The sequence below is a fragment of the Ammospiza nelsoni genome, chromosome 8 (genome assembly GCF_027579445.1).
Source record: "Ammospiza nelsoni isolate bAmmNel1 chromosome 8, bAmmNel1.pri, whole genome shotgun sequence".
Classification (NCBI taxonomy): Eukaryota; Metazoa; Chordata; class Aves; order Passeriformes; family Passerellidae; genus Ammospiza; species Ammospiza nelsoni.
Window position 1 is genome coordinate 32394976 of NC_080640.1, and position 138254 is coordinate 32533229.

The 138254-nt window shown below is 50.6% G+C and overlaps 8 protein-coding genes and 1 long non-coding RNA gene across 11 annotated transcripts; 3 read left to right on the top strand and 6 right to left on the bottom strand.

Moving 5' to 3' along the window:
• The first annotated feature begins 391 nt into the window (after window positions 1–391).
• Window positions 392–15809, top strand: ADAM8 (ADAM metallopeptidase domain 8). Its single transcript, XM_059477199.1, has 21 exons — window positions 392–452; window positions 1471–1577; window positions 5954–6030; window positions 6189–6267; window positions 6556–6632; window positions 8107–8293; window positions 9406–9471; window positions 9559–9627; window positions 10176–10345; window positions 10431–10512; window positions 10981–11129; window positions 12130–12307; window positions 12910–12999; window positions 13188–13383; window positions 13742–13841; window positions 13907–14093; window positions 14179–14256; window positions 14335–14419; window positions 14507–14621; window positions 14702–14915; window positions 15049–15809. The coding sequence occupies exons 1-21, from the start codon at window positions 392–394 to the stop codon at window positions 15202–15204; spliced, it is 2523 nt and encodes an 840-aa protein (XP_059333182.1). The 3' UTR covers window positions 15205–15809.
• A 380-nt stretch (window positions 15810–16189) lies between these two features.
• Window positions 16190–31589, bottom strand: ERLIN1 (ER lipid raft associated 1). The gene is given in 13 exon segments (XM_059476615.1): window positions 16190–18950; window positions 18952–19095; window positions 19866–19945; window positions 20209–20298; window positions 20769–20860; window positions 21725–21783; window positions 22238–22311; window positions 23195–23320; window positions 24829–24890; window positions 28344–28390; window positions 28742–28823; window positions 30018–30171; window positions 31545–31589. Coding segments are annotated over 12 exon segments (1020 nt in total). The 5' UTR covers window positions 30131–30171; window positions 31545–31589; the 3' UTR covers window positions 16190–18899.
• A 138-nt stretch (window positions 31590–31727) lies between these two features.
• On the bottom strand, window positions 31728–47872 carry CHUK (component of inhibitor of nuclear factor kappa B kinase complex). Of its 2 annotated transcripts, none has more exons than XM_059476611.1 (21): window positions 47694–47872; window positions 47525–47619; window positions 46057–46171; window positions 44083–44152; window positions 43336–43424; window positions 42996–43085; window positions 42664–42788; window positions 42159–42266; window positions 41749–42061; window positions 40807–41001; window positions 40389–40491; window positions 39245–39368; window positions 38212–38363; window positions 37332–37393; window positions 36296–36405; window positions 34879–34928; window positions 34667–34763; window positions 34064–34211; window positions 33603–33742; window positions 32600–32696; window positions 31728–32043 (listed from the first exon to the last, which is right to left on the bottom strand). In XM_059476611.1, the coding sequence occupies exons 1-21, from the start codon at window positions 47847–47849 to the stop codon at window positions 32017–32019; spliced, it is 2466 nt and encodes an 821-aa protein (XP_059332594.1). In that variant the 5' UTR covers window positions 47850–47872; the 3' UTR covers window positions 31728–32016. The 2 variants fall into 2 exon arrangements, with proteins under 2 accessions (XP_059332594.1, XP_059332595.1); XM_059476612.1 differs by having other exon boundaries at window positions 41749–41884; window positions 47694–47870.
• A 24-nt stretch (window positions 47873–47896) lies between these two features.
• CWF19L1 (CWF19 like cell cycle control factor 1) lies at window positions 47897–58803 on the bottom strand. Of its 2 annotated transcripts, XM_059476613.1 has the most exons (14): window positions 58755–58803; window positions 58550–58634; window positions 58029–58107; window positions 57592–57693; window positions 54628–54842; window positions 53319–53437; window positions 53066–53150; window positions 52412–52552; window positions 51414–51525; window positions 50631–50710; window positions 49613–49822; window positions 49110–49229; window positions 48171–48268; window positions 47897–48088 (listed from the first exon to the last, which is right to left on the bottom strand). In XM_059476613.1, exons 1-14 carry the CDS (start codon window positions 58778–58780, stop codon window positions 47944–47946), a joined length of 1617 nt encoding a protein of 538 aa, XP_059332596.1. In that variant the 5' UTR covers window positions 58781–58803; the 3' UTR covers window positions 47897–47943. The 2 variants fall into 2 exon arrangements, with proteins under 2 accessions (XP_059332596.1, XP_059332597.1); XM_059476614.1 differs by lacking the exons at window positions 53066–53150; window positions 54628–54842; window positions 57592–57693; ... (1 more) ...; window positions 58550–58634; window positions 58755–58803 and having other exon boundaries at window positions 53319–53428.
• A 2041-nt stretch (window positions 58804–60844) lies between these two features.
• DNAJC9 (DnaJ heat shock protein family (Hsp40) member C9) lies at window positions 60845–63642 on the top strand. The gene is made up of 5 exons (XM_059477152.1): window positions 60845–61070; window positions 61480–61617; window positions 61733–61987; window positions 62648–62731; window positions 63148–63642. Exons 1-5 carry the CDS (start codon window positions 60891–60893, stop codon window positions 63277–63279), a joined length of 789 nt encoding a protein of 262 aa, XP_059333135.1. The 5' UTR covers window positions 60845–60890; the 3' UTR covers window positions 63280–63642.
• A 219-nt stretch (window positions 63643–63861) lies between these two features.
• Window positions 63862–76359, bottom strand: FAM149B1 (family with sequence similarity 149 member B1). Its single transcript, XM_059477151.1, has 15 exons — window positions 76291–76359; window positions 75568–75672; window positions 75316–75427; window positions 74258–74400; window positions 73768–73887; window positions 73035–73205; window positions 71938–72125; window positions 71563–71693; window positions 70961–71014; window positions 70416–70528; window positions 69148–69327; window positions 67478–67598; window positions 67023–67148; window positions 66428–66509; window positions 63862–65709 (listed from the first exon to the last, which is right to left on the bottom strand). Exons 1-15 carry the CDS (start codon window positions 76323–76325, stop codon window positions 65636–65638), a joined length of 1755 nt encoding a protein of 584 aa, XP_059333134.1. The 5' UTR covers window positions 76326–76359; the 3' UTR covers window positions 63862–65635.
• Window positions 76360–76375: 16 nt separating this feature from the next.
• LOC132076203 (protein ecdysoneless homolog) lies at window positions 76376–85555 on the top strand. Its single transcript, XM_059477153.1, has 13 exons — window positions 76376–76595; window positions 77669–77786; window positions 78143–78230; window positions 79008–79186; window positions 79868–80063; window positions 80826–80954; window positions 81101–81226; window positions 81952–82037; window positions 82791–82897; window positions 83315–83492; window positions 83938–84005; window positions 84083–84303; window positions 84835–85555. The coding sequence occupies exons 1-13, from the start codon at window positions 76400–76402 to the stop codon at window positions 85045–85047; spliced, it is 1905 nt and encodes a 634-aa protein (XP_059333136.1). The 5' UTR covers window positions 76376–76399; the 3' UTR covers window positions 85048–85555.
• Window positions 85556–91064: 5509 nt separating this feature from the next.
• LOC132076532 (C-type lectin domain family 2 member B-like) lies at window positions 91065–92613 on the bottom strand. The gene is made up of 5 exons (XM_059477667.1): window positions 92464–92613; window positions 92332–92383; window positions 91571–91752; window positions 91270–91370; window positions 91065–91179 (listed from the first exon to the last, which is right to left on the bottom strand). The coding sequence occupies exons 1-5, from the start codon at window positions 92611–92613 to the stop codon at window positions 91065–91067; spliced, it is 600 nt and encodes a 199-aa protein (XP_059333650.1).
• Window positions 92614–104798: 12185 nt separating this feature from the next.
• LOC132075884 (uncharacterized) lies at window positions 104799–107628 on the bottom strand. The gene is made up of 3 exons (XR_009418849.1): window positions 107546–107628; window positions 105153–105368; window positions 104799–104826 (listed from the first exon to the last, which is right to left on the bottom strand). It is a non-coding gene; the product is annotated as an uncharacterized LOC132075884 (long non-coding RNA).
• Between the last annotated feature and the right edge of the window lie 30626 nt (window positions 107629–138254).

The window sequence follows — 138254 nt, forward strand, 5'->3', positions numbered from 1 at the left end:
CATCTCCCTGTGCCCCATCTCCCGGTGTCCCCATCTCCCGGTGCCCCCCTCTCCCCATGCTCTCCATCTCCCGTGTCCTCATCTCCCGGTACCCCCATATCCTGGTTCCCCGTGCCCCCATCTCCCAGTGCCCCCATCTCCCGGTGCCCCCATCTCCCGGTGCCCCTCATATCCCGGTGCCCCTCATATCCCGGTGCCCCCCTCTCCCCATGCCCCCATCCCCCGGTGCCCCCATCTCCCGGTGCCCCATCCCCCGGTGTCCCCGCCGTTCCCCGCCGTGGGCGGCCCGTCCCGCCCGCCCCGCCCCGTCCCGTCCGGGCCGTGGGTGAGTCACGGCGGGCGGGGGCTGCCGGCGGCGCGGCGAGCGGGGGCACGGCGGGACCTCCGAGCCATGGCCCCGCCGCTGCTGCTGCCGCTGCTGCCGCTGCTGCTGCTGCCGCTGCCGGCCCGCGGTGAGCCGGGGTCCGGGAGGGCGGGCGGGCGCTTGGGGGGCGATGGAGGCACCGGGATGCGGGCACGGGGATGCTTTCCCCACGGAGGCGCCGGGATGCGGGCACGGGGATGCTCCGCTGGAGGGGGACGATGATGGGGAAGGGACGCCCGGGCCGGGCTCGCTCCCACCGGGATGCTCCCGGTGCCTCCCGGGCCGCGCGGGCGCCTCGGGAAGGCGACAGGAGGGTGACAGGGAGGTCCCCCCGGCCACCACTTAAACGCGGTGTCCCGGGACTCATCTGGCTCCGGGCGCCCTCGGAGGGAGCGTCCAGCGCCGTCCGACCGCGGCGTTCGGGGCTCCCGGGAAAAGCAGAGCGTTTGTGGCAGGAATTCTCCGCTCCGGCATCCAGGCAAGGCTGGGAGGGGGCTGAGCCAGCCAGGCACCAGCCGCGCTCCCCGGCAGCCCCCACAGCCGCCAGACGCCGAGTCACACGCGGTGCCATCACCATGGGGAGCTGGAAAACCTCTCCCTGTATCGCCGCACCGAGGATCTGGGATCCAGATCCCTTTTTGGGGTTTCCAGCCCCAAAGGGACTTGCTGGCTCTCAGGTGATGCTGAGAAACCCAGATCCCTTTTTGGGGTTTCCAGCCCCAAAGGGACTCGCTCGCTCTCAGGTGATGCTGAGCGCTCTGAGTTGCGTTCCCAGCTGATATTTGAGGATTTGCTCTTCGGGGTCATCCCAGCACCTTTACGCTGGCTGGTCTCGTTGTCCCCTAGCCTGACACCCGAGGGAGCGGCGTGTTGGACAGGGAGGGAGGGTTTAGGGTGGATTTCAGGGAAAGGCTCTTCCCCCAGGGAATGGTCCCGGCCCCGAGGCTGCCAAAGCTCCAGGAGGGTTTGGACGCCGCTCCAGGGATGCCCAGGGTGGGATTGTTGGGGGTCAGGAGCTGGGTCAGTGATCCGTGTGCGACTCGGGATGATATCCCGTGCCCCGGTGGTTCCCGGGCCTCTGTCTCAAATCCCTTGGGCTTTTCCAGGCTCCAGGGCCGGGCCGGAGGAGCTGCCGCACGTGGAGCGCTACGAGACGGTGCTGCCGCGGGAGCTGCCGGTGCCCCGGGCCAAGAGAGAGCTCTCCGCGCCTCCGGTGAGTCCCAGGGGAGGCGCCCGGGGGGATGCGACCGGCAGGGACCTTGTCCCACCACCGGCCTCAGAGCGGGACCCTGGACCAACATTTTGGCCAGACCCGCTCAGTCCTGCCCCCAAAAAATGATGTGCTGCCCCTTTCCTTGCCTTGGAGATGCCGGAGCAGTGGATCAGATCAGCTTTTCTGGGCAGTTTGGGGTTTAATCAGGACCTGCAGAGCGGGGCTGCTTTCTCCGGTGCTTTTTTTGGAGACGTGACCCAGCGGTGCCACCTCTTGCAGCCCTGCCGTGATCTGGTGACATCTGGTCTTTCCTTAAGGAGGGGTTTGCAGAGCCTCGTGGAGCCGTAAGCACTTTTCTTGCTGTGTTTGCTGAAGTTGGGGCTTTTTTTTTGTCCTCAGGGACGGAGAAATAAGAATCAGAAAGTTGCAGAAATCCACATGAAAGCAAAGCAGCGCTGTTTTTCTTGGGAAACCTGGCAATTTGGGGGAAGGAATGGGGTTTGAGTCAGGAGTTTGGAGTGCCTGACCTCAAAGTCACTTTCCTCATTGCCTCACAGTGAAATTCAGCCAATTTTTTTGTTTTAAATTCCTTTTCTAGCCCCAAAAAGCACCGATTTTAGCGCCTGGAGGCACGGAGGGACCGGGGACACGCATCCCCCAGTGCCTTACAGCACGTTCCTCTGTGATTCAAACCCTTCCTGATAAGCTAGCTTCAAAAACACTCCCCAAAGCATCTGTTTTCCCTGCTCCAGAAACCTAAACTTGTCCACGAGATAAACATTCCCCGGGCTATTTAGAGACGCCATCTGTGCCGGGCGTGCGCCGGCACCGAACCCTCGGCAAGGGGAGCTCTCCCACCCCGAGGGATCCCTCTGGAGAGGACATCTGCCATGAGCTCCGTGCCTGGGCACTGCCACGGGGGCTGTCTGATGGCTGGCACCTGGGTTTGGTCTTGGCTTGGGTGGTTCTTGGACATCCCAAACCTGCCTTGTTCAGGGTAGGGACTCTCCTGCTTTCCAAGACCTTGGAAAGAGGTTAGGTTTGCTCTCCTGGTCATCTGGGTGGAGAAGAAGCTCTCAGCAAGGTTTGGCCACCACCAAGCCCATGTGAGACGGAGATGGGTGGGCTCCACACTGGCTCCTCCTGTAGCCAGGATGGATGCAGACCACCAGGAGCTGGTTCTGGGGCTGGAGTGGTTGGGACACATGGGATTGGTCCAGCAGGTAGAGGTTGAAGCAGACCAGCAACCCCGAAGTTCATCCCTGCAGGCAGGGTGGAGCCCTGGGGTCTCCTGGTGCCACCCTCCCCACCAGCCCAGCAGGGAGAATGGCACAGCCAGGATCTTCATGGAGAGGGCTCTGGAAAAGTGTGCAAGGCCTCTTGGCTCTTCCCAGCTGAGTTGGGGTGGGATGGGACATCCCAATCACATCCCAATCCCATCCCATCCCACCCCATCCCATCCCCATCCCATCCCCATCCCCATCCCCATCCCCATCCCCATCCCCATCCCATCCCCATCCCCATCCCATCCCCATCCCCATCCCCATCCCCATCCCCATCCCATCCCCATCCCATCCCCATCCCATCCCATCCCATCCCATCCCATCCCATCCCATCCCCATCCCATCCCATCCCATCCCATCCCCATCCCATCCCATCCCCATCCCATCCCCATCCCCATCCCCATCCCATCCCATCCCATCCCCATCCCATCCCATCCCATCCCATCCCCATCCCCATCCCCATCCCCATCCCCATCCCATCCCATCCCATCCCATCCCCATCCCATCCCCATCCCCATCCCCATCCCCATCCCATCCCCATCCCATCCCTATCCCATCCCATCCCATCGCATCCCATCCCATCCCATCCCATCCCATCCCCATCCCATCCCCATCCCCATCCCCATCCCCATCCCCATCCCATCCCATCCCATCCCATCCCATCCCATCCCATCCCATCCCATCCCCATCCCATCCCATCCCCTCCCATCCCATCCCATCCCATCCCATCCCATCCCATCCCATCCCATCCCATCCCATCCCATCCCATCCCATCCTATCCCCATCCCCATCCCCATCCCCATCCCATCCCATCCTATCCCCATTCCATCCCATCCCATCCCATCCCCTCCCCATTCCCATCCTATCCCATCCCATCCCCATCCCATCCCATCCCATCCCATCCCCTCCCCATTCCCATCCCCATCTCACCCCATCCCCATCCCCATCCCATCCCATCCCATCCCCGTCCCCATTCCCATTCCCATTCCCATCCCATCCCATCCCATCCCATCCCATCCCATCCAATCCCATCCCATCCCCATCCCAAGCTCTCCGAGTCTCTCCCTGGGAGCAGCTGGCAGAATTCCCTGTCCTGTGCTGTCCCTGTGCTCTGCTGAGCTGGCTCACACGGCCAGGCCGCTCTCGGGGCTGCTCCCAGAGCTTTCCCATCTGGAGCCCTTGCCCAGCCCGTGCTGGTGAGGCCGGGCTGATTCACAGCAGCTTCTGCAGGACGTTTATTTGAAACTTGCCCTGCGGTCGTCTCCCTGACCCAGCAGCCCCTTCCAAGAGCTTTCCTGCCATTCCTTCAGAGCTCTTCGGGCCTTGGGGCTGCCAACAATAACAAAGGATGGCTTTGTTGGGACAGACGCTGTTCATGAGAGAGGAATTTTCTGTGGATGCAAACCAGGGAGAGTGAGGGCAGCTGAGTGCCAGGCAGAGCCTCTCACCTGGCCCTGCTGCTGGCACTGAGTCAGCAGAGCTCTCCACTCAGCCTGGCTGCCTCCAGGGTGCAGATCATCCCCTCGGGAATGCTGAGCCATGGCATGACAGCCAGCACTGCCACCCTCCCCGGGGAGAGGCAGCACACCTCATCCCTGAGGAATGCTGGCCCCATGGGAAAGGTTGGCTCTGCCTTTGGCTGGGCTCTCTCCACACCTGGATTGGCAGGAGATGAGGATCTGCCCTCAGGAGAGGTGGATGTGCCCTCAGGAGAGGTGGATGTGCCCTCAGTGGAGGAGGATGTGCCCTCAGGAGAGGTGGATGTGCCCTTGGGAGAGGTGGATGTGCCATTGGGAAAGGTGGATGTGCCATTGGGAAAGGTGGATGTGCCCTTGGGAGAGGTGGATGTGCCCTCAGGAGAGGTGGATGTGCCCTTGGGAGAGGTGGATGTGCCATTGGGAAAGGTGGATGTGCCCTCAGGAGAGTGGATGTGCCATCAGGATGTGCCCTCAGGAGAGGTCTCAGGCCCTCAGGAGAGGTGGATGTGCCCTCAGGAGAGTGGATGTGCCATCAGGATGTGCCCTCAGGAGAGGTGGATGTGCCCTCAGGAGAGGTGGATGTGCCCTCAGGAGAGTGGATGTGCCATCAGGAGAGGTGGATGTGCCTCAGGAGAGTGGATGTGCCATCAGGACAGGTGGATGTGCCCTCAGGAGAGGTCTCAGGCCCTCAGGAGAGGTGGATGTGCCCTCAGGAGAGGTGGATGTGCCCTCAGGAGAGGTGGATGTGCCATTGGGAAAGGTGGATGTGCCCTCAGGAGAGGTGGATGTGCCCTTGGGAGAGGTGGATGTGCCCTCAGGAGAGTGGATGTGCCCTCAGGAGAGGTGGATGTGCCATCAGGAGAGTGGATGTGCCCTCAGGAGAGTGGATGTGCCCTCAGGAGAGTGGATGTGCCATCAGGAGGTGCCCTCAGGGGAGGTCTCGGGTCCCTCTGGCAAGGGCACAGCCTGGCACAGGACCGTGGCTCTTTCCCAGTGATTCCAGCGGGATGGAGGCTCTGCAGGTGGAGATCTCAGGATGACCCAGAGGGAAACACTTTTCCTGTAGGAACATCTCCATCCTGGGGGTTCAGGGCTCAGCTGGCAGAGCCGCCCTGGCTCGCTCCCACTGGGATTGGGGACGCAGCGATGCCAAAATGTGCTCTGAGGCCGAGGGGAGGCAGTTCCCCAAACGTGCTGTGGTGTGTCAGATCGGGCAGGCAGGAAAAAGTTTCTGCTGATAAGAGCCACGGGGATCTTTGTGGTTCAGCTGGTGAGTAAGAGCTGAACTCAGACCCCAAAAAAGGAGCTCTGTGCCTGGTGAGGAGGAAAGCTCAGTCCCTGGCAGGGCCATCTGCAGCCATGTGTCAGACACGGGAAACCAGACTCTGCTGACTCGTCTCCTTGCTGGTGGCCTGTTCCCCGGCTCAGGATGTGTGGGGATTTGCCTGATTGCCCACAGGCTCTCTTCTTTCTCTTCTGATTTCCTGTGTCTTTGCTGCGTGCCCGCAGGCTGAGCAGCTCCCTCAGCAGAGCAGCCCCTTTCTGGGCAGGATGGGGCCCCTCTGGAGCAGCTCTGGAGCTGCTGAGGCTCTGACGGCTCCTCTCTCTCCTGCAGAGCACCTACCCAAGCCATGTCCTCTATGGCATCCGTGCCGAGGGCAGGGAGCACCTCCTGTGGCTGGAGAGGAACAGGTGAGGGCAGGGTGGGGGTCCCTTCTCCTGGTGTCACTGCACTGCTGAGCTCAGCTCAGCCCAGAGCGCTTTGTCCCCTCCTTGCCAAGCCCACCCGGGGGTGTCACAGCCCCCAAATGCTCCCCCAAAGCTGCTGATGTCCCCTCCCCACCCCGCAGGGCCCTGCTGGGGCAGCACTACACCGAGACTCACTACTCTGCAAACGGCTCGGAGATCACGGAGCAGCCGGACACACAGGTATGGCCTGGGGACACACAGGTATGGCCTGGGGACACACAGGTATAGCCTGGGGGACACAGGTATGGGCTGGGGACACACAGGTATGGGCTGGGGACACACAGGTACAGCTGGGGACACACAGGTATGGGCTGGGGACACACAGGTACAGCTGGGGGACACACAGGTATGGGCTGGGGACACACAGGTATGGGCTGGGGACACACAGGCACAGCTGGCTGGGGGGAGCAGCTCTCCCACCCCTGGGGTGCCAGGGCAGCCCCACAGCTGTGCCCCCTGTCCCTGCAGGATCACTGCTTCTACCAGGGCCACGTGCGGGGACAGCCCGACTCGGCAGCGAGCATCAGCACCTGTGCAGGGCTCAGGTGAGTGGAGCCCTGCTCGGGCTGGGGACAGCTGGGGACAGCTGCCAGCCTGGGCACAGGGCACGGTGACACAGGGGGACAGAGCCACGGTGAGCCAGGGTGGCAGAGCTCCGGTGAGCAGAGTGACGGAGCCCTGGTGAACAAGGGTGACAGAGCCCAGGTGACCCAGAGTGACAGAGCCCCTGTGAGCCAGTGACAGAGCCCTGGTGATCCACTGACAGAGCCCTGGTGACCCAGAGTGACAGAGCCACGGTGACAGAGCCATGGTGACACAAGGTCACAGAGCCCAGTGACCCAGGGTGACAGAGTCCCGGTGACAGAGCCCTGGTTACCCAGAGTTTCAGAGACCTGGTGACACAGTGTGACAGAGCCCCTGTGAGCCGGTGTGACAGAGCCCTGGTGTGACAGAATGACAGAGCCCTGGTGAGCTGGTGTGACAGAGCCCTGGTGACAGAGCCCTGGTGACACAGGGTGACAGAGCCCCAAGGACCAGAGTGACAGTGCCCTGGTGACAAAAGTGACAGAGCCCCAGTGTGACAGAGCCCCGGTGTGACAGAGCTCTGGTGACCAGAGTGACAGAGCCCTGGTGACCCAGAGTGACAGAGGCCTGGTGAAATGGTGTGACAGAGCCCCTGTGAGCAGAGTGACAGAGCTCTGGTGACCCAGAGTGACAGAGCCATGGTGACACAGGGTGGCAGAGCCATGGTGACACAGGGTGACAGAGCCCTGGTGACACAGAGTGACAGAGCTCTGGTAACCCAGAGTGACAGAGCCCTGGTGACACAAGGTGACAGAGCCTAGTGACCCAGGGTGACAGACTCCTGGTGACAGAGCACTGGTGACCCAGAGTTTCAGAGCCCTGGTGACACAGAGTGACAAAGCTCCAGTGAGCAGAGTGACAGAGCCATGATGATCCACTGACAGAGTCCTGGTGAGCCCCAGTGTGACAGAGCCCCAGTGACAGAGCCCCGGTGAGCAGAGTGACAGAGCCCAGTGACCCAGGGTGACAGAGCCCCAGCTCAGCTTTCCCTGCGGAAGGGACAGTGACATCCCTGTTCCTGCTGGAGCTGCTGCCCCCGGCAGGAAAGGCTCCCGGCTCTTTGGGGTGACAGTGGAGCCCTGAGCCCCCCGGAGCTCCGGGCAGGAATGCCCTGGCTGGATCCATCCTTAATTAAAGGATCAGCTGCCGAAGCCCAGGACATTCCTGCTGCCTGGAGCACTCCCAGTGAGTGACACTTGTGCTGCTTGTCCCCTCCCAGCCCTGCAGCCGCTTTGGCAGCTGCGTTTATTGGGAATCCCAGAACGGTTGGGGATGGAAGGACCTTAAAGCCATGGGCAGGGACACCTTCCACTAGACCAACAATCCCAGGGATGGGGCACCGACCACGGGCACTCCTGTAGATCTGTCCGTGGGCTGCCTGTCCCCCAGCCTGACGCCTGCCCTCTGTCTGTCTGTCTGTGTGTCCGTCCCCAGCGGGTTTTTCCGGGTGAACGGGACCACGTTCCTGCTGGAGCCGCTGGACGGGGCTGTGGCCGGCCGGCACGCCGTGTACCGAGCCGCTCGCCTGCGCGGCAAGCGCGGCACCTGCCGGGAGCCCGGCGCCAGCCTGCAGTACGACCGAGAGCCACAGATCCCCGCGGCCATGAAGCTCTACCGATGGGTACGGATGGGATGGGACGGGATGGGACGGGACGGGACGGGACGGGACGGGATGGGATGGGATGGGATGGGATGGGATGGGATGGGGATGGGGATGGGATGGGATGGGATGGGATGGGATGGGATGCGATGGGATGCGATGCGATGCGATGCGATGCGATGCGATGCGATGCGATGCGATGCGATGGGATGGGATGGGATGCGATGGGATGGGATGGGATGGGATGGGATGGGATGGGATGGGATGGGATGCGATGGGATGCGATGGGATGCGATGGGATGCGATGGGATGCGATGGGATGCGATGGGATGCGATGGGATCCCTGCTCCTTCCTGAGCCTGTCCTGGGAGGGAGGAAGGGGTTCTGAGCATCTCTGCCATGATCCTGTCCCATGGGGTGGTGTCAGTGCCCCAACACAGGGTTTGTGGTGGGAAGAGGTCCCTGGATCTTGTGCCATGAGCAGGAGCATCTGTGATCCTGCAGAGCCTGGTGGGGTATCCTATGGCATTTGCTGGCAACCCAATGAGGTGTGAGAGAGTGATGCTTATCTTCCTATCAGAATTATCATCTTATCAGAATTAACATCTTATCAGAAGGCTAATTAATTGCTTTATTATACTATATTATTCTATACATCTAAAAACTGAACCTCCAAGCACTCCACTCTGCACACAATGCACAGAAGCTCATGACTGTCACCCCACAGTCCTGACACACACTCTTGGCCCTAACAGGCCTTGTAGCAAAACCCCATCACTTTGGGTAAACAATCCCCATATTGCATTCTGTTTCTGCACAAACACAGGCACAGCAAATGAGATAAGAACTGTTTTTCCTTTCTCTGGGGTTCAGAGAATGTGAATCCCAGAAATATTCTTGGGAAGAATTGTGCCTTGCTTTTCTCTGTGAGGAGAAATGTGGGGCTGCAGCATCCCAGCATCCGCAGGCTGGAAGAGGTCTGTAACCCAGCAAAACAACATCCCAGAGCTGAGCTAGGAGACCTGCTGACCTTGGGAGGCCCTCCAGGACCCAGCACACTCCCCCATGGGATGTGGGGCAGCGGGTGGCTTGGCAAGCTGGAAGCTGAGCCCTCCTTTCCTCTTCCCTCTCAGAAATCAGGTCCGGTCCAAAAAGGTCCCCGGTACGTGGAGCTGGTGCTGGTGGCAGACAACCAGGAGGTAAAGTGGGCAGAACGGTGCTGGGGGTTTGCTGTCGCACCTGCAGTGGGGAGCTCACCTGGGAGCCTCTCTGTGTCCTCCCCACAGTTCAGGAAGCACAAGGACCTGCGCACGGTGCAGAACCGCATGAAGGAGATCGTGAACCACGTGGACAAGGTGAGCCCAGGGCTCTGGATCCCCCTCCCAGCTCCGCTGTGGGCACAGGGGAGGTGGCACAGAGCCTGGCACGGCTGGGGTGGTGGAGCTGGAGCCAACCTCAGCCCCACAGAGTGACCACATCCCTCCATGTGTTACCCACCCCAACCACATGTGCAACGTGGACATGAGTACTCAACTCTGTCCACAAGGGAAATTTTGTCCTGTAATCCCTGGGAGCCCATCCCGTGGCCACTCTCAGGCTGCTAACAAGGGGAGGGATGCACTGGGCCATGCTGACTTTCCTGGTGGCTTTGCTCCAGCCCCAGTTGTTGGTTAGCAGTGTGGGAGACACACCCCAGCCTCCACCAGCCAAGAGAGAGCCCAGAGGTTTGGGGGGCAATCCTGTGTCCATGGCCACCCCAGCTGGTGTCATTTATTGAGGTGACAGAGGTGACATTGCTCAGTGAGGAGTGTCCTGGGCTGGGCTGCAGCTCCTGGGGCAGGTGGGACCTCCCTGCTCTGCTGCAGCCCCAGTCCAGGCTCCCTCTGGCTGTGTCCCACCCCAGCTGTACCAGCCCCTCCGCCTGCGGGTGGCCCTCATTGGCCTGGAGGTGTGGAACCACAGGGACAAAATCACCGTCAGCCCCAACCCCGAGGTGACCCTGGACAACTTCCTGCACTGGCGGGAGTCGGAGCTGCTGAGGAAGAAGCCCCACGACAACGCCCAGCTGATCACGTAAGGACATGGTGGGGGGACACCTCCCTGTCACCCTCCCAGGGCAGGTGGCCATGGTGGCATCTCCATCATCTCCATCCCACAGGGGCGTTGACTTCCATGGCAACACCGTGGGGCTGGCCAAGAAGCTGGTGATGTGCACCAGGGACTCGGGCGGCGTCAACCAGGTGGGTGCTGTGCCCTGCCCTCCCTGCACTGCCACCAGGGCCACCCCCTCCTCCAGCTGTCCCCCTCTGCAGCCTCACAGCTGGATTTGGTCCCTGGCATCTCCATCCCCTAAGTGACTGATGCCCAGAGAGGTGCTGGGGCTGTGGACATACAGCTGGGTACCTGTGGTACCTTTGGTGCACTTGGGAAGCCTCCCAGAAAAGCTCCATGGACACAGGAGCTGGGATTTTAGGAGTCTGTCAGGGACTGGCTGTGCTCCTCCTCTGGGACCTGTGATCCCCCAGAACCACCACAAAGAATCACTTTTGGAGCAGTCTAAGCTCACTGTCAGCCCTGAGAGACCAACCTGGGCCTCTTGAGGGACCATGTCCAACTTGTGTCTTCCTTTACCTGAGCGTGGCAGTGTGAGGAGACACATGGAGAAGCCAGAAGGGCCCCTAACCCAGGCTGGGCTCCTTGTCCCACAGGACCACAGCACGAACCCCATCGGAGCTGCCTCCACCATGGCCCACGAGCTGGGGCACAACCTGGGCATGTCCCACGACGAGGACGTCGCCGGCTGCCGCTGCCCTGTCCCCAAAGCTGACGGGGGCTGCGTCATGGCAGGGAGCGTGGGGTGAGTGAAGGGGACAGGGGGACATCCCTGGGCTGCAAAAACACCCAAAGACAGGGTGTCCTGAGGGGGTGGAACCAGTGAGATGGTCAGGTCTGGGTGGACATTTCACCCCACCTCACGTCACTGCATATCATTGTCACTGCTTTGTAATGAAGGGATGGGACTGTTTTCAGGCTCAGAACCATTTATTGCTCAGATAAACATCAGTTTCCGAGGCTGTGAGATTTTAGAGGAGCAAGCACTCAGCCATAGCTCAAAGCAGTCACAAGTTCCTTGTTACAAGGCAATACAGAACTTTCTAACCCAATGGACAGATGCCACAAGGTTCATTTTGCTTTTCTAACTCATCATCTTTACTTCCCTGTGGATACTTTTGCCCAATGGCCTTCTGCCACACTTATATGCTTCTATTATAACTTCTAAACTCTCAGTTCACCCCATACAATCATACCCTACCTTATAAACCCTTCACCATCTTATCAATGCAGTTTTCTATATTATAAACCCTTCACCATCTTATCAATGCAGTTTTCTATATTATAAACCCTTCACCACCTTATCAACAGTTTTCTACATTATAAACCCTTCACCATCTTATCAATACCATTTTCTATATTATAAATACTTTACCATCTTATCAATGCAGTTTTCTACATTATAAACCCTTCACCATCTTATCAATACATTTTTCTATATTATAAATACTTTACCATCTTATCAATACAGTTTTCTACATTATGAACCTTTCACCACCTTATAAGTGCAGTTTCTCACTTAGGGTACAGAAACACAAGTTTATTATTTTTCTGCTTAATGTCTGTATATTTTATTTTTATATCAATCCAAGCTTCTCCCAAGGCCGCACATCAACCCCTTCGGTGCCTGTGGCAGTTCCTATTTTTCCGATTCCCATGACCACAGATGCTTCTGAGTGGATGGGTGTCCCTCCCGCTGCCCCCGGGGCTCTCCGCTGACCGTGTCCCGTTCTGTGCCCCCGCAGGCTGGTGTACCCCAAGCTCTTCAGCCGCTGCAGCGAGCAGGACATGTGGCAGTTCCTGGGGGACCCCCGCACCAGCTGCCTGCTGAACGCGCCCCGCGCCGACGAGCTCTACGGGGGCCCGGTGTGCGGGAACCAGTTCGTGGAGCGGGGAGAGCAGTGCGACTGCGGCACGCCCCAGGTGGGGATGCCCTCCCGAGGTGGCCAGCAGGGACCTTAGAGCTGTCTGGTTCCTGATGCTCCTGCCAAAAAATAACCGGCGGAGGATGTTCGTGTGTGCCCCCGCTTCGTGTGGCTGGCTGTGATTTTAGCCTAGGAAATATGGACATCCCCTCGTGTCCTCCAAAGGTGTCGTCCCTCCAGGAGGGAACATCAGGGCAGGCTGTTCTTTCAAGAGTTGTGCTCAGCTGCTCCTCACCCCTACCAGAATGTTGGAATTAAGACAGACAGACAGACAGATAGGCAATGCCTCTGGGATCAATCCCTGAATGTTCCCTGCCCCAGGGAGCACAGAAATCCTCACTTTTTCTCCTTGTGCAAAGGGAACCAGCTCAGGCTCCATCTTTTGAAAAACTCCTTTCTGGCCCTTTGGTTTGGTGTTGGTAATGGAGATAAAGAGGCAGCAGGAATGTCCGTCCCCACCTGGAATGTTGTTGTGGTTTTAGCCCGTGGTTTAACCCTGCTATGGGCAGCTGGTGACTTAGCAGCCTGGTCCCCTCGGAAAGGAAGGAAAGGGTCCTTCAGGGGCTTCCAGGAGGGTTTAATTCCATCCCTGTCCCGCAGGAGTGCTCGGACCGCTGCTGCAATGCCACCACGTGCCAGCTGAGAGAGGGAGCCGAGTGTGCCCGCGGGGAATGCTGCCAGGACTGCAAGGTACTGCCGCCCGAGGGAGCAGCTCCGCAGGCTCCTAACCCGGGGCAGAGCCGGTCCGAGCCCTGGCGGAGCGGCTCAGTCGGTAGCCGAGCGCCTGGATCCAGGGTGTGCTGGGAGGCGTTTCCCAGAGCGGTGCCTGGAGAAGTGAGAGCATCCAGGCAGAGCTGACCCCGCTGCTCCCCGTGCAGGTGAAGGCTGCAGGGACGCTCTGCCGGGCCAGCAAGAACGACTGCGACCTGGCCGAGCACTGCAGCGGCCTGAGCGCCGAGTGCCCCGAGGATGTGTTCCAGGAGAACGGCATCTCCTGCCAGCACGGCAGCGGCTACTGCTACAACGGGGCCTGCCCTTCGCACGGCGAGCAGTGCCGGGCGCTCTGGGGCGCAGGTAGGGCCCCTTCCCTTCCCTTCCCTTCCCTTCCCTTCCCTTCCCTTCCCTTCCCTTCCCTTCCCTTCCCTTCCCTTCCCTTCCCTTCCCTTCCCTTCCCTTCCCTTCCCTTCCCTTCCCTTCCCTTCCCTTCCCTTCCCTTCCCTTCCCTTCCCTTCCCTTCCCTTCCCTTCCCTTCCCTTCCCTTCCCTTCCCTTCCCTTCCCTTCCCTTCCCTTCCCTTCCCTTCCCTTCCCTTCCTCCTGCCCCACCAGCTGCGGGATGTGCCTGCAGCCCCCGGGCCAGCGCATCGCCCGGCTGTGGTCCCTTCTTGCACCCCAGGATCCCAAACGGGATGACATTTTCCGTGTGTCCCGCAGAGGCCCAGGTGGCTCCCGACGTCTGCTTCAAGCAAAACAGCGAGCAGCACGTTCACCTGCACTGCCTGACCGAGTACGGCAAGCAGCCCTGCAGCCCCAAGTAAGGACGGGGGTGCGGGGGAGCCCCAGCCCGGCCGGGCCGCGCTCACGGCTCTGTCCCCGCAGGGATGTCAAGTGCGGCACGCTGCTGTGCCTGAGCGACAAGACCCAGCCCATCCTGGGCACCGGCTACTACTCCTTCGGCTACTACTTCGGCCGCTTCAAGTGCAAGGCGGTGATCGCGGGCAGCGACGCTGGTGAGGCGGCCAAGCTGCGGCTGGTGCCCACCGGCGCCAAGTGCGGCGAGGAGATGGTGAGAGCCGAGCGGGGCCGTGCCGGGCCGGGCAGGGTGAGCACCGGCCCCGGGACAGCCTCAGAGACCCCCTGTCTGCCCCCAGGTCTGCTACGCCGGCCGCTGCCAGAACCTGCTGGTCTACGGCGACAAGAACTGCTCGGCCAAGTGCAACAACCACGGGGTAGGCGGTGCGATGGCCCCTCCCGGAGGTGCCGCTGTGGCACTGCCACCGCCCTGACCCGCTCTGTCCCCTCCCCAGGTGTGCAACCACCGGCGCGAGTGTCACTGCGACCCGGGCTGGGCAGCGCCCTACTGCGAGCAGGAGATTTCGGGCATAGCCGCAGGTGGGTGCCGAGGAGGGGGCCTGGGGAGGGGGCTGGCACCGCTGCCGGGTGCCGCTCCTTCACCAGAGCCCGGTTTGGTCCCCGCAGGCAGCGGCGGAGCGGTGCTGGCGGCCGGGCTGGCCGTGCTGGCCCTGGCCGGGGTCGGGCTGGCGGGCGGCGCGGTGCTCCTGAGGGCCAGGGCGGCGCGGCGCTCGCACAAAGGGTAACTCATTCCCGTCCCGGTGCTGGGGGCTGAGCTCCAGGGGTGCCCGAGCAGCCCCTCATGGTGCCCGTGTCCCACAGGAGCTCCAGCGGGACTCCCTCCGGCCTGGCCAACCCGCTGTTCCTGGAGGGCGGCCGGGCGCGGCCGGGTCGCCGGCAGCTGAGCCGCGGGGACATCGGCCAGCCCAGCCTGCTGAGCAGCACGGCGGCCCCGCGGGTCACCCGGGCTCACAGCCCCGTGCTGGCCCCGCGGCCACCGGGGCCGCCTCGGTGCCTCCCGGAATGGCCCCCGCAGGTAACCCCACCTTCCCTCCCGATGGCCCCAGTCCCACCTGTGCGGTGGCTTGGGGGGGATTGGGGACCCTTCCTCCCCCCTGCCCCTCCGGGTCCCTGCCCAGGTGAGGCAGTCGGGTCTCTCCTCTCGCCAGGCGAAGCCGAAGCCGCCCAGCAAACCTCTGCCAGCGCTGAAGGGCAAAGCGCCGAGCCAGGGCGAGGGGCCGCCGGTACCGACCCTCCCACCGAGCCCCTTTCAGCGGTGTCCCCCGCCCAAGGTGGCCCTGAAGCCGCCCCCGGGCAGGAGGTGACCAAGGATGCTGCGAGGAGCGGCACCGCTGGCGGGTGGCACCGCTGGGGAGCCATGGTCTCGCTGCCACCCTTACTTGAATCGCCGGCCGGAGCCTCGGGCCGTGCCCGGGCTGGGCACCAGTGTTTACAGATCCTCGAGTTGTGCCTTAATGGACTCGGCAGCCTCAGGGGGAGCCGCCAGCCGGGGCTTCCCAAGGAAACCAGGAGACGGGACAATGCCAGCTCCTGGTTTGGGGCACCAACCCACGCTGGCCCAGGCTCTCCTGTGCCCTGGGAGCTGCTGCCTTCTTTCCCGACGTCCTGAATGTGTCCTGGAGCTCCTGGCACCATGGGGCAGGAAGAGAACAGCTCCGTGGGGACCTGCCCTGGCTCTGTGGGGACATCACACAGGGGAATGTCACCCAGGTCAAAGCTGGGCTTGGCCTCCCCACGGGGCCTTTATCTCTGGAGTTATTCCTTAAGTGTTCAAAAGGGAATTCCCTGGGAGCCGTTTTACTGCAGCCATTTATTTATGACCCTCATGTGACCATTTTGAGCCACTTGCTGTAAAACCAGGCCTCCCATTTTTGATATAATTTAGGTTCAAGGCTTTTATACCAATAAAGACTGAAGGAAGAGGTGTCATGGGGTGTGTGTGGGCAGGAGGGCACAGCAGGGTGGTAGCAGGCAGGGAGCTGTGCGGGGATCACGGAATGGGGAAAGGGTGGAGCTGAACTCCCCACTCCAGGGCCAGAGCCACAGGGGACAAATTGCAGCACATTTTGCCAGGCAGGCAGAGCCAGGCTGCCCCAGGATGCTGCAGGGAGTCCCCTCATGCTCAGCACCATCCTGGCTGTCCTGGCTTTGGGCACAGGCTCCCAGGGTGGCACTCACTGCAGCTGAGGACATCCACACCATGCAGTGCTGCTGCAGGGGCACAGGTAGAGGGGTCCCCCCACTTCGTGTGCCACCAGCCCTAGGACACATAAAACCATCCCAAAAAAAAATGGTAACAAAATAATTTTATTCTGCTTTATCAAAAGAACTGAACTGTGAATGTAAACCTGACCGGATGTATCGTGTTTCCTCAGGGAGATGTGCATCCAGGGACAGACCCCTTTAGTCACAGGCCCACACGGGCCATGGGAGCAGAGAGAAAAGCCAGTTCCATCCCAAATCCTGGCTGCAGCCACGTCCCTGCTCACAGCTGGGGCTCAGAGGGCAGCACAGCCCACACCAGGGTGACAAAGCCGTGGCCACCCCTCCTGCACACACACGCTGGGGCTGGGGAAGCAGGGCAGGGTGGGGAGGCTGCTGCAGAAGGCACTGGGCATCACACATGCTGCTGCAGGAGCTGGGACATGGGGGCATCCCCTGGGGTCCCTCAGGCCATGTGGGGAGGTGGGAGATGCACACAGAGGGACACTGAGCCAGTGACAGCCACTCAAGGCAAAGCCACGGCTCAGGGAGGCACAGCCAGGCTCGGATCCAAAGGGAAGCTGCTCCTCCTGCCCTGGACATCCTGCTCTGATCACTGCAGGAGAGCTGGGAACTGCCTGGGTATCGCTGCCAGCAGTGCCCCTCTGCCCTTGTCACCTCCAGGCTGGCAGAACCTACTCTGCCCAGCCATTCCTGATGCCCAAAGTGCCCAGCCCCAGTAACACATGGAGGAAATCATGGACACCACACTCCTGCCAGCATTGCCTCCAGCAGTGCTTCCAGCCTATAAAGCCAGCTCTCATCCCAAAATCCAACCAAAGCAGTGCTGGGGTGAAGGGAGCTCTGTGCCAAGGGCCTGCTGCAACACTGAGGAGGTGCCAGGGCACAGATGAGACTACACTGCCTCCTCAAAGCCATCCCACAGCAAAAAAAGGGACCCTGCAAGCCAAGCAGCACTTCCAGGAGACATTTCAAACACTATGAGACACACTGCCACCCCCTCTCTGCCCTGCTCCTGCCATGGCTGGGCTGGAAGAGGAGCTGGGATCCTGCAGCAGAGCATCAGCTGAACCTTGGGAGTCTGCAGGCAGACAGAGAACAAGAAAGACCACCCAAAACTGCTGTGAAGTCCCAGTTATGTCTGAAAGGGCAGGGCCAACACAACCCAGAGATGGAGGAGGGCAGCCAGGGCAGGAGCAGGGACAGCAGGAGACTGTCCATGTGCCACTGGGGACTCTGCCACCCCTGAAGCCCAGCCACACAGGGTGGGGACACAGCACTGCTCCTGTGGGGACACCACCAGCACAGGCAAAGCTGTTTTGGGTTCAATGTTTCTCCAAGGCAGCAGTTAAACACATCCCTCACCATGAGGCCGCAGATGGAGCCAGGGACAGAAGATCCCAACAGGTCAAGTGGCCAGAGTGTCACCAGCCCCTCCAAGGGTGGCATGGCTGCTCTGAGGGGACAGGACAGCAGGAGGGATGCACAGCACAGGTCTCTGAACATGCAGCAGGCAGTGCTGGGTGCTCCCAGCTGGAGGATGGCATTCCAGCTCTCCCCAGCTGCTTCCCCCGGTGTTGCATCCCAGATCCTCACAGAGCATGAGGAGGAGCAGGTCCTAAAAGCAAGCACACCCTCACAAGCAGGGGAGGAAGGAGGGAAAGCAGAAAGCAGGTTTGTCCCAGCAGATTCCCCCCTCCCCAAGCACCTCTCCCTCACCCTGCCATGGCAGGAGCAGGGTTGGATATATCACAGACAGATCAGGACAGGAGATCCATCTGCCAGCAAGCCTGGCCAGGGATGAGAGGACAGGGACACACTCCTTGCCATGGCTGCTCAAGGACATACAAAGCAGGTCCCACTCCCTGGAGCAGTGGATTTTGCATGAAGGAGCAGAGATGCCTCACCTACTTTGCAGCTGAAGTGTCAAACATCTGATCTGCTGCACAGCAGGGTCCTTTCACTCCCCTCTTCCCCTTCACTTTGCCAGCATGGCAGAGCAGTGGAAATTCAGCCCCCTTTCCCTGGTGAATGACAGGGAGGCTGGAATCTGAGCAAACACTTGCCAGGCTCTGTTCCCAACCAGCTGCTCCAAGGTGCTCCTGAAAATCTGAGGCAAATAGACTCAGCCACCCAGTGGGAGCACCACAGTCAGTCCCAAGGCTCTCTTGCTTGCAGAGAGGGGTCACAGAATCCCTTCAGAGGTTGCTTCCTCCAAGTCATTATCTAGCACTGCTGTCTGCAGGAATATCATGGCTGTGCAGATCCTACTCCCAAACCTATTCCACAGCAAACCACTCTGGCCAAGGAGAGTCCACTCCACTGGAGTCCTTGAGGAGAGCGAGACAGCATCAGCAGAAACCTTCACCAAGCAAAGCTTCAGCAGCAGGACAAGGGGAACCTCCTCTTCACTCAGCCAGGAGTGCTGAGCAATGACCAGTGTGCAGCAACACAGCACTCAGAGCCACTCCTTCCTGCTAAATAACTGCACCTACCCCGGGAGGCTTTCCTGCTGTCGGTCCTTTAATATTCCAGTATAGGTATGTTAGTACAGGATTATCCCTCCTTTGGAAGCACCAATTTCACAGGGGGACAAACAGAAGAGGCAGAGCCCTTGTGATCTGTTGCTAGAAGAAAATCAGCCCAGCTGCCACCTATAGACACAACAAGTGCAGGCAGGCAGGCAGGGGCTGCATCCACCCCAGGCACAGGGCCTCGTGCTGAGCTACACCGGGCTGGCTCCCCGTGCCCCCTCAGCCACTGCTCTCCTCGCCTCTCAGGGGGCTTTCTCCAGGGCTCTCTGGGCTTTCCTGTGCAGGAAGGCTGCTTTGCTGGGCAGTCCTCAGGCTGGCCTGCTGGAAGGCACAGGAGTCCAGGAACACGCCGGGGATGCGGTCGCCGAAGTACAGCTTGCTGTTGGCAGCGATGGCCTGGTACTTCATCAGCTCCAGGTACTCAGGGGTCAGCTTCAGCTGCAACAAACAGACACCAGAGACCCTAAGAGACAACTTGCTGTGCCCTGTGGTGCTAGGTTTCATGTCAGACAGCCCTTCATGGGGTGTTGTCAGGACCCAGGACATCCCTCTGGCTCTCCTGAGCAGCCAAGAGCCCTGCCAGGGGTCTCACAGAACCCAAAAATGCCTGTGTGGTTTTGATTATCACCCACGGAGCAAGTTCCCAACCTTAGATGAAGATCTGCAAGCCATAACAAATAAAGTAGAATGACACTGAATTTATCACGGGGTGAAAAAGTAGATTTTGGGGTTTTTAGAATGGAGGTTCAGGGGGCAAGATGGAGGGATCTGGGTATGTCCAGCCTTTCTTCTTCTTGGCCTCCATCTTCTGCTGTGATGTTGGCACTTTTGGATTGGTTTAGAGTAGAAGCTCACAGTCTAACATAGGTGATAGGTATTGGGAAGTAATTGTAAACATTGTATATGTAGCTTTTAGTATAAAGATGTAACACCGCCCTGAGGGCAGGCAGAGTGCCTGGACTGTTGTGCTGAGCAGAACTCAGCAGGACAGGAGAAAGAATTTTACAGATAAGATACAATAAACAACCTTGAGACCGAAAAATGAAGAGCCCTGACTCTTTCATCAAGCTCTGGGCTGGGAAAAGAGACTTTCCAACTTTTCTTGGGGTCACTGTGACCAGCTAGAGACCCCAACAGGGTGTGGGGCTGTCAGATCAAGTGTTCTCCCAGTGCTGCCCAGAGTGAGTGAGCAGCTCCCCAGAGCTCACCTTGTTGGAGTCAGCCAGCTTCCGAGCAGTGTAGTACTCAGCATCAGCTTTGGCCTTCTCCCTTGCCAGGAATGCAGCATCTGACACAGCAGGAAAGAAAGCATTAGGAAGTGAAGGGCCCCATATCACACTGAGCACCTGAGCCCTCATCCCACGGGGACCAGCTGAGCCAGGAGTGCCTGTGACAGCCTGGCTGGCCTTGTACCTGCCCTGCAGCTCCTGGAGAGCTCCATGCACGGGGCAGGAACCATCCCAGTGCACAGCCCTGCACCCTGCAGCACCCTCAATGGCTTCTGCAGGTCTGAGGCTCCTCCACCTGCCACAGCCCCAGCAGGGTGCTCACCTTCAATCTCAGAAATTCGCTTCTCCGTTTCCTTCTCCATGATCTTCTGCTGGTAGTGGATCCTGGCCACCTGAGCAGCCTTCTCTGCCTCTGCAATCACAAAGGGCCCAGCTGGGAAATCTGCTCCTCAGGCCTTGAGCCCCAGCAGCCTGATCCCAGCACCTGGCTGCAGGCTCTGCCACACATCCCTGCTCCCTCCTCCCCACTCAGTGCCAGGCTGTGCTCCAAGCAGCAGAGTTTTCTGCCTTTCTTTACAGGAAGAAAACAATTGTGTTGTGTTTTCTGGTGTCTGCAGAGCTCAGATCCTGTTTACAAGCACAGGGACATGGAGCTCCAAGCCCAAGCAGCTTTTCCAGCAGAGTGATTCCCTCCATGCCTGCTGCAGGACAGAGGTGCTCCCTGCTCTGCTGCTGTGGGATTTTCATCCAGATGTTCCAACAGCTGCTTGTGCAGCCTGGCTGAGCCTCCCTCATGGAGCTGCCAGTGAGGAAGACAATGTCCTGCCCCAGCTGAGCAGGGAGGGCAGGAATGGAGGCTGAGCCTGTGCTTGGTGACATTACCAATGAGTGCTTTCTTCCTGTCTGTCTCTGCCTCCTTCTCCACCACCTTCTGCCTCTGGGCTGCAATCAGCAGCTTGGTCTTCTCAGCCTCCCTGCAAGGGGAGAAGTGTTATCCTGGGGAAAGGGAATGAGGGGCAGTACTGGGGTACACAAAACTGGGAGTACTTTGGACCTTATCAGCATAAGAGATGTGATAAACAAAATGCCTTGGCAAGAGCAAACAGAACTTTGAGAATTAAATCAAGACTGCAAGAAGATTCCATTTCAGACTGGTTTACCAGAAAAAGAAAATTACATTGATTTCTGCAAGCAAGAGATGTTTAAAATGTATAAGTTTGTTTACGTGATTATTAACACAATCACTGTAGTAAAACATTACTAGTCTTTCTAGAATAAGTATATAAGTAGTTGTACCTCGCAATAAATTTGGATTCTTTGACCATGTCAATGCCTGCCCCATCCCTCCAATTGCTGACAGAGCAGCTCTGCATCCCAGGAGAGGCCCTGGGGACAAGGGGCCAGCCAGCTGCCAGCTCCCTGCTCACAGCCACGGGGACTGGCTCTGTCTGCAGCTGTATGAGCACACACACAGGCCAGGGGAGGGACCATCCCCCTCTCCATCTGGCCACATCTGGATGCAAGTCCAGCCTGAGGCCTTCAGGATGAGGAACAGGGCAATGTGAGCTGGAAGCTGGGCCTGCTCAACCAAAGGTTGAGACCTAACAGCATCTCCTTCTGCCCAAAGGCATCCCAGGGATCCTGCAGGGGAGCTTACAGGGAAGACATCAAGCCCCTGAGCCCTGATTTCAGCATGGAAATGGAAAACAAAAGGCACAAGTGCACTGCCTGGAGCTCACCTCTCACTCCCTGAGCACCAGGACAGAGCTTTCCAACAGCACTGTACCTGTGCAGGACCCTCAGAAGTAATTAATGCAATTTTATGCCCTGTTACTCACATCAGCTCGAAGTTCCTCCGGATGGCCTCTGGAATTTTGGGTTTTGTGACACGCACGGCCTGTGGGAGCACACTCTGAATGAAACACCTTGATGCAGTATCAATAACCAAGATATCTCTTTGCAAAACCAGCTGCAGTGCTGTGGACAGTGGTGCCTAATCCTCCTGTGCAACACAGCTGAGCATGGTCACTCTCCCAGAGGTGTGCCACATTTCCATTTCCTGCCATCCATCCCATCCCATCCCATCCCATCCCATCCCATCCCATCCCATCCCATCCCATCCTCCCACCAGGGACAGAGGCTCCAAGCCCCATCCAAGCTGGCTTTGGACACTTCCAGGGATCCAGGGGCAGCTTCTCTGGGCTCCCTGTGCCAGGGCCTCACCACCCTTAGCACAAAACATCCATCTTTCAGTTTAAAACTTGCTGTCCCTTGTCCTGTCACTGCAGGCTTTGGCAAAAAGTCTTTCTCCACCTTTTAAAATCTCTCATTATTGAGAGGCCACAACCCACCTGGATGGTGAGACCTGGTGCCATGACATTGAGGTCTTTCTGCAGGGCCAGCTTCAGGTTCTCATCTATCTGATCTGTGTTTGGAGGACAAAAGAGAGAGCAGTTGGTTTATCATGTTTTCCCCCACAGCTTGTGTGGCAAAGAGCCAGCAGGCCCTGAAGAGCAAGTAACTCTAGAGTGTGGGATAAGGATGCTTCCTGAGACATGCTGTACATTGTTTCCCCTCCTGTGCCCCCTGAAAAACATTCCCAAAAGGAGACTCACATGTTGGTGACTAGAAAAGTTCAGCTGTTGATGGATTTGTGTTATCTGAACTAAGTGCAAGTGGCTTTCAGCATCTCAGCAAGACAGAATGCCCAGAGCCTGTGGTAGAAGTATATCCCTTCTCAGCACCTGGACTTGGGAGTACATTAATACTAAAATTCTGACAACCTTTTATCTGCCATAAGGCAATTTTGCCCTGCTCAGCCACTCAGGAAGGAACAGAACTTGTTCTGTCTTTGGGTTTGGAGCACAGGTCCACCAAGGAAAGAATGACCTGTGCTAATTCCTGAAGCACTGCTACCTCCCTGTGAAAAACCTTCCAGCCCTCACTTGCTGGAGACAGCCAGGAGGAAGCTGTGAAAGTACAAAAGTGAATTCAACAACAGAATTCAGCAGGGGATTAAAAGCAGAAGCAGAACAAGACAAATCCACTGTCACAGTGAAGGCCACAGGCATCATTGCACACACAAGAGCAGAGTGGCTCTGCTGAAAAAAAAGGTGGAAAAAGACTCAAATCAAATTTCCACATGCAGATGGGGAAAGACAGAGACACCTGAGTCACTGGAGTTACAGGGGAAGAGGCAGATGGATGTAAAAGGAGCTGGATCTACACTGCAACTCCAGCACAGGGCCAGTGTGGTGCAAGGGGCTGGCTGGAAGATGTTCCAGGAATATTCCAGAGGATGCACTCACCAAAGAGCTCAATGTACACCTCCTGCAGGGTGTGGGCACTGCAGAACTGGTTCAGCTCGTGGTGGATTTTGTTGAAGATCAAGGTCTTGTCGTAGTCAGCGGTGTAATTCCTGACGATGTCGTACACTGGGGAAAGGAGAGAACACCAGAGCTCAGCCCTGGCACCTGTCAGGGTGTCAGGGAAGCAGTGCAGCACTGGGACAGGGCTTTTCCAGGGTAGCCAAAGCCCCAGCTGCCCTGCCCTGCTGTCAGGTGCTGCTAGGATTACACAACTTCAAGGAGCACCATGGCAGGATGTACTGCCTGGTCCTGTTTTACCATCTGCATAAACAAATGGAACAGCAAAGTCTCACCAGGACCTGCATGCACAGGTACTGCTGGAAAGTGAAAACAAGGATCACTCCCATTATTGAAGCCAAGCAGATCCTGCACCAAAAGGAGCATGGTCAAGGGAGCGGATTCTCTCCCTCTGCTCCTGTCGCTGACCGACACGAAAGAACACAAGCACACCACCGCTTTCAGGTGAAGGGAAAAAAGGGAAGTTTTATTCTCTGACTCCACTATTTATAGTTTTACAAGAGTGACAGTGGATTGGAAGGTGACAGTGACACCTCTGCAATGCCACAGGTCAAACCAACAGTCCATCAACTCTCTCCTCCTCCATAAAGGAATGAAAAACAATGAGTTGTTTACAGAAAGTGCGTGGGAAAGTTCACTACAAGAATGTCAACATCAGAAGGCTTAGAAAATCCTAGAAAACCAGGGTGACATGCTCCTGCTGAGGCCCCACCTGGAACCCTGTGCACAGTTCTGGCCTGCTCCCCCAGCACATGAGAGGACACTGGAAGTGTTGGAGCAGGTCCAGAGGAGGCCATGGAGATGCTGAGGGCTCTGGAGCATCTTCCCTGTGGATCCAGTCTGGGAGAGCTGGGAATGCTCAGCCTGGAGAAGGGAAGGGTGTGTGGAGACCTCAGAGCTCCTTCCAGGGCCTGAAGGGACACAGAGGAGCTGGAGAGGGACCCTGCAACAGGAACTGGAGGGACAGGACACAGGGAATGGGTTCAGACTGACAGAGGGGAAATTTAGGTGAGATAAATGGAAGAAATTCTTGGCTGCGAGGGTGGGCAGGCCCTGGCACAGGGTGCCCAGAGCAGCTGTGGCTGCCCCTGGATCCCTGGCAGTGCCCAAGGCCAGGCTGGATGGGGTTTGGAGCAGCCTGGGACAGTGGAAGGTGTCCCTGCCATGGCAGGGGATGGGATGGGCTAAGCTTTAAGGTCCCCTCCAGCCCAAACCCCTCCATGAATTACACCAGGAATTCACCCTCCAGCGCCTCAGCAATGCTGGAGTTTTGCATTAAGCTGTGCTGCTGAACAAAACAAGCTGTCTGTGTCTTTGGGGTGGTGAAATGAAAGGGCAAGAGGCTCCTACAAGGGTTTTGGCTCTGCAATTTTCTCTGAGCTGAGCTGGAAGCACCTGGGACCAACACTACAGGACCAGGAGCTGTAAGGGTAAAAACAAATGGAAACAGAGGGAAGTTCTGCTGGCATGGAAAAGGCAAGTCCTGCAAACCAAGCCAGAGCTGCCCCAGGATGAGTGAACACAGTCACAGGAACCAGGCTGGAAATACCAAATACCTGCATATGGGGCCAGCTTGTTCACAACTTCTATTCGGTCAATGTAGATCATAACACCACCACTGCAAGGGAAAGACACTCATCAGCCACACTGCAGCTGCGAACAGCCAACAGATTTAAAGCAAAGGCATCTTTATCTCTATTTTAACAGATTTAAAGCAAAGGCATCTTCATCCCTCTCTTAACAGTTAACAGACTTAAAGCAAAGGCATCTTCCTCCCTCTTCTAACAGATTTAAAGCAAATGCATCTTTATCCCTATTTTACAATATTCTGGGCATTTTGCAATGAGATAACAGCCAATCCCAGACTTCTCTCTGCATAAATCCAGCAAACCTGCAAAGCACTTTCTTTCCCATTTCTGATTTCCTACTCAACCAGCCAAAGGAAAACTTTTCTGATCAGGAACGTGGCTGCAGCTCTCAGGAAAGCAGAGGGGAAGGCAGCAAGGACAGCAGGTGACATCTGCCACCAAATGCAGACACACCTCAGCTCTTCTGGGCAGCAACACATGGCAAACAGAAAAAGCTCTTAGTTTAATTCACAATCACTAACTCCAGCAGGAGCTTGGCAAGGCCCAGGAGAAAGGAAGGAACAAAGCACATGGCAGACTTCAATCCACTGGAGCTCTCCAGGAACACCACAAGAACCTCAGCAGAGGCAGCCTGCAGGCAATCCTCTCCCCCAAAAAGGATGGCAGGAAAGGGGGAATCAGAGGCCAGGCTTGTCCCCAGCCTCTGCTCTTGCTGCTGTGGCTTTCAGAAAGCCATGCCCAGCCCTGGGTACCTGTAACACCAGACAAAAGCACAAACTCTACAAGGAAGAAAAAAACCTTTAACTTTCAACAGCTCTAAGTCTCTTGAGAGCCTCATTTTAAATCAGAAAACTCCTGCCATGATGTCCTTGGGACAAAGGCACATCACAGAGCAGAAGCTTCAGCAGGAACTGTTTAGAGACAGCTCATTCCTGGCAGTGCAACTCCCACATTCCCAAACTCTGTCTCTGTGATGTTTTAACTCAAACAGATCCCCCATGACAAACTCCTTTTCTTATTCTGCAGATCTTGATCTCTGACAGCTCAAAGCCAGATCTGCAGGAAATAAAAAACAACCTGAACTTGCCTGTGTCTGTGTTCTTTTGGAAAAGGCCTCCCAAGCCCAGCCTGTTCTTGCTCCAAACCTGCTTCAGGACAACTATGAGCTAAAATCACTGGTGATGGATGGCCCTGATCTGCTGCAAATGCAGCATTTTGATTTTAAAGGGATGTCAGAAAGAAAAGGAGAGTGTCTGCATCACCTCCCTGGCAGGGAAGGGTCTGAAATGGCACCTCAGAGCTGTGAGGGCTGCCTGACTGCCACCACCTCCCACAGCAACCTTGCTGAGGGACAGTAAATGGGATATCACCCACTGTTATTCCATTATTATCAATAATTCAGAAGTGTTTATGTGGTGTGCTGGGGGATAAGGGCATTTTATCAGTCCTGCTGGTCATGCCACAGGAGATGGGACACAGGTAGCAGGAAGACTCTGGAAATCCTCACACAATTCAGGATCCAACTCAGGGTTTAAAATCTCTATTTAATGTGTTCACTGAATGCTGCCAGGTACAAACAAGACAAAAAACTGGGGATGGGACACCCACACACACTCAGAAGCTTCCAGATATAGATAAGGACACAGGGAACAGGAACATAAAGAGAAAGCCAGCCCTTAAAATGTGGTAGTTTGATATGTAAACACAAAACCTGAAACTGTTTGGGCTCTATTCTGGTAGCAGACTTTGAACTGGGACAGTGGCAGTGCAGGTGTGCTCCAGTTGTTATTTATAAGCTCATGTTTTACCATGGAAATGTGGATGCAAAGCTTGGGCACCGAGCAGCCACAGACTTTGGATCCCAAATGCAGCCACTGAAAGGCTCCTGCAGCACCACCTGGGCAGAGGGCAGGGCTGCTGGGACCTTTGGTCAGGGTGAATTCAATCATTAACTGAGAGCTGCTTTCACCAGCTGTCTGCTGCTGTAAAGCCCATTTTTACTGCCTGCACCTTCCCAACCACCTGCATTGCACAACTGAACCCCACAACGCTGAAATTCAACAGGAGCTTCATTTCCAGCTCCTAAATCACAGAAGCACAGAATGGTTGAGGCTGGCTTTGGCCTCAACCTTTGACATTTTGATCTTGTTTACCTCACCACAAAAAAAGGTGGAAAAAGACAAGGCCCTGAAGTGACAGGGCAAGGGAAATGGGTTCAGACTGACAGAAGGGAAATTTAGGTGAGATAAATGGAAGAAATTCTTGGTTGTGAGGGTGGGCAGGCCCTGGCACAGCTCTGGCTGCCCCTGGATCCCTGGCAGTGCCCAAGGCCAGGCTTGGAGCAGCCTGGGACAGTGGAAGGTGTCCCTGCCCATGGCAGGGGTGGCACTGGATGGGCTTTAAGGTCCCTTCCCACCCAAACCATTTTGTGATTCTGTGAAAGCTGCAGCACTGAACACTAACATTATTTACAGATACTCCTGAAAAACCTTCAGATACTCCTTTAGGATCTAAAATTAAAACCACAAGACCTTTATAGTAATATTTAAGCCCCAGCAATGTCTGATGCTGAACAACTCCAAAAAAGTTAATATGGGTTAAACCTGATCAAAATTAACTCTGTTTTACTAAGAGTGCCACTAACATTCACCTTTTAATTTCCATGTGATCACTGTGTGCCACCATTCCAGCCACCACCGATTTAATTTTTTAAACAGAAATTTTGTTGAGGACCCTGAATGTATAAGATAAGGATAATAACCATGGTTTTTGGTATTTTTTTTTAATCCTGAAGAGTCATCACTTTAACTTGTGGATGAACCAACACAACAGGATCTGTGACCCAACTCAGACCTGTAACCCAACAGGATCTGTAACCAGCCCTCTCCTCCTGCTTGTTACAACTCAAGCAGCTGACAGAAGAATCAGCCTGATTATGCAGCAGGAATTTCATCTGGAAATGAACTCCCTCCCATCAGGAAGATTCCCACTCCCAGTCTCCTTCTGCCCATTGCTGGGGCCAGCACCTGTATCAGCCACAAGACCCAGAGTGGAAATAACCAGGGCACAGCAAAGCACAAGCAATGGGGTGTCAGAATAACTGAGGGGAGAAGCCCAGAAAAATTCAAGATAACATCACAATAAATGCAAAGATCCCTCACTGCACAAGCAATGGCGTGTCAGAGTAACCAGAAAAATTCAAGATAACATCACAACAAATGCAAATATCCCTCATTGCACAAGTAACAGGGTGTCAGAGTAACTGAGGGAAGAAGCCCAGAAAAATTCAAGATAACATCACAATAAATGCAAACACCCAGCAGCTGAATAGCAGCTCCAGCAAGAGCCAGTGTTCCCCCCTGTACTGTTACACTGTGTACATTTGGGATTAATTTTATGGCAGGTGCTTTTACTCCCAAATCCCAATGTCCCAGCCCTGCAAATGACCCCAGGGAGTGCATAAATCCAAGTGGAAGCCATACCTTGTCCCACAAGGCACATTCTTCACTTCATCAGTCTGCAGCGTGGTCTGAAACACAAACACAGCAGCATTCACAAATCTGGCTCACAGGGAGGCCCACACTCCCACAGTGGCACCACAGAGCCAAAATTGTGTCCTGTGCCTCCCTGGTGATGGTTTCAGGTGTGGGCAGAAGGCAAAGCTTCTCCTCCCCTGCCTTTTGGGAGATGCACAGGCAGCTGTGCCTGTTTCCCTGCTCTGGAATGCCAGGAAACAGTGACAGCCACAAACACGGACTGTCCCCCTGAGCAGGACATGCCAGCCCCAGCAGTGCCACACACACACACACACACATGGTGGGTGGGGAGAGCTTCCAGGAGGACAAGTCCTGGCTCCCCAGGGGAGGGAGAGGGCACTGACCTGCACGGATTTGAAGGTGGTGATGAAGGGGAGCATGATGTGGTAGCCAGGGCCGCTGGGGCTGGTCAGCAACGCTCCACCCCTGAGGAGAGGGAGGAAAACAGCCTCAGGAAGGGGGCAAACAGCAAGGGCTGCCTTGGAGGGCCAGCTCAAACTGCCAGGGGTCACAGAGAATTGCATCAGTGCTCTGAATTCACCAGCAATTCCCCAGCAAAGGGCTGAGTGCACCCGATCTCTGCCTGCTGCAACTTTGCATGAAGCTTTAACTCTTGGAGCAGGCAGCTACTGCTAAACCCTCCCAGCACTGCAACACTGCACAGAGCTGCAAGAACGTGGATTTCTCCTCTAAATATTTCTCTGGTAACCATGGAAAATCCAGCCGTGGATGTGATGCTGCCAGTTTGGGTTTTGGCACAGCCCCTCGCCCAGAGAAAAGCCCTGGGGTGTTAATGCTCAGCAGGATTGTGGTTAAAGGGAACTGGGGGACATTTGGGGTCTCTTAGCAGTCCTGGTTAATTCTTTGAAGCAAAAGCTGGCAGAGGTGTCACCCCCTCCCCAGGAACTGTGCAGTCCCCCCAAGTGCTGCACATTTTGCAGAGTGCTCTTTCCTTTAGCCCTCAGTTTTTCCTCTTCTCCTCTATGGATGCTGTTGGTGTGCACATTAAATTGGCTGCTTTTGTTCAGTTCCCCCTCACTACACAAAATTGAAATTTGTCTAAGTAAAATAACAGTTCTACACAAGCTAACAATAAAACTGCAACCTCTGTACTCATTTTTTTCCTTGAGTGGCACAGTCTCTAGGTCTTTACAGATAAAGCAATCCGATAAAGGGTCTTTACAGAATTTATTGTGCTTTATTCCATAAAGAACATTTTTACTTTCTAAATTTTTTGCGTGCTGAGTGGGAAGGGCAGGGAAAACATTCCAAGGCACCAACACTGAGAGTTCTGGCCGGGTGACAGTTTGGGACAAAGGTGACGGCTCTTGCTGGGTGACAGTTTGGGACAAAGGTGACGGCTCTTGCTGGCACAGGGGGAAATCAGCAGATGCCAGCAGGCAGGACAGACGCAGAGCTCTGCAATCAGTTTGTGACAAGGGGGAATGAGAGGCAGGAGAAGCAGCTCAGAGACCCGAGGGTGAAGGGAGCAGGAGCAGCCAGGGCTGCCCACACAGGGGGAAACCGGAGGGGAGCAGAGGACAGAGCAGTGCCAGGGGCAGGGATGGGTGCCAGGGATGGGTGCCAGGGATGGGTGCCAGCCCAGGAGGGGCTCCGTACCTGTAGTACACGGCCAGGTGTCCCTCCTCGACCCTGTGGATGGCGGAGTAGAGCAGGAAGACCAGGAGCCCGGTGGCGGCGGCGGCCGCGGCCCCGGCCTGGGCCATGGCCATGCTCGCATCCCCTCCCGGCCCGGGGCGCCGCGGGCCCGGCCCTGCACGGCGACAACGGAAATACACCCGTTACACACCGGACACGGACAGGGCCCTGCACGGCAACAACGGAAACACACCGTTACACACACACCGGACACGGACAGGGCTCTGCACGGCAACAACGGACACACACCCGTTACACACCGGACACGGACAGGGCCCTGCACGGCAACAACGGAAACACACCGTTACACACCGGACAGGGACAGGGCCCTGCACGGCAACAACGGACACACACCCGTTACACACACACCGGACACGGACAGGGACAGGGCCCTGCACGGCAACAACGGACACACACTCGTTACACACCGGACACGGACAGGGACAGGGCCCTGCACAGCAACAACGGACACACACCCGTTACACACACACCGGACAGGGCTCTGCACGGCAACAACGGACACACACCCGTTACACACCGGACACGGACAGGGCCCTGCACGGCAACAACGGAAACACACCGTTACACACCGGACAGGGACAGGGCCCTGCACGGCAACAACGGACACACACCCGTTACACACACACCGGACACGGACAGGGACAGGGCCCTGCACGGCAACAACGGACACACACTCGTTACACACCGGACACGGACAGGGACAGGGCCCTGCACAGCAACAACGGACACACACCCGTTACACACACACCGGACAGGGCTCTGCACGGCAACAACGGACACACACCCGTTACACACCGGACACGGACAGGGCTCTGCACGGCAACAACGGACACACACCGTTACACACACACCGGACACGGACAGGGCTCTGCACGGCAACACCGTCAGCGGGACACACCCGCTGCTGCCACAGGCGGGACAGGGACAGGGACTGCCCCCGGCCCGGCCCCGCGCTGCCCTGTCCCGCCCCTATCCCTATCCCGTACCTGCCCCCAGCCCTACCCCGTCCTGTCCCGTAGCTGTCCTTACTCCACAGCTATTCCAATCCGTATCTCAGGCTCTATTCTTTAGCACAATTCTTGCCCCGTACCTGTCTCGCAGCTCTCCCTAGCCTTCATCGCAATCCCTGTCCTGTACCTGTCCCTATCGTTTATCCTAATTCCTGCCCCGTTCCTTTATCCCAATCCCGTTCCTTTACCCCGATCCCTTTCCTTTACTCCAATCCCAATCCCGTTCCTTAATTGCGTTCCCTGTCCCGTTCCTTTATCCCATACCTTTATCCCGTTCCCTGTCCCGTTCCTTTATCCCGATCCCTGCCCCAATCCCGTCCCTTTAGCCCAACCCCGTTCCCTGTCCCGTTCCTTTATCCCGATCCCATTCTTTTATCCCGTTCCCAGCCCCATACCCGTCCCGTTCCTTTATCCCATACCTTTATCCCGATCCCTTATCCCGATCCCTGTTCCGTACCTGTCCCGTTCCCCACGTGCTGCCGAGGCCGCGCTCCCACCCCCGCCGCGCACGCGCGCCGGCGCGCGGCACCATGGGCGCGCCACGTCGGCGCGGGGCGATGACGTCACCGCACGCCCGGGTTGCCAGGCAACGGCGTGCTGGCAATGGCGGCGCGGCAGCGAGCAGGCCTCAGAGCCTGTGTGGGGGGCAGCACAGAGTTTATTATATATACACGCGCTATACATTCATGGGGACACGGCCCTGCCCGCGCCCCCCGCCCTGAGGAGGCTCCACGGGCCGGGCCCACGCTGCTTCCTGGGGGACAGCCGGTGGGTGACACGGTGATGTCAATAAACACTGGTGATGTCAATAAACACCGGTGATGTCAATAAACACCAGTGACGTCAATAAACACCGCCCCATCCCACAGGGAAGGCGGCCCTCAGCACACAGAAGGCACTTGGGTGATGCAGCACCTTGGCTCCTGAGGCTACTTCAGCCAGCTCCAGTCGAAACTCTGCAAAGAAAAGCACAAAAACAACTGAGTGCAGGGTTTGGCTGCTGGGTTTGATGAAAAATCAGAAATTGCCCTTAGCAAGGATGCTCCCAGGGGTTAACAGAGTGCAGCACAGCACAGGAGCCCCATGAGTCCACTCCAGTTTGGGATTTCTCAAAGGATGAGTGCCTCCTCTCTCCTCTGAGCAAAGGCTGGAGGAGCTGGGATTGTTCACCTGGAGAGGAGAAGCTTCAGAGTGACCTCACTGTGGCCTTGGAGTGCCTAAAGGGGCTACAGGAAACATGGAAAGAGACTGTTTCAAGGGCCTGGAGTGCCAGGACACAGGGAATGGCTTCCCACTGCCTGAGGGCAGGGCTAGGTGGGATTTTGGGAATAAACATGAATCCATGCACACTGGCATGGGGTGCCCAGAGCAGCTGTGGCTGCCCCTGAATCCCTGAAGTGTCCAAGGCCAGGCTGGATGGGGCTTGGAGCACTTTTTTCCTATTCAAGGGGCTCTCCATGTCCCCAGGGTGTCCCCTGAAAGGCAGGTCCTGGCAGGTGCACCAGCACTTACCATCATGCTGTTCTGCTCCTGCCTCACCTCCTGCAGAATGCTGCTGAAGAGCTCCAGGTAATTCACATTCTCCCGGATCATGTCAGCAAAATTCTCCCTGCAGGAAGGGAAAAAAACGCCAAGGTGATGGATTACAAGCAGCACTAAAAGTGACATCCCCATCAAAACGTCCTGCACTGAGAGGAGAGAAAAAAAAAAGAAAAACAAAAGCAAACAGCTAAAAAAAGTGATTTGTAGCTTAATTTTATGGCAGTTTGTGAAATTATTTTATGTAGTTTGTGCAGTGGTAGGTGACACAAAAACCTGCCTGGAGATGGCAGGACAAAGGGAAATGGCTGCACACTGATAAAATATAATTGGAATTGTTAATGAAGCAAAGAGAAAAACCCCCTGAGATCCAGAGAGCTCAGCATGGACTGAGGGAGAGGGGCCTTAAGAGCCAGATCCAGCCTCAAGGAAAAACAACATTTCATATAATAAATGGATGGCACAGTCCTTCAGCAGGGCATGCAGCACCTGGAACTGGCTCAGAAAGAGAGAGCAGAGATTTCTGAATAAAGAGTTCAACCAAATCCCTGATTCTTTAGAGCATTAGTGACACACAAACTCCTGGAACTGCTCTGGGAAGGATAAAGCCCTGAGATCCTGATCTCCCTGCAGCTCATACCTGTCACATTCCCATTCTCTGATAAAATCCCTTTGCCCAAGATTTTTCCCCTGGGAAGCTGAGAAGCCTCAGAGAAAAAAGAAAACAATTCTCATCTCATTTGCTTCTCCTGTGTTGTGCTCACATGTGGAATGTGTTTGGAGATTGTTTCATTGGTTTCATGTGAATTGTTTTGACTTATTGGCCAATTGGGGCCAAGCTGTGTCTTTTTAAGTATCCTTTCTGTATTCTTTAATATAATACAGTATCATAAAATAATCAATTATCCTTCTGAGAGCATGGAGTCAGATTCCTCATTCCTCCCTGCCACAGGCACCCCACAAACACAGCACATACCCATCTTCAGGAGCTGCCAGAGAGGACAGAGGGTGAGGAGCTGAGTTCCCTGAGCAGCCCTGGGGGAGCCAAGTGGCTGCTGGAGTTGAGGCTGTCCCTTCCAGGCTAGAGCTGACCAGGGATCGAGAGGAGCTCTGAGTCTGCAAAAAGAAATTCAGGAGAATTGAGGCTTCAGTGCTACCTAGGGAAGATTTGGGATTGCACATAAGCACTGTTGGTTACACACACACAGATGTGGGAACCAGGAGATGGCTTCAGACACTGTAATTTATGCAAAAAAATTACTCTTTAACACTTTAACCAGGAAAACACCTATTTAACTTCTGCTTTCACCATCTCAGACTGCCCTTCTCTGCAGGAAAAACAAAATACAACCATGGTGTGGCAGTTACCCCTTTTTGCTGAGTTTACTTCCTGGCTCGTGCACTGGAAAAAGTGCAAATAACCCAACAGCTACTCACACAAGCAATTTTCAGCAAATGCCAGATCTCCCTTTGTCTCTTTCCCTGCATCTGCATCACTGAGTTGTCAGCTTCCTTGATGTTATTCAGAGCCACTTCAATCTCAGGGAGCAGGTCAATGATCTTCTGCTTGCAGCCCAAGAGCTTGCTGGAATAAAAACCAAACACAAAATCACTTCCCAGCACATTCTGGCAAAATAAAAGCCCCACCTTCAAGGGATTCAAGGAAAATGGAAAACTGGGATACTTGAAAAATTAATATACAAATCACTGTGGTGTCTTCTCAACTGCTACTTTTTTTTTCCTTTGAATTTTAAGGAATTTTCTTTTTCCTTTGAATTTTGAAGGATTTTTTTTTTCCTTTGAAGATTCGAATTCCAAATTCCAACTGGCAGAATTTGCCTCATTTTAAAGTGAACTCTTGGATGCTAACAGTCATGTTTTTAAAAATTAAGTGGAAACTTAACACAGAGGAGCAAAATTAATGCTATGAGAAATGTGAATGGAGTTTTTTGGGCTCTGACCTCCATGGTTTTCCCTATCCCTTCCTACTACAAAGCTCCAAATGCTGCAAATTGAATTTTTTTTGTCTGCATAAAGTACCTGAGGTGGCCAAAGAGCTCCTTGAGGACTCGGTCCTGGCTCTGCACTGTCTGCACAATGATCTTCACCATGTCTGTGCTGTCACTGTAGGCATGATCTGGAAGGGCCAGCAAACACCATGTTAGTAAACCCTAACAGCATTCCCTGGGTTTCAGTTCACAACAATTAATCATGGGGTAAAAGTGTGAAATGTAAATCATCTCCTTCCATACCTGGAGGTCGTGCTTTTAATTGCTTGTACAGGTCTATGGCTCTCTGTTCCCTTGAAAAAAGAAGAAAATTATTCAGGCAGGTGTCTCAAAAACAGCCAGATGACTCAAAAACAGCATTGCAGGGAAGGGATGCCTTTCTGAACTCAGATCCTTGTCCTTCTCCTACAGCTGGGACACAGCCATGGCCTTTGGAACACAGGGATACTCCCTCTGAGATGCAATCCAACACTTTCCCCAAAGCTGTCTCTCTTTTTCTCCAATTATGCAATTTCTCCTCAGAAAAGCACACCCAAGATAGCTTATTTTCAGTTTCAAATCTTCCCATGGCTCAGCTGTGTTTTATTTCCCCTGCATCCTTCATTATCTGATTTCATTTTTGAAACTGTGACTGCACAAGTGCCTGAGAAATTCTTGTTCTGTTCCTGCTCTGCATTTTTTGCCTGAATTTTAGTGATATTCTGTAAATGGAAAGAGACAGCTGCATCACAAGCAATGACAACTGTGCTTCTCTTCTTCCCATTAAACAAACATTACCTCTTTCAAGTATTTCAAAAAGAGTCACACTGAAAACTTCCAGCCTTGAACAAAATCCTTCCTGTTCTAAATCCCAGTCTGTCAGAAACAAGGAGCAGCTTCCCAGCCCTGATCCTGGTCTGCAGTGGTGGAATTGCTTAAAAATCATGTTTAAGGAGGCACAATCCTGATTAGTTTGAGCTGCTGCTGCAGGAGGTGGCTTCCCCTCTGCACCACTTCCTCTCCTGTGCACCAGTTCTGCTGCAACTGCACAGGATGAAAAGTAACTTTGCAAAGAGGGAGGGGGGGAACACACCAGGAGCAGGCACATTTTCTCCCTGAACAGTCAGAGTTGCTCTGAAGAGCTCTGATTAACAGATTTAATGGTTGTTCAAACCCTCTCTTTTAGAACTGCCACTTGTGCTCTCAGCAGTAGCCCAGTAACTGCTTCCTATGTGTTCTCAACATCAGAAATATCATTTGGCTCTTTCCTATTTTAATACTTTTTTTTTCAAAAATCAACTTTCCAAATGTCCAAGTACCCATGAGATCTTTACCCTTGATTTGAAAATACTGAAGATATTTAATAGGGTTTTACAATGGTCATGTAGTTTCCTCACTCAACAGTAAGAAAGTCATCCCTCTCCAACACAAAAGGAAATCCCCAGTTGACACCAAGATTTATCTTAGTCCTGGCTCTTGTAAGATGAGGTTTCACAGTTCAGTGACAGAGAAGTGGCGGGATCTTTCCATTTACAAACAGCATCTCAAACCAACCATACACTACTCTGTACTTGTGGTCAGGATTTCAGAATCGCTGAGGGAACCAGATACAGAGCAGAAAACCCCCCTGAGACACAGAAACACAATTTTCTGCAGTGGAGATGAGGAGCCCAGGGCTTACAGGCTCTCCATGACCTCCCCCTGGCGCCTGGCGTAGGGGCTCTTCTGCAGCTCCACGATCTCCGTGTGCAGGGCCATGATCTGCTCATCCAGGTGGCCAATGTCTTCAGCCTGAGGGGAAATGTGGCCACAGGTCAGACTCAATCAAAGAGATAAAGACCCCCAGAAAACTTGTTTGGATAATGGGCAAAGTGCCTGCAGAGTTTAGGAGACAAAAAAGCTCTTTGGCACAGCACTGCTACAATTGAGGTTTTTGTTCTCAGTGCATGGTATCACCTACAACCAAACCTCTGACCACCAACACTGGCTGAGAAAAATCAGTTTCTTCATAAACCATCTCTCTGTGTCTCTGGATTGTCTCCTAGACAGACTAATATATCCCTGTGTATGAACTTTTTCCATTCCTGATAAAGGGGCAGGGCAGGTGGAATAACACAACATAATTCTGATGGTCTGCCAAGTAACAATTGGGTGAGGGTACTGTTTGTCTGGAAAAAGCCAGAGACAATTCAATTCAATTATTCTGCTAGAAGCAGCCACCTTTTTATCCATCCTTTAGATAACAAAAAATAGATGACTCTCATTTAAAACTGATTTGCACATTGACTAGCTGCAGGCCAGTGATTCATGTCTGCACTCCTCAGTGAAATCCTGCAATTTTGGAGTTGCTGCAGAGCAAGTGATTGGTTTTCAGCTTCAGCAATGGGAATTTCTGTGAGCAGCAAATCCAGCCAGGAAGACTCCTGATCCATAGCAACATCATTTCTTTTGGGCAAGAAGTAATAAGTCTCTGCATTTCACTTTCTTTTTCAGAGAGCTGAGCCTGGTGACTTTTGTTGTTTTTGTGCAAATCCATTCAAACAACTTGGTGACAGGACACTGTGTCTTTTTTAATGCATCTGCAATGGTATTCCCATTCCCACAGCAGGCAAGATATGAGACACTGAAGGGACACAGCAGTGGCACATCTGACACATTAAATTCCTGTCACAATCTCCTTCACACAGAGATAATGCAGCTTCTTTAACATCCCTTACCTGTGCACACTGAGAGGCTTTCTCTTCCATTTCCTTCCAGGCTTTGAGCATCTTCTCTGAAGCTTAAGGAAAAAGAGGTGTTAATTTATAAAAAGACATTAAGATACAAAAATAAAGCAAGACCTGGATTTTACCTGTATTGGTAAAGAACATGATGCTGAATCTCCCAGCAGGAGCCATGACAGAGATCACAGAGACAGCAAAGCTGCAACTCTGTGCTCAACCTTAACTCACACACAGACCCTTAGGCAGGACTTCACTGCTTGCAGTCACTGGCCTAAAACAACTCTGAATTTTCAAACTCCACCATTAAGCTCAACAACTGTCACTTTTGATTGAACACAGACTGTCCAAACCCAGCTCATATTGTCTTTCCATTTTCCATCATCATCCTTCAGCCCAGTCATCATTTTTGACTCAGGTTGCATTTTTTAGCCATATATATTCAAACTACATGTAAATCTTGCTATTCTCTCCTCAGCACTATTTGTTTCTGGGACATGAAACTGTAGCTGGTGCTTTTAAACCCATCTCTCATCCTGACAAATGGTTTCTCCTAACAAGCACAGCAGCTTGTTAGCACTGTCAGCAAGTGCAGCAGCTCTTGCCCAGTCAGAACTCCAAATGAATCAGACTGTGAAGGAATAAATAGCAAATATTTACATCATCAGTACTATTAATGCTCCTGTTTTCTACTCTCAATGGAGAACAGCTGATCACCTGTCTCATTATCACTGAAGGTCTCCAAAAGCATTCTGGTTTTTATCCTCCTGCCAAACTCTTCTCCTGCACCTCCCCTAGCTAAAATACACCCATAAAGATGCTGAGTTCCTTTCCAGGATCACAGGAGACACCCAGACAAGTATTGCCCACTACCTACATATGCCATAAGCCATCTGGTCACTGTATCTCTCCAGGTCGAGGCGAATGCTCTGGTGGAAGAATTCCAGCTTTGCTTTCAGCTGCTGGGATGCTGACACCATGTTGTTCTTCATTTTGATCAGGTTGGCGTTGTACCGAAGGAGGCTGAGCCTAACACATGGAACAAGGACAGCACACATCAGCTGGAAAGCCCACCTGGACTTCAAAAAAGGGAAATTCTGTTGTTCTCAGGGGGACTGAGCACTGGCACCAGCTGCCCAGAGAGGTTGTGGAGTCTCCACCCTCAGAAATATCTGAGAGCTGCCTGCATGTGGTTCTTTTTGAGAATGGATTGGGCTGGAGGACTTCCAGAGGTCCCCATCTGTCAGATTGAGCCCTTTTCTGACCCAGAGATGGGGCAACTGAGAGGTGATTTAAAAACTTACTCCATTTTCAGTCTCATGTGAAGGGTGTGACAATACAGATGTTATAATTCACACCATCACAATCAGAAGCTGTTTCCTAATTACATTATAAGCGTTTCTTGGCCTATCAGCTTTTGCTGTAAATGCCTTAAAGCCAACATCTAAAATTACCCCTCCTGGGTCCCACTACAATGCATCTTTCATAGTCCTATTTCTCCAAAGTATCTAATCTTTCTTACAAGCCATCCTCTGAAACTTGTTTCTAGTTCCAGTCCTGTTCCATGGCATTTTTATGTCAGCATTTCTTATCTCAAAGTTTGCATACAGATATATACTATGTGAGCCTTCTGTTAAGCTTTGAAAATTTTATAAAAATCCATTTCCCACACCTGTGAACCTCTGAGTATATTCAAGTGGTTTTTGGTTATGATCAATGTTAGGAATTACCCAGCACAATTCCTGGAGTGGAATAAGCCTCCAGCTCAAATATGTTTTATAATGTAAAGGCACAGAACAGCAGAGGACTGTAAAACCTCAGGGAACAAAAACACCCCAAGATGCAGGATTCCAGGCAAACAGACTCAGTGCTGGCATAGCCCTGCTCCCTCTGGAAGGGTGACAACTCACATGGCAGCTCTCTGTCCCTGGAAGAGCCTGCTGTAATCCTCCTTCAGCCCAATGACGTAGTGCACCGCTTCTGCCCACACCTTGCGCAGCTGCGGGATCGGCAGCTGGATTTTGCTGTCCTGCACTGAACACAGGAGAAACACAGGGCAGTGACAACATCCCCAATTCCTGCTTCATGTGCCTGAAAGCCTGGGAAGTTCTGCTCAATTTCTAGGTGATGCTGCTGAAGCATGTATGAGCTCCTCATGTCACAGCTCCCCAGGTATGTGACCGAACAGGTGAAACCCCATGGGGGGTTTTGGCCAAAAAACTCTAAAGTCCAAGGTAGCAAATTTAGTTGCTCCATTTAATCCCTTGATACTGGTCACTGTCCTGATCTGTTTCATCTGAAAATGTCTTCAAACATTCTGTAGGTTTCCTCTCAGATTTCCTGATGTAGATGTTTAAGGGGAAAAGATGCAGGTGTGTTCCCCAACAGAGATGGGAGCTGTCAGTACACTGAGGTATCAATAACCATGGTGTAAAAAGAAATGGGAGCTGTCAGTACACTGGGGTACCAATAACCATGGTGTAAAAAGAAATGGGAGCTGTCAGTACACTGGGATATCAATAACCACAGTGTAAAAAGCCTTTGCTCCAAGAGATTCAGTTCAATGGTGTCATGCTATGAGATTCACCAGAACAAAACAGCCCAGAACACAGAACAACCTGAGTGACACCAGAAGATGAGGAAAATCAGTGGAGATAGGCCAAAGAAAATTAAGTTCCTGAACAGTAGCTGCCTGTCACAAGGCATTTTCTGTACATGCAGTATCCCAGCAGACATCTCCTGTCCCCTGACACTACTTTTCTTTCATTCATACAGACACAGATTTATAATAAATAAACTTTCAGAGAGATCTGTTAGGCTGTGCAGTGACTGCTGTCATCTCAGCAGACAAGCAGGGGAAGCAGAAAGCAGAGAAGCAGCTTCCATACACAGCCTAAAAGTCCAAACTCTGTCATCAGGACACAAATTAGGCTGCTTCAGGTTCTTATATGGCTCACTTTGAATCAGACAGAGCCCTTCAAGACAACACACAGGGGTTTATAGAGCAGATTTCATTTCTTTTTGCAGGAGAACAGCACTTTTCAGCATACTCACCAATGTAGTTGACACAGTCAGACAGACTCCGAGAAGCAAAGGGGCCATCATAGACAGTTTTGCTTTTGTCAAACAAGTAGACCATGTAGCTGTCCCAGCCTCTCTGGGAGGAAAAGAGAAGAGAATATAAACAAGGGAAACCCCAAGCAGCTCCTACTAACCCAGTACATCATGAACTAATTATTGTGGACACTCTTATTTTGATAGATCCTACAGGAAGACAGAACTCTCTGCTAATAATTAATTAAATATTTAGGCAGTGTACAGAAACCTGCTTACATTACCCAATAAAAGATCTTTAGAATTGCTACATTTACAGAGCAAACTGTCTCATGTGGGAGAAGACTCAGGCCATTTATCTTCCCTAAGATTTTAAATTCTGTGAGAACATGGAAGACATGGACAGACTCCTCCTTACCACACCATCAATAACACACTGGGAAGCAGGTTTCCTAGGGTCCAGGCAAATCCCTGTTTCCAACAGCAGCTCCTGATTTCCTGTGCTTATTCCAGTCTCAAACTCAATACGATTCTGAAGGGAATGAAGGCTTTCCTCAGGATGCAAAAGGAAGGACACAATCTTGGCAGAGGTCATGTTTAGGATGTGTACTATCTGTAAAAAGAGGACAAGTAGATTACAAATCCTTGGATATCAAAGACAAAGGCACACAAGCCTGGGATGGAGCACAGAGCAGAATGAGAGCATAATTTGGATTTAATAACCACAATAATCACTTCAGAAGGAAAGCCTCACATAAAAAACTCAAAGCCTGGGCCTGTAACTTTTAATGTCAGAAAAATCGATAATTCAACCCACTAAGACCCTTCACAAACCCTGCTGCAGCTTAATTACATCAAAAGAACTGAGACAAAATTATCCTCCTGTTTCTACACAGGTTTGCCTTGGCTAGTGTGACTCCAGCAAAGCTCAAGTAATTGTTTGAAGAGGAAAAATCTGTTCTACTACACTGCACCTCTGTTCCACTACAGGAACTACTACTATAGCACATGAATACACCCAGAGGTCACAGCATCAACAGGGAAATCTGGGAAAACTGTTATTAGCAAATATTAAATCTTATTTGATCCTGGTGAGCCCTTTCCAAGATAACAAACAGTAATACAGGGTCATCCTTTTACTCCAAATGTAAAGCTAGAGATTAATATTGCAGGAGTTGTTTTGTCTTCTAGTATGTACTGATCATGCTGTGTATGCACTCACTTCCTGACACCAGGAAGAACAACTCCTCCTGAGCCTGGAAGCTGGGTGATGCCAGGATTACAGCTTTGCTCCACTGAACACTCAGTCCTCTGGGATGCTTTCAGAAGGCCTTTACACCCAGTAAGAGCCCCCACTCACCTTCAGATTCAGTATGTGATCCATGATCAGGAAACACCTGGGACGATTGGTCTCAGGATCTGAACCTCCCCCCCTCTGCTGTGGATCCCAGTTCAGCATCAGCTGCAACCAGTTTTCCATGGGTTCTACAATCAAACTAAAGCAGAAGGGCTGTAAGAAAGGGGAGGCCTTCACCAGGCTGAAGCAGGACCTCTCCTTGTGTGCTCTGACCATCTTTGTGGGCAACAGGCACCAGAGAGCTCGAAGTACCCAAAAAAGAGCTACAGGCTGTCCCTTAACAGCACACAGCAGCTTGCCAGGAGCTTGAAACACCCTGGAGAAAGAATGAGGAGCTCTCAAGCTTGGATAAAGGAGGAAGAGGCCTCAGTTTGGAAGGCCAGAAGTGTCCCCTGTGGTGAGGACACACCTACCTGCAGAGGCTGTGAGGCTGTGGCAGGTGGGTGCTGAAACGAACCTCCCCGTTCATCTCCTCAGAGGCAAAGATGTGCTTTGGATCCTTCTTCTTGATCTTTTCATGCCTGGGAAATAAAATCCTCTGTGTATATGCTGAGGAGTGTTAGTTTTGTAAGGGAGCAACTGAAGACAGCAGAAAGAGGCCAGTGTCCAGCAGCTTTAGAAAACAAACTCATCTTTCAGGACAAAGATGCATTTTTCAATCCACCCAGAACATCTCCATGTGAAAGAGGAGCCCTTCCAATAAACTCTGCCTCTGGAAAGATTTACCTCTTCTCTTGTTCTAACAGAAACCCAAGTTTCCTATTTTTTTCTGTTACAGAGCCACCCTTTTAAAAACCAAGCAAACAAACACTCCAGGCAGAGGAAGACAAGCAGAAACCTCCATGTGCAGGTTAAAGTCTTTCAGACAGGTTTAAGTATTAGCCCTTCCAAGCACCTCTTCCAGAATTAGGGTCTTACCAGGCAAATGGCTGCAGATTATGTAAGAAAGGTCTAAATCCTGCAATGCATTCAAACACCATTGTCCCAAAGCTCCAGTAATCAACAGTAACTGAGTAGGATTTGTTCTCAAAGAGTTCTGGAGCCTAAAAACGATCATAAAAAGACACTTTGACTGAGGTGTTTCCTTGCATTTCTGCAGAGGCAAAGTGGCATCCAGGTGTGGCTCCCTGAGAGGGGATACCCTTGGGACAGGTCCCAGGATCTCCATTTTTGGAGGTTTCAGCCCTTGGCAGTGCCAAGCCACAGCTGCCCTGCCCCAGTGCTGGTGACACTAAAAAAATACATCTTACCAGATATTGCAATGTTCCAACAAATGAAGTGCATAAACTTCCTTGATCCAGATCCTTTGCATATCCCAGGTCTATTATTTTGTGAACAATCTGCAAACAGTTTAAACAGTTCATCAGAAGAGCAAAGGCTGAGGGGAAAAAAACATCAAACAACCCAAAATCTGCTCAGTGACAGCCACAGAATACTCTCATGAGGAAAGCCAGAGTGGAAATTCTGGAGAAAGTCCATGGCAAAGCTTCAGCAACAGTGTTAAAGCTTTTAGTAAATGCACAGTTCAGTTTTCAGTCCAGTTCAATGTGACAACTTCCAGAAATGACATTGGAAACACACTTGACTTACCTTCCCACCTTCATCCTGAAGAACAATATTTTCAGGCTTTAAATCTCTGTGAATAATTCTGTTCTCATGCAAATACTGGATACCAGACCCTGGAAGACACGTGTTTGATTTTACTCAAAATAAAATCTACATTAATTAAACATAAATCTGATGAAAACTTAATACTGGGGGGCAAATTCCCAGCCTTCCATGATTTACCACCACTCATTTCTACATTAAATAGCTTCCAAACTTGTGTTTCTTCTCCACTGCATTTTCACATCTTTGCAAAGACAAGCCAAAGACACTCAACTTATTATGAAAAAAAAAAAAAAAAAAAAAAACAAAACCAAAAACATTCTGGAAGGGGAACAAGGATAAAGCAAGCAGAGTTGGTTTTTATTTCAGGAATTCAGCTGGAAGTCTTCTTGAGCACTGAAAGGACAAAAGTCCAGGCCAGTACTCTAAAATACTTTCTCATGCCAAAACCAGCTCTTCCTACAAGCAGTGACAGGTTATCTGTAAGAGAATTAAAAAAACAAGGAGCTTTCCTGGAAAACCTTTTTCCTAAAGAAACCCAGGCACTGCCCTTTATCAGACAGCTCTTCCTTCCCATGATGTCCAAAAATCAGGTACTTTCCAAGGGCCTGATTTTTTTAACACTCTGTTCATTTTAGTTCCTTTTTCATGGTAAGCTGAAAAAGGAAAAGGCCACTACACTTAGAAACAAACAAAAAAACAAACAAAAAGAAAGCATTGACTACATACCAATGTCACTAAGCAGAGAAAGGATTTGACTTTCCTTCAGCCCACAGCAGTTTTCTGGCTTGTTTAGCAACTACAAAAAAGCAAAACATGTTCAGATCCACACTTGTAACAGTTAACAGCAAAACCCAACATTTTCCATCCTCTGTTGAAACTACTCAGCAAACAGCACAGCTCAAGGACACTCCAGCTGAATGGGGCTGTTGGTTTTGTGCAATAAAATTATGGCCAAGAAGAAAACAACTCATAAAAAAAACTCAGAAAGAAAAGGAGTAGGAGACAAAAGCAGGCAAGGGATGCTCCCCCTCAGCACTGTCTTAATGAGCTGTCAATAAAAGCAGCTTCAGCAATTTCTGACTTTTAAGAGATGACTGAGGTGCTTCAGCCCTCATGATGGACTCACAAGGAGAAATTAATAATTAAATGAAACACAAATGATGCCAAACAAGAGAAAGATTTAAGGAACACAATCAGAAATAAAAAATATTATGTTTTTTTTAAAGCAGTACAGAACATCAGATGGAAGGAAGCATGTTGCCTCCTAACTTGTTTCAGCATCTATGCCACAGCTAAGGATTCATCAGAAATGAAGTGACCAAACACTGCATTGCAAATAGAGCTGATTTCTCAGCCAGGGTCTCTAATCTACCTTCAGGGAGTCTCCAAACGTTTACTGCAATAATACAAAATAATACAACAGCCAGATGTCTCTGGGACCATGGCCAGGTGCCTGTGTCTGCAACCCCCAAATGCTTTTTCATATATTCCCCTTCTTTTACTGTGACTTTAACCTTGAAAGTGTCTTTTGGACTGTTTCTAACAACTCAAAACCATATAATGAGACAGGATTACTGCATTCAGCAGCTCCCAGGGCTGTTTAACACCACTAACAAAAACTACAGAAAAATGAGTTTCCTGATCAGATAGATGAGATGATTTCTAAGCAAATCCTGACAGGGATTTGCTGCTTCACCCCTCCAGAAATTGCTGCTTCCTGAATCCAGCTGTAATGGAAAGGGAGCACAAACTCTACCAGGTCACCAAGCCACTGCCTGGGGAACTACTGAAAGGCTCCTTTATTTTTAAGTGTTGCCAGTGTGCAGATTGGCAGTTCTGAGTTCAGCAGGAATAGCAAAGCTTCAGAATCCCTGGAGGCCCCAGCCCAGCAGAAACAGGATCATTGCCTGTGCTGAGAGCAAGGTAACACCAGATACAAATGAATCCCAACCAGTCAGACTGAACAGATGGAGACAGCAGCAAAGCCAAACCTGCTGGGTGACAGCAGCTGCACTAATGCTAAAGCAGCTCCATGAAAGGACACACCAGGATAAAAGAGTATCTGCCCTTGGCTTGCCCTCTGGTTTCAGAAACACTTGTTTCCCACATGTGGTTTTTTTTCTCACTCTACATTAACTTCCTCACACCTGTACCTGATGCCTCAGGTTTAGCTTTTATATTTTTCAGATTCTGTGCTGCTTTAGTGTGTGGGTATGGGCTTTACATTAAGGGATGGTGAGCTCTGTGCACAGAGCAGGGAGACAAAACAATTCCTGCTCCAGCTGGGGACCAAGGACAAATGATCCAAATCTCAGGCTCAAGAGCATAAATAAAGTGGGCTGAAGAGAGAAAGACAAACAGGCTGGGACTTCATAAGCTAAAGCTGTAATTGGACAGTGAACTCCAGAACTTATAAAAGTGAGAGACCCTGTGAGAGGTGTCCATTTTGTGCCCATTTTGGTTCACCTTGGGTGCAGCCCTGGCTGGGCTCTTGTGCTGCCCAAGGTGAATCCATTGAGGAGATCCTTTTAATAAATCCCTGCTTTATTCTGTAACTCTGTCTGGTCTCTGTTCTAGCTCAGCCTTCTCAAAGCACCATACCCAAAAAGAGAAGGTCCCCAGAGCAGCCCTGGTGAAGGAGCAGCACTGACAGGCCCAGTTTGGGTTGTTTGGTTTTTCTGGAAGCAAAGCAGGCGTTACCTTGCGGAGGTCACCCCCTGAGCAGTACTCCATGGCCAGGAGAGGAACATCATTCACCAGGAAGTTCATCTCCTCAGGAACCTCACAGGCTCTGACCACGTTGGGATGGTTCAGCCTAAGCACACAGAGAGCTGCATGAAAAGTCTCTTGGGAGAACGAGACAACAGCAATCACATTTTATGCTCCAGGAACAGCTTCTGTTCCCCACAGGAATCCTTGCTCACTCATCAGCTGGCACCTACCAGTACCCAAATGCATTAAATCCACACCTTGGGAACACACAAAGCAGTGATGAGCAGAAATGATGTCTCAAAGCCAAGGTATAGGACTTTGATGCTGGGGATCCACACTCAGGTTGTGAATTCTTGCACAGTTCTGGCAGTGTCATTACCCCTGTGTGTGTGCATGTGTATGTAGGAACAGACTCCCCCCAGCCCAAGAGTTTCACAACAACCCCCTGAGTAGCTGCACCAGGCAGGTGAAAGCCATATTCACAGGGAAAAATTAATTTCTGCAGCTGAATCCAAACAGCTGCTTCCTGACTGTCTCTAATGCATACTACTCTTAAGAATAAGTGACATATCCAGAAGGAAATGAAAGAAAATTATTTCTCTCTAAATCTTCCAGAGCCTCTGGATGCCAATGGAGGAGCAGCTCATAACTCAGTGGTTGCTTTCAGCACCCAAATCAGACAGCACCAAGCCTTGACTTACAAATTCACATTCCCTGCAAGTGGTTTTCCCCCATGTCATGGCACACAATGAGCAGGTGAGGGTAACAAAGCAACAGCAGCAGCTCAGAAAAGCCCTGAACAGCAGGGTCACTGCAATCCTCGGGGAGGACAACTCAGAGTATCCCTGCTCCCACCAGTGGGACAGAGCATTTCCTGCTCCAGGATCTCTCTCTCTTTCTTTCAGTAGCAGTTCTGTGGGACCCAAAAACCCAGAGGCAGCCCCCACATCCATGAGACTAAAGGTGTCCAGCCCTGTTTCACCTGCTGGACAGGGAGGGTGGGCAGCACACAGCATGGACTTTCTCACGAGGAAGTGTAAGGAGAATTTATTCTTTACATTCGGCAACGTAACAGTAAAAAAGCAATTCCAGGATCCTCGGGGTGCTAAATCAAAAACAAAATACCGCAGGGTATGGGAACACGTGGGTGTTCCCAAATCACACCAAAACTCAACCCACAGGGTGGTGTGAGATGGGAGGAATTTCAAATGAGGAGCCCAGGCAGCACAACAGGGCAGGTGGTTTGGGGGCCGCCAGCTGCCAGGCCAGGCCAGGGCAGGGGCATGGGATGAGAGATAACCGGCACAGCACGCCGGGTGACAAAGGGGCTGACCCCGGCTGTGCCCTCAGCACGGTCCCATCTCCCCAGCCGGTGCGGGGCTCACTGCCCGCACTCCCCTCTCCCGGCCAGTCCCCCGTCCCTGTGTGTCGGTGCCGCCGTGCCGGCCGCACTCACTTCTTCATGATGTCGATCTCGTGGCACCAGCGGTCCTTGTTCTTGACGCTGAGCTCCAGCCGGCACGATTTGATGGCCACGCGGTCGCCCGAGTCCTGCGGGACACAGCGCCGTCAGCCGCCGCGGCCCGGCCGCGCCGTGCCCTCCCCGCCGCCCGGCCCGGCCCCACCTGGTGCTGGTACAGGCACACGTTGCCGAAGCCGCCGGTGCCCAGGCGGTCGCGCATCTCCCAGGGCCCGCAGCCGCCGGCCGGGTGCCCGCGCAGCGCCGCCCCGGCGGGGGCCCGCTCGCCGGCGGCGGGCGCGGGGGGGCCGACCCGCTCCATGGCTCGGCCGCTGGCTCCGGCACTCCGCCTTTCTTGCCGCGTCACCGCCCGGCGCCTCCCGCGCCCGCCCGGGGCCGCCGCCGGCAGCGCCGCCTCAGTCGCGGAGGGAGAAGTCGAAGGGCTCGAAGGCTTGGCGGAAGGCGCGGGCCTGCGCCGCCTCCTCGGGCCGCTGGGCGGCGCACTGCCGCCAGTCCGCGCGCTGCGGCTGCGCCAGCAGCGCCTCGCTCGCCAGCACCTCCCTGCAACGACAGCGCCGTGGCGTCACCTTGACGTCACCGAATATCACAGTGATGTCATTTCGGGGGCGGGGCGGGCACGCACCTGCCGAACTGCAGCGGGAAGCGGCCGCGGATGCGGTGGAACAGCTTCTCCCCCGTGTCCAGCTCCACGTAGAAGTACGGCACCCCCGGCTGAGCCACCTGCACCACGGAACCACACAATCAGATCGGCTGGAAAACACCTCTGACACCATCTAGTCCAACCCATGACCCATCACCAGCTCGTTCACTGCACCATGGCACCAACTGCCATGCCAGTCCGTACCACAGACACCTCCAGGGCTGGCAACTCCACCACCTCCCCAGGCAGCCCCTTCCAATGTCCTCCCCAGGCAGCCCCTTCCAATGTCCCTCCTGGGCAGCCCCTTCCAATGTCCCCTCCCTGGGCAGCCCCTTCCAATGTCCCTCCTGGACAGCCCCTTCCAATGTCCCTCCTGGACAGCTCCTTCCTAATCACCCTTCTGAGAAGAGCCACCAGGGCACAGGCAGAGCCTCTTCCCAGCCAGTTCAGGGGCTGGGGACACAGCTGTCCCCATGCCACTGTCCTCTCTCCTGGGAGGAAACTTGTAAAAATAACCCCACAAACTGCCTGAGGTCAGAGTCTGAGCTCAAACAATACCTTCCACGGAGGAAGGAGCAGTGGGTCACTTCCTGCTGGGATCACCTATGGTATTTTGAGGTTTAATTCTGCTGTGAGTGACTAAATGAGATGCAGGCAGGTCTGGTAATTCCCAACATCACTGAGGTCACCCCAGCCCAGTACAACACATTCTTGGAGGACGAGGCCACACTCCCAATTCTCAGCTGAGAAATCATAAGCTGTTCATGGGAACTTCTCCCAGAGCAGAATCCTGGCACACCCCCAGATCAAGCCCATGAGATTCTGCCTTCAAGAGGTTGACCCCACCCCACAGAGTGAGCTCAGAGGGGAAGAGCAGCTTGGGCAGGACAGGGGGAAGTGAGATGAAATCTGGCCCCGTACTTGCGCGAGATCTGAGTGCTCCGGGATTTCCAACAGCTCAATCTGCTGCTCCTGGGCTTGTGTAATAAAGGCCTCCTTGATGTCTTCAGAAGTGCAGAGGTCCAGAGGGACAGGAATGACCTGCAGAGAGAGAACATTTCCATAAAAGACAAGACAATCCATTTGCAGAAAGCCATCAGTCCATCACTGGAGCTCGTGGCTCCTCAGTACAGCTCAGCCTCATCACACAAGACAGGTGAGCACCCATCTCTACAGGCTTAAACTCATGAGACTTTTTGTTCTGTAGGAGCTGGACAGAGAGCTGAAAACTCCAGGCTTGAAAGTTCTCAGCACAGCCCTCTCCTTTCTCATCTCTGTGGTAGTTCTGACACAGCTCTGATACACTTACAGACCTGCCACACACAGCAACCACCACAATAAACCCCAAAATGGCTCTTTCAGTTCATCTGGAGTTTATATTCAGTGCAAGTTAATGTTTTCTCAGGGTGACACACAGACCATACCTGTAGCTGCAGATGCTGACTCCTATAGTTTCTTTCAAACAGGACATATCTCTTCCCCTTGCTCCTGAAAAATTCCTTTAGGGCAGCCTTGTACTTGGTGACTTCTTCCAGCACCTCTGAAGACAAGTCCACCACTGACTGATAGTGCCCAATTGGCAAAATCAGGACATGGTCAGGTGACAAACCCCCTTTGGCCAGGGCTAGGTAGCACTAGAGTGAAACAACACACACCAGTTACTCACCGTGCTGTAGGAATTCACACTCTGACTACTCATTCTGAGTAGCCTCAGGAACAGGAGAGTCTTCTGTGTTGCTTATTAACGGATTGTTTATTAGTAATTTTATTTGAATTTATTTTTATATTGAATTTATTTTTCACTAGAGGAATGAGAAAGAGACAAAGAGACTGCCAAAGGACAAAAAAAAAAAACAAAAAAAACCAGTATCTTTTGAATGCCTTGTGTGCAGGGAAGCTGCTCAGTGAACTTCACCAATGAGGCAGGAATTTCTTATTCTGACACAAAAATCCACTTAAAAATTTAAACTAAACCTGTGGACAAACCTGTCCCTGTAAGTGGATTATGCTGTACAGGAGCAGTAACTTTGAGCAAAGTGCATAAAACAATGATGGACTGAGCTTCAAAGTCAACATTTTGAAGTACAGCATGGAGACACCTTCTTTTTCACCTCTATAGAACAAATCCATAACCAGCCATCCCAGAGAGATCTGGCACTGGTGCATCCTGCTGCCAAAGCAGGTTACAGCTTTCTTCCAGCTGGAAAAGTTTTGCCAGATGGTAACAGAGGGCTGGCGCATCAAAAAGTGTTCTGGCACTGGAATCCACTTTTTACGAGTTTATGTGTTTGTAGAGGAGATGCAAAGAAACTGACAGCAAGCCCAAGAGCCAGCTGGAAATAAAGTTTGCTTGTTTTATGTTTAAAATTGGAGATTGGTATTTTGTATTGCCATGTCTTAGCATGATTCTGACCTAGCAAAGCCCATGCTGCAGGTACTTACATGTGTGCCAATACTGACAACCAAGTGCTTCTCCACCTCTGGGCTGGCCAGGCAGAACCAGCAGGGCCCTGTGGGTTGAGCTTTGTTGGAAAAGAAAACAAGGATTAGCAGAAGGGATATTTGTCAGAACACAGACAACCTGGTATTTCCCAGTTTATAAAGTGCTGCAGGTGTCAGAAGGACACAGCTCTGGCCAGGGACATTCCAGCAAGAAAGGAGGAGGTGGCAGTCAGACCCTGCTGACTGCCATTCTCCTGGAATGAAGGAGGAGTTTAGGAGTTCCAGGAGTTAGTAGTTGCAGCTCACTAATAAGAAAACAGCAGCAAATGTAAGCAAACAAATCAAAATGAGGTAAAATTACTGCACAGTAAAGACAAGGGCAGATGCTGTCAAACACACTTGTCAGTTCTGGCCTATCCCTCACACCCAAAACACAAATTTGGATTCACACCCAAACTGTGATACCTGAGCTGAGCTTTTTGGAAGTGTCTAGTTCAGAGGGTAAATGCCATCAGCCCAACCACAACCAACCAATGCCACCAGCCCAACTAACCACAGACCCAAAGAGCTTTGAAACTACGCTCTTCTTTCACCTGCTGAAGCCTATTTTCCCTTGGAAACCAGGGACCCTTCATCCTCCTGCATCCCCCCCAGCAGCTGGCAGTGACAGAGCTCTCTGGCCCTGTCACCTACAGCTCAACAGCTTGAGGAACAACTTGGAGTGATGTGGTTCATCCAAAGCCTCGAGGGAAGAGCTCAGGGAAAAATCATCTTCACACTTACGGGGTTTCTTGGCTTGCTTAGGCTGGGAGTCCCCTCTCTCCTTCCCTTCTGAGGGACGTTTCCTTCCCTGATGCTTGTTCAAGTCAAAGAAAAACTGACAGGCTGGTTCTTCCTGTTTAGGAAATGAAAAGTGAACAGGATGTTCAGTTAGAGCTGCATCATAGAAAATGACAGGATATAGATTTGATTTGATTTTTCCTGAAGAGCTGTGAACCACTTTTGAAAATCATCAATATCACAGAATCTCTGAGGGTGGAAAAGCCCTCCCAGCCCATGGAGTCCAAGCTGTCCCCACCATCCCCATGATCCCCACCTTGTCCCCAGCCCAGAGCACCGAGAGCCACCTCCAGCCCTTCCCTGGACACCTCCAGGGATGGGAACTCCCTGGGCAGCCCCTGCCAAGGCCTGAGCACCCTTTCCAGGAAGAAATGCCTGAACAGAATGACCTGTCCTGTCCTCCTAGTAATGCAGCAGGCTTTATCTGCTTCAGTCAGGAAAAACTTCAGGGAGAGCTGCCCCAAATCATTATGCTCTCCTATTTAACCTTATGCTGATCATTCAGAATTGCCAGATTTTATGGATTATTCAAATCTTTTCATTTGCCAGCCAGTGCCAAAAGAATGGCTTTATTTCCTAGAGATGTTAACCTGCCACAGACTCTCCAGAGGTTAAAAACATTTGATTGAGTTATCTCATAGAGCCAAATGCCATGAGAAGGCTTTAATGCTGAAGAGGAAAAAATTCTTGTCCCCATATTTCTTATAGTCCTTCTTTAAGACATGAAAGGCCATAATAAGTTCTCTTCTCCTGGCTGAACAGCCTCAGCTCCCTCAGCCTGTCTCCACAGCAGTTTTGGACAGAGATATCCCAAAGGGAAAGCCAAGCAGTGCTGTGAGCACTGAGTTTTGGACAGAGATATCCCAAAGGGAAAGCCAAGCAGTGCTGTGAGCACAGAGAGTGCAGCAGGAAGGCCCAGGGGGAGGAGCACAGGGCAGTACCTCTGCAGAGAGAGGGGCTTTGCTCTTGGGAGCCTCCTTCCTGAGTTTCCTGTAGGGATTTTCGGTGACATCCTGAGGCTGCTTCACCAGCTCTGCAGGGTCCATGGAGCTCATGGGCACGATGCTGAAGGCATAGAGGTACTGCAACAAACACAGGCAATCAGGGACAGGCAGCTCCTGCCATCATTTATGAACTAACACACCCCAGAGCAGCTCCACACCCCTCAGCACATCAGCGTTTGTGCCAAGGCAGGGCATGGAAAAACACAGCCCCTGTGCCAGTGTCCCCACCCAGGAGTTCATGCAGTGCATCCTTGGTCCCTGCCCGTTTCCAGGCCTTCCTTCTGGCCTTTTTTGTTACCAGGCCTGGATCCTGTGTATCCTTAACTACCAACCAATATTCCTTAACTTTCTTAAGGGGGAGAAGAGAGACAGGTTAAAAACCTCATGCCAGAAGTTTATTTTCAGTGGTTTGTGCCTCAGAACACCATGTGCAGCCCTTGTGACATAACAAGCAAGTGCTACCTATTACTCAAGTGAGACAGATACCTCCACTTCAGCCAAGCTTTTAGGTGCCTGAAGTTGTCCTCTAACTGCTCTCACTGCCCCATTACTGTACTTGAGAAAAGAAGGAAAATTCAAGGGTGTCAGTACCTTTTTCTTGCTTGTATTGCCAACATCAGCAAGGGCAATAAACCTGGTGACATGCTGTGGGGTCTCCTGTAGCACCATGTGATTCCTGTAAGGAAGCAACACCTGGCTGTAATGGCACATAAAGTATTGAAAGGACAGTGGGAGAACCCCTGCCTGCCATGAAGATACTCAGACAGCACAGCAATCCTCCTGTGTTCCTTAAAAACTGAACCCTTACTTGAAAAGAAATGAGATTTCACATGATTTTACAAACCTGTAAGGAAGTCTTTCATAGTAGGTCTTCTCCAGGGCAGCAAAATGGTACCTTGGTTTGAGACTTGCAGCTAGATCTGCTACCAGCCTGGAGCCACACTTCTTGGTATCTATTTCTCCCTACAAAACACAAACCAAGCTTTATTTAAACCTCTCCAAGAGCAGGAAAAGACAGGTTTAATATACTTCTCTGTACACTCCAGTGAGTACATTCCCAGAAAATTCATGCCAAGGGAAGTCAAACATAGAATGACATAGAACAACTACATGGGAACTTCTGAGATCTGAGTTTTCTCTCTGAGCCACAACATCTCAACAAATCTTTCTCTACAACCCCCAAGGGCAGCAGGGTTGGTTACCATGCTGTGAGGGAAGGTTCCTCATGCATTTAAACTGAGGATTGTAACTCTTTTTGGATATTGGAAAAATCTGAGAGAAAGTAAAAAATGTTCTTTTGCCACATGTGTGGCCTTGCTGTGCAGACAGGTTTCAAATCATCTGAAAATCACTTCTGCTGAGGAACACTAACACAACAAAACTGGACACAAATGAAACAACACCCTCAAAATCCAGACTGAGGAAGAACCAGACCACCTGATACTTAAGGAAATAAACACCAAAACACTTAAAAGGTGTCAGGGACAGCTAAAATACCCTGAAGTCTCACAAATCCCTCCCCTTTCAGTTTTCTCTGAAGAACCAGAACATCTGCTCTCCCTGTTTTTACTCCCACCCTTCTCAAGCACTTGGAGAGGGTCTGATACTTCAGGAAATAAACACCAAAACAAAAAGTGGCAAGGACAGCTAAAATGCCCTGAAGTCTCACAAATCCCCCTCCCTTCAGTTCTCTCTGAAGAACCTGAACATCTTCGGTCCCTGTTTTTACTCCCAGCTTTCTCAAGCTCTTGGAGAGGGTCTGACTGATAATTAAGGAAATAAACACCCAAACACTTAAAAAGTGGCAGGGACAGATAAAATGCCCCGAAGTCTCACAAATCCCCCTCCCTTCAGTTCTCTCTGAAGAACCACAACATCTGCTCTCCCTGTTTTTACTCCCACCTTTCTCAAGCACTTGGAGAGAGTCTGACTGATACTTAAGGAAATCAACACCAAAACAAAAAGTGGCAGGGGCAGTTAAAGTACCCTGAAGTCTCACAAACCCCCCTCCTTTCAGTTTTCTCTGAAGAACCACAACATCTTCTCTCCCTGTTTTTACTCCCAGCTTTCTCAAGCCCTTGGAGAGGGTGACCAGACCTTGGAGAGGCAGCAGAGAGGCAATGCTCAGTGAAACCCCAGAACAGAACACTCACCGCGCTGTTGCCAAAAGTGCCCACATCTCTGGGCCAGGGGGAGGTCAGCAGTATATCCACACCCCTGAAGTTTGGGGTTGCCAGCAGAGAGGTTTTCAGCTCAGCCACGTCCTTGGCGCTGAAGCAGTGCGCGGGCTCCGGCTGCTGCTGCGCCTCGGTGCCGCTCAGGTAGGCGATCTGCAGCCCTGAGCAGCCGCTGTACACACCCCTGCGGCCTGCAGGGACACACACACACACAGCCCTGAGCGTGCCACAGTCCCCTGGGCAGGGCAGCAGCAGCAGTGCTGCCTGGCTGTCACTGCTGTCACTGAGCCACCCCCACAGGCAGCTCATGTGCGATGGCATCGATCGGTGCCACAGCGCAAACCCGAGCCTGCCCACACACAAACCCCGGTGCTCCCCCTTCTCCCTGCCACCCTGCTTCCCAAAAACTCATCCACACCAATCACACATCCAAGTGCCTCTACTTTGTTATAGTTTTGGCCTGGTGGCAATTCTGGAAATAAATTAGTTTTTACTTTTATCTTTGCTACACTTTGCTTGTCACCTCTGCTACTGCATTACAGGCACACAGCAAAATCACATTTAAACCTTCCCTACAGAGACAGGCATGCTCTGGGAATATGACAGATGCTCTAGGAATAAGACAGGCACGTTATAAGAAGAATAAATAAAGGAACTGACTGAACAAATAATTTCTGAAATAAAGAAAATTGAGAAAAAATATAAAGGTAAAAAGTTTAGGAGAAGAAGAGCCTGGAATAAAACTGAATGAATATCTGAGTCAAAGAGAAGATGGCTCAACTAGAGGAAAAGCAGGAGTGGAAGGACAATATTATCTTACACATAGGTGAATGCAAAAAGTTTAGAATAATTTCTCCTAAACCAAAGATAATAAATACAAATTTATTAATACAGAAATGGTTTGGAGTTACTGCTGATTTGCTGAGCTGTGAATTTAGACAGGCATGCTCTGGGAATAAGACAGGCATGCTACAAGAAGAATAAATAAGGGAACTGACTGAACAAATAATTTCTGAAATAAAGAAAATTGAGAAAAGATAGAAAGGTAAAAAGTTTTGGAGTAGAAGAGCCTGGAATAAAACTGAATGAATATCTGAGTCAAAGATAAGATGGCTCAACTAGAGGAAAAGCAGGAGTGGAAGGACAATATTACACCACATGATTTCTCACACATAGGTAAATGCAAGAAGTTTAGAATAACTTCTCTTAAACCAAAGGTAATAAATACAAATTCATTATGACAGAAATGGCTTGGAGCTAATGCTGATTTGCTGAGCTGTGAATTTAGACAGGCATGCTCTGGGAATAAGACAGGCATGCTATAAGAAGAATAAATAAAGGGACTGACTGAACAAATAATTTCTGAAATAAAGAAAATTGAGAAAAAATATAAAGGTAAAAAGTTCTGGAGTAGAAGAGCCTGGAATAAAACTGAATGAATATTGCAGTCAAGGAGAAGAAGGCTCAACTAAAGGAAAAGCAGGAGTGGAAGAACAATATTATCTTACACATAGGTAAATGCAAGAATTTTAGAATACCTTCTCCTAAACCAAAGGTAATGAATACAAATTTATTATTACAGAATTGGCTTTGGAGCTAATGCTGATTTGCTGAGCTGTGAATTTAGACAGGCATGCTCTGGGAATAAGACAGGCATGCTATAAGAAGAATAAATAAAGGAATTCACAGAAGAAATAATTTCTGAAATAAAGAAAATTCAGAAAAGATAGAAAGGTAAAAAGTTTTGGAGTAGAAGAGCCTGGAATAAAGTTGAATGAATATCTGAGTCAAAGAGAAGATGGCTCAGTTGAGGGAAAAGCAGGAGCGGAAGGACAATATTGTACCACATGATTTCTCACACATAGGTAAATGCAAGAAGTTTAGAATAACTCCTCCTAAACCAAAGACAATAAATACAAATTTATTATTACAGAAATGGTTTGGAGCTACTGCTGATTTGCTGAGCTGTGAATTTAGACAGGCATGCTCTGGAAATAAGACAGGCATGCTATAAGAAGAATAAATAAAGGAACTGACTGAACAAATAATTTCTGAAATAAAGAAAATTGAGAAAAGATATAAAGGTAAAGAGTTTTGGAGTAGAAGGGCCTGGAATAAAATTGAATGAATATTGCAGTCAAGGAGAAGAAGGCTCAGTTGAGGGAAAAGCAGGAGTGGAAGGACAATATGATCTTACACATAGGTGAATGCAAGAAGTTTAGAATAACTTCTCCTAAACCAAAGATAATAAATACAAATTCATTATTACAGAAATGGTTTGGAGTTACTGCTGATTTGCTAAGCTGTTAATTTAGAAAATTAACAATTCTAAATAAAAATATATCCTTATTTAAAAGCAGTATTACATTTAGAAATCTACCAATTTAGATAAAGCGAAAAATAGTTGAAGTAGTTTTAACAGAAGAATAAAAATGTAAAAAATTTCAGAACACTCTCATTTTTTTTATTTGACCAACAAACAGAAATTACTTTTAGTTGTACAACCTTATTTCTAAGTACTGACATGCAGGAAGATAAAGCAAGGGACAAACCCTGATAATTGTGCATTTTTTTGTGAAACTGAACACATTTCTATTTCAAAAGAATAACTGGCAATTATTCAAAAGAAGTGCTTTCTAATAGTTCAAAGGACTGTTGTAACATCCTGCTCTGTTACAAATTACTTCAAAGAACAGCCTGTTGCAACCTCTACTCCTTCTGCTCAGCAGAGGAATGAGCAGTATGAGAGAAATGAAAAAAAAAATCACAAATCAAGGAAGAAGAGTTTTCTTTTTACAGAGACTGTACCAGTCTGAACCACAGGATAAAAAATATCACTGAAAACTCCCAGCAAAAAGAAGGTGTTTCAGTGGGAAGGTGAGAGAAGGTTCCTGAGAGCCCCAGCAGGCACAGGCTGACCCCAAAGCCCCTCAGCCTTACCCAGGTAGGTGATGTTCTCAGCCAGCTCACAGCCACTGACGTCTGGGAAGTAGCTCAGGGTGTCCGGGCTGTTGGCACCGAGCACGTAGGTTGGGATTGGAGCTGAGGGAGAGAACCCCGTGCACTCAGTGAGCTTCAACTGCAGCTCCCAGCCCACACTGCCCAGGAACCCCACCCAGCACCCTCTGGCAGCAGCAGCACCAGAAACCTTCCTGCAGAGGGAAGCTGGAGCTCCCACAGCTGCAGGAGGGGAACAACTCCTGCTCCACACACACCTCGTGTAAAATGAACCCCAAAGTGATGCACAATCCTAAAGGCAGGGGTGTGCCAGCCAGAGCCATCTTTCCCTCCTGTAGTATAACTGCTATAACAGCACAGTGCCAGCCCCCGGCAGTGACACACTCACAGTGACACCGCCCTCCTCCCTCCTCCCTTACCTTTCTTGGCCCCCGTGCGGTACTCGGCCCATTCTGCCTCGGAAGTCGAGCCAAAGAAATTCCCGACACACAAAAGCATCTAAAAACAGCAGATAAAGCAGGAGTTTATTCCACCACAGACAGAACACACACACAAAGGCTTTGCTTGCACCGCTTCAGTAGCACTTGGTTTGCTGAACTGAAGAGATTCCTCTCTGTTTATCTGCGTTAAACGCAACATCAAGGGGTCTAAAAGTACGGGCAGCTGCTCTCCCGCCTTCTGTGCACAGGTCACAGCTCCACACAATCGTTTGGGGCCGGGCAGGGAGGGCTGGGGGGCTGCAAACCCTTCCTCACACCGAGCAGAAGGAGAAGCATGGCTGTCACGGAGGGACGGGACAGCAACAGCCACCCGAGCACCGCGGCTATGGAAACCCCACCCCGGGCAGGCTCCGGCCTCGGCCGTGCCGGGACGGGAACGGCACCCCCGCGGGAACGGCACCAGGCCCACCTTCCCCCCCCACAAGCCCCACGAGCCTTACATCGAAGCGGCCGCTCTTGGCCTGGATGGCGCGGACCCGCCCGAAGATCGCCTCCAGCCGCCCCTCCACGTCGCCACACGCCAGCCTGCGGGACACCGCACGGTAAGAGCGGCCGACATGGCACGGTCCGGTCCAGCCCCGGCCCCACCAACCACCACCTCATCCCGTGTCCCGCCCCGTTCCCATCCCGTCCGGTCCCACTCACACGCGCAGCGGCGCCGCCGCCGCCATCACGAAGATGCTCGAGCCGAACCTCCCGCTCCCGCCACTTCCGGGTGCGCCGCTCTGAGCGCTCCCCCACTTCCGGGTGCGCCGCCCAAAGCGCTCCGCCGGTTGCCGGGTGGGCGGCGCCCGAAGGCTGACACACCGAGCTGGAATCGCCGGGAAGTTTAAACACCGGTGTCCGCAGGGAATCGCGGATATTCCCGATGTGTGGTGTCTTTATCCTAGTGTTTTAGTGCTCCAGTCAGTGCTGGAACTAAACGTGGAAAAGCCTCGAAGAAGTAGAAGAGCTCATCGGGTAAGAGACGGGTGTTGTCTCAGAAGTGACTGAAATAATCACTGCAGGTGATTATTTACACTAGTAAATTATTATACTGTTCATTATATGTGTAAATACTATATTTCGATATGTATTTATAATAAATATATTTCCATAAAATACTATATTTCAATATGTATTTGTAATTGTTACGCTCAGCTGTACCAAAACAAGCACTTCATCAGTCTGTAAACACCAGCCAAACCCTCCTGGTTTTGACACCTTTTATAATACTTTATTATAATAATGCTTTATAAATAAACGATACATTGCAAATAGCTTTTATAGGGGATTTCTAAATTAAATGTTTATATACTTTTATTGAGGTTTTACAATGTTACCATCTGAATTCCGTAAATCTAAGTCGCTGCTGTTGGGGTTCGTTCCTTCTGTGGTATTGGGACCGAACCGTTCCACATTTCAAACAAGCACGAGTAATAACTTTTTATTTTCTGCATCTCACCTGGCCTGAAAGAACCACAAAAGATTCATGGAATGGTTTGGGTGGGAAAGGACCTTAAAGCCCATCCAGTTCCACCCCCTTCCACTGTCCCAGGCCGCTCCAAGCCCCAAAGTCCAGCCTGGCCTCGCACACTTCAGGGAACCAGGGGCAGCCACAGCTGCTCTGGGCACCCCGTGCCAGGGCCTGCCCACTCCCAAAAGCCAGCAGAGCCGATTGTTTACCGGCGGGATGTGGGAACCCGAGGAGGATAAAATCATAAAATTGATTTCCCGACGCTAACTGGGCCAAAGCGCTCGCGGCGGTCGCAGGCGGGAGGCCGCGATCGGCGGCGGCTCCAGCGCGTCACGGAGGCAGCGAGGCCTCCCCAAGGCGCCCTGAGGGGCCGGGGTCCGCCCCGCTCCTGGCCCGATCCCACCGACCCCAGCAGGCCATGGAGGCTACACAACAAAGAGCTCCCCGCCATCTCAAGCTCTCTAAAGGGCGCAGAGGCCGCGGCCGCCCGGCTCAGCGGGGCCGCCGCTCAGCCACCACCGCCCCTCAGCAGGGCCGCCGCTCGGGCAGCCTCCAACATGGCCAACCCCCCGCCTCCCCTCAGCAGTGCCTCCCCTCAGCCTGCCCTCAATATGGCCAGCCCCCCACCTCCCCTGGGTGGTGCGTCCCCTCAGTCCGCCCTCAACATGGCCAGCCCCCCGCCTCCCCTGAGCGGTGTGTCCCCTCTGCCTGCCTTCAACATGGCCAGCCCCACGCCTCCCCTCAGCGATGCCTCCCCTCTGCCTGCCCTCAACATGGCCAACTCCCTTCCTCCCCTGAGTGGTGCGTCCCCTCAGTCCGCCCTCCACATGGCCAGCCCCCCGCCTCCCTTCAGCTGTGCCTCCCCTCATCCTCCCCTCAACATGGCCGGCTCCCCGCCTCCCCTCAGCGGCGCCGCCATCGCATCACCACCGCTTCCCGTCAGCGGGGCCGCCGCCGCACCGACACCACCTCCCCTCAGCAGTGCCACCCCTCATCCTCCCCTCAACATGGCCGGCCTCCGGCGTCCCCTCAGCGGCGCCACCGCCGTATTGCCGCCGCTTCCCCTCAACGGCGCCGCCGCACCGTCACCGCTCCCCCTCAGCAGCGCCTCCCCATAACATGGCCAGCCCCCCGCGTTCCCTCAGCGGTGCCTCCCCTCAGCCTGCCCTCATCATGGCCGCCCCCCCGCCTTCCCTCAGCACCGGCACCGCCCCTCAGCTTCGCCCGCGGGCTCTTCCCGCCCGGCGCAGCCGCGGAGCAGCAGCCCGGGCGCGGGGCGGGCGGGAAGGACGGTGGGGCGTTGGTCGCGGTGCTGGCGGGGCGGGATGGCGCTGTCGCAGCAGTGCGAGGCCGCGTTCGGTACGGCGGACCTGTACGGTGTGCTGGGCGTGCGGCGCGGCGCGTCCGAGCAGGACATCCGCCGCGGCTACCACCGAGCCTCGCTGCGCCTGCACCCCGACCGCGTCCCGGCCGAGCAGAAGGAGGAGGCCACACGCCGCTTCCAGGTGAGGAGAGACCGGGGGAGAAAAGGAACGAGAGACAGAGGGAGGGAGAGGAGCGGTGGCGGCCACGGGTGAGACCGACCCTCCACTCCAGAAGGGACCCGTTCCCTGATCCGCTGTCCCCCAAGTGACTGAACCCCGGGCAAGCGACCCTGAGTGCCCACCCTGCTGACCAGCCCCGACCCTGAGTGCTCAGCTCCGACCCTGAGTGTTCACCCCGCTGCCCAGCCCCGACCCTGAGTGACCAACTCCGACCCTGAGTGTCAACTCCACTGACCAGCCCCGACTCCGAGTGCCCACCCCACTGACCAGCCCCGACCCCGAGTGCCCACCCCAGTGCTCGCTCCCTGCGTGCCTGACCCCCGAGTGACCGCTCCCCGAGTGACCTCCCGGCCGCTCCCGTGTCCCGCAGATCCTGGGCAAGGTGTACGCCGTGCTGAGCGATGAGAAGCAGCGCGCAGTGTACGATGAGACGGGCACGGTGGATGAGGACGCCGAGGCGCTGCAGGACGGGCGGGACTGGCTGGAGTACTGGCAGCTGCTGTTCAAGGTGAGAGCGGGACGGCGCTGGGAGACACCTCCCCTTTTTGTTTTTATGTGTTTTCTCTTAAATCCTCCTGGTGAGTAAGTCCTGTAAGTCACAAAGCATCACCTCTTTGCTCCAGGTCACCGTGAAAGACATCGAAGAGTTCAAGAGTACCTACAAGAACTCGGAGGAGGAGCTGGCTGATGTGAAGGCAGCGTACATGAACTTCAAGGGCGACATGGATCGGATCATGGAGTCTGTGCTGTGCGTGGACTACACGGATGAGCCCAGGATACGGGAGATGATCGAGCGAGCCATCGACTCCGGGGAGGTGCCATCCTACAAGGCTTTTGTAAAGGAGTCAAAGCAGAAGATGATGTCCAGAAGAAAGCGGGTAGGTTGCAGCAATTACTTAGCAGACCTTTTTCCTTTGGCAGAAATAAGTAACTCTGTTCCCAAGATGTTTGTCACAGGATTGCTGGGTTACACAACTTAGTGTTAACTTCTGGTCACTCATGGTCATCACCCCCCAACCCAAATCATTGTGAAAGGCTTTTCTACTTCTTTATTTCCTTATTATACACAGTGGCTTGTTACAGTTTAGCATGTCCCTGCATTTATCTACAAAGCTGGGAGTTGCTGGAGTTAACAAAAACAAGAAAGTGACCAAAACACGTTTTGGTTGGCTCTGGCCTAAATGGACTCCTGTATGCTTTTGGACACTTTGTAGCATGTTATTTGCAAATCACAGCAACTTTTAAGTTATTGTAGCATCTACCAAAATAAAATAAAAAAAGGGTGTGGGAACAGTGGTGGGGACAAACATCACATGCAACACTGTGAAAGAGCAGAAAAACTTTCTGCTCTGCTAAATGGTGGAAGCAGAATGGGCTTCCCTTGCCTGATTCTTTATCTGTGGCCAAACTGGGAAACCCTTTGCACTTCCCTGCAGCTGTTTGTACACAGATGCCCAAAAAGCATTCAGCAAGTCCTGTAAGACATGGTCAGATAACATGCAAAACACTTCCTTAAAAAACCTTATTTGCTCTTTTAGGCAGAAAAAGAAGCTAAAGAGGCAAAAAAGACTATAGATGAGCTGGGCCTTGGTGGAGAAAATGACTTGCAAGCACTGATTAAAGTAAGGCTTCTTCTGTTTCTTGCACATAATTTTGTAACTGGCTTATAATTGTGTTTTCCCTGAGCATCTTTGATTGTGGATCCTTGCATATCTTCTGAATTCCTGAGGTTAAAACCTGGCCTTAATGTTAACTATGTGCTTTAATTAAATTAGAATCAGAGTACAGTATGCATTTTTTAACCTGTGTCTATTAAAAATTTACAAGAGTTAAATATTTGGGGTACTTATGGAGTAACTTCCAGTTTTAGGTTGTTTCACAGGGAGTTGTAATAATGATACTAAACTTCCTGTAGCTTGTCTTAAATGTGTTAGATGTAGTCCAAGATTTTGTGTAGCTATCAAATTTCAATGGGATAAGCAGTTTGGGAAGTTCCAAAAGGTTTTGAGTTTGGTTGGTTTTCTTTTCCCCTCCCCAGCGCCGAAGCAAAGAACGAGAAAAGGAAATGGATAACTTCTTCTCCCATCTGGAAGCAAAGTATGGCAACACTGCTAAGAAGGGAGAAAAGAAGACCTCAGGCAAGAAAAGAAAGGCAGAAGGAACAGCATAGACTGAAATACCAGGTTTCCCTTTGTGTGGAAACGTGGATTTGGGAGAATTTTGGGTGTTTGCCAGGCCTCTGTTTCAGACTGAGTGCATTGACTGGCTCTAAGTGGGAGGCATGACATGGAATCCGTGCTGAAGAAGGAAGACAAGGCATTGCTGTGCCACTGTCCCCAACCCTTTGGGTGCTCTACAGTTGAGATCCATGTGTGCTGTTCACACGTTTCCTCTGTAACAAACATCCTGCTATTTTTAAAGGTCTTTGCACATCAGCTCAACAGATCTTTTTCAGATATTCCAGTAGTTTTTATAAAGATAGTTTGGAAAATTGCTGATTTAATAAACTAGAAGGTGGGTTTTTCTTTTCAGAGTTTTGCTTTCTCAGTTCTCTGTTTGTTTTCTAAATAAGTTATTTAAAACAAGCCAATTGTGTTGATTCTTCTGATTTCAGTCAAATCCTGCACACTTCCAGGGAGGATCATTTTTCAAAGGTGTAGGAGTCTCAAAGTGAACATTTTGAGAGCTGAAGGCTCTCACAGTTCAACAGCAGCTCCTGGGGGGAGCCAGAGGAAGATGGTCTCTCTGTTCCCTTTTACTTGTCTGCTCTGAAAAATAACCCTGATTCTGAGAAAGTAGAGCATATCATTGTGGTTTATAACACAGGGCTTGAAGGTTACTTTTATTACACAAAATAAATAAATAACAGTACAGGAGCAGCCCCTGGTGTCAGCCATCTGTACAAAAAACAAAAATGGCCTTAGGAGGCGACTGCATTTTTTAAACCCACTGACTCCTCTAGGCTGTAAAACACTACATCATGTTTACAGAAGTCTATTCAAGTTTATTTGTCTGCTTTTGTAACTCTTGTGCTACAGAAAACTCCCTCAGTCCCTGAGGAATGGCACAGATACCAATGGGATGTTATCTGCACTTTGCCTGACATAACTGACACACTGCACAGCGTTCCAGAAGAGAAATTGGATTTTGAATATTTTGAAGTGCTTTAGTGAGTAGAGGTCTCTGATGAGCATCAGCTTCTCTCTCTGATAACTTAAAATTGAGCTCAGAGCTGCTTTTTTTTTTTTTTTTTTAACTTCAGGAAATGCAAAGGCAGGTTAACCCAGTTATATTTGGTCAGTTTTCTGTTTTTGATGAAAGCATGTTTGGATCAACTGCACTTGTGAGCTTCAGTATGGATGAAAAATTATTAGCTGGTCTGGAGTGGGGAAATAGGGGAGCCATGTCATAAAGAATAACAACAAGGGTTTTTTTCTATTTTGAACTGTAATTTGAAGAATAATAAGAAAATACAGGAAACCAGTGCTCTTTAATTGGACTAGAAAGGAACAAGTTTTTGTGGAGAGTCCTAACTTTGTTTAAATACAGCCAGTTTGTTTTTACATTTCAGTCTGGCACTTACTGCTTGGGAGTAAGACCTTCAACTAATCGCTTATTTTGAGAAGCCTGTACTTCATGGTTTCATCTGTCTTATCTGGAGCCACAAGGCCAACTCCAGCAAATGCCTCTGCTAGGTCTGTCACACAGGGCAGACACAGCTCCTAAAAACTCCATTGCATCAGTGGCTTCTGGAGCTCTACCTTGGAGTGAAGAAATCTTGTGTAATTATAGGTATTTTTACAAAGGGACACTGAGCTATTCTGTGAAATTACCATAAAATGTCTCACCAGGAAGATTTTATTTTGAGTACTGTCTGAAACTACTTGTAGTAGGAAGTTTCTTTTTGCCTGTTCACTGAGGAACAGGTAAAAGTTATTTTTGTAACTCAGCAAGAGGCAGTGGTGTGCTGCCCTTGGAGCTGCCAGGTCACCTGCTCTGCTGCCTTGGTTCTGCACACCTGTGTTCATACCTGCTGCAGCTGCCACAGCATTCCATCACCTGCCAAAGCTGAGTGCTTGCTTTTGCTAGTACAATATTGCTTTAAACATATTGAATCGTATAAATACACTTTTAAAAAATATGTAAATCACTATGTCTGTAGAAGGATTAACCTTCCTAAGGGAAAAATGAGCAGGTCCTGCAGTGCCTGTAAGGACATGAACCCATCACCAGCCTCATGGAAAACAGCACAAGCACAGCCTGAGAGGTTTCCCAGGAGTTGGGCTTCACTGGAATGTATTCACCCTTCCACTGGAGCGTCACTTTCTCTACTGGTAGGAAATGGAATGTTTGAGTGCACCCCTTCTAATCTTTGGCAGCTGCTGCTTAGATTTATATAAAAATAACTATCTGGAAGGAAGGGTGTTTGAAAACTCTGTGTAAACAACGTTGACCTTGCTGGGAAAGAGAGGTGGTTCATGACTCTCTGGAGAGGGATGGATGGGTGGATGCTCCTCCATGGCACATCAGTGCCTCTGTTTGCTCTTTGAGCCTGATCCACTTCGGCCGTGGGCTTTCACAGAGCCACGGGATGGAAGACCTGGCAAACAAGAGATCGTGCACAGCCTCAAGACTTTGGGAAGGAATTACAGCTAAGTATCAAATACATCTCCTCTAGCCTAAAACTAAAATCTCTTTTTAGTCTAACACATGGCTAGCAACTGCATTATTTATAGCTTTCAAAAAGGGCAAAGCTTGTGCTTGCAGATTTGCTGCATTGCAGGGAGCGACTGCATTCCTTGATATTTCACTGAGTATTTGTGTCTACAAAGCTTTTCTAATTTAATTTGGTTTTGTCAATACAGCAGTCATAAAACTCATCTTGCATTTTTCTTTTGGGCGGGGGAGGAGGGCAGATATTTAATTTCAGTAGGAACCACTCCTTGCTTGTTTACAAACAAGTAACTTCAGTTTTAGTGCCTTTGTTTACCTCAAGTTACTATTTCTGTTTAAGCTGACAACTGCTTTGAAAACTTGGACAATGAGAAGCGCCGGGGCTGATGACATTAAGCTTTCTTACTTAAGTATTTGGTGGTAATAAAAACAAAAAAAAAAACCTACAAAATGCACTCAACTATACTCTGGAGTTCAATAGAACATAGCAAGTATAACATCTGTATAATGGCAAATTAAAGACATGGATGGAACTCTGAAAAAGTGTAAATTACCTGTAGGAATGTACCCCTGTAGGAAATGCATCCCTGTCCCAAAAGCCTCCTTTGTTTGGTCTTACTAAACCCTGTGACTGCTGGGCATACCTGAACTTGTGGATGCTCTCCTTGTCCAGGATTGATTAGTGTAATCAATAACAGTGCAAGAACGGCGGCGCTGGGAATGGGGCTGGAAAAACAGCTCAAGTTAGTTCTGTTTGCATGAAAAAAAAATCAGCAAGATTATAATACAACTAAAAACTACTTAAACACATGTATTTGGTAATGAGTTAGATGTTGTGAAGGTCTAAGGAAAGTTTTAAAGAAAGGTCAAATCAACTTTAGAAGTAGAAAATACACTTTTCTAACACTTATTTAGAATGATCACTGGGCCACTTAGAGGCAGTCTTTCCATTTCAGGATATTGCACTGTTCCAAAGCAGATTTTATAACTGCTGAGTCCAGGATGTTGAAATTATACACACAAACCAATCAAGCAGCTATTTAAAAGCTGTGCTGAAATTATAGCTGCCAAAGCTTAGATAAAAACAGTTTGTTAAGATATAAGAAGGTACCAGTAGAGTAGGAGTCATTAAACTGAGAGTATTGGATACTGAAACAGACTGGACATGGATTGATGTTAATTCTCAAAGCACCCTTTTCAGTAATTAAGGATGATGTGGTGTAATTAGCCATGCTTTACCGAGGATGTGCTGGTTGTGCTAGGCCTGGAGAAGGGATCAGGTAAGAACAGCTGCTCCTGGAGCTGCTGGTGAGTGTCCTCTTGTGCTGTGACACTCTGAGCACGGCTCGAGTTCCCTCGAGGTTTCTGCAAGGAGAAATAACAGAGTTATGGCTTTTTCTTATTGCAACAGTTCATTAAAAATAATTAACCCAGGAATTAAAGCTAATTTTCAAATTGAATTACTTTTACCTAGTTATGAGGAGGGAAACATTGAATTTGCATTAGAACTAAGCAGGTAAGTGTGGGTGATGCTGTTGCTCAAAACCGATACAACAGTTTTCTATTTGATCATCTATTTGACCTTCTGTCACTAAACAAGAAATAAACTGGAACTCTTGGGCTGGGTAATTTGACCAGCAGTGATAAAAACTTTAGATTACCCAGTAATTAAATGAGATTCCTGTGCCTGTTACCGTTTGCCTGTGAGATCCTGTGGTGCTCCCATGCTCTGTGGTGGTAGCAATGGGTGGCAGGGGGTGATTTCTGTTCAGCAGCAGTGGGGAGGGTGAGGTCAGCTGCTCCTGTGCAGTCAGGCTGGAATGCACAGTAAGAACAGAAAAACACACAGTTAGTATGTTTGGCAGGTGGAAAGGTGTGATGTTGTCCTTTTCTTTGGCCTTCTGAAGTTGACTGTTCTGTAACAATACCTTGGAAAAGCTCCAAACCATCTATAAAAGACTTTCCTAATGCTCCCTACTTACATTTTACAATACATGTTGTCCTGCATTATCAAGCAAATTGTATTCTATTTGCCATCTGTATGGCACTTGTCTTCTGTTCAGTGGGCAGTTTTCCTTATCTCTTTCACAATCACTCCTCCTTCCAGAGAGACATCTACTGATAACAGGCTATTGAATGTCACTGCATGGCTGATAAGAACAATAACATCCCATTGGGAGATGTGAGCCCAGAGGGAGGAGCCAAGCATTCCTGCCTAGATATAATCTGGAGATTCTAGAACACCACCACAGTTTCTCCACTGGATTTTCCAGAGGAACAGCAGCTGCCTCTCCTTCCACTGGATCTTCAGAGGCAGAGTATTTCCTTCTACAGGATCACTGCTCCAGCAGAACCAGCTCTGACACTGCAGGAGGGCTGCAGCCACAATTCCAATGGGACTGCCACCAACACCCTGACCCACAGGGTGTCAGGTTGGGTTCTGACTCTGTCAGTGTTGTTTTGGTTTACTGCATTGTTTATTTTATCCTTTTATTTTCTTCCCCATTAAAAAACTGTTATTTCCTCTCCCATATTTTTTTATCTGAGAGCCCGTTAATTTAAAATTTATAGCAATTCAGAGAAGAGGGGTTTACATTTTCCATTTCAGGGGAGGCTCCTGCCTCATTTAGACACCTGTCTTTTCAAACCTAGACACATTTTAATAAAGCAGAGATGTCAGAATTTCTTATTGACTGAAGCCTGAGGAAAGGGAACAGAAACACAAAATACTGGAAGGAAAAACACCAGTTATGAAGGGACAAGGAATAAGTCTCAATATGTGACAAGAAGGCAACAGACTGGATGAATTTATAGATGAACAACAAAACTAGAAGTAAACCACATCAATTTAGAACATGTGAAATAGACAGGTCTATCAAATCCTGCCTTGTTTCCTGATACCCTGTGGTCCCTGTAAATGACTCCATTCAGTCAGGTCATTGTGCAAAATAAAAGAAAGATATTCTAGATGTGGTTGAGGGTTCACTAGGAGCCCTTTGATCAGTCAGATAACCTATTTGAACATCTTTATAGTCCAGTCTGGGTTAGGATAACAACATGCAGTATGACCTCCAAAATATGCAGAATTTTAAATTTATCTTGAAAATAGGCTGCAGAAAGAGACAGCCATGCCAAGGAGGAGATGGTGGCATTCACTTTGCTTGCAGAGGACAGACTGAGTTCTATTGCTCACATGCAAAACTACCTGAACATGGGAATGTGTGTAATTCACTGAATCACAGCTGGCAGCACACTGAACATCAGCTTTAAGAACTCAGCCCTCTCAGGAGAGCTGTGCTTTAGGGGCAGCTCCTCTCCCTGCCCAGGGCTGCTCTCTGACCCTGGTGCTGTTTTGGGGACCTACAGGCGCCTGCAGACGTCGTCCCCGGAGCGCGGGGTCCCGATGGGATGCAGGGTCCGTGGGGGAGGGTTCCTCCTCCTGGTGCAGCGGGACAGGGACGAGGTGCTGAGCTCCAGGGGACGGTTTGGCCACGCCCGGGTGGAGAGGAGGGAGCTCGAACCTGGCCGCTTGTCATCCAGGTCCCTAACAACAACAGCAACAACAACAACAAAATTACAAGACCAAAAGAGAGATGGTCAGCTCTAGTCATGATATTTTCTGAAAAATCCCTTTGCCAGGATTTTTTCTCCTGAGAAGCTGAGAGGCCTCAGAAACAAAATGTAAACAATGATTATCTGCTGCTGTGGAATGCAACAGGTGCATCTGTGATTGGTCTCATGTGGTTGTTTTTAATTAATGGCCAATCACAGTCCAGCTGTCTCAGACTCACTGGTCAGTCACAAGATTTTGTTATCATTCCACTTCTTTCCTTTCAAGCCTTCTGATGAAATCCTTTCTTCTATTATTTTAGTATAGTTTTAATATATCTTTTACTTTTAATATAATATATATCATAAAATAATAAATCAGCCTTCTGAAACATGGAGTCGAGATTCTCGTCTCGTCCCATGTCAGGATTGCCTGCAAACTTTCAAAATCAGCATGACAACAGCTGTTAGCAAAGTGCTCACCTACAGGTGACTTTACTCATAAAATATGAGGGCAGAAATTATGTGTGTTGATTTTTAATGGAACTTGTGGTAATCACATATCCTCTGAAAAGAGAGAGACACAGCTCTCACAGGATTTTCCTGAGAAGCTGTGAGAAAGCTCAGAGAAAAGAATGAGAAACAATTCTTATCTTCACTTGCTGCACCTGTTGTTGTGCAGATGTGGAATGTGTTTTGGAGTTTGTTTACCAAAGGGTGGTTTCTTAACTGAACACTAGTGATGGTGTTTGGATACAATGACCAATTAGATCTGTCTGTATTTGACTGTCTCAAAAGGATGATCAGTTTCTTAGTAATATAGTGTAATATGGTATAATATAGTATAATAAAGCAATTAATCAGCCTCTACAATCATGGAGTCAATACTCATTATTCCCCAATCAGGGAATATGACAGTAACTACATGAATTTTCACAGAGGACAAATAAACAAACAACCAAGTAGGAAAATAACTAATAACTAATTCTGACAGAGGGATTTATCTTACAAGGTTTTGGGTCAAATCCATCTCACTGTGAGAGTGCTCTACTTTATTTACTACAGGTGATCTGTAGCTCTTACAGTGTTTTCTCCACTACAGGCAGGTTCCTTTGGTGTAACTGGATCCCATGGATCACCATCAAGCCATTCAGGTTACGCTGAGAACTACTACTTGAGCCTTGAGAGAGACTTACCTGAAATTAAAACAAAATAAGTAAATAAATTACTGTTTGGCAGAGACACACACACACACACACAAATATTTACAGACTTTGTATATCTCTTTGGAGAAAAGTCATTAATTTCTTCTATGACATCCAGATATATACTCAGTTATATTATTTCCCCAGCTAGGGGATCTTAGCATTTAATTTTTTGAATGATAGTGCTTAGAAAATGTCCTAATAATATTTTCCAAATGAGCAGCTCATTTGCTGATCTTCCAGCAATGACTATAATCAGAAGCTTTACGAAAATAATTTTCAGCGTCTATTGACATTTTATCTCAAGAACAGATCTGCAAAGTCCTTTTCTGAGATACAGACTGATCTGAAAAAAACCCATCATATTCCACCCACCATAAGAAGAGCAAATAGAAAATAGCAGAGCTTGAATCCCATACATACTTGAAGTGCTTTTCTCCTCTTTTTGCTTTTGCGGCCACCTCTGGGTTTTGGGCACTACACACACAACAAAGGGACACAAGGGATAGGCAGGGGGAAGAAATAAAGGATAAAGAAATAAAAAAGAAATAAGAAGGAAATAGCTGAATTAAAATGGAATAAACAGGTAACACTTTGGTGCTCACCACTCTAGATGCAAATCATCTAAAGTAGATTATACAGTTAAATTCAGTGTCTGAGGGAAAAAAAACTGGTTTAGAACTGCAGAGATTTCTCCCTTCTTGCTAGATGAATTAACTATTATTGTGAGAATGGTATGCCACACACACACTCCTCAGTCTCACCATTAAACTGTGGAAAGAACTACATCCTGAATCAACAGCCACCACACAGTTGTCATACACAGACATAAAATACTGTTTCAAGGAGGAAAGCAGGAATTAAAACATCCAACTGAGTAACAACATGACTAAAGTGTTAGAAAGGACAACCAGCGCTCACACAAAGTACAAATCAGTTATTTAGCTAAACAGAACCACTCTGTCTGCTGAGGTAACACTGTGATTCATCCCCACACAAAACAAGAGCTGGTTAAAAATCCTTACCAGATTTGAGGCCACTGAGGGCATCTTAGTGTGTGGCACCCGAGGTAACAGTGCTGGCAGAGGATCCAGCTGCAAAGGGCTTCTGGCATCTGCTCGGAGCGTTTCCACTGCTATGATATTTTTCTCATCATCTGTGCAAAGCAACAGAATTCCTGTCAATATTAGCATATTCATAGCCAGTGCTAGGAATCAATTTTTTCTTTAGAGAGAGTCCCCTTGGATGATAAGCTCTGCTAAGTTTTTTGAAGATGTGTTTCACACTGTTAGCAGAATAACCTTTTTATTCCAACTGAAGAGATCATTCCCAAATATATCACTTTGCAAAATTAGCTGAAATCCCCTTTTGAGCCCCTCACCTTAACTGTGAATCCTTACCAGAGGCTGACCCTTCCCAGTGCCTGCAGATCAATTCTTCCATGCAGACCAGCACTTCACTCCACACATCATCAAACACAAAGGTGAGCACAGAATCCTTCATGCAGGAATAGGGAGAGACAGGAGGAAACCCCAATTTCCGTCTGCCAGAGGACAGTCCCATTTTCCTCTCGTGCAAATCCTCCTCCCTGTAAAAATATAAGCATTACCTGCACCAGAAATACATTGTGCCCTACATTTATTTTCAGTTTTCCCACTAACCTCAGTGAGAAATGACTGACCTACCCTGGTCTCCCCATACAGAATGATTATAAATCATACTCCATGAACAATAATTAACCCATGAGATCAAATTCACATTAAAAAATCAGAATTATTTGTTACAGTGATATTTCTTCATCACTTTGTTAGGCTCCATATCTAATGACAGGACAGAATCCTGAAGATAAGAGAGTGATATTTTTTTGCTGCAGCAATGTCTCTCTAGTCTGGTAAAACCAATAAACATAACCATTTTAATTTAATGGCCCATGCAGATAAGTGCCTTTAATTATTAAAACAAATTAAATAGTTAGGAACTGACAGCACCCTCCAGAGTCCTTACCCAGGTCATAAGTTCATACTGTAGGACTGAATAATGTAAAGGGGTAAAAAGATAAATATAGTGGTAATTGTTTCTTGACAAGCATAAAATCCACTCTAGTTCTTAAAAATACCACTGAAAAAAAATCCAGAAAGGTACAATTCCACCCAAAACAAAAGCAGCACACTGCTGTTGCATAACTAACAGCAGTGAATTTGACACAGTGTAAAAAAATAAATGGTGTTTAAACACATATTATTAAATACTCAAGCTCTTGGGATGGAATGAATTATTCAAACCAAGCACAAAAATGGACAGTGTGAAAAGCTATCAAAAAAATTCCTAAACATAATTTAGTGAAAGAAATTGCCCTAGGAAATATGTTGGGAAAATCCCCAGTGCCCAGGCAACCTCAGGCCTTTGAGCTCTGTAGAGAAAAGATAAATCAATTAATCAAGTATGTGTATCTTAACTGCAGGAACCCCAGGACAGTATTTTAATCTTCAATACCTACACATCTCTGTGGTCAAATGCCAAGTATTCCTCCACTATGCCTTCGGAGAGAATGACCTCCTCTTCCCCTTCACCCCTCTCTGAGGAGCACAAGGTGGGAGGCTTGGAAGGGTTGGGCTTTTTGTGAGCAGGAGCAACAAAAAGAGGCACCTTCTTGCCCACAACACTCAACCTGGACAGGTGACAGTTTTCAGAAAGCAGAAAGAAAGATAAGTTGTTATTTCACCTCAAATAACTGAGAGACAAGCATGGTTGTTAAGGGCAAGCACTAGTGAGGCCAAAAAAACCATTCATTAAAGCAACAATGTTTGGTTTGGATACCTTTTAATTCTTGCTAAGGAACCTGAAACTTCAGGGACAAAATATCCAAAGCTGATTAGAAAGCATTTTGAAACATTAAATAATAAAAGCAGCACTAACAGTACTTTGTATTTTTTAAAGTCTAGGCAAATTCAACAGATGATTAATAACAAAATCAGCTACAGTACACACATATTCTTAAGAACTCAGCAGCAGCAAAGATATTTCTATTAACTGGCCACTTCATTGTAGTCAGCAAAAGCACAACTATGTGTTCTTGCTATTCTAAGTGTACTAAATTGAGTTAAAAAGGGGAAAAAGAGAGTGTGCTGTGTTCAAAACTCAGCCTAACAGGAAGGCTGCACACTCTAAGAAGCAGAGAACAAACCTTCCTTCCCACCCTGGCATGACCCAGGCTCACTGCTGGTACTTACTCATCAGAATCCTTTTCCTGTGGTGAGCTTACATCCGAGGGAGCCGAACTGCCCGAGGGGGAGCTCGAGTACCATCCATAGCCTTCATCTGTGGGGGGCACCACCTGCTTCCCCACCACCCTGCCACGGCAAAAGCAAAGGAGAAACACAGCAGAAAACCTTGGCAGTGCACTTATTGAAGGGTGTAAGGACAGCAGCAAATCCTAAAAGTTCTCCTGGGAAGCTGTGCAGTTTTCCTGGTGACACTTTCAGTTTTCTAAGAGAATTCTGCTCTGTTAAGGCCAAGTCAGCCACAGATGGCAACAAATCTCTGTCAAGGAACCACGTGTGAGGTAAGAGGATGTTTATTAATGACAGGCAGGCACATCACCAGAGTGATATTTTTATCTCTAGCTACTGCATAGCTGCACAAACCCACCCTACCCCCTGTTTTACCAGCAACTGTGTGCCTTGTAGGGAAGGCAGCAGCACCAGCCCTTGAATAAAATACCTGAGGTGAGGAAAGCTGGAGGACCACTGGTGGCATTCTTCCCGCAGCCCCTCAACATGAACTGTCTCTTTCTGCTCGTACAGAAGCTCATCAATTTGTCTGAACATCTGCTGAACTTGTTGTGTGGCAGCTTTGTCAAATTCCTGGAGAGGAAAGAAAATACCTTGTGAATAGCATTTGCACGGGTTTCTTTAATTGATCTTTTAAAATTAAATTGGAACACACAACTATTCGTTTAGAGCTTAGCAGGCATGCAGAAAAAGATTTTTACTTTAAATTATTTTCTCCCACAGATGATGCAGCCTGCTCTAAAGATGGATGGCAGCCACATAAAATGCTAACTTTGACACAGCAGAAAAAATATTAAAACATTTAGAAATATCCATATTATTATATTAAGCTACAAGACTTAAAGGAATAGAAAACAAGAAGGATAAAATTCAGTGATATTTCAATGCAATGGAGGATTTGTTGCTTCCAGTGTCCACAAACAGCAGCAACACAAAAAGCAGAGCAGGCTGGTGGGAAGCACTGAACCTGAGGGGTGGTCAGGCCCTTTGTTACATGCAGACAGAAAATGGGGTCAGTTCTGGGGTAATTTAAACCTAAACAGCTCCATCTCACCTCCCAGAAGGCAACAGCACACGTTGGTGGAAGGAGCATAAATCAAACATTTCAAAATGAAAATAATGTTTTAGGAGCTTCCCATATTTTGAGAAACATGCAAGGATGCAGAAGTTTGATAAACTCACACCAAGTACCTGAAAGTTACCCAGCCATGCCTGGGGTTCCACAATAACAGCATTTATAGATACACTCAGGCACTAAATGACTTGCATTTCCAAAATTTTTAGTGGAAATTAGGAATACTAACAGAATAGTATGAGCCTTATGTGTTTTGAATAGAAATATGGAAAGCAGTAAAAAAGATCTTCTTTCTTTAATCAGCATCATGATTTTTTGACAGATTGAATCCTTTTTGTTCTGAGATGTCTTTGCAGCGGTATTTAAGTGTCTTTCTGTGCTCCATTTGGCTTGGATGATTATGTTGTACTCACGTCATAGCCCCAGGAGAAGACTGAGCTGTCTTCTGTGGAGGTGTCAGCACAACCCTGACTCGCAGTCCGTGCATCCCCATGATCATCAGATCCCTTATGGATTCCCGACTCCCTGAAATGCACACATCGAGCCAAAAACAAAAACAAAGAGAAAGCAAATCAGTGCACAATAAACAATGACAGAATGAGTGTGTCAGTAAACACAGCCTGGCTGTGCCAGAACAGCTGGATCAGATGTGTCACCACAAGTACCTGGAGGTCTGGGCTCGGTTTTCAGCCGCGGGTGTGGCTGAGCACACCTGAGCCCGCGGCTCTGGCGGTGGGTGATGCCTCAGGGCATGTTTGGGGAGTCCTCGTCTGTAAAAACAGAAGTGGAACTTGGCAAACCTTACCAGAATAAATATTTATGGCGTTCTCGACAAGATTTATAGGCATTTCTTTCCTGCTTCACAAGGACTGTGCAGATATTTATTACTATTACCAAGCTAATTCTTGTCGCCAAAACTCTGGGTTTCAGGTGTCAAAATTAACTACAGGATAAATATGAACTTTAAGGTCTTGGCTTCAAAATCAGCTAAACTTAACCTTAAAATGCTGTGAATTGAGGTACAGCTCCCTAAAAGCAGAGATGACGCCATTACCCTGTAGATTAATTACATTGAATGAAATTAAATAGAACAAGAGTAAACGAGCCGAGTAAGTCAGAACTGACCCAACTCTTGGGTCAGGGGATAAGAGCCGGTTACAGGGATTTAATCGCGTTCGGTCCCACCGGTATCCGGCCGGGACCGGTGCTCAGGAATCCGGGATATCCCGGGAATGCCGGGAACCATCTCCCGTCGGGGATAGGGGGTGACCGGGCCGTCCCGGGGCCCTGCTCGGTGCTGGGGGCACCGCGGGCGGCAGGCCCGGGAGCGGGGCAGGGGGATCGCGACCGGGACCGCGCTGGGGCTCGGGGCAGCGGCGGCCACTCACGGCTGCACCGGTTTCCGCGCGTATCGCGATATCATCCTCAGCGCCGCCGCCCCGCCGCCGCCATCGCGCCGCTCCTCCCCGGGGGCGGAGCGCTTTGGGTCCCGGCGCGATGGAGGCGCTGCGGCGGCCGGCGCTGCCCGAGGACGCGGTGCGCTACCGCCTGTTCGCGGCGGCGGCGGCGGGCCCGGGCGGCGAGGCGCTGCTGCGGCGCTGCGCTGAGCTGGCCCTGGTGCGCTTCGCCCCGCTCCTGGCCGCCTACGTGTGGCAGCGGCAGCCGTTCCGCCTGCGCTACGTGCCGGGCCGCGGTGAGCCGGGAGCGGGCCGGGAGGCGCGGCGGGAGGAGCGCCCGGAGCGCTGGGACTGTGAGGGGGACCCGGCGGCCGGGGACCGGGAGAGCGTGAGGGGGATCCGGTGGCAGGGAACCCGGGAACCTGTGAGGGGACCCGGCGGCCGGGAACCGACGGCGTGTGAGGGGAAAGCGGGGGGGGGGCGGGTGGCGTGAGGAGAACCCGGCGGCCGGAATCAAGGAACGTGTGAGGGGGAACCCGGGAGCGTGTGAGGGGAACCCGGGGGCCGGAAACCGGCGGTGTGTGAGGGGGACCGAGGGGGTGTGAGGGGGACCCGGCGGCCGGACTCGAGGAGCGTCTGACAGGGAACCGGGGTGGGGGTTGGGATCGTTTGAAGGGGATCCGGCGGCCGGGAACCCGGAGCTTGTGAGGGGGAACCGGGAGAGTGTGAAGGACAGCTGGCGGCCGGAGACCGGGATCTTTTGACGGTAATCCGACGGCCGGGAACCAGAAGCGTGTGAGGGGGGTCTGGGCCGTGTGAGGAGGACCCGGTGGCCGGGAATCAAGGGCTTGTGAGGAGGAACGGGGATCGTTTGAGGGGGACCTGGCGGCCGGGAACCGGGAGCCTGAGAGGGGGACCCGGCCGGTTCGAACCGGGAACGAGTGAGGGAGAACCGAGGCCATGTGAGGGGCACACGGTGGCCGAGAACCGGGATCTTTTGAGGAGAGTCCGGCGGCCAGGAACCGAGGTCGTGTGAGGGGTACCCGGCGGCCAGAAACCAGGAGTGTGTGAGGGGGATCCGGCGGCCGGGAACCGAGGAGTGTGAGGGGGACCCGGCGGGCTGGAACCGGGAGCATGTGAGTGGGACCCGGCGGCTTCCCCGACTCTCGGTGTCACAGCACGGGTTAACCCAGTGCGGCATCTGGTGCCACCTCCCTGCTGCGGCCGGGCCATCCCCGAGCACAGGACACAAGATTCTGTCAGCAGGGTCTGGGATATCCGCAGTGAGGGAGACTCCGCAGCCCATGTGGACAATCTGTTGCTGGGCACGGCGTTGCTGAGCCGCCTCTCCTCTCTGTGCCCCGTGCAGGCGAGATCCCGGCGCACTTGGGTGGCACCACGGAGTTCGGGGATAACGTGGAGGATGAGTGGTTCATTGTGTACCTGTTGCGGGAGATCACCAGAGAGTTCCCGGGACTGGCAGCCAGGTAAGGCGGGTGCTGCTGAGCTGCTTTAGTGGGAGGGCTGCCAAGGGGCAGTGCCTGTGCTCTGAAGGTCCTGTCTTACCATTGCCCATCCTTGGAGGTGTTTGCCCATCCCAGACACGCTGGAAGTGTCCAAGGGCAGGTTGGATGGGGCTTGGAGCAGCCTGGGGTAGTGGAAGGCGTGCCTGGCTGTGGCAAGGGTGTTGGAACCAGAGGTTGATCTTTAAGGTCCCTTCTAACCTAAGCCTTTCTGTGGGTTTATGAATATTTAAAAAAAACCCAGCAGACATGGATTGAGAAGTGTGTTGTTGTGCTCTGCAAGGCTTTTCCTGCTGAATTTCCAATTTCTCCTTGGCCAGTATTGATGACAACGATGGAGAGTTTCTCTTGATAGAAGCAGCTGATTTTCTCCCAAAGTGGCTGAATCCTGAGAACAGTGAAAACAGGGTGAGTAAAACTTGTGTGTGCAGTTGGTAAGGGGGAGTCAGTGGCCTTTTCTGTAGCAGCTGGAGTTTTCTCTTGCACCTCTAGCCAAGTGGTCTGACTGCCTCTGAAATTTCAGAGTGCTTTGTCTGGTCCAGGTGAAATAATGAGCAGACACCTTCCCCTGGATATGGATGGCTGCTAATGGCAATGGATTAGAATGGAGATCATTAATTTGGTCATTAGCAAAAACTTGTTCAATTCTTTTTCCCCTACTCCAAGATTCTAACAAGGGCTGGAACACAACACCAAAATGGATTGCAAGTGTGTACCTGGAGTGTCAGGCTCATACTTTCCTTTGTTTGAGGGAACAGACAGAGTGAGGGGGTTGAGAACGTTGCATTCAGGGCTTTTTTTAGGATCAGGAACCAGCAGAGGTCGCATGTGACACCTGAAATGCTGCTTTTTAATGCCTGGGATGTTCTGAAGCAGTTAGGCTGTGCTGGTTCTCCTGAAGCACTTCTCCAGTTGAAGAGACATGTGTAACAATTATTCTTGTTAGGGAAACAAGATATATTTGATGAAATTTCTTTCAGTTCAAATAGGGATTTTTCCTGGTTGGATCGTGGTCTCTGGCATCTCAACCTTTTTAGAAAAGCTCTGCTCCTTCCTGCCTTGGTTCTCTATTTGTCCTTTCTATTGTCAGTGTCCAAGCAGATGCATTTGTGTGTGCAGTGAACTGTTCCATGGCTGTGTGTGAGTGCTCCTGCCCTGTGTGACGGGAGCATTCCTGCCTGCCAGGTGTTCTTTTACAAAGGAGAGCTGCACATCATTGCGCCGGGGGAGCCCTGGGAGCAGGGCTGGGCCCTCTCTGCTCCCCGTGCCACGGTGCCGCAGGCGCTGGCTCTGTTATCCACCCGCGCCGAGGAGTTCCTGGCTGCAGAGCCCATCAGAGCTGCGCTCAATAAACGCCTCCATGGGTACGTGGGGCTGCACTTGGCTCCTGCAGCTGTGGGGTTTGGGTCTGTGCTCCCTGGGCTTTCAGCGTTTCCCCAGCAGATGGGATCAAGCTGGTTCCTTTTCAGAAAGCAGCAGCTGGAGGTTTTTCTGTGGCACTCTTGGAAAGAGGGGGATCAGTGTCCTGTAGTCTGTGGTGTGGGGATGTGAAACTGGTTCACTGCTGTAATTCCAGCCCTGACAATGACAAGAGTTACTCTTCCTTCACATCTTCCTTAGACTGAAACCTCTGAAAGTTCCATGATCTTTTAGGGCCCTGTGCCTGAGGAACAAGAGGATTTGATCTAAGATGTAGCACCAGCAGAATTCTCAGGGCTTCAGCTTGTCACAGCTGTGCTCCACCCTGTGCTTTATTTTTTGCAAGGATTTGACAGCAAATATGGCAAAGAATACTGGATAGCTGGGTATGTTGGTTAAGTCCACAGGGACTCATCTTACCCATGTGGGGGATTCAATTTTATGAGCCATGTACACTTGTATAAATATGTATGATAGAAACAGCCATTCTAGGCATTAGACTGGCCAGGTTTTAACTGCAGAGTAATCTGAGCCATGATCCCAGTCAATACTAAAGGGAAGGGGCCTCCTGCTGAAGAAGGAGTGGTTAACGGGCAGTGCCCTCCCCACGCTCTGTTGCCGCTCAGGTATCCCGGGAAGATCCAGGCCTCGCTGCACCGAGCCCGCTGCTTCCTCCCGGCCGGGATCGCGGCCGTGCTGAGGCTGCGCCCGTCCCTGGTGGCTGCGGCCGTCCAGGCCTTCTACCTGCGGGAGCCGGGCGATCTGGGGGCCTGCCGGCGCCCGTTCAGAGCCTTCCCTGCCGAGCAGCGAGTGATGGCCCTGGTAAGTGCTCTCAGAGCCGCTGACGGCCCTGCCGTGTGCTCCTGTAGGCGTGAATTTCCAGGTCCTTGCATTGAGAGCTGCTCTGGATGGGTGTGGCTGGACTTTCAGGGGGCTGATCCTGAGAGAATTGTTTCTGAATCCAGAGGTTGTGATAGCAGTTCCTCTGCTGAAGTGCCTGCTGGGTAAATTGATCTCCTTGTGTGATCAGAGCAGTTTGCCAGCCCTGCCGGCCAACGGGAGCAGTTGCTCCCAACCAGTGGCTCACTGCCAGGCTTTTCACCTTCTCAGCTGTGCTCTCACAGCTCTGGGAAAGCTTCTATGAAGTGTTGTATGAGCACTGTCCAAGCACTGTTGTATGTGATGCATTTTGTCACAGAGCTGTACCACTAGACTCCTGAAAAGAAGCTTTAGAGTCAAATTTTGGACTTCAAAACTCTTGCTGAAATCTTTTAATCGAATGTCATTTTAATTGAAAATACACCTTGTTAATGCGAATGCAAAACACTGAGGGTTTTTCCAAATGTATTTATACTGACAAAAGTTCATATTTACTTGGGTATTTCAATTTGGGACAAACTTTATACGGCCTGAAAAGCAATTTATCAGAAAAATCTTTCTAAGATGTATTTTGAATGCAGTCTCAGGCAGTGCCTGTAATATGGGTGCCTTCAAAGGCACTCTGGTGACCTGGAGGGAGTTTGCTGGCTGTCCCCAGCCCAGTCCCGCTGCAGGGAGTGTTTGTTTCTGCTCTGGCTGTTGCAGGTGACTTTCACTCGGTGTTTGTATGCACAGCTGGTGCAGCAGCAGTTTGTTCCAGACAGACGCAGTGGATACACCCTGCCCGCCCCAGCTCATCCTCAGTACAGAGCCTACGAGCTGGGCATGAAGCTGGTAATGATTCCTGGGGCATTTTGGCCTTGGCTCATGCATGTGCAGGGAATGGGTCCTTGTCTGGAGGTTGCCTGCTTGTCCAGAGAAATGTGAGCAAAGTCTGTCCCACCTTGAGAACCTCTTGTTGTTGCATCTTTTATCTGCAGGCTCATGGCTTTGAAATTTTGTGCTCCAAGAGCAGCAAAGTGGCTCCTGATGCCAAGAGAAAGGTGTTAAGGGGTCCTCTGTGGGAGAGATTCCTCAGGAGCTTGAAGGAGAAGGATTATTTCAAGGTCTGTGAGTATTTCAGTGTCTGTGGCTTTTAAACATTGCAGGAAAAATACATTTTAACCCTTGAACTTGTGTGAGGAATTGTAGTGGGGCCAGAGCTTGAATCCTTATCTCTGTGTGAAATGAAGTAATGTGCAGTTTGTTCCCCTTTGAAAGGAATTTATTTTGGAAATTAAAAAGGAAAAAGCAAGATGTGGGGATTGATTCATTCATCTAAAGCAAGGGGAGAAATACACTTGAGTGAAGAAAACCCCCACATGTGATTGTGTGAGGTGTAACTGATTTCACTGGTTTACATTTCATTTCCACCCCTCTAGACTTCAATATTCTTCAAGATCCATACATAACACCACAGGCCTATCTGGGCCCATGCATGTGTAATTTTTATGTGTGTGTGGTTTTTGTGGGTTCTGGGGGTTCTGGTGTGGTTCTGTGGGGTTTTATTTTAAAAGATGCCTTTGAGTACTTCTTTGAAGTTAATAAATTGGACATAAATTGACTACCTACTTGAAGGTTATAATATTGGACAACTTTATTGAGATTCTTAGGTTAATACCCTTTAATATGCTTCAAACACAGGAGTGCCCCTTGGCTGTATTGAGTTCAAAGTGTTCATGGCCAAGAGGTTTTAGTTGTTCTGGTTCTCTCAGCATTTCTGTGTGACCAACAGTCACCCTTAGGAAGCCTGGAATTGTTTGGGTTCATGGCTGTGACTTGCATTCAATAGGGAGAAATGGAAGGATCAGCCAAGTACCTGGAGCTGTTGCACATGGCAGAAGATCACTTCCAGCAATCTGTTGCAGTGCCAGAAAGGTGAGAGCTGCTTAAAATTCATGAGTGTCATATACCCTACAAATCCTGTAAGTGACCTTTGAAATCCTTGTCACAAACACCTGAACCCTTTTCTCCGCTGCACATTTAACATGGGAGCTGTGGCCAGGACATACAAGTACTAATTCCTCTGGAATGCTCCACTGGGAGAAGTTCTGGCTTGAGTAACTCTTTTATCTTGGTTTTGTGAAATGCTGAGCTCTTCCAAGTGGATTCCAAGTGGTGACTGCAATGCAATTTTTGCTTGGTTGACTGTAGAAAGTGTAGAAAAGTTTCATTGAAAAGCAGTGCCAGTGAATAATGAATACAGGGTAATGTGTCTCCTTTGCTCAAGGGGCTGGCTGTGGATTTCTCTGGAAGATCAAATCCAAAAGCTAAATCACTACAGAAATATCTGAGGCTTTGCCAGCCCATAATATCTTGATGTTATTTTTTGAGTTTCCAGTCTGTGGTGTTTGGGATCTGGTAATCTTAATATTTACCAAGGCAAATGAAATGTAAAGGAACAGAGCCATGACCAATGGGTTTGGAGCCATCAGCTGGGAACTGCAGGGACTGACTGTGTCCTGTTTTGGCCAATGCTCTGGGTAGTGCTCTGGTACTTCCCCAGATTCATTGCCCTTTTTGATGTGTTTGCACAGAAGGAAAAATTAAGAATTCAAGTGAAAACCTGAATGCAGAGCATGTGATCCCATTGAATCCATTTCAGTAAATTGAGTTTGGTTTTTCTTCCAGCTGTGATGAAGTGAGCCCAGGTGATGAAATCCTGGCACTACTACAGACAACCCCCATTGATCTGAAGGAATTGGAGAGAGAAGCAGCTTGTCTTCCTGCAGAGGATGGTGAGCTGGATGGGGAATTATTCCTATTACAGATGGTTATTTGTGGGGGGAGAGGGGCAATGCTGACAGCTGTGAAGGGAGAGCAAATCCAGCCTTCCTCAAGACTCAACACTGGGTTGGCTCTCCCAGTTTAGAGTAAGCCTTTCTTCCTCCACTGAGTGGCCAAAGGCTTCTCAGTGACTGAATGGTCTCTCTGAGTTTGAGCTCTGCAAAGCAGAGTTTGTAAGTAGTGACAAGAAATCTGCACTCAGTTCTTCTCGGCCTCTCTGTGCCTTTGCTGTGTGTGAGCCAGGACCAGCACAAGAGCTGAACTGCAGAACTGAGCTGCAGGATGGTTGCAGCCCTGTCAGTCAGCTGGTTTGGGCCTGTGGGCCTCAGGCTTGTGCAGAGTAACAGATCTGTGCTGTGTCCTTGCAGATGACAGCTGGCTGGATATGACACCAGGTGCTCTGGATCAGATGCTGAAGGAGACAAGAAATGAGTCCCTTTCTTCCCCAAATGAGGAGGAGCAAAACTATGACTTGGAAACAGTTGCTGAGAGCATGAAGGCTTTTGTGTCCAAAGTGTCCACGCACGAAGGAGCAGAAATGCCATGGTAGTAGCACCTGGAGTTTGGCTCTGGTGTGGAATGTTGCACTGTGCTGCAGCCCTGTGCTTGGTTCTGTGATGCAGAGAATCAGAGTTTGAAGGTGCTGTGCTGAGCAGGGCCTGAAGCGAAGGCAGAGCAGTGACCCTGTACTTGCTTTAAATCAGCTTGGTGCCACTCTGGCACTGGTGCAGGTTCAAGTGCTGCAAGCTGAGCTGCTCTCTGTCCCTCAGCTGGGTTTTGTGGTCTTCACAATTTTTCTCTTTTTCTGCCAAGAATTCTTCCACTCACTGTTTGATGTCTAATGCACACAGGCTTCACACTTCTGAGGACTTTTAAATTCAAATGTCCCAACTTCAGTCCTGTCTTGAGAGACATCATTATGGCTTGTGCCTGTGTCAGGCTTAGGCAAGCATAGAAGCTTTATTTCTTTAAAAATATTTTTATATTTCAGGTCATCTGATGAATCTCAAGTTACCTTTGATGTGGATTCTTTTACCAAAGCCCTGGACAGAATTTTAGGTGAGATTGCTTCTTTCTTTGAAACAAAAGCCAGCGCTGATTTCTTTGCTGTTGTACTGACACCAAATCATGTGCAGGGGCAGACTCGGAGGAGCTGGATTCTGATGATGTGGATGAAGAGGAGGAGTTTGGTTTCTCAGCTGAGGATGATGAAGAGCTGGATGCTGGGAATGGAAGGCAGGAGCAGAAGGTGTCTCCTGAGGAGCTCGTGGGCAGTCTCAAGGCGTACATGGAGGAGATGGACCGTGAGCTGGCACAGAGCAACGTTGGGAAAAGTTTCAGCAGCCACAAGAGAGGGGTGAGTGTGCCTTGAGCTCTGATTTGCAGCAGTAATTTCCAAGCAGGAAATGTGCTGCAAGTGGCCATTCTGAGTAATGGGATTGGAACCTTCCCACATGCAAGCAAAGTGTGCTGGACCTGCACCATCATACATTTTTTATAAACTGAAACTTACCTAAGCTTGGAATTTGCCCATCTTTTCCAAGGCTTAGTTTTAGTTTGCCCATCTTTTCCTTGTTTTTAGTAGTAGGGCAAGCAGCTGCAGCTTCATTTGTGAGTTCCTGTAGTAGCTTTCTCCCATAGGAAGCTGAGCCAGGACTCAGCAACACTTTGTGTCCTTCTCTTGGAACTCAATGTGGGTAATGGACAGTGGTGATTTCCAGCTGGCATGAGCATTTGGTGTCTGAATTCCTGTCTGTCAGGACTCAGGAGTGTGCTGGACTTTGTTGGCTGCGCAATTGTTGTTTCTTTTGTCCTGTGATTTTCCCATTTGATCTCCTTAAATGTGCTCCTGCAATTTGATGAAGCTTTCTCTTTGTACTCCCTGCAGGCAAGTTCTGTTGGAGCAGCCCCATGTGAGAGTGCTGGCCCTGACTGTGGAGCTGAGGCTGCTGAGCTGGCAGCCCTGGATGTGGACATGAACCTGGTGGCAAACCTGCTCGAGTCCTACAGTGCCCAGGCTGGCCTGGCAGGACCCACCTCGAGCATTTTACAGAGCCTGGGGGTGAATTTACCTGAGAGCACAGAGCTCACTGGCAGCTGAGCAAGGCAGGGAGAGCCTTGGCACCAGACATGGCTGCTGGGGAGATTGAGCACAGACACACGAGCAGGATGGGGGAGAAGAGGCCAAAGGTTTGAATTTGGAGCATCCTGTTCATTCTGTGTCACTTCAGCAGAGTGAATTCACCTGCAAAAGCTTCTGTTTGCACACTGTCTTGGGTGGAAATGAGATTTTCCCAGTGCTGACACAATTTCAGAAAACTGAAAAATGATGTTGAATGCATGACTCAAATGATGTTTTCTTTTATTACAAAACCTCTCTCCCATTTTACCAATCACTGCTCCAATTTGCCACGTTTCTAAAATGTCCTTTTAGCCATTGCTGAGTGGGTTCAATATCTGGGGAGCAGTTCTTGTTCTGAAAATGCTGCTGCCTTCAGGGGCAGGTGGGGAAATACCACATTGCAGGAAGAGTAATTGGATCAAATGTGCAAATATTGGCCAGAAGTATTTTTGAATTTTATTTCAATAAAATCAAAAATACAACGTGATTACTGAATTTTTTGAAGATATGCATAACTTCCTCAGTTCTTGGAGTGAGAGTATTTTTGTAATTGTTTGTTTTCTGAATGAATTCCATTATTGCTGAATGTTGATATACAGCTACTGCTGGCATGATGTGAGCCCAGGCTGAGCAGTTTGGGGTTTTTTCAGTGCAAATGTGGCTGGAAGGCATGCAGCACGTTGCTTGCATCTGGAATGAAAAATCTATTTTAAATATGACTACTTTAGTTTCAACAAGTTAAATTTGCAATAAAATAGATAGAAATTCTTGATACACAAACACCAGCAATGCAGTCCTTCTGGGTCCAAATCAGCTTCTTAATTTCTCTTTATTTCATTTTCATTCAGCAGTTAATGAGTTGTCCTGCACTGATGTTGTGTAATTCACTTTGTCAGCAGTTCAGGGAGAGCACTGGCAGGTTGGACAGGGATTAGAGGTGGACAGCAAGAGCTGGGAAGTGTGAAGAAGGTTCTGCTAAATTTCAAGGAATTTGGACTGCTGAGAGGTGAGAGACTGAGACAAATCTGTGGTGGAAAAATGGGGTTAACAGAGGTTTTTTAATTGAGACAAGGCTAATGAGCAGTTAGTGGTGGAAAACAGAGGTACTTGAACCTTGGGAAGGGTTGGTGTTTGACCAGGGAAGGTGATTTACTCTGAAAATACATAAAATTCTCTACTGATGAGTAGCTAGATCAAGTTTAGATACTTTAAAACATAATTAAGTTGAAGAACACGATCACATTGAGCTGCTGTGTGGCCTGTGCTATAGAAAAGGTCCAAATAGATGGAGAGACTCCCTTAGTGCATGAGGAGAACTCCTAAGCTGGGTTCAGAACAAAGCTGCTCTTTTGCAAACACTCCAGCTGCTGTTGCTGCTTGGATAATCTGACTTTTCCATCGGTGGGGCTGGGATTTCTCTGGGGCTCTGCTCATCCCAACTCTTCCCATTTGTTCAGCAGCTTCCCAGGGGAGCCCTGCAGGGCTCTGGGAGTGCTCCCAGCAGTTTGCCATGGCAGAAGAAGCATTTCCATGCTGCCTCTTCCTCTGCTTTGAGGTAACACACCAGGCATCTCCTCTTTTAATTCTGAGAGTGTTTTTAGTGAAGGAAGCCTGATGGAATTAATTAGGGCAGACAAGAGGTGTGTGGTTCCCTTTCAATGGATTTCTGTCCAAGTGTATTCTGGAGTTGTTTAACTGGTTAATTTTCCCTTATTGTCTGTGTTTCACCTGGGGGAATCCCCATTCACCTGCAATGCTGAGGGCATCAATGGAAAGGAACCCTGCCTTGGCCATTATTTCAGGGCTATCAATGGATGGGGAATCCCCATTTTGTTACTGAAATAGATCAGGGAACACCCTTTGTGATGGTGTTCTATAGATTTGAAATGAGAACAAACAATTTTCAATTTTCATCCTCTTTAAGTTTAAATTGACAAGGAATCTTTATTGTCCCTTATTTTTTAGAGTTTAAATTGGTAGAAACCCCCACTGATTTCATTGAGGGATTGATATTGAGGGTAAAAAAAAAGGGCTGGATAAAAAAGGTGGCACTGAAAGGTAAGAAAAAAAAAGTGTAAAAAACATTTGCAGAAAAGGGTGGGAAATCAAAGTAGGAAAAATAGGTGGCAAGAAAGGGCAGAATAAAAAAATGAGGCGGAAAAAAAGTGGCAAAAAATTGGGAAAAAAGGCATCAAAAAAAGGGGGGAAGAACGGACAGGAAAAAAGCGGGAAAAAATAGAACAAATAAGGGGGAAAAATGGCAGCAGGAAAAGGGGGGAAGAGTGAAAAAATTGAGATGGCATAATGGTGTAAAGGTGGCATTTAGGAAGCAGGAAAGCTCTAGAAAGGTGAGGAGAAAAGGCTGTGAACCATGAGAAGAAAAAGAATGGGAAATATGAGGGGAAAAGAGCAGGAGCTCCAGAGACACCCCCAGAGCTCAGACCCCCTCCCCAATGCCACAGACACCCCCAGGTACCCCCAAGAGAGCCCCTGCAAACCCCACAGACCCCTGGGCCTGGGTTCCTGCAGGAACACTGGGGAACAACTGGGCTCCTTGCAGCGGGATGGAAACAAGGGCCAGGGCTGGGAATGTGTGCCCACTGTGCTGCCAGGCTGGCAATCAGCTGGGTGGGGCCGTGCCATGGAAAAGGCTCCTGAACAGCTGCCAGGTTTGTGGGCTGCAGCTGGAGCTGAGAAGCAAAGGGATTAGTCCAGGCAGGAGAACATCCCATCGTGGGGCACTGCTGCAAAGTGGGCATGTTTGGAACAGAGCCTCTCCTTCAGCAGGCCAACGCTGCCAGATGGAAATTGCCAAGGGCACGAGGCTGGCAAGTGAAGAGCAGAGCTGCTGTGAAGGGAAAGCTCAGTTCATTCAGAGAGATCACACAGGTCACTTGAGTGCAGGTAGGAAACAGAAAATGAGAGATTTCCAGGAAAACCTTTGAACTTTGGTGGGGAAAAGGAGTCGTGATACCCAGTGGCTGCAGGGATGGTGATCTAAATTAGTTCTGAGCCGGCTTCCTTTATTTTTTAATTGGTGAGGTTATTAACCTTACCTGCAGTTGTAAGGCCAAACAGTTTTGGAATCTATTCTAGTTTAATCTAGCTGTCCTCCATGCTGCATACTCACAGCAGCCATATTGAACTGTCATATGATGTGTGAATTTGCTTGTGTCCCTATCCCAAATGTCATCCTTCCTGGGTTTTCAGCTTCTTTTTAACATGCTAGTAAATCTTCTGCATCCCTCTGCAGTATTTCCATGGGGAAAACCACTGAAGAGCACAAGCTAAAGGATGCTACCTCCAGCTGGGCACAGGGAGCAGTGGGAAAGGATGTTCTATCAGCATTTTCTGTCCCTGTGCTGATACTGTTCTCCCAGGGAGGGAGCTGGGAAATCCCTATTTCTGCTCCTGTGCTCTTCCTGATGTGTGTCACAGCTGATGCCAACCCCAGTTTTCCCCCTGTAACGATGATTCTGGACATCTCTGAGTGTACCTGCTGGCCTTGGAAATGCCACTGATGGTTATTGAGGAGAAGGCAAGTCCCAGCATTTCTGTGTGGGAACAGAAACGTGTGGCCGTCCCTCAGTGCAGCTCTTTTAGTGACAGCTGTCAGTGGCCATTCCTGGTGCAGTTCTGTTATCATTTTTTCTTATACCATTCTATTTTATTCCCTTCATACTTCCCACCCTTTTATGTGCTTTACTTTTTAACCAGCACTGCCCCAATGGTCCCTGGGTGCAGCTCCTTTAGAGAACAGGGCCCGTCCCAACAGGCGGCTGCTGCAGCCAGGGCAGGAGCAGGGCAAGGCACATCACAGCGCTGGTGGTGCTCGGAGACTGTTGGCTTTTGCAGTTCAGGCAGATCAAATGAATTCCAATTGTCAGAGATTTCCACCACCTTCTACTGCTCGCCTCTTTTGTTCCATGGATTTGACAGTTCTTCCTTTCCTCGCATGCAACTGGACAGCAAAATGCCCACCTTGCCCCATGGCCACCCCACCACCTTTTCCCTCTTTCTGCCCCCTTTACTTTGCAGCACTTTCTCCCTCCTCCTCCTGTCCCTGCCAGCTCCAGCAAAGCCATTTCCCCACTGGCACCAGCTGCCTCCTGTCCCTCGCTCCCATTTTGCCCACTCTGAACTCCTGGAGCCGCCTGCCCGCGGAGCCGCAGCCGCCGTGGGGCCGGGCAATGGTGCAGGGAATGCTGGCAGGGATTCTGGGGCTGGGCTGGGCCAGGCCAGGTGCCCGGGGCCAGCAAAAGCGCTCTGAGCCTCTGCTCCTGCCCCTGGGCAGGCAACAGAACACAGCAGGAGGCTCGGGGCTCTCAAGAAAGGCAGCCAGAGATCTCTCACCCAACATGGGCAGAAGAAGCTTGGAGTGGGGCCATTAATTTCCATTGAATGTATTATGAAAGAAATCCCAGCAAGGGAGTGAGTAGGCTGCCAAATCCTTAAAATGCACCTTCTCCACACTGTTCTCTCCTTCCTGGGAGAACTTTATCCACAATTCCCTCCCTCCCTCCTCCCCACACAGTGACACAGAGGGATGGGGGTTACAGTCACATCATGTCACTGCTTCCCCCTCAGGGAGACAAATCCTTGTCCTGCTCTGTTGTCACCTTATCGCAGGGGTTCCATACTGTTGTCTCCTTATCGCAGATGTTTCACACTTTCTTGGTGTTTTCTCCTGGGCAGCTCCTCAGAGCACTGACTCTTCATTGTTGACAAAGCAGCCAACTGACTCCAGTTCCCTTCTCAACCTGCCAGCCCACTCTTTTATAGCACTCTTCTTTTCATTGGTTACAGCTGTGGCCTGTTAAAATCAGGCCTGTTCCTAATCTTTGCTAATTGGCCCAGCTGCAACTCCTTAGGGGAAAGATTACTTTCTACACCACCTTTATTTTCTTATGTTCTATCCCCCTACACTGCTCCAGCCTGGGATTCCTCCCACAGGAGGACAGTCAGATCCTTTGTGACAGTGTCCTGGTTCAGGGCAAATTTGGGCTGCACTAGGAAAGCAGATTATTTGGCCCCTCCCTGCAACCAATTTGGGAGGAAATACCTCTTTGGAGAAAAGTGGAAAAAAACTATTTATTAAACAATAAAACCCCTTGCTGCTCCTAAAGAGATGACAAACTGAGAAAGTCCTCCTCCAGGCTGCAGTTCAGCTCACTGAGTCTCCCATCAGTCCCTCTGGTGCTGGAAATGTTGTGCCCCAGGCCCAGCCCGGCAGGCCGCAGGTGTGAGCTGCTGCTGCTCTTCTGGGTGTTCAGTCCAGAGCAGGTTCAAACAGGTCCAAAAAAAGGGAAAAAGGCAAAAAACCAGAGTCCAGGGAACTTCCTTGCCTCAGCTAGCTAAACTAACTAAAAGCCAAGGAGAGCTCAATCCCGTTGTCTGTCCATCTGCAGAAAATACAGTCCCGGAGCAGGAATGTGGAGGAGTGAGAGCAGAATGTGAAAACAAAATGTGCGCTTCTTCTCTCCCCTCTTCACTCTCTGGAAGACGTCTTAAACACACAAAACTTATTATTCAGCATAAACAGAACAAGACGATTGGGGCTAAAAGCATCATATAGTCAGATTGAACAGACAGACCATTCCCCACACTCAGGTGCCGGATGCCAAAAGGAGGATTCCTGTTCAGCATGTGTCAGCAATTCTTCCTCCTCTTCCGAAGACAGTCCAAAAGTGTCCCATTCTGGCCACTAGTTTACGATGAATTCCAAGACCACAGGGGGATTTGAATTTCCCATTGGAGCTCGTTGTGTCATGAGGGCAATGCCCTCACTGCAGGCAGCATCGGTGCCAGGATGGATTGTAGAGACTTTTCCTTTGCAGCCCCAGCCCAGCGCTGGCACTGGGGATGAAGAGGCACTGAGGTGACCCTGAGAGGAAGTGCAAGGCACAGGGCGCAGCTGAGGAAGGACAGCGCTGTGCTGGGCTCAGAGGTGAAGCTGGCACTGCCCAGCGTGGAGAAGGTTCTTTGTGCAGCCCCTGTTACAGGGGAGCTTGGGCCTTGCTGCAGAGATACGGTCGCCGATGTGAGCAGTTCTCACTCCGCAATCTCCTGTCAGCCAGGTACACGCACTCGGAATTGCCAAAAACAGGAACCCTGCAGGGAGGAGCAGAGGCAGCGCTGGCTGCCAGTGGAAGCCCTTGTGCCCCTGTGCCCCCAGGCCCTGCCCGGCTCCCCGGCACTCACCGGGAGCTGTAGCTGCTGCCGTCCCCCCAGTGCAGGCGCTCGCCCCGTCTGCGCAGCCCGAGCCAGTAACCGAAATTCCCACAGAGGCGGGAGAGCAAATCCTGCCCAGGAGAGAGGAGTGGGAGCTGCCCCGGCCCCTCGGGGGGACACGTGCCCGGGGCTGCCCCCGCACGCCGGGGCTCCTTCCCTGCAAGGCCCCGGCCCAGGGCTGCAGCCCCGGCCCTGCGAGCACCGAGCCCGGCCCAGGAGCGCCCCCAGGCTGCCCTCAGCCACCCCACAGCGCCCGCAGCCCCTCACTCACCATGGCCTCCTCATCCTGGGCAATGGCCAGGGAGGCATTGAGCTCGGAGCACCGTTCCTGACCCTGCTCCCACGTGCTGTAATCCCGTGAGAAGTAGTAGCAGACCCCCTTGTACCCAACCCAGCCATGGGGACAGCCCAGAAGAGACGGCGGAGTGGCAGGTGTGACTGGAACCTGTGGTGCTGCAGGGGGAAGAGGAGAAGCTCGGAGGATTCCCCTGTGCAGGGAGCAGGGAGCCCGCTCTGCCCCGAGGGGCTGGGCCCAGGCTGCTGCCCCTCCCTTACCTGCCAGCACAGCCAAGGCCGCCCCCAAAGCCAGCACCAGCACCAGGAGCAGCAGAATCAGCACCGCCGTGCCCACGGGATGGCACCTGAACCGTTCACCTGGAGCAGGAAAGAGCTGCTGGCTGCCAGAAGCAGAGCCGGCCCTGCAATCTGCTCAGCCCATGGCCAGGGAGCAGAGCAGGGAGCCCTGAGGCAGTGTGGGCCTCCCTCAGCTGGCAGCCAGAGAGCCAAGAGCCTGGCCACAGGCAGGGACACAGCTGTGGGCACAGGCAGGGACACAGCTGTGGGCACAGGCTGCAGCAGGGGAACTGCACAGCCTTGGGGGCAGCTGGGGCTCTTGCTTCCAGCCACGGATGGGGCCCAGCAGAGCACGAGGCCTCTTCCAGACATCGGGAAACAGCCACACACCTGCCAGCCCTGGCCTTGGGACGGGACACGGGCCCCAGCCTTTAGACCACAGGGAGACCCTGCACTCACCCAGGAATCTTCTGAGGTTCCTTTTGCATTCATTGTTGGTTGCTGGTGTTCCCTGGGGAGCCAGGGGCTCCCTCACACTCCCATTTTTGGTGCAGAATCCATTCTCCACATCTGCACTGACTGCACACTCACAAGTGGCATCCCCCTGCTTATGGCAAGAGGCTTCTTGGGCCCCAGGCAAGTGTGGAAGTGCGGCTGCTGGTCCCTCCTGGAGATGCTGGGGCCCATTCGCAACTCCACAAATGGAGCAGAATTCACTCTTCTCCAGCTCACAGCCGGCATCTCTCTGCCCAGAACAAACAGCACCTTGCTGCGGAGACATCAGGAGTGCTGCAAGCAGATCCTTTGGGAGCTCGGCCTCGGGAACAGCTTTCCAGCCGCGCTGATGGCACCCTGAAAGGGACACGATGAGAGGTCACTGCTGATGCCGGCCGTGCGGGGGCTCAGGAGGGCGGTGGCAGCTGTGGCTGCGCTGTCGCCGCTGCCCAGAGGTGCGGCAGCAGGTGCGGAGACAAGCGCAGCCTCCGGGAGCTGGGGCAGCACCGACCGCGGTTCGCAGCTGGGCTGGAGCCGCCCCCGAGCTCCGCCGCCGCCTCGCCGGGCTCCGGGTGCCGGCACCGCTGCTGAAGGAAACGAGCGCTCCGCCCGCCGCCCCTCCCATCCCGGTCAGACCCGGGGCACTCGGGCTGGTGCCGCTGTGAGCTCAGACTCCGCGGGCACTCGGGCTGGTGCAAAAGCCTTGCTAAGGAAAAGGGCCCCACTCTGTTGAAGCCGGTCGAGAACCGTCGCCCCTTGGAAGCCCCTTCTGGGGCTCTCAAGAGTGAATTACGGCAGGCATTTTCGGAGTGAGCCTGGCCAGGTGCCCGGTACCAGCAATTCCCACGAGTTCCTTGTGCCGGCTTCCCCCATGTCCCCCCCCGCCCCTCACCGCGGCCCCCCCCACAGCGAGCCCCGAGCTGGGGCAGCACCGACCGCGGGTCCCACCTGGGCTGGAGCCGCCTCCGAGCTCCGCCGCCGCCTCGCCGGGCTCCGGGTGCCGCCACCGCTGCGGAATGAAACCGGCGCTCCTCCGCCGCCTCTCCCACTCCGGCCAGACTCCGCGGGCACTGGGGCTGGTGCAAAAACCTTGCTAAGGAAAAGGGCCCCACTCTGTTGAAGCTGGTCGAGAACCGTAGCTCCTTGGAAGCCCCTTCTGGGGTTCTTAACAGTGAATACGGCAGGCATTTTCGGAGTGAGCCTGGCCAGGTGCCGGTGCCAACCCCGAGCCGGGCTCCGGGTGCCGCCACCGCTGTGGAGTGACCCGAACGCGGCGCTGGCCGCCCTTCCCATCCCGGCCGGACCCCGCGGGCACTCGGGCTGGTGCCGCTGTGCACTCACACTCCGCGGGCACTCGGGCTGGTGCAAAACCCTTGCTAAGGAAAAGGGCCCCACTCTGTTGAAGCCGGTCGAATACCGTAGCCCCTTGGAAGCCCCTTCTGGGGTTCTTAACAGTGAATTGCGGCAGGGATTTTCGGAGTGAGCCTGGCCAGGTGCCCGGTACCAGCAATTCCCACGAGCAATTCCCAGCCGGCTTCCCCCATGTGCCCCCCGCCCGTCTCCGCGGCCCCCCCCACAGCGAGCCCCGAGCTGGGGCAGCACCGACCGCGGGTCCCACCTGGGCTGGAGCCGCCTCCGGGCTCCGCCGCTGCCTCTGCTCCCCGGGCACTCGAGATGGTGCCACTGGGTGCCGAGGGAGGTGTTTGAGCAGCGTTTAGCCGATTTCACAAATCAGCATGCGGGAAAGCAGCGAGGGACGGTGACGACAGCCCGAAGGGGAACAGCAAGCGAGAGGGCAGAACGGCAGAGCAGGGCCGGGCAGGATGAGTCACGGAAATTACCTGACAGTTCTTTTATTTACTCAGACTCCGCGGGCACTGCGGCTGGTGCCGCTCTGCGATCAGGCGCCGGGGGCACTCGGGCTGGTGCCTCAGCACAGAGCCGATGCGGGAGCTGCTTTTGGCCGTTTTGACCGATGTGCGTGCAGGAAAGCAGCGAGGGGCAGCGACGAGTGGGGGAGAGGAGCAGCGAGCTGGGGGGGAAGGGCAGAGCAGGGTGTCTCATGGAAATCACCGCAGTGATTTGTTTTCTTTCACCAAAGTGACTGCTGGCGCCACATTGGGAGTCAGAGTCAGGGGCATATTCGGAAGCAGGAGCCACACGAGGGGAGCAGTCAGGTCACTCCTGTCCTGCAAAAACTTTGCTAAGGAAAAGGGCCCCATGCTGTTGCCGCTGGTCGAGAACGGGAGCGCCAGGAAATCCGCTTCTGGGGCTCTCAAAAGTGAATTCAGGCAGGAATTTTTGCAGTGAGCCTGGCCAGGTGCCCGGTGCCAGCCCCGAGCCGGGCTCCGGGTGCCGCCACCGCTGTGGAGTGACCCGAACGCGGCGCCGGCCGCCCTTCCCATCCCGGCCGGACTCCGCGGGCACTCGGGCTGGTGCCGCTGTGAGCTCACACTCCGCGGGCACTCGGGCTGGTGCAAAACCCTTGCTAAGGAAAAGGGCCCCACTCTGTTGAAGCCGGTCGAGAACCGTAGCCCCTTGGAAGCCCCTTCTGAGGTTCTTAACAGTGAATTGCGGCAGGCATTTTCGGAGTGAGCCTGGCCAGGTGCCCGGTACCAGCAATTCCCACGAGTTCCTTGTGCCGGATTCCCCCATGTCCCCCCGCCCGTCTCCGCGGCCCCCCCCACAGCGAGCCCCGAGCTGGGGCAGCACCGACCGCGGGTCCCACCTGGGCTGGAGCCGCCTCCGAGCTCCGCCGCCGCCTCGCCGGGCTCCGGTGCCGGAACCGCTGCGGAATGAAACCGGCGCTCCTCCGCCGCCTCTCTCACTCCGGCCAGACTCCGCGGGCACTCGGGCTGGTGCCGCTCCGCGCTCAGACTCCGCGGGCACTCGGGCTGGTGCCGCTCCGCGCTCAGACTCCGCGGGCACTCGGGCAGGTGCAAAAACCTTGCTAAAGAAAAGGGCCCCACTCTGTTGAAGCTGGTCGAGAACCGTAGCTCCTTGGAAGCCCCTTCTGGGGTTCTTAACAGTGAATTACGGCAGGCATTTTCGGAGTGAGCCTGGCCAGGTGCCCGGTGCCAGCCCCGAGCCGGGCTCCGGGTGCCGCCACCGCTGTGGAATGACCCGAACGCGGCGCCGGCCGCCCTTCCCATCCCGGCCGGACCCCGCGGGCACTCGGGCTGGTGCCGCTGTGCACTCACACTCCGCGGGCACTCGGGCTGGTGCAAAACCCTTGCTAAGGAAAAGGGCCCCACTCTGTTGAAGCCGGTCGAGAACCGTAGCCCCTTGGAAGCCCCTTCTGGGGTTCTTAACAGTGAATTGCGGCAGGGATTTTCGGAGTGAGCCTGGCCAGGTGCCCGGTACCAGCAATTCCCACGAGTTCCTTGTCCCGGCTTCCCCCATGTCCCCCTCGCCCCTCACCGCGGCCCCCCCCACAGCGAGCCCCGAGCTGGGGCAGCACCGACCGCGGGTCCCACCTGGTCTGGAACCGCCTCCGGGCTCCGCCGCCGCCTCGCCGGGCTCCGGGTGCCGGCACCGCTGCGGAATGAAACCGGCGCTCCGCCCGCCGCTCTTCCCCTTCTGGCCAGACTCCGCGGGCACTCGGGCTGGTGCCGCTCTGCGCTCACACCCCGCGGGCACTCGGGCTGGTGCTGCTCCGCGCTCACACTCCGCGGGCACTCGGGCTGGTGCCGCTCTGCGCTCACACCCCGCGGGCACTCGGGCTGGTGCTGCTCCGCGCTCACACTCCGCGGGCACTCGGGCTGGTGCCGCTGTGCGCTCACACTCCGCGGGCACTCGGGCTGGTGCCGCCGCAGCTCGGGGCTCTCGCTGTGGGAGGGTTTTGGCTCCTCAGAGTGCGGCAGCGATGCCGAGCAGTAGAGGAGCAGCGAGCGGCGCGGCCAAGCGAGTAGCGCGCCGCGGGGACACCGACGTTCCTGTCCCGAAAAAGGAGTGCTAAGAAAAAGGGCCCCACTCTGTTGGAGCTGGGGAAGAAGCGCAGCCCCGGGGAAGCCGCTTCTGGGGCTCTGAACAGTGAATTCTCGCAGGGATTCTTGGGCTGGGCTGGGCCAGGCCAGGTGCCCGGGGCCAGCTCTGAGCCTCTGCTCCTGCCCCAGGGCAGGCAACAGAACACAGCAGGAAAGGCTCGAGGATCGGCAAAGGCCAGGCAGAGATCTCTCACCTGTCACTGGTATAAAGGCACACGACTGGGGGGAATTCTTTGAATTTATTGTGACACAAATCACGGCAAGAGAACGAGCGGCGAAGCAGCAGGGTTCAGCCTCGGCAGCAGGACTGTGCCCTCGGCCCCCGGCAGCCGCAGCAGGGGATAAAGGATCCCCGGGCCGAGCAGCGGCTCTGCCCCAGCACGGGGATGTGTCCGGAGCCCCCGCTCCGGGCCGGGCTCGCAGGGCCGAGCGCGGAGCAGGCGCTGAGCTGCTCCTGGAGCTTCCAGCGCTGCTGGATCCGGCGGGCGCGGCACAGGCACTGCCGGGGGCATCGCTCGGTGCCTGGCGGCGTTTGCCGTCCCCAGGGAGAAACTGAGCCCGGCCCGCAGCGCCAGCTCCTCCTCACCCTTCTATTGCAATTGCTCCATGGTTAAACCAAGGGGAAACTCCCTCTTGTCGCCACTTCAAATTCTTGAGTCAAGGGGAGAACGGAGGGTCCCTCTCCATTTAGATCCCTAAATGATAAGGAGGGTCTCCCCTCAATTTAATCCTGAATAAAAAGTGAACGAAGGAGGATTTTTCCTCAATTTAGGCTCCTAAAATGAGGGGAAATTCAGTTTCCCTCTTCAATTTACCTCAAGAAAGACCATTCTGGGGGCTTTTGGACAAATATTTTGTCAGTGAAGGTCCCTTCAAATGGAGGGACCCCTTTGATGGAACTCTTACAGTGGCACATCCAGAGGTTCCTCTCAAGGGAAGCCCTTTCAGACCAGGGACAGCCGTGTTTGCTCTCAGTTTGAACCAGGAGATGATGAAAATGGGGCTCTTTCCCTCAATTCCAACAGCACCATAAAGACATTCTCCTTACATTTCAACATGAAAATCAAGGAAAACGGTAATTGCCTGCCTAGTGAGACACCCAAAATGATGAAAAAGTTGTGTTTTCCTAAATTGAGACCCTTCAAATCACAGGTGAATGGGGATCCTCCCCAGTTCAAACACAATTACAGAAAAGCTTTCCCCCCTCCATTTCAGTCCCATTTTTAGGGCACTGGGGAGGGACTGGGGGCACTTCCCCCTCCTCACTGCTCACCCCTGGGGCTGCTGCCCCTCGCACAGTGCTGAGCAGTTCCCTCCCAGTTCCCTGCCAGTTTCCCTCTTCCTGGCGAGCCCCGGCAGGGATGGGGAGAGCACTGGGCAGGAGCTGGGAGCGCTGTTCCTTCCCAGGGCTCCTGATATCCCTGCCAGTGCTCCTTCCTGCTCACTCCCGCTGCTCCCACTCTCCCTCCCAGCTCCCTCCTGGCATTCCCTGTGCTCCCAGTTCCCTCCCAGTGTTCCAGGATCTCTCCCAGTGCTGCCAGCGGCAAAGCCCTGGGGGCACAGCGTGCTCTGCTCTTGCAGAGGCGAGACTGGAGCTGTCAGGAGAGCAAACCCGGCTGGGAAAGCGTTCCCTGCACAGGAAGGTGTCTCCCCTCTCTGACCACAGAGGGAGCTCAGCCTCCGCTCTTGACTCCAAACCCTTGAAGCTCCGAGCCCGACTGCCCGAAATTGGCTCGGCCCCACTGCCCAGCGCACTGCTCAGAGCTCACACGGCTGAGGGGGCAGTGCAGATTGAATAATGAACGCTCCTGGGCACGGCTTTAGCTCTGAACTACACACTGTCACACAGGAACAAAACCCTTAACGAGGATGGGTTCCTCTTGCTGGCACAAGGAGAGAAGCAGAAATCTGACAGGAATATTCTTCATCATTCTGCCCAGGCTCTGTCAAATACTCCAGCTCCTGCACCTCGGGAAAAAACTAGTGGCTTCTAAGCAGTGCCTTTGATGTCAGTGAGCAGGTTATTATGGATTAATCTGGCACTGGAAAGCAGCCTTCACACCCTACTGCTCTTGGCATCACCCAAAGAGTTTGGAGGCTGCTGCCCAGGGAGCTCCTGAGTTGTATCTTCCTTGACAATGTTATCTGCCCCTTGTTTAATTGTAAAACATAAATAAAATGCAGGGAACATTGGCCCAGGGTCTCAGGACTTGCATATCACTTCCAAAGAAAGGAAAAAAAGAATGTTAGTCCCAAACCACGGGGTTTAAAAGTCATATTATCTACATGGAGCTTTAAAAGGAAAAGACTGAGAGTAAAATATCAATTACTGTGCCAATGGCACTCCAGCCCATTTCTGTTCTCTTCTTTCACTTGAAGCATCTCTAAGGATATTTTTTAAAACCAAAACAAGTAAACAAAGAAAAAAGAAAAATAACAACAAGAAAAAAATTTAATTCAAGCTGAATGAGAAGCAATCTGACTGCAGGCTTTTGGCACTCCACTGCCTGGGTTCCAGTAAGGGAGCTCATCCCCTCTGCAGTTCCAAGCCAGATCCCAAAGTCCTGAGCATCAGCTTTCAGCTTTTTGAACACTGAACTGTAAGCAAAGCTGCTGGGGAGGGCCATGCTCCAGGCACATCTGTGCCATTTCATCTCTCCAGCTCTCTCAGCTCAGCTCGGCTCTTTCCCTCTCCTTGCTGCCTTTGGCTCATGCATTTCTTGAGGGGCTGCCCTGCACTGACCCGAGCATGAACTGACCATCAGACAAACAGCTTCTGGCACTGTGGCTCTATCCTAAATGCACCATTGCCCAAAGGAATTCCAGGGCCTTAATTTAACTTAAAATGCCTTTTAAAGGAACCTGGTTTGATGCCCTCCATTTCTAAACAAGGAGTGCACAACGCTTCTGTACTCCCTGCCAGGGTCATTCTTTGAGCCTTGCAGAAAGGCTTTAAAGCTGCATAGAGCTTGTTAAGCACCAAAAACTTCATCCAAAATTCAAATCAACTGCATGGGCAGAGCCTGACTTTAAAACCTGTTTTAAAATTGAGTTTAAGAGCAATTGCATTGCCAATTGGCAAGATGAGAAAGGTTTCCTTAGCAGTTGTTGAGATGGCAAAGTAAGGGAGAGGATGGAGCATGGAGTGGGGGGAAGAAGGTGAAAACCTTCATTTGCACAGCGGAGTTTTAACCATCATGGTCACACCTCAAGGAATTGCAGAAACCATTCTAACTCTAGAAAGGGAAAGCTTCCTGGATATTTTTCATTTCAGCACTAGACTAAGGGAGCCCTCAGCAGCAGGAGATGGGAGTAATTTCCAGGAATCAGGCATTTTATTGTGTATGACAAACACTGGGGAAGCCTAAGGGCCATTTGTGGGTTTGATGAGATTATTTTGTAATTGTTCATGTATTAATTTTTTGATGGCATTTAGTTTTTTCCCTGCTGGAGGTTCCTGACTCCCTTAGACAGTTTTGTTAGTTTTTGATGATAACTTTGGAGAGCTCGGTGCTGCTGTGGCTCTCATTAAAAACTCCCTTCTGTTTCTGTTCTGTCCTGGGCCAGCGAGTCTCCCTTCTCTGCTGGGATGGGTTTGTGCCCCACGAGGGCCCGGGTGATCCTTGGCTCACCCTCAGCACTGGTGGCAGTCCCCATGAGCTCACTGTGCACACTCAGTGTGACTGTTTTGGCTCTTGGGAGAGCCCCCATGGGCGCTGCCAGATTGTAATGGCTGGGCTGAAGCACAGCAGGAATTGCAGTGCCCTCTGTGCCAGTGCCCAGCACAGCTGTGACATTCACTGTTCCACTGCCCTGGCTCAGGCTGCCAGGGGGCTGTGGCTGCTCACAGGGGACACCTCCCACCCAAAGGCCATCAGCTGTGGGCTACAGCTCTCGGGGCTGTTCCTTGGTGCACAGTTGGCTTAGTTAAAAGCACAGGCTCTCCATGGATGTCTTGCTCAGTTACAGTCCCTGGCAATGCAGCAGTGATAGCTCTGAGTGGTTTGGGTTGAATTACTGCTGGAGGGCTGCAAGCAAGGGCTAAAGCTATCAGCTCTTGGTTTCATTGTACTGAAATAATAGTTGGGAACACTGAAAATCTAAGAATTATGATTTTTCTCTGCTTAGAATTATATCTTCTCTCTGTTGTGAAGTACTAGTAACTCCTGAGGGCAGAAATTGATGACAAAAGTTTGTTTAGAGGTATGTTAATGTAGAACTTGTTAGTTTGCATCGTGCCCCTGGGGGTAATAAGTCGGGGTTGCTCGGGAGATTTCTGGTGATTTTACAAATTGCATCTGCTCTAAGTTTGTTTGCGATGGAGCCGCCGCTCTTTGTTTTGTGACACGGTGGCGCTGTGAGCCCTTGTTGAAGTTCCCGACAGAGTCTTTTCTGTTATGTTAAATTTGGAGTGACAGTCATCGGTATAATGCCTCTCTTTTTTTGTACTGAAGATAAGTATCAGGTGATTTTGTATTTTTCTCTACTTGAGAACTGTCTTTTTTTAAAGTGACTTAGGTTTTCTTACAGGTTATACATGGCTCTTTAATGGACTCTAAAGCAGTGAGGGTTTCTGCAGTAGTTTTGCCTTGAGCCTCAACAGCTCTTTGGAATTTATTTCCCAGCAGATCTTGGGACTTTGTAAGTTGTTCCCCCAGAGCAGGAGTTTGTATGGTCACGATGTGCTGTGCAGTGCTGAGCTCACCACAAGCTGAGAGCATTCGTGGCACTGTTGGTGGCTGGTGTGGTAAAAGAACCCTTTTACATTTATTGTTTCTATCAGTAAAGGCAAGGCTTTAATTCCATGAGGATGTGCTGTTTCCTTGGGACACTGCTTTTGAACTGCTTGTGCCAAGCGATCTAAAAAGGCAAGAGAAGGTTTAGTTGTGGCTTGTTGAATCAGAGAATTGGCATTTTCATGGGTTCTTGCAGTTGTACAGTTAAAAGAGTCTTTCTGGCTGCATTTCTAATATCTCTTATTCCTGCTCTAGAAAGGGATTCGGCTTGGTCCTCAGCTTTATGTTTTGGAGCATCTCTGGCTAATTGGCTGATTGTTAGTTGGGCTTTAGGACTTCTAGCAGAGCCCTTCATCAGTCTCTGAAGATGCTTTTGCTGTTCCAAGTCCCACAGAATATATTGTGAGTTTGTTAAAATTACAGATGAAAAGTTTACTGCAGTCTGAAGGTGTGAGGTGATAAGAATCATATCTACTTCTCACCACGTTGTTGAATAGGGGGAGTTTAAGCTATAAAAGATTTTCTTAAATTATGAATATTCCAATATGCTATAAGCTCCCACCGAGGATTAGCATTATTTTCCTAATATCGAACTGGCACAGCAAGGAGTTTTCTGTATGGTGAATTAAAATCTTTGTCTTGCATGAGTTTAGGTCTAATCTCATCCCAGTCAGTCAGTTCCCGTTGTGTGTTCATGGGGCTGGGATGGAACGGGGTAAACTCTTCCTCTGATCCAGAGTCCATGCCCTGCTTCATTTCCCCATGGAGGAGTTTGCCAATCGCGGGTTTTTCTCTCGTTCCTCTCTCTCCCGCAGTCAGAGCTCGGGTTTTTGCAGCGCTGGCAGAGCAGCCTCGCTCCTTGAGCTGGGCAGAGCTGCCCTCGCTGCCGGCCGGGCAGGGCTGGAAGATGCCGGGCGGGCCGGGGATGGCAGCGGGGGCTGAGCCGGGAGAGCGGCGGGGGCTGCGGGGCAGCGCCGGGGGCAGCGCGGCTCCGCTCGGGCTTGCGGGGCCTCTGGGCAGGGCTGGGGGGAGGGAGGGCTCGGAGACACGGCTGGGGACGCGCAGGGGCTGCACACAAGAGTGGGGAAGGGGAAAGCCTCGCAGGTTGTTCGAATAAGTTCATTAATACCTCATTTGTACGGAGGGAATACATTTGTGGTTGTATGGTTTTGGTTTATGGTAAAAATATTGTGCAGGTTGAGTTTAACTGGGTCTCAGAGGGAGGGTGAACACAGAGGTGTTATTTATAGTTGGAAATTACTTTTGAACTTAAGATAGTAAACTTTGTAGGTTTTGTTTTGAAATATCATAAGAATTAAATTAGTTTAGAGGGTTAAGGCATTTACCAATGTCTTTGGGGTGCTTGGATATTTTGTGCTGGATTATGTTTTTTATAAACTTGCTTGATGTTATGTAATAGCAGATAATATTGGTTTCTGTTTGAGTTGAGCTAGTGAGGTCAGTGGAAGTTTGTAGTGGTTTTTTGTAAACTAATTCTTTCAGAACTTGTTTCTTTGTAGTAGCCATGAACAAACAATATTTTGAGGTTTTTTACCTGCTTGAAAGAGAGCTGAGTCATTGCTTTCTTTAGAATGGTTGTACTGTTTTGCTGGTTTTCTTAGTTTCTATAGAGACGGGGTAACTCAGAAGTCTATTAAAAGATTTTATTATATTCTCAATCTCAAGAAAGAATGAAACATAAGAACCATAAGCCTCAACGTTATCCTGATAAAAGCTATTTCCTAATTGCAATACCTTATAAATGTTTTTCAAGCTATTTTCTTTTACCACAAAATATTGCTATTACTTCTAACAACAATCACTTAGATTTGTACCTCACATAGTCCTATTTACAATGCATCTATCAGAGCTCTGAATCTCTAAAATATCTACTCTTTTTCTAAAGCATCTTATATATACATATATATATATACATATATATACACTCTGATATACTCTTTTTATATTTTAAAACTTTTTTCTATTTCAATCTCTCAACAATAAAATCCCTATTCCATAGCTTTCCTAAGTCAACACACCTGATCTCAATATTTGCATACAGATATATAAGGCCGTGTGAACTATCAATTTTTAAGATTCTGTACCAATCCGTTCCTCGCAGCTCCGGAGCAGCCAAAGCTCGGAGCAACGCCCGAGGGGCAGCGGGGGCGCGGCAGCGGCAGCCGGGTGTGAGCAGGGCAGGGAGAGGCGAGCTCAGGATCCCGGGCACCCGAGCAGGGGGGACAGGGCCCTGCGGCACTGAGGGGTGACACTGAGGGGCCCGTGCAGGGGCTGCTCTCACCAGCACGGGCTCAGCCCACAGCCCCCCAGCAGGAGAAGCAGCTCTGGGCTGGCTTGTGGCGGTGGCACCGAATTCCCTTCCCCAGGCAGCAGCTCTGACCGTCCCCCTCAGAAGGTGACACAGACAAAGAGCCAGCAGCTGAGAGACCCTTGTTCACAGTCAGGTGCCTGATTCCTGAAGACGGATTCCTGCTCGGCACGCGTCAGCTGTTCTTCCTCCTTTACCAAGGGCAGTCCAATAGTGTCACCGCATTCCGACCAGTTTGTGGATTCCAAGACCCCAGGAAGATTTGGATTTCCCACTGGAGCTCATTGTGTCATGAGGGCAATGCCCTCACTGCAGGCAGCATCGGTGCCAGGATGGATTGCAGAGACTTTTCCTTTGCAGCCCCAGCCCAGCGCTGGCACTGGGGATGAAGAGGCACTGAGGTGACCCTGAGAGGAAGTGCAAGGCACAGGGCGCAGCTGAGGAAGGACAGCGCTGTGCTGGGCTCAGAGGTGAAGCTGGCACTGCCCAGCGTGGAGAAGGTCCTTTGTGCAGCCCCTGTTACAGGGGAGCTTGGGCCTTGCTGCAGACATACGGCCGCTCATGGGAGCAGTTCCCACTCTTGAATCTCCTGTCGGCCAGGTACACGCACTCGGAATTGCCAAAAACAGGAACCCTGCAGGGAGGAGCAGAGGCAGCGCTGGCTGCCAGTGGAAGCCCTTGTGCCCCTGTGCCCCCAGGCCCTGCCCGGCTCCCCGGCACTCACCGGGAGCTGTAGCTGCTGCCGTCCCCCCAGTGCAGGCGCTCGCCCCGTCTGCGCAGCCCGAGCCAGAAATCGCCGTTCCCGCGGAGGCGGAAGAGCAAATCCTGCCCAGGAGAGAGGAGTGGGAGCTGCCCCGGCCCCTCGGGGGGACACGTGCCCGGGGCTGCCCCCGCACGCCGGGGCTCCTTCCCTGCAAGGCCCCGGCCCAGGGCTGCAGCCCCGGCCCTGCGAGCACCGAGCCCGGCCCAGGAGCGCCCCCAGGCTGCCCTCAGCCACCCCACAGCGCCCGCAGCCCCTCACTCACCATGGCCTCCTCATCCTGGGCAATGGCCAGGGAGGCATTGAGCTCGGAGCACCGTTCCTGACCCTGCTCCCACGTGCTGTAATGCCGTGAGAAGTAGTAGCAGACCCCATTGTACCCAACCCAGCCATGGAGACAGCCCAGAACACACTGTGGAGTCGCAGGTGTGACTGGAACCTGTGGTGCTGCAGGGGGAAGAGGAGAAGCTCGGAGGATTCCCCTGTGCAGGGAGCAGGGAGCCCGCTCTGCCCCGAGGGGCTGGGCCCACGCTGCTGCCCCTCCCTTACCTGCCAGCACAGCCAAGGCCGCCCCCAAAGCCAGCACCAGCACCAGGAGCAGCAGAATCAGCACCGCCGTGCCCACGGGATGGCACCTGAACCGTTCACCTGGAGCAGGAAAGAGCTGCTGGCTGCCAGAAGCAGAGCCGGCCCTGCAATCTGCTCAGCCCATGGCCAGGGAGCAGAGCAGGGAGCCCTGAGGCAGTGTGGGCCTCCCTCAGCTGGCAGCCAGAGAGCCAAGAGCCTGGCCACAGGCAGGGACACAGCTGTGGGCACAGGCAGGGACACAGCTGTGGGCACAGGCTGCAGCAGGAGAACTGCACAGCCTTGGGGGCAGCTGGGGCTCTTGCTTCCAGCCACACACCTGCCAGCCCTGTCCTGTGAAGGTGACACTGTCCCCTCCCTAGAGGGCACAGGGGTGGTCTTGCACTCACCCAGTTTCCCTCTGCGTATATTCCCTGTTGCTGATCTGTCCTTGTGGAGTTCTTTTCTAACCACATGAATGGAGCAGAGTTCACTCTCCTCTTGCTCACAGCCAGCATATCTCTGCGTGGAACAATCAGCACCTTGCTCCTGAAACATCACGAGTGCTGGCAAAGCCTTTTAGAGATCGGTTTCGGGAACATCTTTCCAGCCGCGCTGATGGCACCCTGAAAGGGACACGGTGAGAGGTCGCTGCTGGTGCCGGCCGTGCGGGGGCTCAGGAGGGCGGTGGCAGCTGTGGCTGCGCTGTCGCCGCTGCCCAGAGGTGCGGCAGCAGGTGCGGAGACAAGCGCAGCCTCCGGGAGCTCTGCGGTGGCCGCGGCCGCGGCCCCTGTGGCTCTGCAGCCGCTGCAGCCCAGCTCCGTGCCGGGCCGGGCGCTGAGAGCGCCTGCGAGCTGCCGGCTGCTGCTGGCCCGGGGCAGCTGCGGCTCGGAGTCCGCCTGCCGAGGGGCGAGAAGCAGCAGCCCCGGGCTGCTCACCATTGTGCCCCGCATGATTCCCTGCCCCGGCGCCTCGGAGCCCGGGCACACCGAGCGCCGGCACGGCCGCCGCGGCTCCTGCCTGGGCACACGGAGCGGCTCCCGGCACAGAGCGCAGCGCCGAGAAGCCTCGGCCCCGGAGCAGCCAGGATGCGCCGCTTTGTGCCCGCACCCGGCGCCTGCAGCGCTTTGGGCTCTGAGGCACGTTCATGTTCAGCCTGTCATGGTTTAGAACGGGAGGAAATCCAGAGTACTAATATAAAGGTTTTTGTGTAAGTGACAGTCTGTGAAACCACAGAGAAGCTAGACACGCCTCCATGAAACACACATGGTAAACACGAAAAAGCCCAGGAACTCTCTCTTGCCTTTCCGGTCGTTGAGGAGGTGTCGGGCCCCGGTCCCGCTCCCCCTGTCCCGCGGCCGGGCTCCTTTCCCGGGCCGCCTGCCTGCCCGCCCCATCAGCCCCGGCCTGTTCTGGCCGGGCCGGCTCCAGCAGGTGCCAGGCAGGAAGGGGGGGTGGCTGCCGAGCCCTGCTCGGAGCAGCGCTGCCCGCCGCTGTGAAGACCTTGCCGCCGGGGCCCCCGACAGCAGAGACCCCTGCAGCCCGCGCAGAAAACCCAACGCCACCCATGAGCCCGACCCCGACACAGCCCAGCCGCAGCTCCCGCCACACGTCACCGATAAACACCATATAAAAGAACAACATTAAACATCATCGTCAGAGAAAAGTACCAGTTGGGAGGGAGGAAGAAATGCCTTACTTTTCGAGCTAAAATACTCTTATAAGCAAGCCATAGAGAAAAAACCTCTTTTTCCTTGTAATACATAAAACTATAGAAAAATAAGAGAGTTCAATAATATCAAACATATGCCTCCAGGCTAAGATGGGCAAATTGTAAAATAATTCTAATCCCATAAAAAGTTTAAACAGAAAAAAAGAGTAATCTTGTACTTCCAAAAAGGAAAGGAAGCAAATCTCTATTCCCAGAAATAAACAAAATTTTAAAAATAAAAACTTTTACCTTTAGACAACTCATCTATAAAACGATACCCCACAAGTTAACATAACCCACCAATAAGCTGTGGCAAGGTTTCTAAACAAAAAAATCACAAGAGCAAAGTTTCCTGGGAGACTGCTATTCATAACAAAATTTAAAACCACAAAAAACTGTTCCTCTTCTCATAGAAAAGTCTCCATAACCGTAACAAAAATCTTCTCTCCCTAAATAAACTGAAAGAAAAATTAAAAACGGTGAACAGACTGTAATCAAAAGGTAGGGATTTTTACATTATTAGTAAAAACAAAAAAAAAAGCTGTGGGAGGAGGACTATTCTAAAGACCTTATTTTAATTTTTCCTACATTCCCCCCCCCTTTTAGTTACTTTTAACAATGTTTTCTTTGTACACTTTTAAGGTTTAAAACCTACTTTACCTTTCTCCTGATACTATCCCACAACAAAAAAAGGTGTGTTTATAATTAACCAATACCAAGCCCACCACAGTCATTAATACATTAACCAGAAAAATCTTAAACTTAAAAAAATAATCTTAAATTAACAAACCAAACCGCTACACAAAATCAGTGCCTTCACAGCTGCACGAACTTGTGAAGGACTACAACGTTCCAGCCTTGAGCGTGGTACGGAGCAGCCGGGATGAGCCATCGCTGCCGCGGCACCGGCTCCATCCCGGCCATCCGGGCACGGAGGAGAGCGCGGGCAGCCGCTCCCTCGGCTGCGATCCCAGCGCAGGGGGCACACGGGGGAAGCCGGCACCAGGAACTCGCCAGAACCCCCCGGCCCTCAGCGCGGCCCCTCCGCCCGCAGCGAGCCCCGAGCTGGGGCAGCACCGACCGCGGTCCCACCTGGGCTGGAGCCGCCTCCGAGCTCCACCGCCAACTTTTTCCCTAGACGAAAGAAATTAAGGAGCCCGTACGTCGTTCTAACCTTTTACCGGATGGGTGTGGGAGGCTTGCGGAAGATTTGAACCAATCAGCGGGCGGCTTACGCAGGAAAATAGCGGCTTGGAATCGCTGCGCGCATGTGTTCGGAGTCAAGGGGCGGCCGGTAACAAGGTGGGGGCCTCAGCCCGTCTCCCCGGCGCTCCCCGCCGCCTTCTCCGGGATCGGTTCCTTCGCCGTTCCGCCGCCTCCCGTCGCTGCCGGCCCGGATTGCGGGATGCGAACCCGAGTCCCTTTGGGCCCGGCTGAGCGCAGTGCAAACCCCCTGCGGTGGCGGCAGGCGCGGGGCTGCCCCGCCTCACCCCGAGCCCCGGGCGGGTCCCAGCTCGGCTCTCCCCGCTCGGCTTTGCCCTCGCTGCCGCCGGCGCTTTCCCCGCTCCCGGGGCTCGGCTTTGCCCGGCGGCTCCGCTTGGCCCCGGGCGAACTCACTCCCCCCGTGGCTCCCCAGCCCTGCGGCGGGGCGAACCCCCGGCATTTGCCGAAGGGCTCTGACTGCCCCTGGTACTGAAGCCTCACGGAACGTCTCCTGGAACGCCGTAAACATGTGCTGAAATGCTTATTTGAAATCAGAGCTACTTTTCGCGAGCTCTGATTTCTCTGAGAATTGTTACTGGAGAGATTCAAAGCGGTAAATACAGTGCCTTATTGTTATATGCAGCAAAACACAATGCAATTTCTTTAACAGAAATGCTGATAACATTTATCATATGGTATTACACTAAATATAATCTCAAGAAGCTCCCGGTTTGTTGGACGGTTTGCCAAATTCTACATAGTTAGTTATTTTCCGTGAAAATGCACATTAAAAGGTCTGAGTAAATTTATGGTTCCATAAAATTTGTAGCTGCCATGAGTTTTTGTCAACGTTAAATTACATAGGGTCAAAGTATTTGTGACACTTTTCCAATCCCTCCAGTAAGTCTATCAGGCCATTATTTCAACTATGCTTGGTTCATGTTTTCAGTTCCTTTTGGTATTAATAGCAGCAGAATAAGTTTCATTTCCTACTACCCAGAACTTTTTAGCGTTGGTAACATAAAACAAAGTTGGATGTGAGTAATGTCACCTTTATTACTCTATTGGGTTAAATTTTTTACGAATCTTTTATGTCAATGTGGATTTCTGTCAGGTTTGTGTTGCTGAATTTGGACGAGATCAAGTTTCAGTCTTCTTCCCTTTAAGCCATTTCATGTTCTATTCCAGTTTTATTAAGATCAGTTTGTACTCAGTATTAAAGATATAACTATAATGCATCAGCAGTATAATTATAAACATCTAATTATACTGAGGTGACACTGAATTACACTGCAATTAATTTTAGGCGCTAAGTTAATTTTGTTTAAATATGTTTGTTTACATGGCAAGATGTGGTTCTTTCCTTCAGGAGATAAGACAGATCCCACTGAAACAGCTGTGATGAAACACTGATAAACACCTGCTTTTGGATAGAAGAAGATACAGTTTGTTGGGCCCTTGATCCTCTCACAGATTGCACAGGTGTCAGTGCTGCACTGCCTGACAGGATCATTGATTGTGATCTCTTCTGGTTTATCTTCCACAGATAACACAGGAGAGTGGGTGGTTGTTCCACATTATGGCTGTTATCCATTGTAAGCTGTTCAGTGTTTCATTGTATGGATACAGGAATGCTGGAAGAATATTGTTTCCAGTTCCTGAGACAGTCACTGCTGATAGATTGGTTCCATCATGTGAATTCACTCATTTTTATAACAGACATTATTCATAAGACAACATTACCTTATTTATAGCTGGCTTTTCATTAACTTTGACATATCTCTGTGTGACTACCCACAAGACATGGTGTCACTTTGGGCTCTCTCTGTTTTGCTCTCCAGCTGCAGGTGCATCTCTTTGAACAGGCTGTCTGCAGCTGTTCCCTGCACTGCCTGCTCAGCCTTTAGTCCCTTCTCTTGTTCCAGCAGGGTTGCTGTGCCTTCACCCAGGGCTGTCTCATGGTTTTCCTGTGTTTTCAGAGTTCCAGGATGAGATCTCTGGGCTCTGTCAAAAGCCTCATCTGAGCTGAGGTCCTGTGGTCTTTCCCGGCCCTTTTGTGCCACATCCTCATGGCACAGGGCTGTGACCTGCTGAGGGCAAGGCTGCTCCTGCTCTGTGGCAATCAGACACAGCCCCAGGTATTCTCACAGGAGCACTCCAGCTGTTTGCTGTGTTTGGGGCATCTCATAGCTGCTGTTATTGAGAGATTTGTTTTTGAGGTATGTGAGGGAGACCCTCCCAATGAGGGTCTGGCTCTACCTGGTTAGAAAATTGGCAACAAACCCAGATGATTTCTGCCTCAAAACTATATTCAAGTCTCTTGGCCTTGGCACTTTGACCCTATACCAATAGGACAGCTGGATCTATTTTTAAAGTGAGCTTGGACACCTTTCCGGGAATGGCTCTGCAGGTCCTCACTGAAATGAGATTTGTCAGCTGCTGCAGGCTCTGGGTGATGGTGCAGTATTTAAGACATTGATAATCATGCAATTTCACAAATGTTATTAATTACATGAATTATCTGATTTATTCTTGATTACTCTCAGTTTCTTTTTTCACTGCATATATTTTTTTGTTTTGATGTTCCCTTCAGGTTCACAGCAAGAGTCATGCTTGTTATCTTTAAAACAGAAAGGGGAACTGGCTCCTAAAGAATGTCTGGATAATGCAATACATTATACTAAGATATTTTAAAGGCTTTTCTGTGTCACAGTGACGGTGGCTGTGACGAACCTCTCAGGTTCCCCAACTTCAGGCCAGGGTGGTGAAAATGAAAAGGAGCGGGTTCGATGGAGCTGGCCAGAAGGAATTTTCATAAATGGTGAGAAAGCAAAAAAAGGTGAGAAGCCATGCACAATAAGAGGGGCAGGATCCAGAGACCCCAAACAAAGGGGAAGCAACAATAGATACACTCAGGGCTGGAACATTCTAGAGCTGTAACCACATGGGGGAAAGAAGTAAGCACCAGGGGAGCAGAATTTGGGCAACTTAACATAAAAACACCAAAGGCTCATGGGGGACCTCTCAGACTGGCCCTGAATTAAACAAATGATTCCCAGGGCTGGAAACCAATGCCTGGCTCTTTTGGGGTAAAATCCAGCTGAGTCTGAGTCCCAGCTGGGCCAAGTCCCACACATGAGGATCTCCAGGTGAGTGTGCAATGGCAAGGCCTGGCTGATCGATGGACTGAGGCAGAAGGGGTGCATGTGTTTTATCATCAGCAGCTTTAAAGGGGTCACCTGCTCACCTGATCAGGCATCGATGGCCTGCGAGCAAGCGAGGCCCAGGGAGAAGAGAGGTGACCTTGTCCCCTCTCAGCCTTGGTGGCCAGGACGGGGACAGAGGCAGGACTCCCAGCCCATGGCTGTGCCTGGAGACTTGGAGAGGAAACTGAACAGAGGCCTTCTGTCCTACAGTATTTACCACCCTGATGTGGTGTTCTATCAACCCTTCTCAGCTATTCCTGCTCCAGGCTTCCAGAAAGACATTCAGTGATGCCAAGCCCAACATTCCCAACTGCTGGGCTTCCTCCTGCCTGGGCAGCACAGCCCCTGGGTTCCAGCCATAGGGGCTTTAGAGCTATGGTCATTTATTTCCATTCCCTGAGAGACATTGGACATGATCTTTGTGTTCTCCCATGCTGCAAGACCCTTTGTCAGTGGCATGATTGGACTTGAGAATACAAAATTTGGGTATTGATTGACTGTAACCTGTCTTTCATGTGCCTTATCCTGTGCCTAAGAGATAACCAGTTATAACCTTAAAAAGATAATAACTCACAGTAGCAAACTGATTTAACATCAGAATACATACGGTTTTTTTAAACAAAAATAAAAGGGAATTGTTGAGTATGGCTAGAAATCCTATTAAATAAATGCCTTATAATATCATGGTTTAGGGCTGCTGATTGGGTTGGGTGCAGCTCACAGTTTGTCCGTTAATTCCCATGAGAGAGATTCAGAGGAATGAGAATCACTCTGCAGAACAATCTATTGTAGTAAAGAAAAACAGGTTCACACTCTCAAAAACAAGAAATCTGTCCCATGTGAATCAGTGAAGGATATTGTGGGATCTCAGCACCTCAGGATGGAGGTGCAGAGTGGCCGAGATCACCCTTGGGGGGCTTGGGAGTCCTGGAATGTTGCCAGAAGTGTCTGGTGGCTGGACTTTGATCCGACACACGAGACGACACCTGTATGAGGACTGGGAAGGTTTCACTGGGTGTATGGTGAAGGGATAAGTTAATTAGAGTGTAAGACACAGGGTTTAGGATTTCTGTACAGGGGGGTCTAAAGAAGTAAGATGGAGGAACTGGGGTGTGTCCTGTTCTTCTTCTTCTTCTTGGCCTCCATCTTCTGTGGTGATGGTGGCACTTTGGGATTGGTTATTACTAAAAGTGCACCGGTTAATAAGGGTAGAAGGTATTGGGGAAAAATTATAAATATTGTATACGTAACTTCAGGTATAAAGATAAGTGACCGCCCCGGGGGCTCTCAGTGTGCTCATGGCTGGCTGCTGTGCAGACCTCTGTCGGGCTGAAAGAAAATCTTTTAGATAAACAATTAATAACCACCGAGACCAAGACAAGATCAGAAGTCTCTCCTCGTCCTTTGAAGCGCTGGGCTCTTCAAGGCCATCCCTGGGCCTTTCCAGGCCACCTAAACAGCCGAGAAACCGACAAGTGGCGTCCCTGAGCTGTCTCCAGTCAAAAACCAGCCGGGAGAAACAGAAACCATCAGGATATGTGTACACTAAACAAAAATAGAGAGGTTTAGTGGAAATGCAAAATTCCATTTACTGACCAATGAACTAAATGTCAGAATGTTGTGAGCCAATTAGATCTAACACCGTGCCAGCTGATAATCCTGTAAAATATGAGCTGTGCAACAAAGATGAGCCTTTTCTGGATGAAGAAATGGAGTCCTGGCTGATTACGACAAATCAAGGAGGAATTTTCCTCAATTTAGTCTTGTACAATGAAGGGAATTCCAGTTTCCTTCCTCAATTTCCCTGAACAAAAGACCACTCTGGGGGCTTTTGCACATCTTTTTCATCTGTGAAGGTCCCTTCAAATGGAGGATCCCCCTCGATGGAACTCTTAAAGTGGCACATCAAGAGGTTCCTCTCAAGGGAAGCCCTTTCAGACCAGGGACAGCCGTGTTTGCTCTCAGTTTGAACCACGAGATGATGAAAATGGGGCTCTTTCCCTCAATTCCAACAGCACCATAAAGGGTTTCTCCTTCCAATTCAACATGAAAATCATGGAAACCAAGGTGCCACCAAGGGAGGCACTATCAAGGGAGGCACCCAAAATGACGAAAAAGGTGTGTTTTCCTTCAATTGAGACCCTTCAAATCACAGGTGAATTGGGATCCCTTCAGTTCAAACACAATTACAGAAAAGCTTTCCCCCCTCCATTTCAATCCCATTTTTGGGGGGCACTGGGGAGGGACTGGGGGCACTTCCCCCTCCTCACTGCTCACCCCTGGGGCTGCTGCCCCTCGCACAGTGCTGAGCAGTTCCCTCCCAGTTCCCTGCCAGTTTCCCTCTTCCTGGCGAGCCCCGGCAGGGATGGGGAGAGCACTGGGCAGGAGCTGGGAGCGCTGTTCCCTCCCAGGGCTCCTGATATCCCTGCCAGTGCTCCTTCCTGCTCACTCCCGCTGCTCCCACTCTCCCTCCCAGTTCCCTCCTGGCATTCCCTGTGCTCCCAGTTCCCTCCCAGTGTTCCAGGATCTCTCCCAGTGCTGCCAGCAGCAAAGCCCTGGGGGCACAGCGTGCTCTGCTCTTGAAGAGGCGAGACTGGAGCTGTCAGGAGAGCAAACCCGGCTGGAAGGAGCCCGGGGCGGTGGCGCCCGGCAGGGCTGGCCCGGGAGCGCCCGGGGCTGCGGAGATTTCCCTGCAGGGCCGGCCTGGAGCCCACGGGCACAGGGGGAGCACGCAGGGAGCTCGGTGCTGCTCGGACTGCTGTGACAGGGGTGCAAGTATTTAATTTGCTTCTGTTTTACAAGAAGATGGCAAAGCTTCTTTCTTTCTTTTCTTTTCTTTTCTTTTCTTTTCTTTTCTTTTCTTTTCTTTTCTTTTCTTTTCTTTTCTTTTCTTTTCTTTTCTTTTCTTTTCTTTTCTTTTCTTTCTTTGTTTTTCCCCCATCCTCCTTTCCTTTCCGGTAGTTAATCAGCACACGTCACCTACTGAGTACAGAGTCTATGGTTGGGGCAATAACACCCTGAAAAAGCAAGTCCACAACTCTGCAAAGAGAACAGTTATAACAAAGTTACAAAAATATCAAACCCTCAGTGTGTGCTTTGTTTTTCCCCTCCCTTTTACCATTTCCTGCCTGAATGTCGCTTTCTCTGTGGTTGCTGAAGTTGTGTTGGAGCAATGTGGGAGCTGCCCCTCAGCATTCAGAGGCAGCTGTTCCGTGGCTGTTCAGCTGTACAGCGCTGTTACTCCAGTGTGAGCCCACGCTGCCCTTTCCCTGCCCCTGCAGCAGCCCCAGCAGTCGGGGCACTGCGGGAAGGGCAGGCTGGGCACGGAGAGGCGCGGCTGGCACCGCCTGCCATCCCGGCAAGGTGCACGAAAGCATCTTCACCGAGGGACAGCGAGCACGGCTGTCAGCACTGACAGACCTTGGGAGGGCCGGGGCTGCCTGTGCAGCACCGAGGGCACCAAAGGGACAGCAGTCACTTCTGTCACCGAGCTGCCAGGCTGCAAACCGCGGGGGATGCAGGGCTGGGCTCCCAGCGCTGTGGTTTTACCTTATTCGGTCCTTTGTTGTAATTTTTCTCAAGGTTTAATAAACCTTTTTAAAATGTTAAAAGTGAGAGTAGATTCTCACACTGATTTCCAATCTGCTCTTGTAGCAGCATGCTGTCAGTAGTACTGAAGGTTGTTATTGTGAGAGGACAGAGTTGGCAAAGCTTTGCGAAGCTTCTACTCCTCCCTCCTCTTCTTGAAAAAGCTGAGTCCCACAGTGCAAGGTAATGCTCTGTTGCCCTCAGGAAGTTTAGTTTGTGTGATCCATCTTGAAAATGTGACTGAGAAAATACCTGAAATACAGTGTTGATTTCTTTAACATTTTTCCTGAAATCGTCGGTTTCCAGTTGATTTTGATGCTGAAATCTTTCACTGTAGCTACTCTGCACACAAAGAATCCTTTACACATGTTTACTCTTAATGCCAGTAGAAGAGAATTTTCAGTAATTTCCGCAGTTTGCAAATAGGATTTGCGTGCATCAGTAATTGTGGTTTGCAATAGGAGGAAAATTTCTGTTGAACAGCAGAGAAGCTGGACATGGCTCTGTGAAACACACAAGTTAAAGAGGAAAAAACCCAGGAACCTCCTCTTTCTTTCTTTCCCAGTGGGCGAGGAGGTGGCGGGCCCCGGGCCCAGCCCCCGTCTCGGCCGGGCCGGGCCGGGCAGCCCTGCCCCGGGTCGGACCCGTTCCCCCGGGCCGGGCCCTTCCCCCCATCGGCCCCGTTCTGTTCTGGCCGGGCCCAGCAGATCAGGGCAGGAACGGGAGGAATCTGCAGACACGACAAAGGAGCAGGGCTGGCCCGGCTGTGAGAATCTTATCAGCAAATCCCCTCCCCCAGCGCGGATGAAACGGAAACCCCTCAGTGGGGACGTCCCTGTCAGGCGCTGCAAAGCCCTGAATGGGCTGTGCCAACCACAGGGTGAGACTCAGGGCAACAGAAAAAGTCTGGTGAGACAACCCAAATAATAGACTGTAACATCCAGAGCAGGTGAGAGAGAACCAAAGTAGCTCAAAGAAGTCCAGAAAATGGAGTCAAGCTTCCACCAGCTTGAAGATTAACTAATGCTTTGGGGGGGAGTTTGAACTTTATAGTTTCTTGTTGCAATTGTCCTGTTTTAATAGATGAGAATTACAAGCATCTTTTGTGGGAAACATCAGAGGTATTGGGGCAGTTTCCTTAAGGACCAACAAGTAGAGTGAAACATGAAACAGGGGGCAAGACCAGGTTGGCCCCTGTGTCCAGCACTGAGAAGATTCCATAGCCCTGCTGTGGGCAGCAATCCCATAGGCATGGCAAGGTGGGGGCAAGAAAGGCACCCCAGACCTCTGTCATTGCTCAGCTGTCTTTTAATACAACAGGGAGGAGAAGGCAAGAGTGAGCTGGCCTCTGTACTCCCCACTAAGATCCACCTGCTGTGAGTAGCAACCCCATGGGCATGGTAGATGGGAGTAAAAACACCACATCAGACCTCAGTGATCCCATTTTCTTCATTCCAAATAAGTGTGGCTAAAGAAAACCTGAGATATTTTCCTTCTGTTCCCACAGTCCTTGCCCACATCAACAGATGCTGGTATGATTCATTAATTTTATTTTTTTTTTTTGAGAAGAGCAGATTATCAGAATCAAAAATTAGAGCTAATTGTTTGAGACAAATGACTAATAGGAAAAGAAAAGGGTGATGTCTCATAGATGAATGATGTAGGTGTTGGCTCTCACAATTAAGAGACAGATATTATGTGTATGTTTGGAGAAGTTTTGTAGATGAGTAGTGCTGCTACTGCAATATGTCCCCCCCCCATTTCCCTTTCCCTCCCCCTTGCAGCAGCCTCAGTTCCCAGGGCATTTGGGGAGGGCCGGCTCATTGCCAGGAGGGGCCACAGGACAACACCTGAGCTCCAGTCAAGGTGTGAGGAAGTGATCTCCACCTGTGCAGGGCAGAGAAGGAGCTGACTGACAAAACTCTGGGAGGGGCTGAGGGTATAAAAGGCAGAGCATCCATTTTGTAAGTGAGCACATGGCTGACAGTCACTGAGACTCCCAGCGCTGTAATTTTTCCTTATTCAGTCTGTTGTTGTTTTTTTTTGGGTTTTTTTTAAGGAGAAATAAACCTTGAAAAATTTAAATGTGAGGGTCCTTTCTCACATGTTCAAAGGACAGTCTCACCTTCATGCCAGTTTGTGATGATTTCCAAGACTCCAGGGCAATTTGGATTTCCCAACTGAGCTTGTTGCATAATGTAATAAATTATAAATATAGGTATTGGATTTTGCATTTCCATAATAACTTTTGTTTAGCAACCTATTACTGATCACAAAAACCTTGATATATTACCATTTGTAATTACTGCATTTGATATTGTATAATCTGTCAGTTTATGTATGTACTGTATAGCTTTAATAAATAGAGGTGTAATAGATACTCTCAGACTCTAACATAATAGAGACGGTGAAATGTGGAAATGAATTTTTCATTTGTAATTAACTCAGAAAATGGTGTAAAATAATTAAGTGATTTCCCACATTCAGGGACATCCATATCAAAAAGACAAGATAACAGAAACAAGGGCATGGAAAACAAAAGTATTTATTGACCCGCAATTTCGGGGAGTTAAAATACAAAAATATAGAACCACAAGGAAACATGAAATATACTTGTTGAAAGTACAAAATGCCTTGAAGACAATTCAAAAGTTATAAAAACCCAAAACAACACATAAATTTAAGTTACATGGCAATTCTTAAGAACTAATATAAATGTACAAGTAGATCTATAATGAAACACTACATAGAGATAGAAAAAATAGTTTCACTTGATGATGTGGAAAGACAGCCATCACAGGACAGGATTTTAACACTTCAAAGCTCTTATAAAAAGTGTAAATAGTGAGCCATATTTCCCACACATAATGAGGGCAATGCCCTCACTGCAGGCAGCATCGGTGCCAGGATGGATTGCAGAGACTTTTCCTTTGCAGCCCCAGCCCAGCGCTGGCACTGGGGATGAAGAGGCACTGAGGTGACCCTGAGAGGAAGTGCAAGGCACAGGGCGCAGCTGAGGAAGGACAGCGCTGTGCTGGGCTCAGAGGTGAAGCTGGCACTGCCCAGCGTGGAGAAGGTCCTTCCTGCAGCCCCTGTTACAGGGGAGCTTGGGCCTTGCTGCAGATGTACGGACGCTCGTTGGAGCACTTGTCACTCTTGAATCTCCTGTCAGTCAGGTACACGCACTCGGAATTGCCAAGGACAGGAACCCTGCAGGGAGGAGCAGAGGCAGCGCTGGCTGCCAGGGGAAGCCCTTGTGCCCCTGTGCCCCCAGGCCCTGCCCGGCTCCCCGGCACTCACCGGGAGCTGTAGCTGCTGCCGTCCCCCCAGTGCAGGCGCTCGCCCCGTCTGCGCAGCCCGAGCCAGAAATCGCCGTTCCCGCGGAGGCGGGAGAGCAAATCCTGCCCAGGAGAGAGGAGTGGGAGCTGCCCCGGCCCCTCAGGGGGACACGTGCCCGGGGCTGCCCCCGCACGCCGGGGCTCCTTCCCTGCAAGGCCACGGCCCAGGGCTGCAGCCCCGGCCCTGCGAGCACCGAGCCCGGCCCAGGAGCGCCCCCAGGCTGCCCTCAGCCACCCCACAGCGCCCGCAGCCCCTCACTCACCATGGCCTCCTCATCCTGGGCAATGGCCAGGGAGGCATTGAGCTCGGAGCACCGTTCCTGACCCTGCTCCCACGTGCTGTAATCCCGTGAGAAATAGTAGCAGACCCCATTGTACCCAATCCAGCCATGGGGACAGCCCAGAAACAACAGCGGAGTCGCAGGTGTGACTGGAACCTGTGGTGCTGCAGGGGGAAGAGGAGAAGCTCTGAGGTTTCCCCTGTGCAGGGAGCAGGGAGCCCGCTCTGCCCCGAGGGGCTGGGCCCAGGCTGCTGCCCCTCCCTTACCTGCCAGCACAGCCAAGGCCGCCCCCAAAGCCAGCACCAGCACCAGGAGCAGCAGAATCAGCACCGCCGTGCCCACGGGATGGCACCTGAACCGTTCACCTGGAGCAGGAAAGAGCTGCTGGCTGCCAGAAGCAGAGCCGGCCCTGCAATCTGCTCAGCCCACGGCCAGGGAGCAGAGCAGGGAGCCCTGAGGCAGTGTGGGCCTCCCTCAGCTGGCAGCCAGAGAGCCAAGAGCCTGGCCACAGGCAGGGACACAGCTGTGGCCACAGGCAGGGACACAGCTGTGGGCACAGGCTGCAGCAGGAGAACTGCACAGCCTTGGGGGCAGCTGGGGCTCTTGCTTCCAGCCACGGATGGGGCCCAGCAGAGCACGAGGCCTCTTCCAGACATCGGGAAACAGCCACACACCTGCCAGCCCTGGCCTTGGGAGGGGACACGGGCCCCTGCCTAGAGGGCACAGGGGTGACCCTGTACTCACCCAGGAATCTTCTGAGGTTCCTTTTGTGTTCATTGCCCGTTGCTGCAGTTCCCTGGGGAGCCAGGGGCTCTCTCACACTCCCATCACTGGTGCAGAATCCATTCTCCACATCTGCACTCACTGCACGCTCACAAGTGGCATCCTCCTGCTTATGCCAAGAGGCTTCTTGGACCCCAGGCAAGTGTGAAGCCGCGGCTGCTGGTCCCTCCTGGGAATGCTGGGGCCCATTCGCAGCTCTGCTCATGGAGCAGAGTTCACTCTTCTCCGGCTCACAGGCGCCATCTCTCTGCCCAGAACAAACAGCACCTTGCTGCGGAGACATCGGGAGTGCTGCTGGCAGATCCTTTGGGAGCTCGGCCTCGGGAACAGCTTTGCAGCCGCGCTGATGGCACCCTGAAAGGGACACGATGAGAGGTCGCTGCTGGTGCCGGCCGTGCGGGGGCTCAGGAGGGCGGTGGCAGCTGTGGTTGCGCTGTCGCCGCTGCCCAGAGGTGCGGCAGCAGGTGCGGAGACAAGCGCAGCCTCCGGGAGCTCTGCGGTGGCCGCAGCCGCGGCCCCTGTGGCTCTGCAGCCGCTGCAGCCCAGCTCCGTGCCGGGCCGGGCGCTGAGAGCGCCTGCGAGCTGCCGGCTGCTGCTGGCCCGGGGCAGCTGCGGCTCGGAGTCCGCCTGCCGAGGGGCGAGAAGCAGCAGCCCCGGGCTGCTCACCATTGTGCCCCGCATGATTCCCTGCCCCGGCGCCTCGGAGCCCGGGCACACCGAGCGCCGCCACGGCCGCTGCGGCTCCTGCCTGTGGGAAAAATGACCCAATAATTTTGGATTTTGCATTTAATTAACCTATGCATGTTATATAGTGATTATAATGATTTAGATATAGTATCAATTATAACTCTTTCTAGCTGTATGCTTGCATAATATAATCTATACTCTTAAGTATACACTGTATTGCTGACAGACATAGTATTGTAATGAATATCTGTGCAACACTTAGGAAAATAATAGTGTGATCAGTGTACTGTGTTATAGACCTTAGCAAAACATCAGACGTGATAAAGGTTTTTGTGTAACTAAAAACTGTGTAAGGCCATCCACTGACCAACTTGCCCAAGAGATAAAATGACGGTGACAGAAACCAGAGCACCGCAGGACAATTAGAGACTACCACCTTAAAATTTAGGAGAAAATACTAAAATTGTATCAGAGAATGTGAAACAGTAGGATGGAGACACAAGAAGAAATAAAATACATTGACCTGACACCCAAGAAGTCATGCAGATAAGAGTGTGAAGAACTCAGACAAAGGAGTTCCCTGGACACAACAAACTTCAAAGGAATGTTTGGATAATGCATTAAATACACGAATATGCATGTACCTCAGCGATGTAACAGTATTAATAGAATATTATCTATACCCCGGTGTGTTTTTCACTGTTGACCGGCAGCATCCAGCGCAGGAAATATTATCCCTTTTTATCCTATTACTATTACAACCATTATTATTATTGACCTTTCAAAAACACTAAGCAGTGAATTCCATTTTCCTCTCCTGTGAACGGGAGAACCCAGCACAAGGAATTCACCAGAACGCCCCACCCCCCCCACCGCAGCGCCCTCCGCCCGGGGCGAGGCACAACCGAGCGCGGGTCTCACCTGGGCTGGAGCCGCCTCCGAGCCCCGGGCGGGTCCCAGCTCGGCTCTCCCCGCTCGGCTTTGCCCTCGCTGCCGCCGGCGCTTTCCCCGCTCCCGGGGCTCGGCTCTGCCCGGCGGCTCCGCTTGGCCCCGGGCGAACTCACTCCCCCCGTGGCTCCCCAGCCCTGCGGCGGGGCGAACCCCCGGCATTGCCGAAGGGCTCTGACTGCCCCTGGGCACTGAAGCCTCACGGAACGTGTCCTAGAATGCCGTAAACGTGTGCTGAAATGCTTCTTTAAAGTTAGTCTTGTGTTTTTCGTGGACTCTGATTTCTCTGAAAATTGTTACTGGACAGATTCAAAGTGGTAAATGCAGTGCTTCATTATTATTATTATCATATGAAGCATAACACAATCTAATTTCTTTAACAGAAATGCTGATAACATTTACCATATGCTATTACACTAAATACAATCTCGAGAAACTCCGGGTTTGTTGGACAGTTTGCCAAATTCTACAACGTTGTTTCTTTCACTACAATTACCCTATAAAATGTCTTAGTAAATCTCTGGTTCCTTAAAAATTGCAGCAACCATGAGTTTTTCTCAATGTTAAAGTACACAGACTTAACATATTTGTCAGACTTCTGTAATCCCTCCAGTAAATCCATCAGGCTGTTATTTTAACATGTGTTGAAATTGTTGCTTTGTTTACATTTTCAGTGCCTTTTGGTATACATAGCAGCAGACTAAGTTACATTTTGCAGTACCTAGAACTTTTAAGGATATTGATTGTTAGTTCAGCTCTAATGTTTTATTTGAATGTGATTTTAGTGGTGGAAAAATTAAGCAAAATTAGATCTGAGTAATGTTTTATTACTCTATTGAGTTACATTTGGTTATGAGTCATTTATGTCAAGGTGGATTTCTGTCAGGTTGGAGCGTTGCTGAGTTTGGACAAGGTCAAGTTTAAGTCTTCAGTTTAAGCTTTACATCTTCTATTCCAATTTCATTAGGATGAGTTTTTAATCAGTATTGAAGATGTTAACTTTAAATTTTCTTAAGTGTACCTCTAATGCTACTGAGGTGACATTGAATTCTGCTACAATTAAGTCCTAAATTAATTTTGTTTAAATATGTTTGTTTACATGGCAAAATGTGGTTCCTTCCTTCTAGAGATAAGACAGATCCCACTGAAACAGCTGTGATGAAACACTGATAAACACCTGCTTTTGGATAGAAGAAGATACAGTTTGTTGGGCCCTTGATCCTCTCACACATTGCACAGGTGCCAGTGCTGCACTGCCTGACAGGATCATTGATTGTGATCTCTTCTGCTTTATCTCCCACAGATAACACAGGAGAGTGGGTGGTTGTTCCACATTATGGCTGTTATCCATTGTAAGCTGTTCAGTGTTTCATTGTATGGATACAGGAATGCTGGAAGAATATTGTCTCCAGTTCCTGAGACAGTCACTGCTGATAGATTGGTTCCATCATGTGAATTCACTCATTTTTATAACAGGAATTATTCCTAAGACACCATTACCTTATTTATAACTGGCTTTTCATTAACTTTGACATACCTCTGTGTGACTACCCACAAGACATGGTGTCACTTTGGGCTCTCTCTGTTTTGCTCTCCAGCTGCAGGTGCATCTCTTTGAACAGGCTGTCTGCAGCCTTTCCTTGCGCTGCCTGCTCAGCCTTTAGTCCCTTCTCTTGTTCCAGCAGGGTTGCTGTGCCTTCACCCAGGGCTGTCTCATGGTTTTCTTGTGTTTTCAGAGTTCCAGGATGAGATCTCTGGGCTCTGTCAAAAGCCTCATCTGAGCTGAGGTCCTGTGGTCTTTCCCGAGCCTTTTGTGCCACATCCTCATGGGACAGGGCTGTGACCTGCTGAGGGCAAGGCTGCTCCTGCTCTGTGGCAATCAGACACAGCCCCAGGTATCCTCACAGAAGGGATTTCCTCCCAATTTAGCCTCCATAAACGAGGGGAAATGCAGTTTCCCTCTACAAAGACCATTCTGGGGGCTTTTGCACATCTTTTTCATCTGTGGAGGTCCCTTCAAATGGAGGGTCCCCTTTGATGGAACTCTTACAGTGGCACATCCAGAGGTTCCTCTCAAGGGAAGCCCTTTCAGACCAGGGACAGCCGTGTTTGCTCTCAGTTTGAACCTGGAGATAATGAAAATGGGGCTCTTTCCCTCAATTCCAACAGCACCATAAAGGGTTTCTCCTTCCATATAAACATGAAAATCAAGGACAACAGTAATTGCCTGCCTAGTGAGACACCAAAAATGATGACAAAGGTGTGTTTTCCGTCAACTGACACCCTTCAAATCACAGGTAAATCGAGATCCCCCCCCAAGTTCAAACACAATTACAGAAAAGCTTTCCCCCCACCATTTCAATCCCATTTTTTGGGGCACTGGGGAGGGACTGGGGGCACTTCCCCCTCCTCACTGCTCACCCCTGGGGCTGCTGCCCCTCGCACAGTGCTGAGCAGTTCCCTCCCAGTTCCCTGCCAGTTTCCCTCTTCCTGGCGAGCCCCGGCCGGGATGGGGAGAGCACTGGGCAGGAGCTGGGAGCGCTGTTCCTTCCCAGGGCTCCTGATATCCCTGCCAGTGCTCTTTCCTGCTCACTCCCGCTGCTCCCACTCTCCCTCCCAGTTCCCTCCTGGCATTCCCTGTGCTCCCAGTTCCCTCCCAGTGTTCCCAGGATCTCTCCCAGTGCTGCCAGCGGCAAAGCCCTGGGGGCACAGCGTGCTCTGCTCTTGGAGAGGCGAGACTGGAGCTGTCAGGAGAGCAAACCCGGCTGGGAAAACTACACACTGTCACACAGGAACAAAACCCTTAACGAGGATGGGTTCCTCTTGCTGGCACAAGGAGAGAAGCAGAAATCTGACAGGAATATTCTTCATCATTCTGCCCAGGCTCTGTCAAACCCTCCAGCTCCTGAACCTCGAGAAATAACAAGTGGCTTCTAAGCAGTGACTTTGATGTCAGTGAGCAGGTTATTCTGGATTAATCTCAGACTGGAAAGCAGCCTTCACACCCTACTGCTCTTGGCATCACCCAAAGAGTTTGGAGGCTGCTGCCCAGGGAGCTCCTGAGTTTTATCTTCCTTGTCAATCTTATCAGCCCCTTGTGTAATTGTAAAAACATAAATAAAATGCAGGGAGCATTGGCCCAGGGTCTCAAGACTTGCAGACCTCTTTCCAAAGAAAGGGAAAAAGCAGTGTTTGTCCCAACCCAGAGAACATGAACATATATATTCATGCAATGTACATATATTTTTAAAGGTAAAGGAGGAAGAGTAAAATATCAATTACTGTGCCATTAGTGCTCCAGACTATTCTGTTCTCTTCTTTCACTTGTAGCATCTCTAAAAATACTTTAAAAGCAAAAAGAACAAAAAAGAAGAAAAAACAAACAAAAACCGAAAAGAGACAAACAAAAAAAAATTTTAAAAAAGCAAACCACCAAGCAAACAAAAAAGCCCCATTGAATTTAAGGTGAATGAGAAGCAATCTGGCTGCAGGCTTGTGCCACTCCACTGCCCGAGTTCCAGTAAGGGAGCTCAGCCCCTCCCCAGTTCCAAGCCTGATAAAGTCCTGAGCATCAGCTTTTAGCTTTTTGAACGCTGAACTGTAAGAAAAGCACGGGCGGGAACGGTGCCGGGCACGGAGCAGCCGCCTCCGTCCTAGCGAGAGCAGCCGCGATGAGCCATCGCTGCCGCGGCACCGGCTCCATGCCGGCCATCCGGGCACGGAGCAGAGCGCGGGCAGCCGCTCCCTCGGCTGCGATCCCAGCGCAGGGGGCACACGGGGGAAGCCGGCGCCAGGAACTCGGCAGAACCCCCGGCCCTCAGCGCGGCCCCCTCCGCCCGCAGCGAGCCCCGAGCTGGGGCAGCACCGACCGCGGTCCCACCTGGGCTGGAGCCGCCTACGAGCTCCGGTGACGCTTCGCCAGGCCCCGCCGCAGCTCCAAAAGTAAACGAACCTTTATGTCCGCCATTTCGCCATAACTCAGAGGCCGGGGCGGTCTGGGAGGGTCGTGGCCGATTTCACCGTCAGCGTGAGGGGAAGCAGCGAGGGGAGGGGCGGCAGCGGAGACTGGAAAGGCCGTGTGCAGCAGCAGCGGGGGAGGCGGGCGCCCTCAGATACCGCCCACATTCTAATAAGCATTCTCCTCCACGCCCTCCGCTATGGGGCCCTTGGGGCGGGCTTTTCGGGACGGTACCCGCCCCCGCGGAGCCTTTATGGTTCAAGCAGATTAAATGAATCCAAATTGTCAGCGATTTCCACCACCTGCTATTTCTCCCCTCTTTTCCTGTATGGATTTGACAGCGCTTGGTTTCCTCCCACAGAACTGGAAACCAAAATGCTCTCCTGCCCCATGGCCATCCCCACCGCCTTCCATCACTCCAGCCTTGTCCCTCTTTCTCTCCCCGTTACTTTGCAGCACTTTCTCCCTCCTCCTCCTGTCCCTGCCAGCTCCAGCAAAGCCATTTCCCCCACTGGCACCAGCTGCCTCCTGTCCCTCGCTCCCATTTTGCCCACTCTGAACTCCTGGAGCCGCCTGCCCGCGGAGCCGCAGCCGCCGTGGGGCCGGGCAATGGTGCAGGGAATGCTGGCAGGGATTCTGGGGCTGGGCTGGGCCAGGCCAGGTGCCCGGGGCCAGCAAAAGCGCTCTGGGCCTCTGCTCCTGCCCTCGGCCCGGCCGCCTCATGGCGGCCCCGCCCCCGCCCTGCGAGCTGCCGGCTGCTGCTGGCCCGGGGCAGCTGCGGCTCGGAGTCCGCCTGCCGAGGGGCGAGAAGCAGCAGCCCCGGGCTGCTCACCATTGTGCCCCGCATGATTCCCTGCATCGGCGCCTCGGAGCCCGGGCTCACCGAGCGCCGGCACGGCCGCTGCAGCTCCCTGCCTGTGTGAACGGGGGAAGCCGGAATAAGGAACGCGCCAGAACCCCCCGGCCCCCTCCGCCCGCAGCGAGCCCCGAGCTGGGGCAGCACCGACCGCGGGTCCTACCTGGGCTGGAGCTGCCGCCGAGCTCCGCCGCCGCCCCGCTGGGCTGCAATTGCCACCCAGCGCCGTTCCCGCCCCGGCTTGACCCAGACGGCACGGTGGCTGCCATCCGCGCCGATTTGCCCAGCAGCAATGAATGGAGGCCGCGTGGGTGATGGCACGCTTTGCGCCGATTGGACCAAGCAGAGGGAACACACCCATCGGGGTGAGGCTGGAGTGGGGAAAGAAGGAGAAAACTTTCATTTTCACAGTGCGTTTTAACCCTCATGCTCACACCCCAAGGAATTGCAGAAACCATTCTAATCTCAAGAAAGGAAAAGCTCCTTGGATATTTTTCATTTCAGCAGGAGCCTAAGGAAGCCCTCAGCAGCAGGACATTGGGATAACTGCAAGGCTGGTTTCTGGAGCAGAGGGAGCAGGGATTGCTCCTCAAAGCCCGACCTTCACCCAACAGCATCCAGAAGGTGGAAAAACAAGGATACGACACAGCTTTATGTGAGGAATGGGTTATCGAAAGGTTTTATAAGGAAAGAACAAGGTCTGGGAAACAGGAAGGCAAATGAGCCCTCTTCAGATTCGAAAACAAAAAGGAGGAAAGAAAATGGAGGCACTAAATTCCAACACAGCCGGCACGGCCGCTGCGGCTCCTGCCTGGGCACACGGAGCGGCTCCCGGCACAGAGCGCAGCGCCGAGAAGCCTCGGCCCCGGAGCAGGCTGCATGCGCCGCTTTGTGCCCGCACCCGGCGCCTGCAGCGCTTTGGGCTCTGAGGCACTGGGTTCAAGTTCATGCCGTGCCAGCCCCGAGCCAGGCACGGACACCTCCCGCCCGAGCAGCGGCCCCGAGCCCGCCCTCAGCACCGAGCGGGGCACACCCGATCCCGGGTGCCACCTGGGCTGGAGCCGCCCCCGAGCTCCGGGTGCCGCCGCCGCTCCGGTCCCGGTCAGAGCCGCCGCTCCCGGCCGCAGCCACCGCAGGGCGAAGCCGATCTGGGTGTGGGAGGGATTTTGGCCGTGTTGAACAAAGAGCGCCCGGAGAACCAGCGAGGGGCGGTGAGGAGAGGAGGAGAGGGAGGCGGCCCAGTCTGTCTGCACTGCCCAGAGAGGGCCTTTCGGCAGGGAGCCCGAGCAGCTGGAACGCACACTGGGGTGGTCGTAAATAAAAAGAGATGTTGTGCCGGGATCCGGAGCAGATAAGAAGGAACCCTGTCGGCGTCCAAACCACTCATGGAGTCTTTCCAGGGTGCAGCAATCACAGCTTGTGAGTCAGCCCTCCAGGGATGGAACTTTGTTAGTTATTGTTTGTAAATGGAGATGGGCTGGTTGGAGATGTGCTGGTTGGAAGCCTCCTGGGGCACGGTGATCATGAAATTACAGTGTTCTCGATATTTGGTGACATCAGAAGGAACATCAATAACGTTTTTACATTAGACTTCCTGAGGGGAGACTTGGGCCTATTTAGGAGACTTATTCCGAGAGTTCCTTGGGAAGCAGCCCTTAAAAACAAAGGAGTTCAGAAAGGGTGGGCATGCTTCAAAACAGATATCTTTGGCCAAGGAGCAGTCCCAGCATCCAAAAAAATGAGTCATCAAGGCAAGCATCCAGCCTGGATGGGCAATGAGGTTTTGAATGAACTTAGAAATAAAAGGAGGATGTATCATCTTTGGAACGAGGGTCAGGTTTCTCAGGAAGTATTTAAGGGAGTTGCTAGGGTATGCAGGGAAAAAAACAGGGAGGTCAAAACTCAGTTTGAACTTAAATTGGCAACTTTTGTAAAAGATAATAAACATGTGTTTATATATTAATGGTAAAAGGAAGGGTAGGACCAGCTTTTGTTAGGTGCGGGAGGAAACTTAGTAACTGCAGATGAGGACAAGGCAGAGGTGTGTTTTGCAGAGAAAAGAAGAAACCTCACAACTTTATAAAAGTTGTAAAGCCCGGTATGCTTTTATTATGACTCGCATGGGACGCAAGCCCCTCCCCAAAAAGGCATGCGTGCCTCTGAAGACCTCGGGTCTTCTTTTATCCCCCTTCCAAATGCATATGCATACAGTTCCACAATAAGTTCATACATATTCATTCCGTGTGACATTTAGCACCAGTTCTTCTTTATCAAAGGCATTTCTAAGTCGGGGGCTAATCGACCTTGTGGTCTTTTCTGTTTTTCTTTCTCTGTCTCCTTGCTGTCTCTGCATGCGAGTTTTTCCTTCAGCTTTGGCCTCACAGACTTTTCACCTTTCTTAGACACTTCACCTAATTCAGAATGGATCTTTACTCTGTCTCATTCCCCCCTTTCCTAGGAAATAAGTAAATTCTTTTACTGAATGAAAACCTTCACGACAGTAAGTGTCTTTAGACATAAATTTGGCACATTGTAGGGGAATTACGCATTCCTTGGGGCAAACAAACCCATTCGTACCTTTTGTACGGTTCTGCTTTATTGACGGATGGAACGGAAAAGGCAAAGTGACCTGTGTCCTGTGGATGCAAGGGAATAGTGTAAAAACAATCTTTGAGATCAATGATCAATAGATCCCATGATTCAGGAATCATAGTGGGAGATGGAAGATCAGGTTGCAAGGCACCCATACCTAGCATTACTGCATTAACAGCATGTAAGTCATGTAGCAACCTCCATTTCCCACTCTTTTTTGTGGGCAAAAATTGGAATGTTCCAAAGGGTAGTGGATGGCTTTATGTGTCCTTCCTCAAGCTGTTCTTGCACTAATTGTTGGATTATGGGCAACTTTTCTTTTGACAGCGGCCACTGCTAAATCCAAACAGGTGTGTCAGTGGTCCAGGTAATTTTAAGGATCGGCTGCCCTTCAGTGGCCGCTGTTAAAAAGGCTGTGTAAAAATGGTAGCTTTTAATTGACTTAACAGATCCCTACCAAGTAGACCTAATAAGGTACCAGGAGTTTGCATAACATAAGGCCTTGTAGACACATTTACTCCATTTGGTAAAGTAAAAGTAATTACTTCCCTGCTTATCTGAGTTGCCTGAGTCCCTCCAATACCTGCAATGCCTAAAGAAGGATCTACCAATGCCCAATGTTTTGGCCATATTGTGTTTGAAATGATGGTTACATCTGCTCCAGTGTCAATTATGAGTTTCTTTGTAATAGAATCACCATTAAGATATGTCAGGGTTACCTGTTTGTCTGGTTTACCTCTTGTGATGTCCGTGGCCCAATATACTTCTGGTCTACCTGTGGAACCAAAGCTTCCTGTTCCCCATTCCTTGTAGCCTGTACAGGGGACACAAGACTTAAAAGGAACAAGCTGAGCAATTCGTCAACCTTTGGAAATAGATACAGGAGGGAAAAGTGTCCGAACCATAATTTTAACAACCCCTTGATAGTCTGCATCAATAACCCCAGGAATTACATCCAATCCCTTTTTACTGGCAGATGATCTCCCTCACAGAAAAGCACTAAGCCCATCCCCCAAGGGTCCTTCTATGTCACAGACATATTTTCATAAAAATCCTTTCTTTAGGATTTTTCTCCCTTCTGAGAAGCTGTGGCCTCAGCAACAAAATGTAAACAATGGTTATCTGCTGCTGTGGAATGTAACAGGTGGATTTGTGATTGGTCTCCTGTGGCTGTTTGGATTTACTGACCACTCACGGCAGAGTGGAGTCTCGCTCTCTGCTGGGACACAGACCTTTGTTATTAATTCATTTCTATTCTTAGCTTAGCCAGCCTTCTGAGAACTTTTCTCTCCATTTCTTTTTAATATAGTAATAATGTAATATATATCATCAAGCCTTCTGAACATGAGGTCAATATTCTAGCCTCTCTCACACTGTGAAAACCCTTGTGACTGCTGTCACACTTTTACATTAGTATCTATCAGGTGCACAGCAGAGCCCGTGACGGTCACGTCTACTGTGGTTTCCATGTCCACTCCAGCGCTTCCAGTGATCTGAGTGAGTAAAGTCCACCTCCCCATCTGTGGGAAGCTGAGCTATCCAGGCAGCTCTCTGTACTTGTTTTGTGACACCTGGAATGAAGGCGCTCCGAGACCTGTTTCCCTGGAACTGACATTCTTTAGTATTGTGGTTATCTTCCTTACAGATGGAACAAAATTTTTTCACATTTGCATAGTGACACTGACTCCTAACACACCGTATTTTACCACATTCAAAGCACTTAATGTTCTTTCCTTCAGCTCTTTTACAGTTTAGAAAGCAATGGTTTTACTGCATCCTGGACTGCAGCAGCTGCTTCAGCTGCTTTTTCTCTCTCTGTAGTTCTAGCCATAAGTTCCAGGATTTCTGTAACATCAGCTCCCTTCTTTAATGTTCCCCAAATCTGCCGAGTTTTACCATTAGCATTGTCAAAAACAAACATATTAAACACTTGTACCTTTGTGTCTGAATCCAAATCAGGATGATCATAGATAGCTTCATGCAATCTGTCTACAAATTTATCAGAGTCCTCATTCATCCCTTGGCAAATCTGTGTAAAAGACTTAGTGTGTAGCCCATCTGCAAGTGCAAGGATAGCATTATATGCCAGTTGTTGGCTCATCTGTAAGACTTGAGCAATGCTCCTGGCCTGGGCAGCGGCAGTAGCCCAGGGCCCTTTGCCAAGTAACTGTTGTGCTGTTAAACCATACAGAGGATCACCCTGCACTCTAGGTCTTGCTGCTTCCTGAGCACACTTTACCTCTCAGCTTTTATGAAACATCACCTGCTGATGGGGTGGCATTATAAGTCGTATTAGGATATACACATCAGTGGGAATTAATGTGTTAGATGTAAAAATATACTGCAGAAGTGACTGTGCAAGTTGGGATTTTAAAGCAAATTGTGAAATTGCAGCTCTTAACCTTTCTAAAATCTTCCAATGGAAAGGTTCCCAAACTCTACCTGCAGCATTAGTTACTGCAGGAAAAGCTTCCACATCATTTGAGAGAAAAGTCCCTTCTACAATAGCTTCTGTAATAACTCCCTTCCACTTTGATTTCTGAGCTGCTTCTATTTCAGGGTCACATTCCAACTCTAATTCCACATTTTTTACAGCATGAGAGAGAGGATTTCGTTTAACTGACTTGAGTGCTAGCTCAGGGACAAACTGAGAGGGTGGTAACCACTTTGCTGGTTGTCTGTCTGAACGTACTATCATTGGCAAGTCCATTTTCTCAAAAGAAGAGTCTCTTTTGGGGACAACTGAATCCTTTTGTTGAATTACCAATTTTTGCAAATTGTCGACTGAAGATTTTGAATCCTCTTTGAATAAAATATTATTCATAATAACATAGCTTTCCTTATCCTTTTCACTTACAGCATATTTAGTTTCTAAGTTATGTTATCAACAGTTTCTTCACTCTGTGTACAACTGTCCTTTGGTCTGCAGGCTGACCCCCACAAGGAGGCAGCAGCTTCGTCATTCCCGCTCTGAGCAGGAGGAGCAGTCGGTGCAATGCTCGATTCTGAGCTGAGGGGTTGTGGGCTGTGTGAGGGAATATCTAAGGTGGTAGAAAACAGTTGCTGAACTGAAGTTCCTGGAAATGCATGAGGCTGTTCTGACTCAGAGGCAAGGGCTGCACAAGCTGCAACAGCAGCTTTCCTCTCTGCCTTTAAGGCTTGTAATACCTCAATGATAGTTTTCCACACAGTAGCATATTTAGATGCCTCTCTTGCCTCACTACTGCCAGATGCAATGCAGTCCAACAACATCCACCCCACAGCTTCCCATGTCAAAATCTCAAAAGCAACCTGTGCTCCTGCTATGAGATTATGGTCCCAAGCCCAGTGCAATAGTCCCTTCAACTTGGAAGCATCACACTTCAGTTCTCTCTTCGAGAGGATATGTTGGAGGAGTTTCTGAACACCTTCCCTTTCCTGTTCAGACCCCATCTCCTCCCTGGCCGCTCACCTTGATCAGGGTGAGATTCAAGTCATCTAGGACTGGAGCTCCAGTAACCCTTTCCTCTCCCCAGGGCAGTGAGGATACTTTCGACGGCTTCTCTGCTCCTCGAGGGTTGGCTCTGATCCTCTGCACAGCAGCCAAATTGCCGACCTCGAGTCCCTTTAGTGCTACAGCATTGGGCCTGCCCGCGTTCTCCACCAGAAATGCGGGGTGCAGAGGTTCAGGGACATCACACCATAACCAATATGATCCAGTGAAGCTGAATTCATTATCCCTAAAAAGACTCTATTTATAATAAATCTCTACTGTCGATGTGTCTCTAGCTAATGCATGATAGGTTAATACTGGCTGTTCATGCGCCTAAATTAGAAGGCTGATTGGATCATCTAATTTTTCATGTGTCTTGCTGTGGTCATCTGGCCCACCCATGACTCACTTTTTTCTTACCTTCCCAAGCTTGCTGACAAACTTGCTGAGTTATGATGACTCCTCTTCTTGCATCTTTTTCAAGGATATACCGACCCCATTTCTGAATATGTCCATTATTCATTGTTTGTGAACGTGTCCATTGTCCATTAGTACAAGCAGGCTGGATTGTGCATTGGCTGAATATGGCCACTGTCTAGCAAGAACTCCTCAATCTGCAAAAAACTCTCAACATATGAGGGTCAAGCATAGGGGAAGGGAAAGGAGTAGAGGGAGAGAAGGTTTTAAAACAATGAAGAAAATGCAGAAGGGTTCACAAAAGCATCGAGACATCAGGGTAATCTAAATTCTACCCCTAATGACCCAAGACCCACCTGTTTCTATTTCCATGAGAAGGGACACCTGTGGAAATTTTGCAGGAAAAGGAAGCAGGATAAAAAGAAGTTTCAGGAGGTGTAGGGGTGTCAGGGACTGTATTTAATGAGGACTGAAACACCAAAAGAGCCTTGGATAAAATGAAGAATTGGTCCTCACAAGGACAAGCACTTTGTGATCATTTTTTTACAATTTTATGTTTATATGGGAATATTTGAAATCAAAAAACAAATTATTCAGGGATGTTTCATATGTTAAAAAAGTGAACAAAAAGGTGTTGAGGACTCATCCCCCCTGAGGGCTGCTGTATAGTATACAGGCCATTTAGAAGGATCCAGATTGGTTTTACCAATTACCCAGAGTGGGCAGGTGGAAATATCTATTAGTCATTAATTGACTCAGTGGGTAAAAGCATTCCCTGCAGCTTGGGCTACAGCTCAAACAGCAGCCACAATTTTGTTGAAGCATATTATTCCAAGATTTCAATTAGAATTTGAAATGATAAAAGCAAATAATTTGGGGCAAAATTTTTTATAATAATGAATGTATGTTTTATGTAGTTTGGTCAAACTGAGTGTGTGTTTGATATGTGTGATTTGTTTTGTTTGTCAAAGTAATTGTGTTACAGCAAAGAGAAAATGTGCAACGTGTACCAAAGGCTAGATAAAAAGTATAGTTTATGTCAACCAGAATTTTTCTTTATACAAGCCACTAATTGTAAGCTTGTAACTACTTGCTTACACTTGTTACTTGAATGTGACTATTGTAAGGAGAGGTTGTATCAACATTGCCGCAGGGGTTACCCAACATCAGGGTTGTGTCTGGAGCGTAAACACACTGATAAGTCATATAGTAGTGAGTTCAGCTGGAAGATACAATCAGCCTGACTACAGATGGAAAACTTGGTAGTTTCATAAAATTTTAACCTTTGGTCAAACACCAGCTTGCCATCAATTCTGGAATCATTGGGGTGAATAACCCCGCTGTGTTTGGAGACCAAACAACATCACAAAGAACGAATTCAGCGTCTCCTGAGACACTGGGATCAGGGACTGATGCCAGCAGCAGAGGTCCAGAAAGAAACAGAGCACTGGACGTGTGCTGGGCATGGCCTAGGCCGTGCCCCGTGGGCTTGTATTGTCTGTACTCGTGGTGGAAGGTAACCAAAATAGAAGAAGGTGAAAATCAACTGCTTTGTTTAACCTGCTTAAATCACTTATGTGACCAGCATACAATAGCATGACTTTTCAGTGATTTTATAGGAACACCTTTAAGTAATAGAGATAGAACCTTTAATGCAGCTGTTCAATGAATAGAAGACAGAGACCAATGAGCTTTAGTTGTAACAGCCTATGAACAGGCAAGAGAGCAAGTGTGCCATTCTGTGATAGACAGTTGTTTTATCACCAAAACCTGTTGGGGGGAAGGAAATCTATGAGTCACACCATTGATTTGTTTCTGCTACAGATGGGCATAGCAGGTGTGTTTACCAGAGACAAAGATGATTTAGTAATTATCCACAACATCAGAGTAAACAGTAACCAGTAAGTTAGATCTTATAACAATCTCATTTTTTTATTGCTTAACTAAATTGTTTTAGTATTTGTTTTATAGAAAAGAGTGTTAAAACATTTCCTGTGGTTGGCACATCTCTGAAGTCCCTTTTATTTAATTTAAAAAAAAAAAAAAAATCCTGTCAATTAACCCATGGAAAGCGATAGGACTGTGCCTCCAGACTGCAAGGATCCTGTGCTATCATCCTTGCACCCAGGTGGGCTACACAGAAATAGTATCCTGTGCTATAATCATTGTATCTGAGGGGTACACACAGAAATACTATCCTGTGCTATAATCACTGTATCTGATGTGTGCACACAGAAATAGTATCCTGTGCTATAATCATTGTATCCAAGGGGTAAGAGTGGAGATTGGCTCAGCAGAAATGGTACCAGCAATGAGGTTCCAGGACACAAACTCTGCTCCCGAGAAGACAATCTCAGTCCTTGGCTGCAGCCCAAGGGGCCGTGAGAGAGGTGGAGAGTCCAGACTCCTGAGGTACCTGCTCCTGACATGGATCCTGGTACCCTGTGCATCTGCAACCCCTGCAATAAATGCTGCCAACTCCTGTGGGACAGCCACAATTCAATGACTGTTTTTGCAGTACATCACTCTGTGGATGCTGAATGTTACAACCAGACAAGTTTACAAACTTGCCACAGAAATGGCTGAGACTATTGGGAGTGGGAGTTAATCTAGGATTGGGCCAATGGACGCCTTCCAGCCCAGACTGCCCCACAGAGAGAGAATTCCTTTGTTTCCCGGAAAGAGAAGAGTGGGGAAATTTAGAGCAAAACCAGCAAGGTAAGAATAAAGGGAAAAATCCAAGAGTGTTGTATAACCAATGAAGGCAGCAAAATAGCGACTGGGATTTGCCAACCTCAGGTAGAAATCTTTTTGTAGACTTAATGCAAAACATAACAACCAAGCTGGATTTATCAAGGGTGGATTTATGGGTGAACTCAAATGGCTGAAAGATGGTCATGGAGGGGTGAAAGTCTTGCTCCAGAACACTTTTAAAAAGGGAAATACATACAAATTTCTGAGAAAATAAAATGGCCTGGAGGGTGTACTTTAAATCACCAGGTAATTGGAGCAGTTTGTATAACTTGAGAAGGAAAGACCTATACCAAGAACTATACCAAAGAGGTGGGACATACCACCTGTGAATCTACCTTAATTGTAAATTCAAATAATAGAACTATGACCTGATGGCCAAACAAAACCCATGGGTATTGGAGAACAACAAAGAGAAACAATTGCAAGTGGGACAATCAAATTAATCTATGCTGGTATAATAGTTCTGCAGCTGGCCCTTACCATTCCATAGAAAATATAGATCCCAATTGGAATCAACCATACAATATAAGTAGAACATGGAAGGCCCCAGATGGGCTATATTGGATTTGTGGACAGTGAGTGTGCAGTCAGTTACCCCAGAGATGGAAAGGGACCTGTAGGTTAGGAGTTATCCAACCCTCCTCCTGCACCCTGCCCTGGTCCAAGGGAAATCCACTGGAGAAAGCCCCACTTGATAAAGCCATGGGCAAAAACAAGGCAAACATAAACCTTTTGATAAGGGGCAGCTATAAATGCAGTGAAAATGAATGGCACTCAGAAAGGATCATAAACATTTCTGATCCAGCTGTTTGGGCTCAAAACAGATCTGGGAAATATAGAACTCCAAACTATATGTTAAATCAGTTGATAAGACTGCAAAAGATAATTGAGGTCAGTTTGAACAAAAGAGCTACCCAACAAAGCATGCACCTGCTAGTAACAGTCTATCAGAGCAGATTGGCCTTGGGCTATCGAATGACTGAAAAAGGAGGAGTTTGTGAAAAATATAACACATCCAAATGCTGTCTAAAACCAAAAAAACAATGGCAAAGTGTTGATCAAAAGAAGCTAATTGTACCTGTTAAAAGTTGGAACCTCTTTGGGGAAATCTGGTGGTTTATACTAGCTGGACTCATTATTGGAATTGTTGCCTAGACCATTTTTTATCTCCTGCGTTATGTAAGTGAAAATACCACATATTGAATTTAATCAAAAAGAGAAATGAGAAAATGTGAAAAACTGGATTTTTGGGGATGTAGAAGATACTGAGATTCAGCCTTTTCATAGAAAGCATGAATCAATATGATCAAAAGAGAAAATGGGAGAAATTGTGCTAAATGAATATGATTCATGCTAACAATTATAACTATATTGATGTTTTAGAAAATATTTGTTTAAAAGTTATAGAGGAAAAGGATATGTAATTAGTATCATGAAACAGATGTTCTCAGATGTTCATGGAAAAAAAGGATAGAGGATGGAGTACTGAGATAAGCAATATCTTAAAACAGAATCAGCCTTGGGAGGAACAAAGTTGGGATGAGTCCCAAAGCAGAATTGGTCTTGAGATGGACAAAATTGGGATGATTCAAGGTACATATGACATAATAAACCTCATTTTTGGAATATAAAGCTGGCTTCTATTACACAAGACTTGGGGTTCATGTACAACCTGTGGGGTTGTTCAAAGGACAGTGAGGATGAGGAGAAGCCTTCATCACAAACAACCCCCGAAAGGCCAAAAACCCTTTAGTAACAGGCGGAGCATGCACTGGGCAGCGCAGTGACATAGATTTCAATAATCGAAAACAGGAGAGGATTTACAGGAAATTATTTATGAGTATGTGTAAGCATAGAGTATATAAGTTGTGTTTGGATCCTTTTGCCTTTTGTACATGAGGCAGGGTTAGAAAAACCCTCCCCATAACCCGATTGATCAGTTTTGCTTATGCTTTATCCAAACCACTGCCAAATTATTTTATATCTGCTTGATTATATTTGATTGTATTATTTTATATAAAATTGCTGCTCGATTAAAATTGGTGCTAAATTCTAATTTTGTGGTTTACTAAATTCGACATATAGGGACCTCATTCATAACAGTGTAGTCACTTTTGTTTTATTCTCTGTGAGAGGACACAAAGTCGCAAAGCTTTGCTAAGCTTTGCTCCTCCCTCCTCTCCCTGAAAAAGCCAAGTCTTACAGTGCCCTGTGTAGTGGTTTGGGTGCTGATCAATCACTAGTGCACTCATTTCCTGCTGCTGTGAGATAGGATTAGGAAAAAGTGAAAGCAGGCTTAAAAGTTAAAAAAGGTGTAAAGAAAATTTTATTAATAGTATCTAAAAGGAATAAATTAGCAAGAATTAAAGCAAACCTTTTAGAAAACTTCTAAAACCTCTACTCCTCCCACAACTTTTTTTTTTTCTCCACTGACAATGTAAAGAAACAAAACCAAACATTTCCAGTTAGTTTACTACCTCTAAAAAATCTTTCTTCAGTTCATTTAGAGAGAGAAGTCCCTCTTCTTAGTGTTATGGACACTTCTCCACAAGAGGAAAGTTTTCTCCTGGTTCCTAATTTGGTCACAAATTGCAGCTGCACAGGTGAAATTTATCATGAAGCTTCTGTCATTTTCTACATCCTTCCTACAGCTTGTTTATGGGTCATATTGACTTATGGGGTATTGTTTTAAATATGAACTGGTTAAAGGCAAAAGTGATTATTATTTATTTCCAAAATAATTTTCATCCCTGGGAACAGACATTTTCTCCTGGCATTATGGGATTACTCTTCTCTCTTTCTCTATTCAAACTTCTCATGGGAATTACAGCTACTTTAACATTTGCTTACTTTAGTGTGGAGGCCTTTGTTGGATATCAATTTGAACCCTTCATCTCCCCATAGTTTTATGCATTATAGGGAAAAAGTGTCTTTTCTCCATAGCTTATAAGGGGATTTCAGCTTTAAAATCAAAGCATCTCCTCGTTCCTTTCAATTTGGGACTTAACTTCCCCCTCACTGACTGTGATGTTTTCATGTTGTTCTTTTACACGTTTGTATCTTGTTCTTTTCTCTCACACGAGTTAGTACTGAAGCACTGAAAGGGTTTGTGTGCTGCTTGGAGCCTGCAGGTGTTTGCCCTGACCCCGTTCCAGACCCGGAGCTGCGGCTGGGGAGCGGCTCCGATCTGATCAGCCCGGCCGGAGCTCAGCACCAGCAGCAGCAGCAGCAGCAGCACCAGCAGCACCAGCAGCAGCAGCAGCAGCACCAGCACCAGCACCAGCACCAGCAGCAGCACCAGCACCACCAGCAGCACCAGCAGCACCAGCAGCACCAGCAGCACCAGCACCAGCACCAGCAGCACCAGCAGCAGCAGCAGCACCAGCAGCAGCAGCAGCACCAGCAGCAGCACCAGCACCAGCACCAGCAGCACCAGCAGCACCAGCAGCAGCACCAGCAGCACCAGCACCAGCACCAGCACCACCAGCAGCACCAGCAGCAGCAGCAGCAGCACCAGCAGCAGCAGCACCAACACCAGCACCACCACCAGCACCAGCACCAGCAGCACCAGCAGCACCAGCAGCAGCAGCAGCGCTCGGGGCTGGTCTGGCTGGGACAGGGGCGGCTTCTCCTTGCCCTGCCCGATGGCTGCGGCCGCTTCTCTGCGGTAAAATCCCGATGCTGGCCTGGGGCTGCTCCCGGGGCTCGGCTGGGCCGG

Bases quoted from the DNA above. Each gene is read 5' to 3' on its own strand.
- CWF19L1 (XM_059476613.1), bottom strand. From the start codon at position 58,780: ATGGCGGCGGCGGCGCCGCTGCGCGT. The intron at 57,694-58,028 runs GTAAGGGAGGAG...TCTCTCCCTCAG, and splicing joins CCGCACGGGGGCCAAGAAAG to CTCCAATCCCAACCTACGTG. The intron at 54,843-57,591 runs GTAAGGCTGAGG...GTGTCCCTGCAG, and splicing joins TGAGAACATCACCTACCTGG to GCCGCAGGGGTGTGTACAGC.
- ADAM8 (XM_059477199.1), top strand. From the start codon at position 392: ATGGCCCCGCCGCTGCTGCTGCCGCTGCTGCCGCTGCTGCTGCTGCCG. The intron at 14,257-14,334 runs GTAGGCGGTGCG...TCCCCTCCCCAG, and splicing joins CCAAGTGCAACAACCACGGG to GTGTGCAACCACCGGCGCGA. The intron at 14,420-14,506 runs GTGGGTGCCGAG...TGGTCCCCGCAG, and splicing joins GATTTCGGGCATAGCCGCAG to GCAGCGGCGGAGCGGTGCTG.
- LOC132076203 (XM_059477153.1), top strand. From the start codon at position 76,400: ATGGAGGCGCTGCGGCGGCCGGCGCTGCCCGAGGACGCGGTGCGCTAC. The intron at 82,038-82,790 runs GTGAGAGCTGCT...TTTTTCTTCCAG, and splicing joins TCTGTTGCAGTGCCAGAAAG to CTGTGATGAAGTGAGCCCAG. The intron at 82,898-83,314 runs GTGAGCTGGATG...GTGTCCTTGCAG, and splicing joins TTGTCTTCCTGCAGAGGATG to ATGACAGCTGGCTGGATATG.
- FAM149B1 (XM_059477151.1), bottom strand. From the start codon at position 76,325: ATGATATCGCGATACGCGCGGAAACCGGTGCAGCC. The intron at 75,428-75,567 runs GTACTTGTGGTG...TGTGCATTTCAG, and splicing joins AACCGAGCCCAGACCTCCAG to GGAGTCGGGAATCCATAAGG. The intron at 71,015-71,562 runs GTAAGGATTTTT...TTGTGTGTGTAG, and splicing joins CCTCAGTGGCCTCAAATCTG to TGCCCAAAACCCAGAGGTGG.
- LOC132076532 (XM_059477667.1), bottom strand. From the start codon at position 92,613: ATGCCGGCTGTGAGCTGGAGAAGAGTGAATTCTGCTCCATTTGTGGAG. The intron at 91,753-92,331 runs GTGAGTGCAGGG...TTCCCCCTGCAG, and splicing joins GAACCTCAGAAGATTCCTGG to CACCACAGGTTCCAGTCACA. The intron at 91,371-91,570 runs GTGAGTGAGGGG...TCTCCTGGGCAG, and splicing joins CCCAGGATGAGGAGGCCATG to GATTTGCTCTCCCGCCTCTG.
- DNAJC9 (XM_059477152.1), top strand. From the start codon at position 60,891: ATGGCGCTGTCGCAGCAGTGCGAGGCCGCGTTCGGTACGGCGGACCTG. The intron at 61,071-61,479 runs GTGAGGAGAGAC...CGTGTCCCGCAG, and splicing joins AGGCCACACGCCGCTTCCAG to ATCCTGGGCAAGGTGTACGC. The intron at 61,988-62,647 runs GTAGGTTGCAGC...TTGCTCTTTTAG, and splicing joins TGATGTCCAGAAGAAAGCGG to GCAGAAAAAGAAGCTAAAGA.
- CHUK (XM_059476611.1), bottom strand. From the start codon at position 47,849: ATGGAGCGGGTCGGCCCCCCCGCGCCCGCCGCCGGCGAGCGGGCCCCC. The intron at 33,743-34,063 runs GTGAGTAGCTGT...TTCTTTTTGCAG, and splicing joins ATTTGCTGAAAATTGCTTGT to ACTCAGAGCTCCTCTCGATC. The intron at 32,697-33,602 runs GTATGTGCTGTG...CCCTTCCTGCAG, and splicing joins CTGGCAGCTCCTGAAGATGG to GGAGAATTTTGCTGACATGA.